This window comes from Macrotis lagotis, chromosome X (assembly GCF_037893015.1).
Source record: "Macrotis lagotis isolate mMagLag1 chromosome X, bilby.v1.9.chrom.fasta, whole genome shotgun sequence".
Classification (NCBI taxonomy): Eukaryota; Metazoa; Chordata; class Mammalia; order Peramelemorphia; family Peramelidae; genus Macrotis; species Macrotis lagotis.
Window position 1 is genome coordinate 300,833,597 of NC_133666.1, and position 144,179 is coordinate 300,977,775.

Sequence of the window (144,179 nt, forward strand, 5' to 3'; positions counted from 1 at the left end):
CTCAAAACTCCCTCACCAAATATTCATATTCTCCCTTAGGAAAATGAAAGTGCTGTGAGAGGCAGAGGCTGTGCTGCTCTTTATATTAGACTCTTCAGTCCTTAGGGTTGAATTGGCTCAGGGTGAGCAGTCAGTAAATGCCCTTTACTTCATTCATTAAATCTATCCTATTGGGCGGCAGCTCTAGAACCTTGCAGTGGGGATTGAGAATCAGGGATCAGGGTTCCAATCCTTACCCTATCATTCATCACATATCCCCCTAAAAAAGGCATTTCCTTTTGCCTCGGTTTTTCTGTCTGTAAAGTAGCAGGTTTTGACCCCACACTCTTTTTTTTTTTACAAGGCCATGGGGTTAAGGCCTTGGCCAAGGCCACGCAGCTAGGTCATGGTTAAGTGTCTGAGGCCGGATTGGAACTCAGGCCCTCCCCTTGACCCCACACAGCGCTTCCCGGACTCCAAAGTGCTTTGAGATCTTCGGGTGAAGGAGCGGCTCGGGGCGAGGCCGGCCCCCCTGGCTCGCCCAGTGCTTTCCCTCCCCGCCACAGCCGGCCGCGCCGCCGAGCGGAAGGGCCGCCCTCCGGCGGGGCCGCGGGACTCGCCCCACCGCGGCGCCCGCCCCTCCCCCAGCCCGGCCGCGGGCACGCGCCCGGTGGCGGGGCGGGGCCGGGGGCGGGGCCGGAGGGGGCGGGGCCGACGCGGCCGCCCCGGGCGCTCGGCGGCGCTGACAGGCGGCGGCGGCGGCGGCGGCGGCGGCCACGCCCCGGGCGGGAGGGCCGCCCCGCGCGCGCCCGCTCTGTGATGCTCGCGCGCGTCCCCCGCGCGCCGCGCCGCGGGCGGGGCGGGTCTCCGGGATTCCAAAGGCTCGGTTACGGAAGAAGCGCAGCGCCGGCTGGGGAGGGGGCTGGATGCGCGCGCACCCGGGGGGAGGCCGCTGCTGCCCGGAGCAGGAGGAGGGGGAGAGCGCGGCGGGCGGCAGCGGCGCTGGCGGCGGCTCCGCCATAGAGCAGGGGGGTCCGGGCAGCGCGCTCGCCCCGTCCCCGGTGAGCGGCGTGCGGAGGGAAGTCGCTCGGGGCGGCGGCGGCGCCGGCCGCGGCCGGGGGCGGTGGAAGCAGGCGGGCCGGGGCGCCGGCGGCGGCGGCGGCGTCTGTGGCGGTGGCCGGGGCCGGGGCCGTGGCCGGGGACGGGGTCGGGGCCGGGGCCGGGGCCGCGGCCGTCCCCCGAGCGGCGGCGGCGGCGGCGGCGGCGGCGCCCCCCGGCGGGAGCCGGTCCCTTCCCCGTCTGGGAGCGCGGGGCCGGGGCCCAGGGGACCCCGGGCCCCGGAGAGCGGGAAGAGGATGGACTGCCCGGCCCTCCCCCCCGGATGGAAGAAGGAGGAAGTGATCCGAAAATCTGGGCTCAGTGCCGGCAAGAGCGATGTCTACTACTTCAGGTACCGCCCCGGGGGCGGGGGGCGGGGGCGGGGGCGGAGGAAGTGGGGTTCGGGATGGTGGCGGGCGGGCGCCGGGCTGCGGCCCAGGGCCCGGGCCGGGGGCGCCCGGGTCAAGGGTCAGGGCCGGGAGGGGCAGGCCCCGCTGGCTGGCGCCGAGCGGCGGAGGTCAAGGTCAGGGAGCCCGGGGCGGCCCCGGAGGTCGTGCCAGTGATGTGAGGGAGCCTGACTGAAGAGAAACGGGTTGGGATGCTGTGCGGCTAGGGCCGCCTCGGACACTGAAGGGTTAAGAGAAGGTGCTCCGAGCTGGAACTGTAAAACCAAGTCACTGTTGGCTTCCATCCCAGTCAACCACAGATTAATCACCCGAGTGTTTAATCATACACATGTGGAAATGCTAGGTGTGCACGCAGACACGCACACACACACACACACATCTGTATCTATATACATCCATATCCATATCCACGTCTATATATAAAATAACAAGGTTTCAGTTACTTGTAACATTGAGGGAAGTTTCACAGAGTAACCAGTATAGACACTTAGTATACTGTCTTTCTCATTCTTTACTGTGTCTCATTATTGTAGAACAGGACCATATTCTCCTTTGATCCTTAAGTATTAACAACAAAGTTTCAATGGTTCAGAGGAGCAACATGATCTCAGAATGAGTGCAGAAAAACCTTTCTAGAGACCTTTGAGCTATTGAATGTCTCTAAAAACAGCCTACTGGCAATAGTTTTGAAGGCAGTTTCTTCCTTAAAAAAAAATTAAACAAATTCATTTAACACACTAACAGTGAATTAGCTGTTCCAAACTTTGTAAACTCATGGCCAATTAACTATCCGTATCTCCAGAAAAGATTGCTCAATTTTTCTTGGCAATTTTTATCAGTAAGTCAGTATTTTTTTTTAAGGGATTCATGATCAAGAAGTTTTCCCCACTTCTGTTCTTCTGTAGAAATGGAGAACAACTAATTAGTATCTTTTTCTTTATTACTCTTCATGGCACTTGATGATTATTTAATCCCCCTTAACAACTTTTTTCAAGCTAAAGAATTTCAGTTCTTTTCACCTTGCAAAAATACATTTCTCAGCACCACCTTAGTTATACTGTGTCTACATACATTTTAGGTTTGATGACTTAATAAGCCTAGGCAACAAAGCAGCTATGTCTTATGATGTCAGTGGAACTACTTCACAATAGATAATTCTATTTTCCCACAGTGTCTTCAGTAAATGGAACAATAAAAATGAATTTATTACATTTAATGACTTTTTAGTGTTCTATTTTAGTAGACTAATTACATTCCCCCCCCCCCCAGAATGGATTTATGTAAGGTTAGGATGTTCAAGCTTGCCCATTTCATGAAGTAGGATTGGATTTTTATGATTTTTTTTCTGTCTTTGACAAGCATTTGATTAGTGTCTTTTGAAGATGAATATCTTTCAGTCAGTATTTGACAAAATTGATAGAGGTTTTTAAAAAAACTGCATAAGGGTGTGGTTGCTGATTCAAATTTGCTGACCAGTGGTTTAGTATATACTATTTCAGCATAACTGTTAATTATTAGTTTCTCCTTACAGTATAATGCACTCAGTTGGTCATTTATATATGGATTTAAAGATCAGAATTTCAGCAGATCTTCACATTGTGTAGTTTTGATGAGGAAGAAATAAAGCAATAGATAAGGTTCTCTCATTTGACCTAAATCTATTTGTCTTGAAACACCAAATTGCAACAATTAAAAACTGTTTAAAACAAGCATGTAATGCTGTTCAGTTGTATTTTTTATTTTCCTATCCACATACATATTCTGTGTGTGTATATATACACATATACACATATCTGTATATGCACACATATCTGTATGTACATGTATATACATGCATACATATACACAAATACACACAAAAATATTTTGGCAGAGGATACATTTTTAATAAAATGTACATGAATTTCCTTAATGTCATTAAGTACTAGTTTACTCTAGTAAAATATTACATTCAGGGATAATTTATAATTACTGCTCTATAATAGAAGTATTCAGATGCTAGTCTTCTCCCAGATTTTTCTTTCATATTTTTCTGGATATCTTTCTCTTTACATGGTATACACAATATACTATGAATTAAATGTTGTTGTTTTTGTTAAACAAGTTATTAAATTTGACAAGAATGTTTATGCCCAAGATTGAGTTCCTAGAGCACTAGGCAATTAGCAAGTATCCTTAGTAGAAAACTTTTGGCTTTGAACTTTATTGCCTGTACAGTTCTTCAAATTTTATTTGCTTTTAGAATGAGGTATTTTATTCAAACTGCCTTTTGTTTATGAAGTCTTTATTGTTTCAGGGTAAAGCAACTTAGAGTTATTTAAATGACCAAGAATGTGCTCTTTTAGTCATCTTACACTGTTTTGAACAAAATTGGAATAATAATGATGAGAAGAGCATATATGAAATAATTTTACTGGCTTCCAAAATTCTTATGTGAAGACTAAAAGTAAAGATGGATACCATTTTAAAGATAGATAGATAGATACCATTTTAAAGATAAAATTACTTCTCATGATACTTCTGAACACTCTTTATATTCCTCCCCCTAATATGTTTTACAAATTATTTAGTTCAGGCAGCAGTGAAGTATTACTGAATCTCTACAAAGTATTAAATATGGTACAAGAATATGGTGACTTGATCTTATCAAATGCCAAGCCAATAGTATAGTATATGTATATATGTGTATATGTTTATATCTATCTGTGTATGTATATCTGTGTATGTATATATATATATATATATGTCATGTGCTATATGTTTAGCAAATATATTATACCACAGGTAGGTACATATATCAGTCAATTTGAATGTGAATTTTTTGTTCTGAAATTGAAGGAGGAATTCCTTTTTAAGAGTTCATTTTAGTTTGATTTGTTAGTACAGATGCCCATTACATTTTTCCCAAATCAAGACTGATTATCCCTTCCTGTACTCTTGTTTCCTCTGTGATTGTGTGTGTGTGTGTGTGTGTGTGTAATTCTGAGTGGTAATCTCAACTCCTGCATTTATTGTTCATGCAGGTGTTAAACTCCTATGTAGCCAGTCCTGAGGGAGGTTGATTTTTTTCACAAATCAGTGTCTGTTAAAAGGGTGTGACTGACACTTATTAATTAAACTAAAATAGGCTATTATGATAGCATTCAATTGTGCAACAATTTCAGATGTTCTCTGAAGACTGCCAGGTTTCAGTAAAAACAGTGCCTTTGGTTGTCATTTAATAGGACATTTCAAGATTATTGATAGCACATTTATCATTGTGATATCATTCATGTTCTATTTTTTAAATGGACATCATTTGGGGACAGGACATTTTTTTGTTCTCCATTCCTACTGTAAATCAACAGCATTTATTTAGTGTCTACTATGTACCAAGTACTGTATTAAGTGCACTATCCTAATCCTAGCCTAAGACTTTATCACTCCATTGCTCAATTAGTTGTAATAGCCTCCTAACTGCTCTTCCTGACTCTACTTTTTAAATTCTGAATATCATTGCAAGACTAATCTTTCTAAGACATCTTTTCATGTCATCTGTCTACATAAAAAATGAACAGTAGTTGTTTCCTACTCAGGCAACAGCAAGACTAAACATGTTGGTACAGATCTATTAATTTATAATCCCTTGAAAACGACCTTGGAATAATAGGATACTATTCCCTGAATAACCGATGTGATGATTGTTGACAAAATGTTGGATAGAATTTTTAATTCAACAAACATCTTGTTTATCATGCCCTTAAGGCAAAAATATAAAGTAAGACATAGGGTCTTTCCATTGATTTCAAAGCCATTTATGAATTGTTCCAACATAAGGCTGAATGTGTTAAAATACAAAAAGAGTCAGGCATTGTAGAATAATAAACTTGAAATATTTTGTCTTTTATATGGGGGGAGGGACTTCATGGAGGAAGTCTTGTCTGATTTAAGCCTTGAAGGAGGGAAAGTTTATATTGGTAGAGCTTATAGGGGAGGAAAAGAATACATTCTAAATATGGTGTGTATGTAGAGGGTAGAGGGGGAAATTGTGAGAAAAGTCTCTGAGATAGGAGAGGTTAGAATAAGAGTGGTGTTAATGAGTCATCTAGTTTGGCTAAAATATAAAGTATATGAAAGGGAGGGCTGTGAGAAAAGGTTGGCTGAGTACAGTCAAGTTGTGGAAAGCCATGACTGTTGGGCTAAAGAGTTTATTATACCTTGGTAGACAAATGTGAATTGCTAAAAAGTTTTAAAGAGAGGAATAGTGATCTGAGTATTTTTCTTAGTGTCTAGATTCAGATTCTAGCTAAGACACTTATTAGCTATAACATTAGGATCATTTAATTTGACTTCTCAGAGTTTTAGTTTTCTCATCTGTAAAATGATAATACTAGAATTATTTGCTTCACAGCTGTGTTGTGAAGAAACACCTTATAAACCTTAAATTGCTGGATGTGTATGTGAATTGTTAGTATTATTAGAAATATGATTTGATTGTATCAAAGCATGAGGAAAATAATTCTGCAGAGTGAAGGTTGGATTGGAGAAAGGAAAAGCAGTTAGAAGACTATTATTATTGGAGTTCGGAAAATAGGGGACATACACCTAAATTAGAACAGTGAAGGTGGAAGTAGAAGCTAGGTCAGTCTGTAAGTATCTATTCAGCACTTAATGTATGCCTGGCATTGTGTTAAGCACTGGGTACACAAAGATTGTGGAGGAAAATTAATACTTGCCAACTGATTGAATTACAAACTAAATTGGATTTTTCAAGTCTGAATAGTTTGGAAAATTCTGATGCCATCCACAGGTAAAGAAGAGTTTAGAGGGAAGGACAAATTGTTGGGAGAATAATAATGAGTTTGAGGTGCTTGAACTATATCTAAATATAGATGTCATAATTGAAGATATAAAGTGATGGCAATCAAAGCAAAATATAGAGAAGGGAAAGAAGGTTAAAGACAAAGATTTAGGTAATATTTATATTTAAAGGATGGGAGGAATATGAAGAACCCACGAAGGAAATGGAATGATTTTTGAAGTAGGAGAACTCATAGAGTATGATACGATGTTTTAGAAGCTGGGGGAGACAAGTAACAAGAAGGAGAAGGTGAGTTAGCAGTGTCAAAATGCTGCAGAACAGTCAATGGAATGAGGTTTGAAAAAAGTTCATTCAATTTAACCCTCAACAACCTTGGGAAAGAGTAGTATCAGGGGAATAGTGGAGAAAGAAACCAGATTGCTAGGGACTGAAGCAGTAATACAGAAATTGAAGCAAAAAGCATTAACTATAAATTTGGGAATAACTTGGCATAGAAAAGAAGAAAATAGCTTTAGAGATGATCGAAAGTCAAAAGATGATATCAAGACCAGTTTTTGTTTTTTAAAGTTTATGGACAACTGTATCCACTAAAGTAGCACAATACAAACCCTAAAAGGTTCTACCCAGCTATTAAAAAACTTTGAGTATCTATCTGATGATGAACAGCATATCTGCTGTTCAAAGATCAAAACAGCCAAGTTAATATAGAATTATCACCAGATTGAATACAGAGTAGTAATTTTAAGATTTAAATTATTTTTGTTGCATTTAAAGTTCTAAACTCTTTCCTCCCCCTGCCCTACAGTAGAAAAGGTTACAATTTGACACATTTATAAATACATGTAAACCAAACTATACATATTGTATTGTATTTTTTCTCTGAAGGTAGATGGTATCTTCCTTCTTCATAGGTCCTTTATATTTGATTTGACTATAATTATTAGGAATAACTTTGTTGTTCACAATTATTCTTTGAACAACATTGTTGTTAGTGTATACAATGTTCTCTTAGTTCTTCTCATTTCACTTTTCATTATTTCATGCAAGTCCTCATGTATACTTCTCTTCTGGATCATCTCCAATTTCATTGCTGTAACTTGAGAATGATAAGCATATTTTCTCTCCTGCTTCCAAAGAACATTCTTAACTGTGATCTTGGAAGCAAAATGGACAATCTCTGCTCCAAGAAACAAGCACTACTGGGAGGAAAAAATCACACTGATTTAGGCCAACTCAAATTTATGCTATCTTTCATCAACTGAACCTGAATTGTTGTGGAGCAATTTATGTAAATATTGTTTATTCACATATTTCCTACAGGAGCTGTTTCACATTCTTTTCTCCTTCTCCCCCTACTCCATCTTAACTCCTATTCTCTTTCACCAGATAATCTTACCTCTTAGATGACCTAGGCCAGTGTTGTCAAATGCAATCAGAAAAAGTGGCATATTAACTTAGAAAATCACATATTGGCATTAGATTTTTATTTATTTTGTTAATATTTTCCAGTTGCATTTTAATCTGGTTCAGGAACAGGGAGTTTGACAGCCTAGATCTAGGCCATCTATCCTTAAGGATGTCACATTTTAGTGAGAGAGCAAACATCTAAATATATAAATATATACAAAATAGATAAAAGATAATTTTGATGGAAAGACAAGGTGGCCCTTGATTTGAGCTTTGAAGAAAACCAGAGCATTCAAAGAAGTTGGAGGTAAGGAGGCATTCCAGGCCTAGAAGACAACAATGAAAAAGCAGAGAGGTGTGAAGCATTGTGTGTAAAGAACAACAAGGAAGACAGTTTGCCTGGATTAGATTGTGGGAAGGCTGACAAGGTATATTGTCTGGGAAGTAGGATGTGAAAAGCTTTAAAATTTTAAACAGAGGAGTTGATCTTAGAGACATGACAGAATTTATTGTGTAGCATGGTCAAACTCATGCTTTAGAAAAATTACTCTGGCAGGTGGAGTTGGAAGAGACTAGAGGCAAGGAAAGGTGATGGTAACTGGATGAATATAAGAGATGTTGAGATAGAATTGTTTAGATACTGATTGGATATATGGGGTTAAAAGGAAGGGGAAAATGTCACTTATGTTGTGTATCTGGGTGATCAAGACAATATTCACAACTTGGTGAGTTGTAGGTATTATTACTATTCTTATTTTTATAGATGAGGACACTAAGCCTGAGAAGGTCAATTACTTGCCCAGGGACACAGAGCTGCTAAAAATGTGTAGTCCATTAACAGTAGTAGGGGAGTTTAGAGAGGTGGATTTGGAAGGAAAAAATTATTGTTTAGTTTTGGACTTGTTAAGTTTGAGATGTATATGGGATATTCAGTTTGAAATGCTGACTAGGCAGTTGATAAAGCCATATTTTCTCATCTACAGCAGATCTATCTGATATGCTATTGGTATTCCTTTAAGTTTTTTGACATTCTAAGAGTAGAGCATATGAAAAATCCTTTGGTTATACCTTACTTTTGTTGTTTGACTGTCCCCCCCCCTTCCTCCCTCCCCCCCCTCTCTTATTCTCTCTGTGTATAAAGTATGTATGTGTAAATATATATATATATATATATATATATATATATATATATATCTGTCTGCATGTATGAATGTCTTTTAAATTATTTGTCTATATGTGACTGAGGGAAGTTGAGTAAAATTTTAAATAATTTCAACCCCCCCACATATAGAACTGCTTCCATTGAAAAAATGGAAAAATTAACCTCTTCCTAATTCACAGTGTATTGTGAAAAGATTTTCAATTTCGTTTTAGCTACCCTTAGTCTGTTTAATAAACAGAATATACAATTGTTTAATAAACAGAATTGTACAGTTGGCTTAAAGTTTATATTTTTTTATTTGTGGTGAAATGTTATATAATTTTGAATGATGGAATTACCTTTTTTCATCTCAGACTTATGGAAAAAGGGCTATGTTTTATTCACTTAAAAACAACATCAACAAAAAATTCCTACCAGAATCGGCAATATAGTTTTCTGTAGAAATGGAATGAACTCACCTTGTATGTTTAAAAATCATTTTTGAAGAAAATTTCAAAAACATTTTAAATTTTAATTGTAGTCATAAAGTTTTAATTTAAACAGCATCACTTTAGTTGTCATTGTTATATTTTACAGAATTTTAGATATTTGTATTACCAATTAGATATAATATTTTTCTGTAGTTGATGTAATTTTTGTATATATTTAATGTGCTATACAATTTTACCTGTAGGAGTACATTGTAGGACCTTTTCATCCTAGAACTTTTATTTTAGGAGTCTTCAATTTGAAGGTCAACTATTACTTGTGAAATGGCAGTATAAGATTTCTTCAAAAAAATGAGAAATATTATTCTTCTTTGATACCCACTTTGGTTTATAGTTGAAATAAAGCCTAATAAATAATGTGTTATTGCACATATGTATTTCTTTTTTTGTAATAAGATTGAGAAAATGGTATTATAATTGCTATAATTCTGTTTCTTCAAAGTTGCCTCACAATAGTGAGGATCTAGAAAATTAAGGCTGTAGTACAAATGCACCATTAAAATTAATCACTTAACATATTTAATTTCTTTTTCATCAGTAGATAAATTCTAGTGCTAAATAAATTCTTTATGATGGGCTAGATTGAGTTTTCAGTTAGGATTTCATTTTGCATTGCCAGCAGTTACAAAAAGACTTAGAGTCATTAGAGACAAAACAAAATGAACCAAAAAAAAAACCCCTCCTATGCAAGTTTCACCTGCCAAAACACATAAGAAGTAATTAGAGCTTGTAAACTGAAGAACTACACATGTCTTTCCAAAAATAGGAGTTAACCAAAAGTATTAAGTTACATTTTTGAATTTTTTTAAATTGGTCATGTGATATGTAGTTTATAATAGTACTTCAAATTGATGAATATAAGAGATGCTGATTCAAAAAGAAAGGGAAATATATAAATTTTATTAAAGGACTATCCAGATATGTAGACAAAATAGTGACTATTTCAAATAAAAGTTTTTAAATACTGGCATGATGAATTAAAGTTTAAAGCTTTATTTAATTCAGTAATATTTTCCAATTTATGACTTTCACTTGTTTGCTTTTTAGGTTCTCAAAAATTAATTTTTTTAATCTCATCTTTGTTTTTTAAATGTTTCTTTCCCCATTTCCTTACCCAAAAAGGTATATCTTCCAGCATAGAATTTACAAAAAGGGAAAAAATACAGGAATCTAACATGACTTGCAGTATCCCATACTCAGTACACTATGTAGAAGTAAGGGAAGCACATTTTCTAATCTTTTTCTTTCTCTGGGTCTGGTCAATAAACATTTCAATGGTGAGGATTTTTTGTGTTCTTTTTCAGTATCTCTTTTTTTGTCCACTTCACCCTAGTTATATATGTTATTTCCCTTGTTCTGCTTACTTTTTTTTGCATTAGTTCATGTAAATCTTACCAATTTTTCCTCAATTCTTTAGTTTTATTATTTCTTACTGTGCAGTAGTATTCTATTGCATTCATGTACATTTAGCCACATTGCATCTTTGGTTTCTCTTGAAGACTGTTATTGAAGAAATGAAGTTGCAATTAAAGCTGCAGTAGTACCTTTTAACATAAGAGTTTTTTGAAAATGATTGCTAATGAAAGTTTTTTTTTTCTTGTGGAAGAAGTTGAAATTATTGGTTAAAATAGTTTGAAGGATCTATGAATTTCATTATTTTATCCTTTCAATCTTTCATGATCATTCCCAGTTGACTCATTTGCTGGGTATTCAAAATAAATGATACTAAATAGCACTTAAAATTAGCTAATCAATTTGTCTTTTCTATTTGTGTCCCTGATGCTTAGCACAGTGCTTTCCATAGAGCAAACATCTGTAAATATTTTTTTCTTATTCATTAATTCCACATTCATGGGTGGGTTGAACTAACTGATCTTTAATGTAAAGTCTCTTCCTTTCTTAAGTATGATTTTTAGCTGATAGCAGTTGGCACTCCTTTAAATTTCCCCAAGTGCTTTCCCTAACAATAAATTTGTAAGAGATAGGAGAGCTAATCTAATTCTGATTGTAAAGATAAAGGAAACCATTCAGAGATGTATAGTGACTTAACCATGGTCTTAGGGCTAGTGAGTTGATTTTGGATTTGAAGATAGATCTCCTGAAGTCTACAAGTCCATGTAAAATAAAGCTATTTATTTCTCTGTCTTGGCAGAAGATCCCTAGTAGCAGGACTTTGTTTATCTATTTACATATCTTCATCATTGACACATTTTAAAATTAAAGACTTCAGAATGGTATTTCTCACAAGTCTTCTGCAACATCAAATTATCCTTTTTTTTTTTTTTTTAAAGCTTCTTTTGCTGGTTTCTCTTTTTCTTTCCTCCACTAAAGATTTAGTCTTCTTACTATTCTTGGTTTTACCAGTTTGGTGAATGAATGAATGAAAAAAGCATTTATTAAGCTCCTACTATATGTCAAGCACTGTATTATTGAACACTGAGCATATAAATATAAAAAGCAAGACTTGTTTCTTCTCTAAGGAACTCCTACTCTAAATAGGCGAGGGAACACATTAAAAAAAAGTTCTGCTACAGGGATGGAAAGTTTTGGAAGTTCTTAGGGCTCACTGACTGTGAGGTTTAGTGTTCCATAGGTTCTATCAGTAGATCATATGACAGAATCACCAGATATCTGCAGGACCTAGAGGCAGGGTAATGACTGGTTGGTTGTCCTACATCTCACTGGAAGCAATAGTTTGTGATTTTCATCTCATTCAAACTATGTGAACAGTTAAGAAGGGTTCTGGGCAACTAGGGTAAATGGGGAAAAGAGAAGGGGAGGGCATTCTTGATTAAGTGGGGAGGTTCTTGACTTGCCCTTGGGAAAGATTTAGGGTTGGACCGGGTCAGGGTAGGAGGGAAAAAGAGAAGAGGACCCCCAGCAGTCTTATTTTCACTTCAATAATTTCAACTATCACCTCTCTGTGGCTGTGATTAAAACTTCTGTCCCTGATTAAAGTAGCAGTGTACATAATTTCTAGGGTGACCATGTTTTATTTCAAACAATTTTCTGAATAACTTCATCTTGCCAACATCTGAAACTCAACTTCTTCAAAACACAAACCTCCTTTTTAGAACTTTGGAAATCTCATTGAAGGAGAGAACTTGAGATGATGTGGTAATTAGATGGGATAAAAGGGACAAGGGAAAGTTTTTTTTAAAATTCAGAAGAAATGAATCGGTTTATAGGTATCTACAAACTAGGGATGAGGAAACAATTGAGTACATGAGAGAGAACAGGTGGTTGCTGTAGTAAGGTCACAGAGGCAACCAAAGGAGTGGTAGGTTTATGGATCTAATCCTAGGAGAATTAGCCTTTGCAAGGAGTAATGCCTTTCTCTGATGACTTGATGAAAGGGATGATAATGAGAAGTTCTATAGGGGAAGGAGAGATAAGGAACTTAAATTGCTAGTTGAAAAATATTGTAAGAATGGGAATTGGGGTCTAGTTAGTGACTTAAAAGGTTTGGAACAGTATCATAGGGACATGAGACATGGTATTGATTAAAAGTAGCATAAAGGTATTGTCAAGTTATCAATGAGAGCTCTGCTAAGATCATGCACAATAAGTGTGTAGTTATATAAAAAATTGTTTTCAGAACTCTTCTCCTGTGATGAAAATCAGATGGTGGTGTTTATTCATTTAGAATTTGCAGTTGAGAATGCCTAGTTAGAAGATGAGAGTAAAAGGATTTGGGATATTAGATCATTAAAGTGCCAGATTAATACCAGCTATGGAGACTTATGGAACTAGGTAGAACTAGGTAGAACCAGGTAGACTGGTAGAATAAAGATGGGTGAAGAAACTGTATTTAGTAAAGGCAAAGAAGTGGATTTTGTGTCAGTGAGTAGAAGGAAGGGAGGAAATATTTATTACATGCTCTTGTATGTTAGTCAGTGTGCTAGGTGCTCACAAAAATCCTGAGTGGCAAGTGCTCTTATCCCTTTTGCAGAAGAGGAAAAAGAGATAATTGTTGAGTGACAGGGTCATACAAAGTAAATGTCTGAGGCAGGATTTGAACTCAGGTCTTTCTTTCTCTAGTTCTAGCACTTTTTATTCACTGTACCATCTAACTTCCAATAAATAATGAATCTAGATTGAGTTTGCAGTTGAAGAGCATGACTTTTAAGGGATGATAATTTTCAGGGTATAAAAATGAAGTGGGATAAAGGTTAAGAGATTGAGTGATTCATGGCAATTGCATGGTTATCAAGTGGATATTGACAGAAGGATTAAAAGTACTTTTTATGGGGGCGGCTAGGTGGCGGTAGTGGATAAAGTACCGCCCCTGGAGTCAGGAGTATACCTGGGTTCAAATCCGGTCTCAGACACTTAATAATTACCTAGCTGTGTGGCCTTGGGCAAGCCACTTAACCCCATTGCCTTGCAAAAAAAAAATCTAAAAAAAAAGTACTTTTTATGGACAGAAAAATACAAATAATTTCTACCAGTTAATAAAGCATAGAAGAATTTAAATATGATAGGATATTGTAGAGAGCCAGAACAAAAATAGCTAAGGAGATAATAGTGTAATTTCACTAAATTTGGCAACCTCAGTGTCTTTCACAGAGGAAACTCTCCATATATTTATTGAATTGAAACTATAAATGAAGATGATTAATTTAAAGATGTTTATAAAAGCAATTACATTTTCCAGAATCAGGAAAATAGATGCTGATTATAGTTAAATTAAAGCCAGTGAATACTAGCTGATATATTAACTATTTCATCTAACCATTACTGATTTTATCCATGGAATTCCCTTAAAATTTGTTTTTTAAAAGTTGAAAATATAGTATTTTTCTTTGCTAGAAAAAGACCTTAACTTTCTTACTTAAAATTAAAGGCAGTTATTTATTAAACTAATATTGACACCCTTGGGTTTTTTTGCACAAGAACAAATTTAATGTAATCAAAATTATCCATTTTATATCTTGAAATACTCTCATCTTTGGTTATAAATTTTATTTATCCATAAATTTGGTCTTGTTTGGTAAGAAATTTTTCCCTAGGGGGTGGCTAGGTGACGGGGTGGCTAGGTGACGCAGTGGCTTCTTAGAGCACCGGCCCTGGAGTCAGGAGTACCTGAATTCAAATGTGGCCTCCGACACTTAACAATTCCCTAGCTTGGGTAAGCCACTTAACCCCCATTGCCTTGCAAAAAAAAAAAAAAACAACTAAAACAATAAAGAAATTCTTTCCTTATCCATAGGTTTGACAAGTAGAATTTTCCATGCTCAGTTTTCTTATGATTTCACCCTTTATATCTAAATCCTGTACACATATACATCTTTGCTGAGAAATAGATTTAGGTAGTTATGGAAGAAGACCAGGACTTTGTGCTCAAAACACAAAATTTGAGCCTGAGATCATTGGTCTAGAATTTAAAAAACACTTATAGAATACTTTTTTTTCCTACAAAATTAACTAAAATTTTGAAAAGTAAATTGTTGCTTTTTTTAACATCACTTTTTTTCTTTTCTTTTTTAAAAAAGATTTTATTTATTTTGAGTTTTACAATTTTTCCCCTAATCTTACTTCCCTCTCTCCACCCCCCACAGAAAGTAATTTGCCAGTCTTTACATTGTTTCCATGGTATACATTGATCCAAATTGAATGTGATGAGAGAGAAATCATATCCTTAAGGAAGAAACATAAAGTCTATGAGATAGCAAAATCAGATAAGAAGATAACAATATTTTTTTTCTAAATTAAAGGTAATAGGCCTTGGTCTTTGTTCAAACTTCACAGTTCTTTCTCTGGATACAGATGGTATTCTCCATTGCAGACGGCCCCAAATTATCCCTGATTGTTGCATTGTTGGAATGAGTGAGTCCATCAAGGTTGATCATCACCCCCCATGTTACTGTTAGGGTGTACAGTGTTTTTCTGGTTCTGTTCATCTTGCTCAGCATCAGTTCATGCAAATCCATCCAGGTTTCCCTCAATTCCTGTCCCTCCTGGTTTCTAATAGAACAATAGTGTTCCATGACATCCATATACCACAATTTGCTAAGCCATTCCCTAATGGAAGGACATTTGCTTGACTTAAAATTGTTTGCCACCACAAACAGGGCTTCTAATGAATATTTTTGTACAAGTGTACATCACTTTTTTCTTATATCCCTGCCCACTCTCCAAACCCAGTAAAGGCATCCTTTGTAACAGATTAAAGGTTAAAGCAAAAAGTAATTCAGGAATAAAGTTAGAAAGTTTATTCAATATTCATATCCATAGTCTTCTACTTCTGCAAAGAAAAGGTACTTTTCTTTTTTTAGTACCATGGGACCAAGGTTGTGTTCATTGTGATTATATAGCATTCAGTTTGGGAGGTTGTGTTTGTGTGTGTCTGTTTTTATTTAGGTTATAGTCATTGTCTGTATTGTTTATCTGGTTTTGTTTTCTTTATTATCAATTAAATGAAATATTTGTAAAATACATAGCACAATGCCTGATGCATAGTAGTTACTGCAAAATAGCAATTATTTTTATTTCATGGAAGTGCTTCTCTGAATTCTTTTTATTAATCATTTCTTATGACATGGTATTATTTCTTGCTTTTGTATATATTTGTTTAGCTATTCCTCAATAAATAAATAAATAGCTATTCCCCTATCCCTTTCCCTAAGTTCTTTGCTATCGTTAAAAATAATATAGAGTGTCCCCAAAAGTACCATACTTGCTTTAAGATTTTTGGCAACTTTTTAGTTTATATGGGACTTTTCTATCTTTTGACTTCCTTGAGGTATATACCTAGTAAGAGAATATCTGTATCAGAGAAAACTAAATAGCACATGTGATTTAAAATTTTGGATTGAGCTTGTTTTATTCCAGTTATTCCTCACTTTCTTACTTCAAATTCATTCTATAGAATTTACTAAAATTTGTTGCTGTTGGAATTTTCCAGCTTGGATCATAACTTATTTGTTATTCGTTCATATTTCATTTAATATTTGTTTACTTCTATTTTTAACATAAAAAATGCTATTAAACCCAACTCCTAAACACTTACTTTTCTAATTTTGATGGTAATAATATAAGTAGTCTCCAAATTTTCTAAAATGACTGGATGTGGTTCCCCCTCCTGGAACCCTTGAGATTGAGCTCCAGGAAGTGTACTAAGAGCAGAGCAGTTTAGCCCTATGAATGAATGGCAGGCTGACATTGTCCTAGTGTTAATACTATTAGCAATTGTATTATACCGATGATTGGCTCACAAGTCAAAGGTGGAAGGTCTGAGAGGAAAGGCCATACTGATGATTGTTCCATCAAATGACAGGTTAAGATGTATTAGTTTGTCATATTCAGTTGCCAGATGTCACATACTAGTGCTTTCCAGCACTGATAAAGTGCCATGCTGCCTTGCTGATACGAGAGAAAGAGAAACCAGTTTAAGGCCAAGAGAATCCTGCAAAAGCCAGACCATCATCTCTGGTAGTCCTGTCCTGTTTTATATCAATCAGGCCATGAGTTGAAATGATTTTGTTAAAGGAAAGAATGCCTTGTGCAGCAATACCCCTCATTATAATAAACATAATTGTATAACTCATACCACCAATGATTTGATTGGTTGGTATGGTGGTCTTTAATCCTGTAGGATCAGTAGTATTAGCAGTTGTAGTAGTAGTAAAGCGAAGAGTGTGGCAATTGTACTCTTGCCAGTAGATCTCTAAATGTGTGGTGACTACTTTCAAAAGAGTTGTAAGTCCTATTCAATGTCTTTTTCTTTAAATATTATTATGAGCTGTGACAATAATCAAATATACAAATTAAAAGGCAAGATCTTGGACTTCAACAAGAGAAAACCTTTTAAAATATGAAAAAAATACACAAGTGTGTGTGAAATAGTCGCCTTTTAAAAAAATCTATTTTCCTTTCTTTTAAAAAATATAGTTGTAGTTAAGAGTGTATACATTTGTGTTTCTCTGGCTAATATGCTTCCTTAGCTCATGAATATCTTTCCTTCTTTTCATCATCAAATAATTAATATTTCCCCTATTTATGTCAATACATATTTATGGAATAAAACAGGCATTTTTATAATGTAGAACAATTAAAAAAAGATGATTGTACCTGTAACTATTAATCTCTACTTACAACTTGTTATATTCCTTTCAAATATACAAAATTATCATGTAAATTTCTTTTTTTCTTTTTTCCCCCTACCCTTCTCTTACCCTGCCCTAGAGATGGCTACCATTATATACAAATAGCGGTGTGTGTGTGTGTGTGTGTGTGTGCATACACATATATGTCTGTGTGCTTATTCACTCAGTGTTCATTTTTAAAACAATATTGCTGTTACCGTATACATTGTTCTCTTGGTTCTGCTAATTTGCTCTTCATTATTTTATTCAAGTCTTTCCACATTTTTCTAAGATCATTGAGCTCATCGTTTCTTATAGCATAGTAATATTCCATCACAATCATATACCACAACTTGTTCAGTCATTCCCCAATTGTTGGACATCCCTGCAATTTCTAGTTTTTGGCCACTACAAAGAGAATAAATATTTTAGAACATAGAGGTTTTTCTTCCTTTTTCCCTAATCATTTTTGGAGATAGACTTGGAAGTAGTATTACTAGGTCAAAGGGTATGTGTAGTTTAATAACTCCTTGGACATAATTCCTGCTCTCCAAAATGGTTGGATAAGTTCACAATTGTACAAACAATGAATTAGTGTCCCAATTTTCCCACATTCCTTCTAATCTCTTTCCCCTTCAATCATTTTAGCCTCTTTGGTATGTGCAAGGTTCTTTCAGTTTTTATTGTTCTAATCAATAATGATTTAGGGGGCGGCTGGGTGGCGCAGTGGATAGAGCACCTGCCCTGGAGTCAGGAGTACCTGAGTTCAAATCCGGCCTCAGACACTTAATAATTACCTAGCTGTGTGGCCTTGGGCAAGCCACTTAACCCCATCTGCCTTGCAAAAAAAAAATAATGATTTAGAACATTTTTTCATATGACTATAAGTTGTTTTGATTTCTTCATTGGAAAACGGCCTATTCATATTTTTTGACCATTTACCAACTGTGGAGTGACTTTTATTCTTCTGGATTTGATAAAGTTTTTAATAGTAGTAATAGTTTTTAAAATAGAAATTTTTTATTAATTAGAATATTATTGTATATGTTCATTTTTGTTGACATAATTGTGTTAATATGCCATTTAGTCATTCTTTAGTTATTGGACACGATTCCATATGTTTTGTTCTCACAAAGCAAATATGACTATTTTGTACAAATAGGTTCTTTTTTATATGAATTTATTGGGATAGAGACCTTGAGATGGAATCATTGCATCAAAAAATATGCTTAGTTTTGTGATTCTTATTGCATGTTGTCACATTACTTCCAAAATGTTTATTCCAGACTGTTGTCCAGTATATAATGTATTATCATTTCTGTTAAATCTTTTTTTAAAAAAAACAAAAACCTTATTACTGGTAAATTCCCTTGGGATGGAACAGCTCTGATAATGAAGATATCTTTAAAAATGATTATAAATCACTTAGCAAGACAGTTAAGTTGGAAAGCACACTTATAATGTACACTTAACTTGTATTGGCACTATTTTTGATAGAATTGTTGATGCTCCATAGGTAGGTAGTCATCTTTTCTAGTGGGGAAAAAAAAAAGTGAGGTGTCTTCATTTCTCTTTAGTACCCCCTGTACAATGCTTTGTATATAGTGGCATAGTTAAGTTTTATTTTATTTTATTTTTTAGGTTTTTGCAAGGCAAATGGGGTTAAGTGGCTTGCCCAAGGCCACACAGCTAGGTAATTATTAAGTGTCTGAGACCGGATTTGAACCCAGGTACTCCTGACTCCAGGGCCAGTGCTTTATCTACTGCGCCACCTAGCCACCCCCTGTAGTTAAGTTTTATACAAAAATGTTTTATATATGTAAAATATATAACCATTTTAAAAAGAATTTTTTTTCTTTTTGCACAGGAAATATAAAGATAATAGCAAGAACATTATTATTGTTGTTATCATTCAGAGCTAGATAGAAAAAGCAGCAGAATGATGGTTCTATAATTCAGAAATCTGAGAATAAAAATTACAGTGTCTTATAAAATAAAATATAATGAACTTTTTTTTTTTAATTTTCTAGTCCGAGTGGTAAGAAGTTCAGAAGCAAGCCTCAGTTGGCAAGGTACCTGGGAAATACTGTTGATCTTAGCAGTTTTGACTTCAGAACTGGAAAGATGATGCCAAGTAAATTACAGAAAAATAAACAGAGACTGCGGAATGATCCTCTCAATCAAAATAAGGTTTGTTTATTCTTTTATTTATTTAAATTTTATAGGATTTTGAAGTATATTTTACAGTATAATTATCCATCATATTTTTTTCTTGTTAAATTTTTAGATTGTCATTAACTTTTCCCCTAGTTTATTTATTTATTTTTAGTCTTTTTTTTACAAAGCAGTGGAGTTAAGTGACTTACCTAAGGTCTCACAGCTAGGTAATTATTATGTGTCTGATGCCAAATTTGAACTCAGGTCCTCCTGACTCCAGGGCTGGTGCTGTATGCACAGCACCACCTAGCTGCCCTGTCATTAGCTTTTAATTGTCATTCCCACTAATCAGTGTTTTTCTACTGCTACAAAGAAGATAAATCTATAAATCCATCTTGTCAAATATAAATAACTTATTTTTTTACATTTGGCTTTGTATACCTATATAGTATGAATCATCTGAAAATAATTTAGAACAAACATTTCAATTTCCTTCTGGGAAAGCAAAATATACCATGACTTTTTTGATGGAAATTGGAAGAGGGATGGAATGTAGAACCTGCTTGGGCTGTTATAAGAATTTTCTCTGTTCGTGTCCGCTATTACAATATTTATCTTTGTTTTCTGAATTAGATAATCAGGTAATAAATTTAGAGTTGGAAATTACTTCAGAAGTTATTTATTCCAACTCCCTCATTTTACAGGTGAGGAATTGAATTCTGAGAGATTGTGACTTTTCAGGTCTTTCCGGAATCCTCTTCTACATCTTCAGTAAAGGGTATTTTAGATAATATTTTGTGTAAATTTAAATGTCAGGCAAACCATGACTTATGTACACATCCAGTGTTCAAATATTACAAATGTTTATAAAGACTCTACTATATACAGAGTGCTGTTTTAGTTACTGGTGGGGGGGGGGGATAAAAAATTTCAATTAGATCTAGTCTCTTACCCTTATTTAATTTGTAGTCTTGTAGCAGAATATAGACATGCATAAATGAGGATAATAAATGAAAAATGTGTGAGAGGTTTGAAGTGCAATGAGGTCAGAGTGGGGGGTTATTTCCAATTTAAGGGAAATAGAGAGTGTTTTTTTTTATTTGAGTTGAGCTTTTAATGCTTGGTTAGAATTATTTAGATTGAAAATAAGAGAAAGAGAGCAGTGGCTATTCTAGTTAGATGGTACAATATGAGCAAAAGCATAGAGATGGAAAATTATAGGGAAACAAGAGAAATCATCCAGTTTGTAGTTAGTCCTGAATACACAGAGTGAGGATTAATATGATACAAAGCTGGAAAAGTAGGGTGATGCCATATTGTGAAAGTCTTGAATATTAAAGGTCATAGGAATTGAATTATGTTTTGTATTATTCCAGGAGAACTTTGATTAGAGAAATAATATAACCTTATCTGAGAATAAGGAATATTCTGCCAGGAGAATGAAAGTTGAGGGTGAGCAATGTAGGAGGCTATTTCAGTAGTCCAATTGGGTGGTAATGAGCTATTATACTCAAGCTTTGAGAATGGACAGGAGAGTGAGTTTGATAGGAGATAATGAGGTTGGGGAGTTTGAGGCTGTAGTTTGCTCGAGCTCAGGAGTTCTAACTTGCAGTAGGGCTAAAGATAATTGGGTGTCCACCATTATGGTAAGCCCCCTGCAACAAGGGGTTACTAGGCTATCTAAAGATGTATTAATTGACCTAGATTAGAAACAGCAGGTCAAAGCTTTTATGTTGATCAGTAGTGGGATCAGGCCCATGAGTGGTCACTTTAGGCCTGGGCTAGATAGGGAGACCCAGTCTCACAAAAACTATTGAGATTTGAGAAGATTTCATAGAGAATGACACTAAATTTAAAAAATGTGCTTTTTATTTTTATCATTTGGAATGTCTTTTTTCCTTTGTTCATTTTTCTTCTGTTCACTTTTCTTTCTTAACTGATAACTGCAGCATTATCAAGTGAGGCAGTATTTCTAAAACACTTTGGACAGTGCCTGGCCATAGGTGCTTAATAAATTTTTGTTCCATTCCCTCTACTCCCTAGTACCTAATACTAGTCACACTTACCTTGTCTAACTTTTTGATAGCATGCCTTGATGAAAATGATCGTGTTAAGGGAGAAGAGGATAAACCCCAATCATTTCTTACTCTCCTAGCTATCACTAAAGATGGTTCCTGTATCCCATAACTGGTTTTAGAAATGTTTAACAGCATTCATCTTTTCAGCCTGTATCCAGGTGATTATCCCAGAGCCCCTACTTCTACTATAGTCCTGTGATAAAATGCTCAGATAATTTGGGTCTAGTTTTCCTTCATAGATAAGTTTTCATGCATTTGTGTATAAAGACTCATCCTTCTTGTCTCTGCCACTTTGGTTCTACAGGATCGAAATAAAAAAAAAAGAAAAAGGGAGGTGGGTGGGACTGGTTTTATTCCCTTTTTCTTCCCTCTTTATGAGTAATCATAAAAATTGTGTTTGAGATTATTTTCTTTCACTTTGGTGCAGGAAGAGAGGAAAAAATATTAGTAGTAAGTTATAGCTAGGTAGTATAGTAGTCCTAGATAGAGACTAACAAGTAAATCATTAGGAGAAAAGAATGGTAATAACTGAGCACTTATAAAGAAGATTTTAAGGATTCATTCAGGTAGTAGGATACCCTAATGATCCAGCTCCTTCTTCTTTCCCTATATGTGTGGGTCATATGTTCTGTGACTTAATTTTTCTCCTTCCTACCATAGATGGAATTCCCTCCCTTAAATAGTAGCACCATGGAATTGGAGTAGCTGAAGGGGATACAGATTCCTCTTGTCCAGTAGTTTAAGAACTAAAAGAAGATAAAGATTGAGTTGAGTAATCCTATAAAAATCATGTTGCACATAGTATTTAAATTCTTTTAGTATAGTACAATGCTTCAAGTAGAGCATGGGTTAAATGAGTTTGCATGGTGACTTAGGAATCTCCTACCATTTGTAACATTGTTTAATCACATTTAATCAGAAGGAAAGGATGAAAGAGGAGCAAAGAAAACTGAATTATGAGACAAATAGGAACAGAGAGGCAAGACAGTTAGGTCACAAAAGCCATGCTATGAGAAAATATCAGGAAAAGGGAGTTAATTCCCAAGTGTCAAAAGTTGCAGAGATCAAGAGATATAAAGACTGAGAAAGGATCATTCTGATTTCCAAACAAACAGTTTATGAAGAACTTTTGAAGCACAACCTGTAAGTTGGAGATTGTCTAACACACACACACACACACACACACACACACACACACACACACACACATATATGTTCAGCTTGTGATAGTCTAAAAATGCATCTAAGTAATTTATTTTTGTGATTAGATTTTTGGAGAGCTAGGATTTATTTTTTGAGGGTAGGAAACAACGAACTTTGAATAATTTTGGTGACTGATTTTTTTTTAAAAAGTCATTTTTATTGCTGCCTTTATATTTACATAATCTTCATCTCTGAACATAACTCCTACCCAGTGAACAATTTTTGTATCAAAGGAAAAAAAAAGCAAATAGTTCATCAAAACCAAATGACATATAAACAAATTCTGATGGCATATACAGTATTCCAAATCATTCATCTTCATCTCTGCAAATGAAAGAGTAGTATTTTCCTAACTTCCTTTTTCACTATATTTATACAATATTCAGATTCTCTGTTTTCTATTTATATTTTCATGATTGTTACATTTATTTCCCTGATTCTGTTTGCATCAGTTTATATATCATTTCATACTTTTCTGAATTCTTCAGTCATCATTTCTTAGAGCATGGTAATATATTCCATTATATTCATGCATTGCAATTCTCTATTTTCCAAATACTGAACATCTCCTTTATTTCCATTTCTTTGCTACCACAAAAAGTGCGGTTATCATTATTATGATGTTTTCAGACCTGTCTATCTTTGACTTCTTTGGGGGGGGGGTGTATGTATGTTTATATATATGTTTTCTAGAATGTTTGGACAAATCATAGCCCTATCAACAATATATTGATGTGTTGAAAGCAATAATATTTAAAAATAATAATTTCTCTCCAAATATTATGAACCAAGATTTTTCCATTAGCTTTAATTTTTGTTAAAGTTATTTCTAAGATAATATATAGTTGATTGCTGTGGAATCCAGACAGTTGTTTTAATCATGAGATACCATTTTTACCTGAGGCAAACTTAATTTATTTGAAAAACTATAAGAAAACATAAATGTATTTTACAGGAGAGTGTTGATATTATAGAACTAACTTTTCCTAACTGAATTTGTATTTTTTACTTGATTAACACTTTATCATATCTTTCAAGTAGTTATTTTAAATATTCTCTCTCCTTAGACCTCTTTTCCCCCTCTCTCTGAGATCTCTTCCTCTACTAAAAATAATCATATGAAGATAAACACCTCACTTGTGCTTTTTTGTTTGTTTTTTTTTTCTTTAGGTTTTTGCTAGGCAATGGGGTTAAGTGGCTTGCCCAAGGCCACACAGCTAGGTAATTATTAAGTGTCTGAGACACAGGTGCTCCTGACTCCAGAGCTGGTGCTTTATCTACTGCAACACCTAGCCGCCCCTCACTTGTGCCTTTGATGACATTTCTTTTCATCTTCTTCAGTAGATTGCCATCTTGGTCATTCTTTTTCTTTTTTACTCCAGTTTTTCCAGATCTACGGTCTAATAACATGTCCAAAAATTACCTGTCTTCACCTTAACTCTTTGTTCTCTCAAGCTATCATATTAATCCTTTTTTTTTTCAACTAACCTCTTAGAAATGGTTGTTGACACTTGTTAACTCTCTTTTTCTCACCCTGACACTTGATCAAAACTGTTTCTCTAAGATTAGCCATGAACTCTTAAGCACTAATATAATGATCCTTTCTCAGTCCTTATACCTCTTGATCTCTGTGTTTTTGACTCTTTGGAACACTCCCTCTTCCTGATAATTTCTCTTAGCTTGGCTTTTGTGACCTTGACCTATTGTGACTGTTCCTATTTGTCTTATACCTCATTGTCAGTCTCCTTTACTCCTCTGTCCCCCCTTTCCTTTTAAGTATGGTTATTCCTTAAGGCTCTGTTCTGGACTCAATAATTTTTTAAAAAAATTTCTTCCTATTGGTGATCTTACCAACATCTATAGATTCAGTTATCTATAGGCAGATGACTTTTTTTTTTTAGGTTTTTGCAAGGCAGTGGGGTTAAGTGGCTTGCCCAAGGCCACACAGCTAGGTAATTATTAAGCGTCTGAGACTGGATTTGAACCCAGGTACTCCTGACTCCAGGGCCGGTGCTTTATCAACTATGCCACCTAGCTGCCCTAGCAGATGACTTCTAAATCTAATTATGTACCTTTTATTTTATTCCTGAGCTCCAGTGAACTTCCTGCAATTGATTTCTGCTATGAGAGCCATGGTCCATAGGCATCTTAAAACTCAACATGTTCCAATTTGAATTTATTTTATTCCTCTCCCCCCAAACTTTGCAGTTCATTGTCATTTCTTTCCAGTCACTCAGGTTCATAATCTTAAATCTTTTTATGACTCATCATTCTTCTTCCACTCCCATTTGCCATTAGTTGTCAATCAAGTCTTGTTAATTCTACCTCTTCTAAATCTTTCATATCTGTTTCCTTCTTTCCACTCAGTTAGCTTCATATACACACACACACACACACATATATATATATATATATACGTATATAAGTGTATATATGTTATATATACATATATAAATATATTTCATATATTTATGCACATTTTTTTTTGCAAGGCAATGGGATTAAGTGATTTGCTCAAGGTCACACAGGTAGGTAATTATTAAGTGTCTGAGTTTGGATTTGAATTCAGGTCCTCCTGACTCCAGCTTCAGTGCTCTTATCTCCTGTGCTACCTTGCTGCCCTGTTTATTTGTTCTTAAACACCAAGTCAAATTGACATTTTAATGCATATAGTATAACAAAAAGATTGTATATGAAACTTTTGTACATACTATGTACAGTTTATTATTTTGAAAAATTCTAATGAAACATATAAATATATTAGATAGAAAAGATTTTTTTCTAAATAAACATGTTTGATATTACTGCCAGTTTTCTAAAAGCAATACATTTTTTCCAAGAACAAAGTGGGTGGAGTAGAGGCATTCTTAGCCCAGGAAGAAAGATAGCAAACTGATTTTGGGGGGAAAAAAGTGTCTATTTCCCCCCAGCTATGTTGCTCCCATTCTATCTCTATAGGACAAAATGTGATCCTTATAGGGAAGGAAAAAAAAATCTTTCATATGCACTACAAATATAAATTCCAGCCAAGCTTTCCTTTGTGGATTTATGTAACTTCCAGTCAAGGAATTCAGTGCTGAAAGAATAGTTTACCTTTTTGTTTTCCTTTTGATAAGATGTATAAATGATTTGAAATACTGAAACTAGAGAAAAGGGTTTATTCTTAATATTTCTGTACAGTTATCTCAAATTATTTGATTTAAAGTATTTTAAAAATATTTTTGGATTATTAGGCTAAAGCCTTAGAATTTTTAAAGGACCTTTAGAGACCATCTAATCCCTACCCTTTCCCTCTCATTTGACAGATGAGGAAACATGTTCAAATCAAAGTGACTTGCCTAGGTGGGATTTGAACCCAAATTTTCTTTTTCAAAGTTCAGTTGCCATGTTGCCACTCTTACATGAAAATATAAAAAACCTTTTTATCATGTTCAGTTTGCTGCACTAAAACTTTAGGTCACTTTGTATAAATAAATTTGTTCATTGTATTTAAAGAGAAGATTGATTTATAAGTTTGAATTGATCTTCATTAGTGTGTGTGTGTGTGTGTGTGTATATATATACATATATATATATACACATATATATACGTATGTATGTATATATTTCATAAAAATTAGAATATTTAGACTTGGAAGGGATGTCAGAGTTCAGTCCCCTCAAGTTAATGGGAGAAAAAAGTTCCCAAGAAGTTAAATTCTTTATTAAGGTCATACAACTAGTTAAAGATAGATTTTAGTATCTGGTTCTTTTGATTTCATTATTAGTATTCTTTTCAGTATGCCATTTCACAAGTCAATAAAAATGAATTAATTTGATTGTCTTTCATGTATTTTTTTTACTTTTGTCATTAAAGATTTATATTTGCATTTACAGGGTAAACCAGACTTGAATACAACATTGCCAATTAGACAGACAGCATCTATTTTCAAACAACCTGTAACTAAAGTAACGAACCATCCTAGTAATAAAGTAAAATCAGACCCTCAACGAATGAATGAACAACCACGTCAGGTAAGAGTGTCATCAGTTTTCCAGTCTTACAGTTCAGAATTCAGTATTATGACTGAAAGAAATTCAAGTAAATTTAATATTAATTTTCATTATCTTTGGAAAGTCTTATATGCTAGAGAAAAACAAGAAAATAAAGATATAATTATTAAGTAAATTTTAAAGATGTTTTGTGAAATTTGTTTTTATATGATTAATATATAATTTCTTGATATTACTATTGGAATGCTTTTATAATACCCACTTAGATATAAATTATAATAGTTTGGCAGAAATGAATATCAACTCTAGCAAACCCTTTCATCTTTCCCCATTAGAATTTGAATTTTTAAAAGTTTCTAAGGATAGTGTTTCTTAAGAGGGTGAAATGTAAAATTTATTTATTTTTAATAAAAGACTATTAAATCAAAACTGACTTGCTTTTGGTTACTTATTTCATTAAATCTCCTTTAATTATATTAAACAAGTTTTTTATCAGGACAGTATATTTATATCCCTATACACCCTCCATTTTTGTAAAATTTTATTTAAAATTCTTTTCATCTTTATATCTAGCTATTCACTAACAAAATCTATTCTCAGAAATTAAAACCTGTAGTTAATATCAGAAAGGCCTGCCTGTTGTTGCGTAATAATGTTACATAGTAAGAGGACAGAGACTTTTCAGATTTTTCAGAGGTGTAGAAAATCTTTTATTCCTGTTGGTATTTTGAAAACTTTAGCTACTTTATTAGTTTTTAGAGGTATTTGGGGGTAAAGACAACAATAAATTTGTTCTCTTTTTTCCTGCTTCTTCCTAGCTGAGGAACAGAAAGTACTGATTTACTTACAACTTTGACTTTTGCTCTTTCATTCCCTTTCAAATTCAGTTGTCTCACTCTGCCCTTTCATTTTAATTTTGGTTTTCATTAGTACCTTAAATTTTTCATCTTCAGACTTCATAAGGATTTGGCCAAACTTTCAGACCGTTGCTCTAGAAGAGGCTGTACATAAAGAAATTCAGTTCCCACATCCTCTGTAGTGTTTTTTCCTCTTCAGGTGAGCCAGGAAAACAGAAGATATTTGGAGCCACATTGGATCAGCATCTTGCTATAGATGTCTCAAGAATTGAAGGTCTAAACTTGCTTTACTGTTGGTCCCCAAGAGAATCAACAGGGGCCATGTAAGTGTATCACATCCAATCTAAAAGATGCATACCTGCATGTGCCTTTAGGTTCTTGTCACCACTTAGGTTTTTCTTTGAGCCATTCATTTTTTTGTACCAGGCTTGAACTTCTGTTTGACCACTCCAAAAGTGATAGTCATCAAATTGCTGGTGGTTGAATCTAGTACATTCATTATTACAGTGAAGGAATTCTGCCAATCAGAACTTTGTCTCCTTGGGTACAATTCTTCAGATTATTTTCTTTTTTCAGATACTGTCTAAAGTCTTGAACATCTTTTCCTTTGGCTTTTTGGTGATTAAAAATCCTCTCCTATCCTGCAGATTTTCACTTAGTGATGATTTTATAATTGGGTAAGACTTTACTTTTAAGGGAGGGGAAGGAGATCCTAAAGATAAAGAAGGTGGAATGATATCTTAAATAATACTTTTTTGATCATTGATTTTACAGACTCCATCTTCTTTTCCTTGCAAGAGCACATTCAGTAAGCTCTAGTATCTTGATCATAGCCTAAAATGAGTAGTGTTTCAGTCTTTTGAAAGACAAATTTAGTGATAATTTAATATCTAATATTTATATAGTGCTTTAAGGTTTCCAAAGTGCTTTATATGTTTCCTTATGTTTAACCATAAATTTTAAATCTCAATAATAATCATGTTGAAATGGCTTTGAAGATATTAGTATTCTGAAGTGAGAAATTAAAGAATAATTTTGAAGATATGAAGATTACTCTAGCATGACTTTATACCAAAAAAACTAAATTCTGTAATCAATTTATGTTGGAGTTTTTGCTCTTCCTTTCTCCCTAGTATAGATAGGAAATATTAAAACTATGGAGGATTTCTTCTAAGTATGGACTATTTCTTTTATCTTTATTCTTTTTTCTGGGTAGAATTTTTCCTTAATTAATAAAAAATGTAATTATCATAGGATAATTACCTTGTTTCTCCTTCTTTATCTTATATATAAACACCAAGTTGATATTGTTTCATAGTTCCTCATTTAGTATCTTAAATTAAGACATTTTGGGCTAGAATAAGGAAAAGAGAGAAAGAGGAGAATGTATTTTGCTTGTGTTTTTAAAAGTTTTTTTTCCTGTATTTTATTGATTATTCTGGTCAAAATTAATTATAACATAAGCCAAAGTTTGACCAGTAACAATTTATTGTAATAGATCATTGGATCATAGTATTTGAACTGAAAGGAATCTTAAAACTGAATTTTCTAGGTGAGGAAACAGATTTTATGCTTATTTGAAAATAAATGACAGTGAATTCTTGCGATTGAGGTAGTACTAGGACATACTCACTCTCAAAATCTTTAATTTGATTTTGATACATTGTAAATTTATTGAATCAAACAATTAAATGTTTAATTTTTATATTCTCATAATTTAATAATTGAATACTTTTTTTTTACTAAATCAAGGTGCTTCAATCTATGTGATAATGGAAAGCAGGAAGCATAGTTCCTTTTAAGGATTTTGATAACAGGGGGACAGACTGGAATTTAGGTTTCCAGACTTCTGATATAATATTCTTCCCTTGAGTAGTTTTGAAGCTATTAATTTCTAAAATGATCATTCAGATAATAAAGTAATCCTGTCAGACTGTGCATTAAGCAATGATAATAGTAATAATGACAATAGCTAACATTTCTTTGGCACTATGTGCTAAACTCTGAGCTAAGCACTTTATGATTATTATCTCATTAGAGCCTCACAACAATCCTGCATGGTAGAAATTATTAACCTCATTTTACACATGAAAAATTGAGCTAAATAAGTTAAATGTCTTGCCCAGGGTCACATATCTCCAGTAAGTGACTGAGGCAGCATTTGAACTGAAGTTTCCTAACTTGAAACCCAGCATTTTATCCATTTTATGCCATCTAGTTGTTCGTATTATGCAGTAATCCAATTTTCAATCCATTTTGTATTCTGTGAGTATTTTAAAAATTGATAGATCAAGAATCTGTTTAGTTCAGTGACTTTTTTTAATTGTATAATTACAAAGACTAAAAGTTTATTATCATCAAATAAGGTAATATAAAAAGAATGCCTTTAAAAAGATCTAGCCATGTACTTGTTCTTTATATCTAAGGAGATTATTTTCAAGAAATCATATTTAAAAAACATGATAGAATAAGTAATGAGTCAGTGCTAGACATATTTCCTAAGATTATTTGATCGTTGTTATTAAATAACAGTGATAATATTCATACTAGTTAATTCAGAAGAATATTTTGTATATTACTAATAGATTTTGTAACAATGATTTTCATATACTTTCCCCATTGGCATTTTTAATGGGTTGATTGCTATCTATATCAGAAAAATCTATCAGTGGGGCTATTAGAATATTTACCAGTCAAATTTTATAGTACCCTGGAAAACATTTTCCAAATTTGTCATTTTCAGTATAGGAAGAACTTTTCTATTACATGCTCATTGTTTTGATTTTCTTGTATTTTATTATCTGCATAGATCTTCAATTGAGTCACAATTTTTTATATTGTTACCTATATTTTTAGCTCATGGGAGTATATTTTTTGCTATTTAAGTCCTAGAAGCTCTATTGAATGTAATAAAACACTATAAATATTTTTGATCTCCCTAGATTATCAAAATTATTTATTTATAGTTTTATAGTTTATTTGTAGTTTTATTATAATATTTTTAAACAGTGAAAATATTTTCAAAGATGGGGTAAAGCTAAATAAGTCTCCTGTAGTATCTTTGTTTTCTTTTATATTTGTATTTCTCTCATTTAAAAGGATGTCAAATTTTTAATTTATTTTCAAAAACCAAACTTTTAAGATGTCTCTTCTTAATAGATAACTATCTGCACCAACAATCTGGAGCAATGTAGTCTATAAGGAATCTTGGGCCCAAGATTTATGTATTAAAATTTTATCACCAAGAACCATCCTAGTCAGTGCTAGGAATTCCAAGCACATTCCCTTCAAAGACATTCTCTCTGGCAGTTATTTCCAGTAGAGTTTTAGTACATTTTTTTTTATTACTTAAGACATGGATTAACTTATACATCCAGTATTATAGAGGATGTTATATTCCTTATTTTTAAGTAGGAAAAATAAGTCTCCACATTCTTTCCAAAATCATATTTTAAAATTAATTTTAATGACATTTACAAGAGTAGTATAAAACTTCAGTGAATTCAATATAAACTTATATTTTTGCCTGTAGATTAATATTATTTTAAATTTTATAGTTTTCAAATCACTTTCACATATATGTGTATAATATATAACATATATAAAATTAATATTTGTATATTGCTAACAATAGATATTTATTTTCTTCTACTTAAATTTTTATTTTTATATTATGTTTTAATATCACCCTCATTTTCAATTGTACCGCTCTTCTTTTCGATACCCCATATGTCATCACATGTAACAAAGAGCGAAAAGTGGGGGGGATGGTGAAGAACTAATCACATCTGATCAGCACATCAGATAAGTCTTTGCAATATTCTACACTCATCATCTCTCACCTAAGCAGATACATTTTCTCATCTAGAAAAATTTTATTTTACAGAGGAGAAAATACTAAAGATCAGAAAGATTGAGTGACTTGCTTTAAGTTCTTTGAGCAGTGTCAGAATCCAATGCCTGAATTCAGGTTTTCTGTTTCCTAATCCATTAGTCTTTCCACTATTTCATGGTGCACCTGTAAACTTGATATCAAGAACACTGCATTTTATTCAATAGGATATTAGAAACTACTGGAAAAATTTTAGAAGGGCAAAGCACAGTTTTAGGAAAATTAATTTGACTATTGAATTTGAATCAGACGTCTAATATCCCAGCTTACAGACTTTTTGCCATAGTGAGGTTTAGACTAGAATGGTGGCAGTAGGAACAAAAAGACAGAGATAAATAGAAAAGATACTAATGAAGAATTATCTGGTTGTGATGATTGCCTCATATGGTGGAAAGCGAGGAGGAGAAGAGAGACAAAGTATTACCTTTCTTGGTGTCTTGGAGAAAAGTGGAATCACTGACAGAAATAATGGGATTATATTAGGTCTTTCAGTTTTGCTCAGGTGAATTTGATTTCAGACATGTTTGATTTGGAATGATAGGAAGCTAGTCAAATGGAAATTTTTAGTGATTAAGAAGAAATAAAGGACTTGGACTCAGAAGAAAGGTCAGGACTAGAGATAATGCAGATAATACTGAATTTTAGATTTGGAAGGGGTATCAGAGGCTTTCCAATATATTGGCATTGGAATCCATTCTGACACTTTTAACAGTGGTCTTCCATATTTCACTTTCTAGTATTTAGTGAGGTAGAACCTACTGCCAGTAGTCTGTTGAACATTTGGATACCTCTGAATATTTAGAAAATTTTCCTCAACTTAAGTCAAATTCTGCTTTTTTGTAGTTTCTACTTAGTTTTAGTTCTACTCTGTTGTTAAGAAGACAAATTGAATACCTTTTCCACATTGCAGCCCTTCACAAATTTAAAAGCAGCTTCTATGACTACTCTGTCTTCTCTGGGTTCTTTCAGCAGATTCCCATATGGCTTGTTTTTTAGTTTCTTTGCTAAAATAATATCTGACTCTTGTGGGCACTTTAAGGGTTCTATGCCATCCTGCTTTTCCTCCACATGTCATTTCCTTTCTGTATGTGTGGTACTGTTAATTAAATGCAATAAATTAAGTATAATCTGACCAGAAAAGAATGCCATCACTTCTTTCTCTCCCTTTGGACATTGTGCCTCCTTAAATGTCATCTAGGATAGTATTAACTTTTTGGCTGCACTGTCACATCTTGACATTATAAACCTACAAACAGTTTTCATTTGAATCATTATATACCTGTCCCTATTCCTCTTTGAAAGAGAAAACAAGGAAAATGAATAGGGAGGCAGCAGGAGATGGTTGAGAGACAGAATACTAGTGGTGCAGGACCTAGCTCAAATTCTAGTTCTGCTACTTGTTACCTTTGTAACTTTGGCAAGTCTTCAATTATTTTGGTACCTTTGTTTCTACATCTATAAAATGATTACATTTAAGCTCTCTTTCAACTCTAACTCTATGAACCTATCACAGTTGAATAGTTTTGCCTTCTGACTGTCCTGTTATGGTTGCTAAATCCACCATTAGACAGATGTAGTAGTCCTTTTTGGTTCTTCTTGCATTCAGAATAATATAAATAGCTCTTTCTCCCCCCCCCCCACCTCCCCAGAACATTCATTTCCAACCTCACTTTATTTTGAGAATGGAGGAATCATTGACAGAAATAATGTGTTCGTATTGGGACTTCTGATTTTGCTAAGATGAATTTGATTTTAAACATGTTTGAATTGAAATGGTGGCAAGATGAAAAGATGGCAAGAGAAGATGCCAATTTGGGCTTTAGAGCTCCAAGAACATTTTTTGTAAAATGATATTACTCTGTTGAGTTTCATCACCTTAGTCATCATAGGCCAGCTATGTTACTAGGTGGCATAGTAATGAGACACTTGGGTTACTTATAATCAGAAAGACTTGAATTGAGTTCATATCTTGTTTCATCTGACTAGGTAATCTTGGGCAAGTCACTCAACCTCATTCACACTAATTTTCTTCTTTTACAAAGAGGGATAATCAATGCACCTATTTCTTTGGGTGGTTATGATAATAGAATGGGATAATAGCTGTAAACCTTAAAGCACTATGTAAATTTTATCTGTCATAATCATAATCTATCATTATGTGCTCTTGCTTCTAATTTCTTTATGCATCTTTTAAACCTAGTTCTTTGACTAGGTTTTAAGTGCAAGTAACTCTATGTACTTGGTAAATTGAGATTTCATCCTTACTAACATCTTCAGCTGTTGGATCCCATACCACTTTTTGATTCAGGGACACCTTTTAAATTTATATATAATATATAGTTAGTGTGGTTCTGCTAGACTTATTATCTCAATATAACAGAAATATTACAGACTTAATAGCTCAATATTACAGAAATAATTCTTCAAGAAATTGGGTGAGGGAGGAGGAAGCAATATGAAATCAGTAACAAAAAAAGTAATAGCTGACATTGATGTAATGCTGCAAGATATGCAAATATTTACTTTTAATTTCCACAACAATTCTTTTAGGGCATTATTGTTGTCCAGTCATTTTAGTCATATCTAACTCTTTGTGACCTCATTTGGGGTTTTCTTAGCAAAGACTCTAGAGTGGTTTGCTGTTTACTTCTCCAACTTATTTTACAGATGAGGAACCTGAAGCAAATAGGGCTGCTAAGAGACATGACTAGGGTCACACAGCTAGTAAGTGTCTGAGGTGTCAGATTTGAAATCAGGAAGACAAGGCTTCTTGAATTCAGGCCCACCATTCTATTCACTCTATCGTAGCTGCCAAGGAACACTGGAGAAGGGGGTACAAATGTTACGGGATTTCACTTCAGTGTCTATTTCATCATCTGCATTCTAGGTTGTTATAAATCAGATGAGATCTTTATAAAGATCTTTGTAATCCAAAAGTCGCATACGTATATAAATTATAATTCTTGGTTACCTAAGGGCAATAAACTAAATCTAATTTACAGAAGAGGAAATTGAGGCCCAGAGAAGTAAAATTTCCTGCCTATACTCAGACTGTGGAGAATTGAGATTTAACTTCAGTTTTTAAACTCAGATTATAGTGTTTTTGCCAATATAGTATCTTTACTTCTCTATCTTTGTCTCCCCAGACTTTAGCATAGCACTTGCAAAGAACAAAGCAAGTCAAAAAGCATTTTTTCCCCAAGGCCAAGGAGTTGCCCAAAGTCACACAGCTAGGTAATTATTAAGTGTTTAAGGCTACATTTGAATTCAGGTCCGCCTGACTCCATGGCTGGTGTTATAACCACTGTGCCACCTAGCTACCCTCAAAAAAGCATTTATTAAGCACCTATTTTGTACCAGACACCATTCTAACAACTGGAGATACAAAAATGTCACCCCTCCAAACAGCAAAACCTAACATTCCCTTTTCTCTCAAGAAGTTTATAATCTAATGAGGGAAGCAACATGAAAATAACTATGTACAAAGCAAGATATATACAGGATGTTCATAAAAAGGAGGAATTATATAGAATAATTGCTAAATGGGAATGGCACCCTATAAATGTTTGATGAATTGTTTCACAAGTATTAGTTCTTAATGTCATGGTCCTAGTCAATTCATAGTAATTTTTCCTCCCTGAAATCCTGTCATTGTTGCTCATGGGACTTAAAGGGGTTCATAACAAGAATCAGTCTAATCTATAGGGGCCAGCTATGTGGCACAGTGAATAAAGCACCAGCTGTGGAGTCAGGAGGAATTAAGTTTTAAATCTGGCCTCAGACATTTAATGCTTACTTACTGTGTGAACTTGGGCAAGTCACTTAATCCGCCCCCCATTGCCTTGCAAAAAAAAAATCTAATCTATAATAACGACTGGTGAAGTTGTCACACCGCACAATTGTTAAGGTGGTCAATTCAACAAATCTTTTCATGTTAAAGGGGTTCTTTGGGGTTCAGGGAATCATAGGGGAAGTATAGGACAGTCCTAAATTAATGCCCTGAAGACTGCCTGAAAAGTATGGGTACTTCACTTCTATTTTTATTTCCTGTATATGGGTACTTCACTATTTTAAAAAAAATGGATATTAGTGGATGGGGGGGGCGGGAAGAGGGAGGGGGGGGAGAGACAGACATAGACAGAATGAATATTATTCATGCTTGGTAAAACGCCACCACTTCATTTAATTACCTTCTGCAAAAATACCCTGTTCACTGGTATCAATTGATGACATATGTTGCTAAGATTAAAAGGACTCCACAGAAAAATTACATAAAGGCAGTCAATCTTAAAAAGAAATAGACCCCTTATTTGCCATGTTTAAGGGAAAGCCTTTTAACAGGCAAGTATATAGTTCAGTCTGAAAGATTGCCAAGTGGGAACAGTAGAGAAGGATGCTTTAGTAGCCCAATGAGCTCCCCACCCTGAGTGACCAGGAGGTATGGTATCTTCACAGGGCAGGAAAAGAGTAAGGAGCCAGGGAGATTGGCAGGGTTCTTTAGGCATGATGGTCTTTAGATGACCCCAGAAGGAGTCTGGGGCAACTTGAGCTTTTTCAGAATCCAAGACACTCTTAGTTCAGGTGCATATCTAGAGGATAGATACTGTTCAGGTTGGTGTTATTGGATTCCAGTCCTGAAGTCATAAGTGTAGAGGAGAGAGCCATTAATTAACTAGGAAAATGGATGCTTCTCATCTAAAATAATATGTTTTTAGTGTATGTGTTTTCAGATTTAGATGTTTAGAAGAAGAGGTACCAATCAGTAGGGAAGGCTTTCCACAGAAAGACTTATGTTGGACAGAAAAACAGACACAAAAAAAACCCCAAAGTTTTTTCATGACTACTCTTTATTATACTCCACAAAATAGCTATTTCAGTTTCTCCTAAAGTCTTGCTGTCATTTCTTTAGTTTCTTTAATCAAATCTAATCTATCCTTCATTCTCTCTCATCTTCATTCTGTCCCTGTATACTGACTCCTCTGCTACCTACTCATGCTCAGGTCTTACTTATCTTTATGGGAATAAACAACTATTTCAGTTCAGTATGGTTTAACTAGTTTGAACATTCTAAAAAACTTTTGCCAGGAGAGATTTCTATTTTTCAATCCAGCTTGTTCAATGAATTTTCAAGTGAAATGAATGTAAAAGGAATCTTGTTTAAAAACAAAACAAAACAAAACAAAACAAAATAGGAGTTACTTTCAAATTAACTGCTGTAATTGAAGAATGCCAGAGGTAGACCATAATTTTACTCCTCAGTTCACTTTCTTTTTGTCAGCAACTTGGGGTCCGAGACCATGTTGATTTTCCAAAATAAAGTCTCTTAGCTATTTGAGGTATTTTCACTTATAGACTGGAGATCTTTCATACTCAGATGACAGTTTTATTGCCTTTCTTCCCTCATGCATTTCAGCCTCATTCTAAGTTATATTCTGTCAATATCTTAAAATATAACTTCCCTTTTCCAAAATCCTGGGATAAAATATTTTGACCATTAATTCACAAGGAATCCTTATTTTCCATAATTTTGTAGTCTGTGGTAAATGCATCCAGAAATCTTTATGATAGGAAGCAAGATTGATATGCTATTGATAAATATCTTCCCTCATTATAAAACTGGTCATATTAAAATCAAATCAAAATCCACCTTCCAACTCATGCTCATTTGCAATCCAGTGAATCCATATAAATGTACTCTTAACAGAATTCACATTAATGAAATTAAAAATAAAAAATATAAAGCTCTTCAGATAATCTCATCCTTATCTATAAATTGAGTCTTTAAAGATATTGAAATTGTTAAAAGCACAGTGAGAACTAGGAAAAATATATAAAATCATAACAATAAAGAAAAAAAAGTTGAAAGACTGACAAACTTTGGTCAATGTCATGACCATGTTTTTAGATGATTAATAGTCAGTGGACTCAAAATTCAGAATGAAACAAGCATTTTTGGGAATGACCATTGTGGGAATTTGTTTTTCTTAACTGTATACTCATTTTAAGATCCTTCTTTCCTCCATTTTTTCCCTTCCTCCCCCCCCCCCCCGAATTTGGGGAAATAGAAGAGAAAAGAAGCAATGAGAGAAGATATCACATAAAAAGGACCATCTTGAATATTATATAAAGAATTTATTTGCTTGACATGAAAAGCAAATTCTATACAGTATTCTATACAGTGGAGATTCAGTTTCATGTTTAAGACTTTTTCTAGTATATATGAAAATGCTTGTTCTGTTTGATATTTGTCAAATACAAATAAAATAAAGAAAAAATTAGAAACTTTCCAGTGGAGAGAGACCTTCTAACTAAAAGCTTTGATTTGCTTTATACAAATTTGTTTCAAGTCAGCTATGAAATGTATCTACTGTGAATAACAACCAGCAAAATTTTTCAAATTTATTAAATTGAAGTGATTTTGAGTAAATCTGCTGAATGCATTGTTATTAAGATTAGTGATAATGTGGAAATAGTGATAATTAGTAATAATGTGGAAATAAATTAAAAATATTTATATATACACTCAGGGAAAATCCTTTTCTCTTCATTTTGTTTTCTTTTTTATTGCTAATTAAAATGAGCATTTCCATATAAAATGTAGAGCAGATGACTATATATGAAATTATGAATCTATTATTTTCAAAGTTATAATAAATAGCATGTAACTTTCAGTGTTGTCCTACTCGTCTGTGATTTGTTCTGTCCTTTCTTCTGTTATTCACCCCCCCCCAATGTCTACCCTAATTAGTAAAAAGAAGAAAAACAAACTCTATTTAAAAATATACAGGAATAGGGGCGGCTAGGTGACATAGTGGATAAAGCACCGGCCCTGGAGTCAGGAGTACCTGGGTTCAAATCCGGTCTCAGACACTTAATAATTACCTAGCTGTGTAGCCTTGGGCAAGCCACTTAACCCCATTTGCCTTGCAAAAAAAAAAAAACCTAAAAAAATATATACAGGAATAAACTAATCCCTATATAAGTCATTTGGGGAAAAAATATGTGTCACATTTGCTACCTGGAGTTCATCACTTCTCTGGCCAGAGGTGGGTAAAGTGGTTTATCATCAGGCTCCCATAATCCTGATTTTTCCATTATATTAAGGGGACTAATGAAAGCCCTTATGTTATTTAATCTCCTTAATGTAGTTTTAGGGTATCTGTGTGTGTATTTGTGTTTATACTATCACACTATCACTATGGAAAGGAAAGACTCAGCTTTGTTAGACCTTTGACTTATTGAAAACAGTCTTGTGAGGAGCAATGGGGTAATTTGGGGGAAGAATTATAAAGCAGATAACTTTTTTTCTCTCCTAAACCTTTTCAACTCACATTTTATAATATGTGACAGGTCACTGAATAAACAAGCTTCTCTGTTCAATGTTTAGAGCAAATAACATACTACATTTAAATTAAGGTCAATTGAGACAATTCTGTGAATTGAATAGTGATACAGAGAAGATTGGGTCAATTTGAGGTAGACGAATTTAAGAGTAAGTTAAAAAAACTAGGAAAATCAGTAATTTAAAAACTTTTATTTGCACTTTATATTTCATATATTTTATATATTTGCATATTTAATTCTCAAAATTCTGTGAAGCATGGAGTGAAATATTTTCCTCATTTTGCAGAAATACAAACTGAAAACCGAAGAACAGGTGATTTTCAAGGTCATAGTCCTAGTTAGTAGTGGAACTAGAATTAACTTCAAATTGTTTTTTACATTATATCACATTTCCTGTAGTTATAGAAGTTTAAAATGTATTATAAAAATATTGTTTAGAATTCTTGATTGCCCCATTTAGCTTTGAATTCTTACATCCCCCCCAAATTTTCAAAGAATTTAAAGGAGATATGTTTTTAGTAGATAAGGATCATAAAACATGATGATCTTGTTTTTAATAATTAAACCATCAGAGAGACAGATGATTTGAGTTTCATATGTATAAAAAAGCAGAATTTACTTGATAAAGATATAAATTTATATTTCTAATTTGGCTTGAGAAAAGTTGGGTTAATACTAAATAAAAAAATTTGAATTTGAGAGAATATATAGTGCTTGGTTTTGTGGAAGTGAAGAACTATGGGCATGGAATTCTTTATATACTATCAGGCCTTTCCCAGGAAATAGAAGTTGGAGGTAAAAGTAGTATAATAATGAAATTATCAATATTTTCCTTCCCACTCTCTTCCTCTTCCCTTATTGCTGATTCAATCTTGTTTGATAAAGATGAGAGGAAGAGTTCCTTCCATATTGCTCTGGTTAATCTTGTTGATTTTACTTAATTTTATTTATCTATCTATCTATCTATCTATCTAATCTCTTTTTTCTGTTAACCTTTATGATCTCTTTTCCTAAACCTCTCATTCCTTAAACTTGAACATCGTTCTTATTTTTTGACAGCTTCACTTCAATTAAATACTAATTTCAGGTTCTTCAAGGATAAGAGGAATGTAAATTTGGGGAAATGAAGGATCAATAGAGAAAAGAATTTCCTTGTTTAAAGAAGTATTAGTAACAGTAGCAGCAGCAGAAGTAGAAGCAGAAATAGAAGCAAAGAGTAGTAGTAGTAGTAGTAGCAGTAGTAGTAGTAGTAGTAATAGTAATAGTAATAGTAAGTAACTAGGAGTGGTAGACAGGTGGGAGAAAAATATGATAGACTTTCAGGGGAATCCTGTGTGAAAAAAACTTTTGAGTAGGGATGGACTTGGAGAGAGTATGTATTTTGTTTAATCTGCGTCTTGGAATGATAAGTGGTCATCTAGTCTTCTCCTCTGCTTGGAATAGTTCTTCCTATTCTTCATTGATTCATCCTTAGCTCAAAGCCTATCTTCTATGTAAGTCCCTTCCTGACCATACCAATTTCTGTGATCATTCATATCTCTGATGAATAATGACTATGTGGGAGAAGGAGTGGAATTACTGGAATAGTGATATGCATTGTTAACCCAGGCACGGTGCTATGTAGCATTTAGATAAGGAATTCTATGTTTACAGGCTGATTGTTTTATACTATTTATAATAAACTTTAATAAATTTGAATTTGAATCATTGTAGATTTTTCTATCTGTTTTTTATTATTTAAATTTATTTTCCTCTATAGGATGAGTTTAGATAATAACAGTTCATATTCTACATTTCTTCATAGTTAACATTTTTCTTTACTGAAGATTCTAATCTCAAATAAATTCATTTTGAGATAGCCAAAAATGTATTGCTTCTTTAAAAATATTTTAATTATTGCATCATTTTCATCTCAACTTCTTTTAATTTTCTAGAAATAACTCTTGTAACAAAGAATTAAAAAAAAGAACGAGACAGCTATATACAGTGTTACATGCCTATAGTCTGTACCTCTGCAAAATGATCCATTGATATTAAAATTGGTTCTGAATTAGGGTGGTTTTCGTATGAGGAGAGAGAAAGAGATGGATATGAGGGACATTACAGAGGTAGAATTGACAAACTGACTACTAAGAAGATAGAAGGAGTGAAAGAGAAACAAGAGTTAAGGATGACTTGACTCCTAGGTTATATACAGGTCACTTACGAACTATAGTACCTCTCCAAAGGAGAGGTGATTTTAGGAGAAGAGAAATGAGTTCAATTTTTGAGTTTGTTGGGGTTCTGATTACCATGGGACATTCAGTTGGAAATATTTGTTACACAATTCTACATATGGGACTAAGTCTTAGGAGAAGAGACCTCATTATATGGATGTGGGAATTATCCATACAGATTTGCTAACAACTCATGGGAGGTAATGAAATCATCAAGAAAGGACAGAGAAAGAAGAGAAGAGGACTGAGACCAGAAGCCAAATATAGACAAGCATATACCAATTTTAAAAAAAGAAGGCTGGTGAATTTATCAGCTCAATTTCTGGAAAACTATAAGATTAATTATCAAAGGAATTGTTTTTGAAAACTATAAGATTAATTATCAAAGGAATTGTTTTTGAATACTGATATTAACAAGATGAAATTTCCAAATGATAATTTAAAAATCATGTATTTGAGTTAACAAAGAAAAACTAATTGTATAAATTTCCAGGATGGAGATTTAATTAAAAACAATTCATGTGAAAAAGAACTAGGCCCTCACTATTAGTCACTAGTGTTATGTCAACTATGCAATGTGACCTTACATTGCATAAATAGAAGTATAAGATCCTGAGAGTGGTTCTGTTATTGGTTAATTGTTCAGTCATTTCTGACTCTTCATGATTGTCCATGGGGTTTTCTTGGGAACAGTTTGCACTGGAGTTGTATGCCATTTTATTTTTAAGTTTTACACAAGCAGGAGTTAAGTGATTTGCCCCCAATGCCATACAAATCATGTCTGAGGTCACATTTGAACTGTAGTTTTTTTGGGGGGGGAATATTTCCTGCTTTGACAGTTCATTATTATTATTATTATTATTATTATTATTATTATTGAAATATAATGACATTACATTTTAAAGTAAATTTAATATCTGATCAGTATTTCATATTATGTAACCATAATAACATCATTTTTGATATCGTATTCTAACATTTCACTTATAGCTTGGTAGAACAAAGAACAAGACCATGTTAAAAAAATTTTGAGTTCCAAATTGTCTCCCTCCACTGTCTCTGCTCCCCCTTCTCCCATCCCTGAGACCACAGTCAATTTGATATATATATATATATATATATATATATATATATATATATATATATACAATCATGCAAAAAATATTTCCGCATTAGACATGTTGTAAAGGGGAAAAAGACCAAAAAAAAACCCCCAACAAAAAATAGTATGCTTCTTTCATTGTATCCTAATCATGAGGATATTTAACAAGGTTTTTCCCTGAAAGACTGCAACAGTTCTGTCTCTGGAGGTTGATAGCGTGTTTTTTTTTTATCATGCATCCTTTGAAATTGTCTTGGATCATTATATTGCTGACCATAGCTTAGTCATTCACAATTGATCAATGTGCAATATTGCTGTTACTCTATTCAATGTTCTCCTGGTTCTGCTCACTTTGCATCAGTTCCTATACATTTTTTCAGAGTTTTTCTGAAATTGTTCTGCTCATCATTTCTTATAGCACAATCATATTCTATTTCAATTATATTCAATTTGTTCAGCCATTCCCCAATTGATCCCTATTTCCTCATTTTTTCAGTTCTTTGCCATCACAAAAAAAGGACTGTTAATAAAGATTTTTGTACAGATAGATCCTTTTTCCTATAAAAAAAATCTCATGAGATAGAGATCTAGTTAGGGGCGCTGCTGGATCAAAGGGTATTTGTATTGTTTTTTATAACCCTTTGGGAATAGTTCCAAATTGCTCTTGAGGATATTTGGATCACAATCAAAGTTCACAACTTTACAACAGTATAATTTTCCCACATCTCCTCCAACATTTATTTTCCTTTTCTGTCATTATTAACCAATCTGATAGGTATGGGTGGTACTTTAGAATTGTTTTAATTTGCATTTAATCAATAGTGATTTAAAGCATTTTTTCAGGTGACTATGCATAGTTTTGATTTCTTCTGAAAATTTTCTGTTCATATCCTTTAACTTGAGGAATAACACACACACACACACACATATATGAAACTTATAAATTGAGGAACAACTTATATCAACACATACACACATATAAATTTGACTCAATTCTTTATATATTTGAGAATTGAGGCCTCTATCAGATATTTGCTGTAATTTCCTCTCACCCCAGCATTCTACTGTTCTCTAATCTTGGTTACCTTGGTTTTGTCTATGCCAAATCTTTTTAATTTGGATAATTTATTATAATCCTAATTAATCATTTTATATCTCATAAATGCTCTCTGTCTCTTGTTTAGTAATAAATTTTTCCCTTCTCCAAATCTGAGTTATACTATTCCAGCCTCCCTTAATTTGCTTTTGGTATCATCTTTTATGTGTGTATATCATGTACCCATTTTGACCTTACCTTGGTATATAGTATAAGATGTTCTGTACCTAGTTTCTGTCATACTGTTTTCTAGTTTTCCCAGCAGTTTTTCTCAATTAGTTATTTTCCCAAAAGCTTGGTCTTTGGTTTTATAAGAACCCTGGTCTTTCTAATTCCAGTGCTCTATACCATTGTGCCACCTAGCTGTACCTGAAAATGGTTGATGATAATTATATTTTACTTTATCTTGGTCAGAGTATTATGTGTAAATCCTGGTGCCATATTTTAGAAGAGACATTGACACACTGGAGATTATACACAGGAAGGCAGACAGAATGATGAAATGGGAAGCCTTGTTTTTATGAGTACTAGTTGAAGGAATTTAGGATATTTAATCCAGAAAACAGTAGTTATCTTTTTTTTTTGGAGGAGAAGTGGGGTGTAAGAGATATGATAGAAGTCTTCAGATATTTGAAGGATCTTACTTTGGACTGCGCCTGACTCAGGAAAGGCTCTAGGAAGCTTAGGTTTAATACTGGAATAGCATGAGATATTTTTAGGTTTTTTTAACGCTTAATAAAAGATTTATTTAGTTATAAGGATATTTAACAAGGTTAAATGCCCTGACGACCCCATGGTCTGCCAAGCATCTGAGAGAAGACCTGGAGCTCCTCATGGTTGTTTTATACTGAGACAGGCAAGAAGTGTTGTCAACAATCTAGAACTTTAGCCCCTGAGTCAAATCTAATTTCAATGGTAATTTCAGTTCTTTTTCAGAAAACAAAAACAAAAAACTAGCCTAACTTTCATGGTGAGAAGGAGTTGGGATTGATCCTTATATAGAGAAAAAAATAATTTTGTTCCATTTAGTATTGGAGGGCAGAAGGCCTTTGAGTGGAAACTAGGTAGAGTCAAATTTGAAAACTACTCAGAGCTTTCCAAGATTGGAATGTTTTATGTTGATACTGAGTTATCACTCAAATATCACATATCATAGAGACCTAAAAGAAAGGGATTCATGATTTTATATGGCTTGTACTAGGTTGCTTCTCAGGTCCTTTCCAAGACTAAAAATCCTTTGTTTCATTCAGGCAATTCATTAGAATTATATCTATGTATATTATACTTATTAATCATATTTTTATTTATTTTAAAATAATTTCATTGAATTGTTTGGTATGCAAAATTCATCCAGATCCATTCAAGATATATTATTTGAATGAAAATGATGAGATTAGACTCAACTAATGGCTAAGAATGATAAGATTCATAGGATCATGGAATTGGAGCTATAACAGTGACCTTAGAGGTTATCTAATTCAGCCCTTTAATTTTATAGATGAGGAAGCTGAGGTCCTTCTCCAGGATCATATGATAGGTAGTAAAATTGGTGCTCAACCTCAGGTCTTCTAATACTATATCCCTTTTAAATAGACATCTGTTTCGATTCATTGTCATAAGCCATATATAATATAGTTTATAATCTCCTCATCTTTGCTTTCAAGAATCCCTGTCATCCTTCAAGTCTCAATTCAAATGCCTTCTTTTCTGTATGGGGTCACTATCCTCTCATTTGCTTCTGTTCTTTCCTACCTCAATTTACTTCATATAAGGCTGCCAAGAAGCATGTGATCACCCTGATGCAGGTAATTTTTGTTTTTTGTTTTTACCTTTGTTCTAAAGAAACAGCTTTAGCCCATAGATGGACTTAATATATATCTGTGTGTGTAGATATATGTCTTGTAGTTTGTTCATTCTTTGATAAACAACTGATTATATGAATATAGGAATTTTTCTTTTTAAGTAGTCAATTACCTATCTTAAATTCATTGTTTCTATATATTTAATATCCAAAAATTCCCCTCAAGGTGAAAAATTTCTTAAAGTAATTTTGGTATATTTATACCAAATTATATTATCAAATTATTTATACCAAATTATATTATTGTCAATTATTATTATTACCAAATTTATACCAAATATATATATAAAACCAATTTAAAAATTAGTGTTCTAGAAGTGTGTGTACATCATTGTTGGGGCTATAATGTTTTTTCATCCATAAACTTAGCATAAGACCCCTCACAATGTTATAAATGGTGGTAGTGTATTGGCACTCTCAAATAACTTTTGAACATCTCTGATACTTAGAACTTAAATAGAACTTATAACAATTTATTTGATGGGAAAATATTACTTCTCTATACCCTGTGTATAATCCTTGAAAACATAAAACTTAGGTATCTGGTACATCTCTATATTCACTATGTGGTTTGCAACTCACTGAGGAGGAACATCAGTGTGAGGTCTTAAAACTGTTGTTTCCTGTGAACTGTATTATTTTGTTATTTTCTGAAAAAAAAATACAGTGGTAATCCATACCCTACTTTGTCCTTTATTCGTGACCCAGCTTCCAGCTTGTATGTAGTATTTTCTTTTCATTAATTTACAGTTAGCATAGGTTTGGATATTAAGTAAAGTCTTTTTGCTGAATGATCTTAGAACTTCTTTCTCACTTCTTTTACTTGTTCAATCCCCTTGGACCTGGGGGCGGGGGTGGATACTAATTCTTCTGGGGGATGATAGGATCATCTTTCTCCTCTAAGGTAGAGGCAAATTCCACACTTCTATTCTGAGGGATTGAAAAAGTGTAAGTAACCTGAGTTCAAATCACTGTTCTGACACTTGTTATTTATGTGACCTTTAGAAAGTCATTGAAGTTTTCTGTGTCTTAGTTTCCTCATCACAAAATGAGGGAGCTGGATTTGATGAATTTTGAGATCCTCTACAATTCTAAAAACAAGAACCTTTAATTTGTATTTTTCTTTCAAAAAATTGATAACTGTGACATTAAAGTCCAAAATAAGGTACTCCACTATCATTAATGGAGAAAACAATTTGTTATAGAAATTTTGATATATTTTTTTAATTATCATTCTCCCAATTTCATCTTTAAATGTTTTTAGAATGATTTGTTAAAGTGGGTATTGTGCCAATTCTTCTGTAAGCATGTTTTTCTTCTGATTTACATTTTTAATTAGATATTATCCTATACCTGATCTTTCATTTTTCATCCATAAAGTTTTAAAAAATTAACTTACATTCTAAATCAGCTTTGCCCTTGGCTTTCCATTGCCTCCCTACTTGGGAAGGAGATCAAGTATGTGCTATCTGAAGGATATGTGTAGGTTTTTTGTTTTTTGTTTTTATGGCAAATAATTTACATTTGTTCAGTGCCTTTAGGGAATGGAGATAGTTTGTATTGATTTCTGTTCTTTTATCCATTTCCTAAATTTTAATATTCATAACTTGTTCAAATAGAACAGCTTTTTGTCTCAACTGCACACTTTTTAATTTCTTTTTCTTTTAGTTTGGTATTGATATGCGATTATAAATTAGTGGTCTAACTCTGTGTCCAGATGTCTGATTTGGAGATGACTCCCACATTTGCAACTAGTTTTTTCTTCTTTTTTGGAATTGTAATCAGTCTTTCAGCCAGATTGTCATTTAACTGCAACTTTATTTTATCTTCTGATTTCATTCATAGCCAGAATGTGAAAATTGATTTGATTCATTTGCTCCAGTAATATGTCACTAAACAAGGATCTTGTATTTAGAGATCAGCAGTGTACTGTTTATAGATGGCCCCTAAACCCTTGTGATTGCCTGTTTCACTTCTTTATCACTGAAGGGGAAGGGGACTACATAGCACTCTGTACCACTTAAAATAAATCTTTGTTTCATGTGTTGCTTTGGCTAAAGAATTAATTACGAAGTGCCTAGTGGGTTGGTTATAAATCTCACTGTACTTGGCTAAGCTGGCCTTTTGGAAAGAAATCAAAATCATAGGTGTCTACTCAGAACTTTTACAACATGATCAAACCTGCCAGAACTTAGGCTCCACTGGCAGTTTAAGAGTCATTTTATTGACATTCTGAGTCATCAGAATACGATTTTGAACAGGACTTTGAGTTTACAAAGCACATTTCCTATTGCAATCTTGTGAGGTTAGATATGCAGGTATTTTTTTTATCTGCATTTTACAGATGAGGAAACTGAGACACAGGGAGGTGAAATAACTTGCTCAAGAACACATAATCTCCTGCCCATAAATCCAGAAATCTTTCAGTTGTTCCATAGGAAGTGAGGACAGCAGTAGCCATGGAATTCTCAAGATCAGAGTTTTCTGACTACTAATCAAATTCTAGAGATTGTCTTGATCTTTTGTAATTTGATCTGAGTGAAAAACTCAGGGAATTTGGATGAATGACTTTAGCAATTAACTAGTAGACATCTCAGCAGTCATAGTATTTTTCTTTTCATTTTTTAATCTAGCCACAATACTTATCATTTTTGTTTGAATATAGACCTTGACAGGATATAATTTGGAGTTCTTGAATGGAATTCGTTTTAAAGTAAAAAAACAACACATATGTATATGTGTTTACACACACACTTTTATTTATATGCTGGGGGAAAAAAACCCACTTTACTAAATCTGCACATTGGAAAGAACACTCAATGAATGTGAAATCAGAGGACCTGAATTTGTCTCACCTCCACCACTTAAATCTTTGTTGCTTTAGAAAAATAAATCCCTTCACTGGGTTAGTTTTCTTATCTCTGAAATGAGGTGACTGGATTAGATAGCCTCTCAGGGCCCTTACAGCTTTACATCTATATGCTCCTTTGCTCCTGAAGGTTCCACTTTGGTAGTATCCAGATTTAGGTATAGGTACAGTTTATATTTAATTCATATGGTAAATCCAAAAAAAATCACAACTGAAAATATGTTCTTTAAAAGGCAGGTGCAACAATGTTTCTAGGAATTGTGAACGTGGAGACATTTTTTAGAAAAAGAAACTTCCAAAAAATATTTAGTTAACAAAAATACTGTCCATTTTGTGCATTCTAATTGATGTTTTAAATGTTTTGCATTTTATGAGAGCACATCCAGTTTTTGATTTCTTGAGAACGTTAGCAACTTAGCTGATGTAATCATATAAAAAGTAAAGTACATCTAGATTGACTTTCCAAACATGTTGTAACTTGTTATGCCCTCAGGTTGCATCTTCATTATTTCCCTAACTTGTGATTTATGTGTAGATTTCTAAAGTAATAAGCTCCATTGCCAGGTCATGAAAAATTGGAAGCTTTTTAGCAGTGATAATAATAATAAAAAAAATTCTACTTTGTCCTCTACAATGTATCCTTGACCTTGAAGACAAAGTTTATTTTAGGAGAAGATAGTATAAGGTAATTTCTTGTATTTTGTTACGCTGTTTTTCTTTATATCCCAAAACATATTGCTTTGAACGTAATGGATATGATATCTACTGAATGGATGACTTATGAACAAAAGAATATAAATATCTAAGTGTTACATTGAAGCTTTATAAGTTTAGAGAAAGGAAATATCTAGTAAAATTGAGTAGTATCAATGGCAATACTATTATTGCTACAGTACTGGTACATTTAGAATCATATCTCTGATTAGAGACTATGCTAGAACATTGGCTATAGTTCTTACAAAACATCCCTTTGATAGGAAAATAAAATATACATACAATTTTGTATTTGTGTGTGTGTGTATGCTGAAAGGAAAAATACCAAATATGCAGTGTGATGGAAAGAACATTTATTGAATTGTGAAGTCAGAGTACCTGTGTTTAAGTCATATTCCTACTACTTTTAATCTTCGTGACTTTAGGCAAAAAAAATTGTTAGATCGTAGTTTTCTCATCTCTAAAAAGGGAGAAATAAATTAGATGTCTAGGAACCTCACAATGGAGGAAAGAGAGGATTTAGGGAAGAAGAAGAGAGGAAGTAAGGAAAATTAGGGTAGTGGAGTTTATGTAATTTGAATAAGAAGAGAGTTTCAAATAACATTGACCATTCAGAAGTGTTATAACAGGTCAAGGAGGATCACAAAAAACTATTTGGTTCCATTAGATGCAAGTCACTGGAAACCTTGGGATATTTTATAAAAGACAGATGACAAAGGAATTAAATTTTGCTCCACTGGAGATGGTAGGTATAATTTGTTCTTTGGAGAGGGTTTGTTGAGAAGAGGAGAAAATTAGTAACTGTTTGAGCTTGGTCAAGTGTAACCTGTATGTTTGACAACTAGAGGAAGAACTGGAGAGAATAAATATAGAGGAAGGTAAGGTAGTTCATTCAATGAAAAACATTTATTAAGCACCAAACATTTCTTATGCAGATTTTTAAGAGTCTCTAATCTTAAAAATTTTATAAGAAAGATAAGGCATACAAATAACTGATCTGAGGTAGAAAATAAAAAGTTCTATAAAGATATGGAACACAGTGTAATGAATTTTGAGACTGAAGTAATCAGAAAAGATATCTTGGAAGAAGTAACATTTTCAATAGAATTCAAAGGGTCAAAAGAATTTCAAAAGTCATAAATGGAAAGTGGTTGGGATGTGACAAGAATTATATGAGTAAAGGCTTGGGAAGGCATTTTATGTAGATGATAGTATATAGTTTGTCCATAGCATAAGGGAAGTATTTTAAGATAAAGCAGGAAAAATAGGTTGGTCAAATTGTAAAAGTTCTTCAGTGTCAGGATAATTAATGGTAAGCATTGCAGTGACATTAAAGTTTTCTGGCAAGCTCTATTAGGACTGTGCATTAGAATCAAGTACAACATTGTATCCTCATAATTATAGTATAGGATTGTTTAATTAAAAACAGGGAGAGACTGGAGGAAGATGAAAGGTTATTTCTGTTTTCAAGAGAGAAGGGGGAGTTGAAATAAAATGATTGAAGGGAAAATTAAAAGGATATTAGCAAGATAAGAGGTCAAGTAACTGGTTTTCAGTGAGAGGTTCTTGGGGCAACTAGGTGGCAGAGTTGATAGAGCACTGGCCTTGGACTTAAAAGGACCTGAGTTCAAATTTGACGTCAGACACTTGACCCTAGTTGCCCTGAAATGAGACTTCTTGCTTCACAGAATCAGACTTACTGAGTTGAAAGGGCCCTCAGAGGCCTTTCCATACCTCTCAATAAAATTCTTCAATAAAGCATATCCTCCAAGTGGATTTTTGTTTGTTTGAATCCCTTTAGTATTGGGAGAGACCCATAGCTCTCAAGTCAGATCATTTCATTCTTGGATGCATGCATCAAATATTCAGATGGCTGTCTGATCTCCTATTCCCTCTAGTGATGTAGATTGCAACCTACCCATCTTTTCTCTTTCCACTTCCCCTACACCCCCCACCCCCCACTAGTGTGTGAGACTCTTGTCCATGTCCCATAAACTCACTGTTTAGGACCTACCTCTTGACAAGTAAGATATCTTGTGTTTTACCCATTGTATAATTGCCATGTGATACTTTTTAAAAATGATATATTTCTTTAATGATATCCTTTATTCTTCCTATCTTTTGCAGTTCCTTTTGATGTGGTAAAACGTGCTCATTCTCCCAGTGTACCCACTGTGTTGTCCTTTGAGTCACTGTCATTTTTAGTTATTTGGAGTATGTAGTGTTGTTCTATGACTCAGCCTTATAAAATTGGTGGAATATTGGTATTAAAAGGATAGAACTTTGTTTCAGAGAAAAGTTTGGGGCTATTAAAAAAGAAATATGTGAATTCCCCAAAGCATTCCAGCCTATTCTCCTCTTCCTCAGTTCTGTATCCAACTCATTGTCTTTGTGGAATAGCTCTTGCCCATGTTATTATACCTTATAGTCTACATAACTGGCATTCTTCATCCCCATGTTTTCTTTCCTGTGTTTGATTAGGCCAAAACCTTATTTTTTGAGTAATCATTGAGAAGAAGGTTTTAGTGTTCTTGGACTTGATGCAGTCAGTGTGGTATGATTTGTAAAGAGGATTATTTGCAGCCTTCCCTCATCTACAAAGAATCTATCTTTGATTTGACTCTCACCTGGCTCTCTTCCCTGACAGTGGCAAACAATTCTGTTTTTGTTTTATGTCTGTTCTGATATAAAATATCATGTAATTATAAATTTGAGTAATTCTGCTAAGTTTCAAAATTTTTTCATAATTTTAGAGAGATAAGAGCCTTTAAATATTATTTTTCTTTGGCAAATGAAATTTTTTTAGTTAACTTTTTCCTTACATCAAGGCAAATTTTGCCTCTTTAAAGTTTCCATCAGTTGTTCCTAGTGCTGCTATCCTTGGGACCAACTTGATCAAGTTCAATCTTTCTCCTTAATTTTGTTTTTTTGTTTTTTATCCTATACTAAACATTAAACATCTTCAGTTCCTTCAAGTAAGCATGGCATGATTCTGATGTTGATAATCTTCACCATCCTCCTTGCCTTCCTCTGGACACTCCCTGGTTTACCTGAATTCTTCCTATAAAACTGACCAAAATATTCCATATATGGTCAGGGCAAAATTCAGAGAGATTATTGCCTTTTCCATTCTTGACAGTATATTTCCCTTTAAGAGAATGAATTTGTAATCCAGTAAAACATCAAAGTTTTTTTTTTAATAGGTAAACTGCTTTCTGACCCAATTTTGTATTTATGAAGTTGATTTTAGGTTCTAAAAATATTTAAAGACTTAAACATCATATTAGAGTTTAATAGCATTCTAACTGAACAAAATTTTTTCTCATTCCTAATTAAAAACAAAATTAGAAAGGGGAAGAGGTAGACATAATGAAGGCTGACATGAAAAAAAGGAGGCAAGAACTGTCTCAAGAATGAAAAAGCATAGATATCTAGGTTCAGACTAATATATACTTTAATAGGTCTTAAGGACATTACCATTTGTTAACTGATGATTAATAATGATGACCCTTTGTTATCAAGATATAGTTTAACTTTGAACTATTTAGTTTCTCTAAGAAGACAGAGAAAGGGGCAGTTAGGTGGCACAGTAGATAGAGCACTGGCCCTGGAGTCAGGAGGACCTGAGTTCAAATGTGGCCTTAAACACTTAATAATTACCTAGTTGTGTGACTCTGGGCAAGTCACTTAACCCCATTGCTTTGCAGAACCCCCCCCCCCCACAAGAGAATTTTGTAATAAATTTTAGACTTATTCTCTTCAAAAATTGTTTATAACATTTAAAAAATATTTTTAATGTTTAAACTTCAGTTATCTAGAAGATTTATGTATTTGGACAGAAGACAGTGTGGTTTACTAGAAAGACCTGAAGTTGAGAATTAGATTTAGATTCTGATTCTGAAGAGTGTAATTCACTTAAACACTCTGAACCTTCATTTCCTCATCTTCAAAATTGGGGTTGAAGATAATTATGCTGCACAGATCACTTGGTTGTTTTGAGGAAAGCACTTTGTAAATCCTAAAGTGAAAAATAAACATAAATTAATATTGGTACCTAAGAAGTCTTGGATTAGTGAGAAATTACTGCCTATATAATTTATTTCCTGGTTAGATAAAATGCTAAAATTTTAATGTAACTTGAATATGAAGAATTGAAAAATGTCAAAATTATCTTTTGGAGACAACTTTCATAAGAGTTCTCTCTAACTATAGAGCAAGGAGAAAACAATTTTAAATCAGTAAGGATATTTAAAATTATAAATGCATGTTTTGAAATGTTTAGTAATACTTGTACATTTTTAGCATATCATTATTTGAGAATGTACAGGGCAAATAAAACTTGTGTCTCTAGCACTTCTGTGCCCAGGCATCATACTTGGCACTTAATAAATGCTTGCTGAGTTGAATTGGAATTTCTTAGGAAGAAATATCTTGTTCAAATTTCATGATTCAGTTAATACATTCATGAATGTATTAACTTTTTGTTTCAAACCTGTATCTATTAATGGTATGTTTGCCTTTCAGCTTTTCTGGGAGAAGAGACTACAAGGACTTAGTGCATCAGATGTAACAGAACAAATTATAAAATCTATGGAACTTCCAAAAGGTCTTCAAGGTAGAATATTTAGTATTTTATTATCCTTATTGGATTCCTGCCACTTATGGAACTTTTCTTTTTTAAAGCTGAGGAAAATACATTTTAATTTATCATTCATTTATTGTAGTTTGTGATTTTACCACTTATATGAATAACTCAGAAATTTAAGAAAATTCAAAGTTTACACTGAGCCTATCACATCTGGTTCAGTGTCTGTCCTGTCATTGTTTTTAGCAGTTGCTATTAATAAACAGCAGAGTTCAGGTTCTGATTCCTTGATTAGGACTGGAAAACAGGGATAAGAATTATGTTCATTCCAATCAATTGCTGTGTCAGTGAAAGCTTTCATAGAAATATCTTGGTATTTTTGGCATCCCTTAATCTAGTTTTTAGAAATTAATTGTCCTGTTTTATAATCTTAAAGTCTGACTTAGACAATGTAAAAACGTACAGTTTTCAAATGTGGCCTCAGACACTTGATAATTACCTAGCTGTGTGACCTTGCGCAAGTCACTTAGCCCCATTGTCTTGCGAAAGAAATTTATTTAAAACGTACAGGTTTATTCACAAATACATAAAGGTAATTAATGGCTCAGTATTCAATTAACATTCATGGATTGCTTTAAGCATTTGACATTCAACAATTTTGCATTTGTTGCTCAAGTTCAGTGTGAATAAAACTAAATAGAAATTAATTCATAACCATTTCTTCTGTCACTTTGGGTGTTTTTAATAGGTATTTATGAAAGATAGAGTTAGAGTTGCAGGAGTTATAAAAGGTATTACTATAGCATAGTTTTGAAGCTTTGATATAATGATTATTGAGATATTTTTATTAATGATTATAACACAGGTGGCTTAAAATAAAGATGGTCTGGAGGTAGCATGGATGCCTGGATTATGCTAAAATAAATTATAAGATTTTGAGGACCAAAGGACATATTGGATATAATATTACTTTAAAAGGAAACTAGATCATGGAAATATAGCCTATTTATAAAAGTATAATGCCTTGAAGTCTTTTTGGTTATTTTGGATATTTATTAAAATGCTCAGTCATCTTCGTAGTGTAATTTCATGTTAATGTTTAGAAAGTGAGTGTGTGTGTCTGTGTGTGTATGTATGAAAGGTATATAGGTTTTCTAAGATTTTCTGCTAAGGTATATAGGTTTTCCTAAGATTTTTCTGCTACGTTAATATGATGTTGCTTTCTGCAGCACATTAAAAATAATCTATCCTACTGGTCCTGGATTTAAGAGGACCTAAATTCAAATTCTGCCACAGTCATTTGATACTTCTTAACTGTATGACCTTGACCAAATCACTTAAACCCCATTGTCTTGCAAAAAAGAAAACAAAATTAATAAGCAAAAAGGTATCCCCAGGGGTGGCTAGGTATCCAAGTGGATAAAGCACTGGCCCTGGAGTCAGGAGTACCTGGGTTCAAATCCAGTCTCATTTAATAATTACATAGCTGTGTGGCCTTGGGCAAGCTGCTTAACCCCATTTGCCTTGCAAAAACCTAAAAAAAGTAAAAAAAAGGTATCCCCAGATATTTAATATATCTTGTTAATTTCTTGTTAACCTTTTTTTTTAGGGGTTGGTCCAGGTAATAATGATGAAACTCTTTTATCGGCTGTTGCCAGCGCTTTGCACACCAGCTCTGCACCAATAACAGGGCAAATCTCTGCTGCTGTGGAAAAAAACCCTGCTGTTTGGCTTAATACATCTCAACCCCTTTGCAAAGCCTTTATTGTTACAGATGAAGATATTAGGTAAGGTGATTTTTAACATAAAATTGCATTGTCTTTGAATCAACACTATTAGAAATTATCCCATCTTTGCAACTTGATAATTTTTTTTTTAATGTTGGGTAATAAATTTCCCTTGACTTCAATTTCTTTTTTGTAAAATGAGAGTGTTGAATTAAAGGGTCCTTCCTATAAGGTTCCCTCTTATTCCAACATATGACTTGTTTTTATTTCTCATCTGTCAAATAGTTATTAATATTTGCCTTAATTTCCTAAATCATAGACTACTTAATGGGAATAAACATAATAATAAATGATCCTTCCATCATGTTATTGTATTGACACTTAAAACTGTTAAAAGGATAACAAAAATGAATGTCTGTCCAGTAGTGTTTTTCATTTGGTTTGTGTTTTTCCTTTAGTTTGCATGTTTAGTTGTTTTATCAGTACTTTGTGGTTTAGCTTTTTTCCTTTTGTAGGCTTTGTTGTGCCTTGCTTTACATTCATTCCATTTCTAATCACAGTTCACATTAGTCTTTTATTTGGAAGTATCTCACAAGCATGTTGTGTTGATTTAGTTGTACTTAAGGGGAGAAATTGATTATTCCTGTTTCTAGGCATATCATTTTATCTCATACCTCAATAATTGCTTTGGTATAAGTAGGAAACTTATTTTTTTTGTCTTTTTTTTGTTTTTTTACAAGACAGTGGGATTAAGTGACTTGCCCAAGGTCACACAGATAGGCAGTTATTAAGTGTCTGAGGTCAGATTTGAACTCAGGTCCTCCTGACTCCAGGGCTGGTACTCTATCCACTGTGCCACCTAGCTGTCCCCTTAATACCTGTTTTGTCACACACACATACACACACAACATCATTTTCATCTATTTGATTTTTTTCTTCTTCTCAGTCCCCAATATTTATTTTCTCCCTATATACCAAGTTTTTCTCTGCATCCCCAAATTCCTTCATGTTTAAGAAATCCTTAGAAATTAAGAAATTCTTGTCTTCTCTTTCTGATCCAAACTTATTAAGTTGTCTACAATGACTTCTTCCAATCCTTCCTCTTTTATACTCTTCTTAAAATAAATCCTATGCACTATGACTTCCAACCTTATTACTCCTTCCCCTTAACACTGTCTTCTCTTTTGGCTCTCCTTCTGCCTATCTAATCATTCCTTCTCAGTCTCTAATTTTGAATCTTCATTCAAATTATTCTATATGGATGAACCCCAAGACACTGTCCTGGGCTCTTCCCTCTTTCTTGCTATAAAATTCAGTTTGGTGACATCAGTTATCATAGTTTAATTATCATCTTTACATACATATTGTTTTAGGAACTATATGTCCAGTCCATTTTTTTTCTCCCAATTTCCAGTCTAGTATCACCACTAGTTTCCCAGTGGATAATTTGGGCTGGATGAGCCTATAACCTCTCAAACTTAACAGAGCACATTTTTTACTCATAACCCTGTCCCCAAATCACCCCTCTCCCAAATTTCCTTATTTTTTTTTTGAGGACAGAAGCCTGTCCTCCCTCCCTCCCTCTCTCTCTCTCTCTCTCTCTCTCTCTCTCTCTCTCTCTCTCTCTCTCCCATTAATCTTTCTCTACTCTACTCTATCATCTTGACTTTTTCTTGCCACTGTACTCCAGTGACTAGAAGAGAGAGTGATGCTGAAAACTTTATGCAACTCTGCCCCACTTAAATCCATTTCACACACAAATCAAAACATCATCTCATGATATCATTGGTTCTTTTAAAAAGCAGTGAGGATCTGGAGCTGGAGAAGTAGTGTTTGGAAAAGGAGATTTCTGGAGCAGTAGTCCATTTCTTTACCACTATGGCATTGGGGAGTGGAAGATTCAGAATCCAACCTTTTCTCTCTTCCTCCCCCACTAGTGAGATTTTTTTTTTTATCTTCAACTACACTTGTGGCTGTTTGAACCTTGCCATCAGACACCATGGTCAGCAGTGTCACAAACAAGGCTGACTCCATTCCATGAACTCTTGTTTCTTCATTGGTAATCTCAACACACTGGTCAGAAGACATGTTGAAGCCATCTTCTTGAAGTATGGCAAGATTGTGGGCTGCTTTGTTCATAAGGATTTTCCTTTGTTCAGTAAGTTAATGAGCAAAGTGCTCATGCTGCTGTAGCAGGAGCAGATTACAGAATAATTACTGGTCAACTACTAGATATTAATCTGGTCACAGAGCCAAAAATGAACTGAGGAAAAGCATTCTGCAGCAGAGATGTGTGACTCTTCTTTTAACCTGGATTATGATTTTCAAAGAGATAATTATGAAAGGTTGTACAGCTCCCCAGGACATATACCACCTCCTCCTCCCATTGCTCATGTAGCAGTGCCATTAAAATGTCAACAGTGTGTTGGCAGAATCCAGTGACAAGACCAAGTCAAGATGATCAAGTAGGGAGGACTAAGTATGTCAGGAAACACTTCATGCAGAGAGAAATGGTTTCAATTTCAAGAGTAGCTAGTGGAGGGGCACATCACCTTTCAATTCAGATTTCCTTCATTTCTCCTAATAGTTATATCAAGTCTCTTGTTATTTTGTTCTTTTAATTTTGTTACCTCTTTATAATTACAATAAAAAGAATCTATGGTTTAAAATAAAAGAAGCAAATATCTGAAGATATTTAAGACTTTGTTTTGAATTCTTTTTTTCTTTGTTCCCTAAATTCAATCAAAATTTAAAAACTCACCTTTGTTGAAATTTAGGTCAGTTTTCTCTCCCTACATATTCTCTGCTTTCCTCATCTTTTCATTTTTAGGAGATATAAAAAAATATACATAGCATAGTGTATGAAGTGACTCTGGAGTAGTGTCACAATTTATTAGACTTTTCTAAAGACTTGATAACTATAAGAGGAACTTGTGTGATGTCATGAGGAAAGTACAAAAATTACAGTCAGGAGATCTGGGTTTCATCTTTGACTCTATTACCAAGTACCCATATGATCTTATATATGATAATTTCTAAAATTTTAATAATTATATAAACAAAAATAGAGAAGAGAGATTTTTAAGAATGCATGCTTAACATGGAAAACAGTTCCAAATGAGTCATATATATGATTAGGTTTTAACATCTAAGTTCTATATTTAACTCTTATGTCAACCTGTCTTTTATGTTGAAGGTGAATCACATTGGGAATGGTTCCAGCATGCTTTTAAAACAATTTCTAAATTATCTTTAAGGCTTTCCATACCAGCTAACATTATTTCTTTTGGCTCAGAATTTAATTTCAAGAGATGCTCCAAATGATTGTGTGTGTGTGTGTGTGTGTGTGTGTGTGTGTGTGTGTTGGCGCTTATGCTTGAGTGTGTATATGTGCATGTATATGTTCACATGTGCATGGAAATGTCTTAGCTTTTCTGTAAAAGAAATTAATTTAAAAAATGCATCAGGCAAAATAACATCTAAGAATAAATACTTTATTACTTTTTGGTGCTTTTTCTTCAATGTTATAATCTCATTTACAAATGTGGTTTACTTTTATTGAATTATCTTGTCTCAAGTTCAGTGTGTGGATTAAAGTTTTCTTTACTATCTTTTGAGAATGTTTGGAGATTAAAAATAGCCTATGAAATGTGTTTTAGAAGGTAACAGAACTATTTAAAATTAGAACTTTTTATAGTTCTCTGGAATAATGAAGTCTGTTTTGTTGTTGGTTATTTAATGAAATAAAATATGATGTTTCAATTGTTAGCATTGGTTCTTTCCCCTCTCTACCATTTGGAGCTGGTTTTTCTTCCTAAAATATTTTTTCCCTCTTCTAAAACAAGCACCTTTCTATAGGTGAATTTGTTAGCATATTTCCTTTCTTCAATTCTGATATTCTTAAAATTTTCACATCAATCTACAAAGTATTTCCTGACTTAACTGGAAATGTAATTTTGTTTCCCTCATCCCCCTCCTCCATGTCTACATTGTCTGAACATGTAATTACCATGACTCACTCTTTATTCACATTAATATGGAATGAACTATCACCTTTGGTTAGAGGCAGTTTGTTATAGTGAAAAGATTTAGAGTCATAGGATCTGGGTAAAAATTCTACTTATTTTTTATTCCCTGATTGACTTGGGACAAAGCACATTATTTATTTGAATCTCATTTTTCTTGTTTGAAACTATGGAATGCATAGTTTTTAAGGACCCTTCCATCTCTAAATATATGATCTTATTAAGTATTGATATTTATGTTTTTATAATTGTCTTTGTGTTGATACCCAGTATTCCTGTTTCTACAATAGAATTTCAGTCTTAAGTTTCTGTGGGATATAGGCTCTTTATATATACAACATATTCTTAAAAAAGAATACCATGTGTTAAAATTAGCTTATTCAACTCAGCAGACATTAAAGACCCACTATGTCCTTTACACTGTAGTAAGTGCTAAGGCTACAAAAAGAGGATAAAAGTGACATCTCTGACAGTAAAAATGTTATTTGTAACCAGAATGATCATGATCAGGTTAGATAACTCTTTCTACCCTAATCTCATGTGAAACTTATATATTGTTCGTAACCCTGATTCTCAGATTTACAGACAGTATAAAGTTTTTACTCAGAGCAATCCTAAGAGCTTCCCGCTGACTGGTCTATCAATATGGTAGCTTTCAGATAACAGTAAGGATATAGACTGTCTCAGTAGATCTTAATTGAAATGACATGTTCACCTCCTTTTGGGCAACACCACAGTGTCAAAGCTTTATGGGAAAAATAGGTCTATTAGTTTTAACATGGTATAAAGACTCTCTTTCATTTCCAGTAAAGCCAAATGAGTATTCTTTTGCTTTTTTTTTGTTTTGTTTTGTTTTGTTTTGTAAATTTTTATTTAAGGCAATGGGTTTAAGTGGCTTGCCCAAGATCACACAGTTAGGTAATTATTAAGTGTCTGAGGCTGGATTTGGACTCAGTTCTACCTGACTCCAGGACCAGTACTCTATCCCCTGTGCCACCTTAGCTGCCCCCCCATTTGCTTTCTAATGAGTTTTAAAAAATTACTATGAAAATATGTAATGTACTTTTTAAAACCATAAATACAAGAAAATTGTGATAGCTGAAAATCTGTACTTTTAACTCAGAATTCAGTATTGATAATGTTTTAGGCTATTGAATTGTGGAGGTAGAAAGACTAAATTGCAGAAAAGAGAGTCGTCTAATACGCAGAAGGAAATTTTGGTTTTTCATCCAGTCAATAGCTTATGAGACTATTGTTTGCAACTGCTGCTTTTGAACTCACAATATTAGTTAAGTGAAATACTTAATTTTTAGCATCATGAAATCACCAGTCAATCTAAGTAATAAATTCTTTACTACATTATATTTGAATGCTTTCATTGGATTTTGGTGTCAGTTGGTGTCAGATAGCCTTTGAGGTTCCTTTCAACCTAGAACCTGATTTTAGCAGAGTTGATTCTCCTTCCACTAATGTAGTTCACAGCCTCCCCTAAACTTAGGGGCTAGGTCTTCACAAATGAGGACTTGCCAATCTAGTAATGAGACTTTTTGATCTTCAGTAGCAGACCAGGCTGCATATAACAGATCTCTACTCCATTACCAGACCTGTAAGTATTTGCAGCCTGACAGAGGACCAACCTAAGCTTGTATTCTACTGGTGTAGCCTTAAAGAAATTAATTCTATGTTCACACCATGATGGGGCATTGAATGGAAAATATTTGATTATTTTTCTTAAATATTCTTTTGTTAGATTTATCCATTTTACCCTATAATTGTTATAATAATGAACCATTTAAAGGTGGCCATGCAGTGGAAATAACAATAACAACTGCAGCAGCAGCAACTAGCATTTATGTAGTACTTGGAGGTTTGCAAAGTACCTTGACACATTATCTCAGGTGATCCCTGTGAAGTAGCTTGCCATTTGCTATTTTGGAAATGAGGAGACTGAACCTGAGAGAAGTTAGGAAGCTGAACAGGATTTAAACTAGTCTTGTTTCTGTAAGTCTATTGCACCATTAGCTAGGCCAACCTTTTCTTTCCAGAAAGTAGACATCAACATGCATTTTTTTAGTGAATCTTTGTGAAGCAGTTCTTCTCTTCTCCCTTATCAACAAAGTGATTAAGTCTAAATAACCATTAAAAAATAAATAACTATGGAAAATTTATACATGGAATTTACACACAGTGCCTGATTTTATATAATATGCCTATGAAGTTAATTCAACTCTTCCCCTCCACTGACTCTTTCCCTTCTGTCTTATACACATTCTCAAGAGTTGCTAATTAAAAAAACCTTCTCTTAATTCTTCTGGTCCATCCTTTTTGTGTCTTGCCTGAATTCACCTTCAGTGCTAAACTACTGGGGGGAATAAAAGATTGTTTGTACTTCATGTCTCTTTTTTCTCACTTGTCTTCCCATCTTCATTCAGTTTGATTTCCATTGCCATGATGTTCCTTTCTCAAATCTGCTCTTTCAAACACAGTCAGTGACCTAATCTTCAAATTCAGAGACCTGTCTTTTTGTCCTCATAACTTACCTTTATTTTAAACTTCTTTGAACAAAGTTGACTACTATCTCCTACTGATAATTCCAATCCTATTGACTTCAGAGATACCATACTTCCTTGTTCTTAGCCTTACTTCTTTAACTACTTCTTTTTCTCTTAATTGATTCCTCAGCCTCTTTTCCAGCTTCTTAATGTGTGAGTGTTCACTAATTGGTCTTTCTTTACCTGATTTCTTTTCAGCAATCTTATTAAATCCCAAAATTTCACCTACTACTCTACAGTGGTGACTTTCATATAGGACAGGTATAGTATTTGTTTTATTCTGAAGAGACTCTAAAAGGCAGACAAAGGGATATTTTTAATCTAATATAAAAAGAAGTTTCCTATAGTTAGGATTGTTTCAAGATGGAATGGGACACCCTTTGAGGCTAATAATTTCTTGTCGCTTGAGAGGGATATTAATAGAGGATCTTCCTGCTTCAAGATTTGGGCCCCAATGATGACCACTTGAGGTCCCTCCTTGCTCTAAAATTCTATAAGTCTACATTTTTATCATGGCTTATAGATCATCATGACACTTCAACTTTCATATGCCCCAAACCAGACTTAACATCTTTTCCCATAAACTTGTTCTTCCATTTGATTTTACTGTTTCAACTTGTGATGCTAACATTCATTCATTCAATTTCTCATTTTCATAACCTTAGGGGGCATTTTTGATCCTTTCCTCTTTCTTCTATCCAGTTGTTAAATTGTTTATTCTACCTCCACAGCATCTGTACTCTTTTCTATTCCCACTGTTTCTCATTATAGATCCATATTACCATTTGCTTAGACTGTTTTAATTTAGGCTTCTAATAAGTTTTCTTGGTTATATACTCTTTGCTACTCTCTCTAATTCAGCTTTTATAACCCTAGATGAAAGTTTTTTCTCAGGCAAAGATTTGGTCATGCCATTCTCCTGCTCATAGATTTCAGTGATTGCTTTATGAATAAAGTTCAAACTTCAAGGTGCTGCACAATCTGATGCTCCTCTACCTTGCTAGCTTTTCCTCATATTCTTTCCTTTTTTTTACTTGTTGTGATGTGACCAAATTAGTCTTTTCTCTATGCCCCAACAAATTATGTATCCTTCTATCGTCTGTTTCCTGTACCTAGAGGGTAGGGTATATTTCCTCGGCTTTTTCTTCTACCGAATTTCCATCCATTCTTTAAAGTCTATTTTATATGTTGTCTTCTTCATTGAGCCTTTCCTAATCTTACGAGTTGGTGAAAACTTTCCCCCATAGTCCACATATAGTACCTGGTTTTGCAGTACATTTGTTTTATAATGCTTTTTATTGTTATGAAATGACATAGTTGAAAATGAACCATATTGTAGAATATTGTAGAAGGCATTGGCAAGGGGAAGTTCTTCATCAGTAACTCCCTATACCAATTACATCACAGATGCTTTTTGGCTGCAGTATTAAGTATTAGTTTTAACAATTAGATATATGTTTTAACATATTTTTTATCCCCCACTAAATAATATGCAACATGTGAAATAAATCCTCATATCTAAACTATGCATCTTCTAGAAGCTAGCCCATTGTTTGGTACATGGTCTAAACTAAATGTGAATTGAATTATTGAATGAATGAATGACCTGGATTATATTTATATTCATCTTTTTTTTATTTCCAACTTATTCACTAATTTATCCCATGATTCTTGTTCAATACATATTTTAGTAGCCCCACCTTTGAAAGGACACAATATTTTGATCACCAAATATTTATTGAATATCTCCTTTGTATGACCCCCCACACTGTAGGAGTTCTTAATTTGAAGTCTATGAAAGTTTGTTTTTTGATAACAATTTTGTTTTAAAAAAGAATTTTGATAATATTTCAACATCATTGGTTTCCTTTGGAATCTTATGTATTTTATTTTATGCATTTGAAAACATTCTAGGAGGGAGTCTCTATACTCCACCAGATGCCATCAAGGTACCTGGCACAAAAATAAAGTTAAGAACCTTGAGGGGAAGTATGAGATAAGTAAGAATAGTCCTCCTAAGAATTTTCAATTTAGGTGATTATTTTGAATATTTATGAAGAATTGATTCCTGTTTTTCTCTTTTAAAAATAAGTTTAAAAATTGACTTACCGTATAATAATTGTTGATTTTGGAATGAAATGCCAGAGTTCTCCAACATGGGGACCCTGCATCCCTGGTGTGGTATAACCTGAAGTGATCTAAAGGTGGGTGGTCCTATTTTAACTTCACGATAGCCAACTTGTATGCAACATAATTATACCACCTTCTTCTGTTCATCCAGTAGCTCAGTATTCACCCACTTTTATCCTTCCCTATATCTAGTCATGTTTGCTTTGTAATTTTTAAGCTCTTCCCCTCCAAACTTACCCATGTCTTCAAGAAATTCAGCTTACGGCTAGATGAGGGCCCTCTTAGAATGTTGGTGTTTCTCTCTAGAACAGTGAGTTTTAAAATAAGGCTTCCTCTCTCCTTTTATATTTTTGATAAATAGTAAAGAGCAAACATAGATACAGATCTAATATCTTTTTCCTCTCATTTTTTTTGAACTTATATACGTCTATCTAGGGCACTACCATTCTTCTGGTTTCTCAAGTTTTCAATATCCTCCTTATCCTTGATTCAATCAACTGAAGCTGCTCTCTTCAGAGTTTAATAGTTTAATGTTTCTATGTTGAACTGTTGGTAAGATTTAACACTATTGACCAACATGTCCTTCTAAAGTATTTTCTCTGCATTGCTGAAAATGATTTGTGTCACTTATAAAAACTCAATTTGGAACAGTTAAACTTGGAAAATGAATATTCTAAATCTGTTTAAAAATCTTCCAAATAAAGATTTTTAGTGGATTTTTAAACCCATTCATTAAAAATATTAAATTTTACTACTTGATTAGTTTGCAGAAATAAATGCTATTCACATTAAAGAAGACAATATTTGCTAGCTGAATTTTAATAACCACAAAAACTTTGCTTAATTGATGGATGGGATTTAAAATATTATTTTCATGGTTTAATAACAATAGCCAGCTGTGCATATATTCAATATGGATCTCTGTGTCTTTGTGTGAAATCTTTTTGAACTATAGCCATTGAAATAAAATATCAAAATATATTGAACTTCATTCAAACTAGTCCTATGATCATTGTACTGTAAATTATTAAGCTAAGATTTAAAGATAATGAAGCATATTTCTCTCACTAAAATAGGTTGTGGTCTCATTGGTGGAGGCCAGATATAATTTTCACATTTCATCAAATTATCAGTCTCATTTTTATGGGTATATTTTATGAATTTTTTTGTGAATATTTTGAAATGAAATAGAGTTTTCCAACATGAGGCCCTAGGAAAAAAAATAAAGAATAAGAATTGCACTGATTATTTTTCAAGGATTTAATATTTATATAAAATAATATGTAAATGATATTTTTAAGCAAATAAAAATAAAATTTGTTTTAAGACTTATTTCATCTTTATCTCATTCTTTTAAAATTTCTAGATTTTGAGATAACTTAAAATATTTATAATTTTAAGCACAATAGTACATATATATATATATATAGTAGAGGAATATGTTCTAAAATTGTTTCTTAGTGGATTAGGAAATCAGACATTTTGAAAATCCTTATGATAGACAAGGTATCAGATCTTTATCAGTGAGTTGATATAAATACTACCTTTTGGGATTTAAATTTTACCTGGAGATGAGGAAATGAAAAATTGATATTTTGGTAGATAGATCAGAGAATATAAGGAATAATTATGTATATTCCAGCAAAGTCAGAATGATGTCATTATATATAAAAAATGATTCCTTAGAATTTTGAGACTAATCCCAATGGAGTATAATAATATTCTTCATTAGTTTTATATATATATATGTATATATATATACATATATATGTATATATGACTAATAAGTAACTGAGAAACTATTAGTTTCTTAAATGATACTTGAATAATATAAAAATAAATATTATTTCTATGTGATTGTCTTAATTTTTCTATTGACTGATAGAGTGGGAATTAAATAATCTTGTAGTATGAGTTTTACTCAGGATGCTTAACCTTAATACATTGTTTAGCATAGTAATTTTTGGAATGGATTTTCTCTTGGCCATGTTGTACATAAGATCGTAATATTTTTAAGCCAAGAACAGTTCTTGAAAACCATATTCTAAGTCATCAAGGGGTTATTCTTGGGGATACTTTCCACTGTCTGAAATCGCATCTCTTTTAAGTTTGTAAGGATGGACCAGAATTGTATAGGATAAGAAGACAGAAATGAATTGTGGTCTGCTTTGGTAAAGTCCATGTTGAATTCATACATTTCATCACATTATTAATCTGGTTTAAGTAGCAAGAGGTCTTTAAATACAAAACAAAACAATCATACTATTTTTTTGTCAAGAATTTAAAATTTAAAACTTTCTGTAGTTATAATAAAAGTATAAGAAAAGTCATTGGATTTTCTTGTGAGAGTCTTCAATATTTTCTCATTTTTTAAAAACAGAAAACAGGAAGAACGAGTACAACAGGTGCGTAAGAAATTGGAAGAGGCACTGATGGCAGACATCTTGTCACGAGCTGCTGATACAGAAGAGATGGATATTGAAATGGACAGTGGAGATGAAGCATAAGAATATGATCAGGTAAATAAAAAATAGAGCTAGTAAGACTGCAATCTTGTGTTGGTTGCACAGAAATGAATATTTTTGAAAAGTTCTGAATTACTAAATGTCATTAACTTATGTCACCATATGTAAGAAATTTTTCCTTGAATGAAGCAATTGATCAAGTATTTTCCCATTAGTCATGGGCATTTCTAGTCAGGACATTTCTAGGTGCTGGGTATATCAAAGACAAAAATAAAACAGGCTCTGACCTCAGAGAGATTATATTCTATTAGGTAGACACATATACATGGAAGTTTATATAAAATATATGTAGATTATTTGCAGGGGTGTCAGAGGGAAAAGTATCATCAAGTGGAAAGGTCAGGAATGCATCATGGAGGAGATAGCATTTGAGTTTAGCTTTAAAGGAAACTAGGAATTCTAAGAAAGAGGTATCAAAGGAATACATTCCAGGAATAGGGAATATCAGATGAATAAAGCATTTTCTATCAATGATGAATTAATTTAATTAGTTATTAGGAAAAAAATCTTCCTAGTTATTAGGAAAAAAAATCTTAACAGAGCTACTCAAAGTGAATGGTACACCTTGTAAAGTAGTGAGTTCCCCTTTTATTGAAGCTATTTTAGTAGAACAGGATGACCAGTTCTTGAGGATAATAGATATTATTGATTATGTAAAGGGATAGGTGGCATAGTGGGTAGAATCAGCAAGACTCATCTTTCTGGGTTCAAATATGGCCTCAAACACTCACCAGCTGTGTGATCCTGAGCAAGTCATTTAACCCTATTTGGCTTAGATAACCTTATCTGTAAAAGGAGCTGGCGAAGGAAATGGCAAATCTCTCCAGAAGAAAACCCCAAATGGAATCATCTGTTAAAGTTCATTTTTGTATTATAATTATGTAAAAGTAACAAGGTAAAAATAGTCAATAGTTGGAATTTCTAAAAACCTAGAGCATCAAAAGTTTTACTAGAAAGATAGAAAATGAAGTATTTTTGCTTCTAGATCTGGAAATTAGTTTTTTTTATTTAGTAAAAAAAATTAAAATTTGCTTGTCACTTGATTTTTAAAAGCACTTTATAAAAATGTTAGATCCATTATGTCTGATGAGATCCAATTCTTCCGCCTCCTACTGAAAAAAAATTATTTAAAACTACAACTTGCGTAATTTGCATGAGGCTTGATGATACTCTTATATTATTTAAATTTCTTTTCCTTTATAATTAAAGTCTTTTTTTATAACTTGCTTGCAGATTTTTTTGTTTCTCATTAGAATTGTTACATTTTGGGGGCAGCTAGGTGGTGCAGTGGATAGAGCACCAATCCTGGAGTCAAGAGTATCTGAGTTCAAGTCCAGCCTCAGACACTTAATAATTACCTAGCTGTGTGGCCTTGGGAAAGCCACTTCACACCTTGCAAAAACCTAAAAAAAAAAAATTGTTACATTTAACCAGCATATGTCTTAGAATTATACAGTGTAGCATGTATTTTTTTTTTTCTGGAGGCAAACTTTGGATTGGTTCTTTTGATTAGAACTTCCCCCAACGTTCAGATGTTCTGGGCAATTTAATTATATTATTTCTTATGATTTTCAGGTATTGAATCATTTTACTTTCTCTGGATTTGTTTAGCTGATCTGGAGGACAAAGTCTCTGTTACTTATATATCCCTATTTATGTGCTTATTTATGCTTAAGATTTGAGTTTTACTCTTCCTGAGATCTTTTGATAATTTCAGAATTTTTTCCTTATTTTTCCCTTTTGCTCACTTTCTGATGCTTTCTCCATCTGACAGTGATTTCCCATGGAACTGCACTTCAAAGTCATATTTACTTCCTCCCATTCTAGGCAATTCACATTTCTCCAGAGTTGGTCTGCCCCAAGTGACTTCTAGAAATATAGAACTAGTCACAGCCATATACCAGTACTCTTTGCTTTAGGGTTAGTGAAGTGCTTCACAGACCATACCTTAGTGTATTTAAGCAAGTTTATTCAATTTTTGCATTTTAACCTTTAGACTACCTGTAGGACTTGAAAAGTAAAAATTTCCTAACTAGAAAATGAATTAAGAATAGATTCTATTTTGAATAGTTCTTTGTAGACTTAAACCAGAGTATTGGGTAACCAAAAGATTAATCTGAAAGCAGACAATTAGGAAGAATTAAAGTTAATCATGCATCTGCCAGGAACTGCTTTATTTAAAAGATAGCCCTATGTTTATTTCAGAAAAAGGCATTGATGCTTCTATTTATTTAAAAAAATTAATTTGTTTTTTAAGCTTTTATTTTTTTTTCCCCTTCCAATGTCTCTTCTCATTAAATAATTTTTTTACATGTTTAGTTTTGGATAAGTCCACTGTTTGTTGCATGCCTACTCCAGATAGTGATATCTGAAATAGGTTGGAGCAGGATAGGTAGATTTCAGTAACATCAGGATAGAAATGATAATTCATAAGAGTTGATGAGATCTGTCCAGATGACTCATTTCAATCTCTGCATTCTATTTCCCTCTTAAAAGAGTTCAGCTTTGGGGGTGCTTGGAATCCCTCCCTATTTGTTCCTGCCTTACTCCAGTCAAGGTGACTTCTGACAATCACTTGATTTAGTTATCACATGGGAATTGCCCCATGGTTTTCAGTAATGGTGATATGCCATAGCAGTATTGAATAATTAAGAGAATTATGATTAATTCCAGATAATTGATTGGTATTATAGTTTCCCACCTCAGATTTTATTTTAAATACTGTTCAAAAGTTGAATTATTAGGTTTTCTTTGATAGACTCATGATGTGTTAAGCCTGTGACATAAAAGATTTAGTAATATCTTTTAATGATAACTGTTATATCTGTCTAAATTACTTACTACAGCTAGCCATGTACAAAATAATAACACTCATCTCACCTGTTAATTAGGCAAAAACAACAACAAACCCCCAATGTCCAAGTATTAGATTAAAAAAAATTGTATCACGAATGATCAGCCAAATGAATTTACAGTAGAGGGTGATTATAATGATTAAAAGAGATATAGATTGGAGTAGTCTTATGTAGGGTATGCCTGCAGATGTTTAATACACTTCTTTAACACTTTGTAGTTGTCAGAAAGCTGTCACATTTTTTAATTTTATTTTTCCTATCAGTGCAATAGATAAAACAGCTATTAGCCCCTTGAAAAGATCAGAAAACAGAGACCTTGTGTGATCAATTGATTTGCCTACACTTTCATAGCTAATAAATGGTAAAGTGGAGACAAATATGGTTTTCCTGAGTTGCTAGTAATCTTTTTGCTATTACATATTATCTGTTATAAGTGCTTTTTATTGATGAAGTCACATTGCCTCTTTTTAAACACAATTTCCCTTTTGAGACTGCCAAACATCTCTTAAATGACATATTCTATAAGTTTTCTTGGATTCAAAGTGAAAACCACTATTAAAATATATTCTTTTTGAAAAAAAAATTAAGACATTTTCACTTTCCTAGTTTTGGGGACCTACCTGTAATTTCCAATATAAAGATAATTCTTCTTAGCAGAGAAAACAAATAAAACTGAGCAATAATGCATTCTCTTCTTTTTAGCTATTATTGTTTAATTCACATCAAACAATGGTTCTATCCCTTTTTTAAAAATATACATTAGCTAGTAGATTAGAAGAATCCTTTAGCTATAGTTTACCTAACTTTTAGCAAGACTTTAAAGATTTTTTATTCATTTTTTTTTGCTTTTGTATCACTTCTATTTCCTAATGTATTCTTTCCCTTAATCCCTCCCAGAGAACAATCTTTACAATAAAGAATTTTAAAAGGAAATAAAAGTAGTTCAGAAAAATTAACTAATATATCAAGGAGTCTGACATTTCAAATTTTCAATGTTTACCATTAATAAGTATTTATTTTCTCTCCTTTCCACTTTCCTTACTGACTGACAAAAATAAAACTTTTGGGACAAATATACATACTCTTTTTTATGATGTTAATCTGGAAATAATGTTTTGCATGATTTGTATGCATTAAGAGAATTATGATTCTTAACTTCTCAATGGAAGGGAGAGAATTTGGAACCCAAATAAATATAAAAGTGAATTAAAACAAAGAAATAAGCATAATCAAAATAGAAAGTAAGAGGGTGCTTATAAATTGGTGAATGGTTAAACAAATTGCATCCCATGAATATAAATTGGATATTTTTGAACCATAGGAAGTAATGAGCGATTGTTTCAGAAGACTTGAATGAACTGATACAAGGTACAATGAGCAGAACCAGTAGAATAATTTGTACAATAACAAAAAAAGTAAAGATAAATTTGAAAAAGTTGAGAACTTTAATCAATACAATTATCAAATAATGATTTCAGAGTACCAAGCATTGGTACCTACCTCCTGAGAGAGATGATGGACTCAAAATGCAGATTGTCATATATTTTTGGATGTGGCTAATATTGGAATTTGTTTTGATTGACTATGCATCTTTGTTACAAAGGGTTTCATTCTTCAAATTGCAGTGGTGGAACTAGGAGGGGAAGAATATAAATACTTACCAATCTAAAAAAATTTATAAAATCAATCATTAGAAAACAACTTATTAGAATTTGGGGGGATGACTCATGTTCTTATATGAATCAGTTTCTAATATATCTTGGATATGAAACCTTTAACAGAATTTACTGCAAAGTAAATCTGATTTTTATTGGATTAACTTTCACTTCGTTTTGACAAAGCTATTGATAAATTCTCATGCTATTCTTGTGGAGAGGATGGAAAGAATAAGGTGAGATAGATGAAGATAAAATTTATGTGGATTCAGATTTGGCTGGCTAACCAGACTGGTTGTTCATGGTTGTCTCAATGGAATAGCCCAGGCATCTTTACTGTGGCCTTGTGTTATTGAATATTTTTTTATCAGTCATAAGTAGTATACTTATTGGATTTTCAAATTGCACAAAGCTAGAAGGAATGAATTAGTCATGATTCAGAAAAAATCTTGATAGTCTAGTTAGTGCTTAGGCAATAAGCACTTACCTATATTGTCAGGCATTGTGCTAACTACTGAAAGGCGAAAGCAGCTTCTTACTGCTAGGAGCTCATGTTTCTAAAAGAGACAACATGGAAACAACTGCCCAAGACATAGAACGTAAAAGGGTAGGGTGATGGAAGACAGGAAAGGCCCCTTTTACGATTTGGGATTTGAGCTTGGTGTTGAAGGAAACCAGGAAGCCAGAAGACATGATGAGATAAGCGAATATTCTGGGTAAAGAGACAGCTATTGAAAAGATACAGTGAGGCTTCTAGGTGGCGTGGTGGATAGAACACTGACCCTGAGTTCAAATTTGGCCTCAGACACTTATTTAGCTGTTTGTCCCTTAACCCCGATTGCCTCAATTTTTTTTTTTAAAGAAAAGATACAGAGTTGGCAAATTGAGTATCATTTGTAGGAAATAATAAGAAAACCAATGTCACTAGGTTGTGTAGAGTATGTGGAAATTAGTAAAATATAAGAAGATTAGAAACTTAGGAAAGGACTACATTATAAAAGCCAAAGCAAATATTTTCTATTTAAACCTGGAATCATTAGGAACCCACCAGAATTTTTGTTAGAGGGATAATATGATTAGGAACATCACTTTGGCACCTGAGTGCAGGATGGACTAGAAGTGAGACTTGAAACATGGAGATCAACTAGAGGTCTAGGGGTAAGCTGACAGGACCTGAATGAGGCTGATTGTGTTGAGTGGAGAGAAGGGTATATGAATTACCTTGTGAGGATGTAAATAAGACATGCAACAGAAAAGCTGTGTGGGATAAGTGATTATGAGATGTTGAAGAAGACACTGAGGCTGCAAGCAGGACAATTGTGAGGATATTGGTGCCCTTGGTGTGGTTATAAGGAAATTTCAAATGGGGGGGATAGAGAGAAATTTCTGTTTTGAACATATTGAATTTGAGGTATGGACCATTCACTTTGTGATATCCTATAATTTGTTAATATGAAAATGGAAAATAGGAGACACTTCAGGGTTAGTTAAACAGAATTGGGAATATAGAGCAAGGGTTCTTAATGTGGTTTCCAGGGGGTCTATGGATAGATTCAGAGGGTCTGTGCACTTGGTTGGGGGGAAAACACCTTTCATTAATCTTAAAGTAAAATATTTAGTATTTCCTTCATTTATAAATTAATATACAAATTATTAGACTGAAAAGAGTTTTAGTCGCAAAAAAAGTCAAGAACTTTGGTCTAGAATAATCTAATTGATCTAGATTTGAGCAGAATCTAACAAGATGAAATTCAATAGGGATAAGAAAAATCAACTTCATTAGTACAAAATGGAGGAGGCATGGTTAGATGGTAGTTGTAAAAAGGTCAGGGGATTTAAGTGAATTAGAAACTCAGATCAATAAATTTAGCAGCCAAAAAAATTAATGTAATTTTGGGCTACATTAAAAGAAGTGACGTTTCTCAGAATTGGGAGGTATATAAGCCCACGGTAAATCTCATCTTATGGAACCTCATCTGGAGCATTGTGTTCAAATAGGTCTAAAAGTAGAGTGGGATGCTTGGAAAGGTTCAAGTCAGAGGTTGGATGACTAATTGCCATATTATAATAGAAATTCCTTTCTATTCCAGTTTGAGTTATCTATTTCATCTATCAAATTTTGTTATTCTGTAATTATAAAGAAAAGAATTGTGAATAAGTGAAAATATACATATATATGTATGTGCGAGGCAACTTGTGACTCAGATACAGTATTGGGCCTGGAATCAGGAAGGACCTGAATTTAAAATCAGCCTCAGAATTTTCTTAATCTGTGATCCTGAGCAAGTCACTTAACCTCTACCTGACAAAATGAGCCATATTGATCCATTAGAGAAGGAAATAGCAAACCACTCCAGTATCTTTGCCAAGAAAACCCCTTGAACAGCTATGGTCTAGGGGTCATAAAGAGTCTGACATGAACAACAACAAAATATTATATGTATATGTCATCTTTCCAAATAAGATTTCTCATAAAGATAGAATCTTCTGGGAGAAAACACTTATGAAATAGGAGGGAAGGACATTTGGGTACTTTGCAAAATATAGATAAGAATTTCTCAACTGTGTAACTTTTTAACTATGTGACCTTAAAAGAACTGTTTCTAACTTGTCAGAACAGTTTGCAATCAAATGGAGCTCTTACTTGAAAAAACAATTGACTTTTTTTTTTTGTTCCTCTACAGGTACTTTCAACTGACTTTCCCCAAAAGCAAATTCCTAGAAATTGAACATAAATGTTTCTACTGGGTTTTTGCTTATAAGAAGAAATGGACCCATGCACTTATATAGCTTTTTAATAGCGTTAACCAATGCATTTTTAGACATATTTTGATGTATATATCTATTATTCAAAAATTGATCTTTATTTTGAGTCCTAGGACTTAAAAGTAGCCTTTTTAAATATCAAGCAGCACCCTTAAAATGAAGCCAAGCTTTTTTATACCAGGTTGCAATCTGCTGGAAATATTGTATTTGTATGAAAACTTGCTTCCCCTACAGTTTTAGTATGGATGGATCAGGAGAACTGAAAAATTACCCAATTAAAGATTATTGTGACTTCAATGTATATAAATAGATTTTTATACTTCTATTGAAAGAAGACGCCTGTACATTCTTCCATCATCACTGTAAAGAAAAATAAATGATTATATTCACAGACTGTTTGGAATCCTTTCTGTAATAGGGAATCAATGTGAGTGACTCCTTTTAAAATTCCAAAATTAGACTTAGCTTCAACCATTGACATTAGATTTGGAAGGGAGTATTGGAGAATATACATACTCTTATTAAGTTATGAAAAGCTGAGCTACTTTCACTATTGTTTATACTTTGCCCCATTGTTGCTATTTTTCTTTACATGCAGCAAGTACTTTTTCTTTTTAAAGAAACATCATTTCATCATTACTTGGTTATTTACATAGTAATCAGATTTATAAGTACCCTCTATCACTGACATTCTCTAGTTTCATCCAAAAATAGTTTGAAGTGTGTCTCATGTTCCCTATCAGAATTAATCTATATAGGTATATCTATATCTGTTGCAATGAGAGGCAGTTTCTGGGCAAAGTTTCATAATGATTTTGATACTTTCCCAGTCAATGTTTCACCTCCAAGTACAAACATTTATTTGCTGAATTTCATAAGCATTGCACTATCATAATTCATTACTAAAATTGGAACAGTTTTATTGAATCATTTGCAGACTAAAACATACTGACATTCATCTGGCGGTGGAAAAGATATGAGTGGTTTTATGGAAAGGGAAGTACATCTGGGAAGTTGAACATACTATTTGGGGGTTGTGTAGTATGAGGTGGGGTGGGAATGGAGGAGAAGATAGCCTGGACTCTGGGTCTTTACTTCTGAGTTTGATAGCTTAATCTAGGAATATCCTGTAACCTCTTTGTACTTAAATTTAAAAAAAATTTTTTAAATGAAAGTTAATCCTATAGCTCTGTGGGAAAATAATGTTCTCAAAATTCTTTGCAATCACTTGAGTGCTACAAAATGTATTAGTTGTAGCAAGTATTGGCAGAATTATTGCAAGTAAATGTTTGACTAAAGATGATACTGCAAGGAAGTTGAAAATATATCAAATTTTGTCAACCTTAATTCACAAAGTCTATTACTTTCCTGATAGTATTTCAGAATGAATTGAGCCATTCTGAGGGAATTAGGCCTTGAGCAGTTAAACTCTGATTCACACTTTTTAAACTAAATTTTTTTATAAACTAAAATTTTTCTTTTCTTTTTTAGGTTTTTGCAAGCCAATGGGGTTAAGTGACTTGCCCAAGGCCACACAACTAGGCAAGTTACTGAGTGTCTGAGGCTGGATTTGAACTCAGGTCCTCCTGACTCCAGGGCCTGTGCTGTATCCACTATGCCACTTAGTTGCCCCTAAACTAAAAAATTTTAAACTAAATGTGAATAAGTGATTTACTCTATTTCTTAGACTGAATCTATCCTGCCCATATCTCCCTAAATACTTAGAAAGGATTGAATAGGCATCCCAAAGAGTCAACAGCAAGTTTCTGAGCCCCACTGAGTATAGTTCTCAAACTTCAGGTCATTGGCATCTCTTTTCCTTTGCACCTGTTTTTTGGATTTCTTATACAGCCACCATATAAACTTCAACCTTCCTTACCCATCCACCCACTACACCTGAAAGTTGCAAAGGAAATAGAGCAGGGATAGGTAGGAAGCTACTGCATATTAGGCTTAATTATTTTTGGGAAGAGGAGGCACTACATATTTCAAAGGATTTGTGTGAGAGGATTTACGGATGGGAATGAGAGGACATTTAGGAAGATTTTAAAGTGCTATGAGAATTTTCTTAACTACAGTGATTATAAGTTCACTCTAATATCTGTGCACTTGTAACGCTCTCAGTTTTGACAAGATATGGCACGAGAATTGAAGTTTCTGTTTTAATTTCTTACACTACTACTGCCTTATTGACTCCTCTAATAAAAATGAATTAGCTCTCATCATATAATCCTTTTTTCCTAACTACCTAGAGTGGACAACACTACCTATATTTATATGAGGCCATATAAAGGGCAAAGCATTTCTGATGAAACATTGTAAATATTTAAAAACATTGGCATTGAAATATACATACAGGGATGTCTTTGCTAAGATTATCTTATGTAAGTGGTGGTGATAGGTCCAACTTCTTAAGAATAAAATATTAGTTATTTTTAACAATGCATTAGTGATCTATGTTTTTTGTCACTTTGCCATCTCTTTTCCTTCATGAAGCTGGCAACTTAAATGATCTCATAAGAATTATACCTTTCTTAACTTTTCCTGCTTTGTATTTGGCTTTGATTTTGGGAGTCTCTTGACTTGGGTCAGTGACCTCCATATTAAAGCAAACTGATCCTGCTTCAATTATAGAGTAGACGTTGAAGACATCTTAGTGCCAGTTTTCAGTTTGCCTTGACTGGACTTCGTTGCTTGATGAGTTTCTCAAGGTGCCCTTTGTTTCCCTGAAAATTCAAAAATCTCTGAATTGTTTTGTTTTCCTTCTAGGCTAGAATCTGACATCTGAACTTTATCTTGTGTAGAACTTCAAGATGCTGTTCAGACAATATTAACTCGAGCCAGTGATATATGTTCTCCTTTATATTGAACAGTTTGCTGGAACCCGGAATCAATGAAGGATAGTAATAATTCATAATGCTTGAAAGGTAGAGTGAGACTAGGTTGTAAAAGGCTTTAAAATGCCACTTTATGTTTGATCCTAGAGGTAATAAGCAACTAATAGTTTGAGTATCAAGATCAGCACTGTAGTAAAATCACTTTGGCAACTATATGAAAGATGGATTGGCCCTAAAAAACTTAATCCTTTCTCTTTTGGAATTCTTACTTTGGGCCCCAATACAGTCTTCACTTCCCCACCATTCAAATTTGCTGTCCTTGCCTCTGGAAAGAGTATACCATTTTGTTTTTCCTATGGCTGCCCTCATCTTCTCTAACTTTCCAAACCAAAAATGATACTTCCTGGCCACTACTCCCTTTCATGAGTTGTCTGCCCCTTATAATATAAACTCCTTGTATGTAGGAACTGTTTAAAACTTTGTATTTATATTCCTGGTATTTGCACATAGCATGGTGATAAATAATTATTTTTTTTATTCACTCCTTGAATCTGGAGACCAATTAGGAGGCTATTGCAAATAGTCCAAAGGAGAAGTAATGAAAGCCTAAATTAGGATAGTGACTGGGTGGGTAGAAAAAGGGGATATATAGGAAAAATGTGTTAACCACTATGAGTCTGTTTCCTCATCAATTAAGTGTTAGTTGAGCTGCATGGTCCAGGACTTGTCCATCTCTAAAACTATATAATTCTAAGTGGTGTCTTGAGAAATAGCATGGTGTAGTGGGTAGAAGGGTGATTTTTGGAACTCGGAAGACCCGAGTTTTAGTCTCACTTTCTAGAAACACTAACCCTTGGCAAATCTCTTTTGGTGCTTCAGACAACTCCTAAGACTATAAAGTGCAGAGCTGGTACCCATCTTCATCAGTGCAGGGTTCTTCTCAAAAGTTCTTGTTTTTCTCTATGTAAATCAATACTATGGTGAAGGGAACTTCTGGTCCCTTGACTAATGATGTAGGTCAGCAATTATTCATTCCACAACTTGAATTCTAGAGTTGCTTGAGGTCTTGGGAAATGAAATGAGTTTTCAGGGCCTCACAGAGCCAATAATTGTACAGTAGGAGACTTAAACCCAGGTCTTATATAAAAACTAGACTTCTAGCTGTTGGAATGTAGTATTATTGATTGATTAGGATAAATGATTTCCTTAAACATTTTCCACAATTCACTTCCTCCTAAAAAAAAAAACAGGGTTTATGTTCATTTAGGATTATTTCATAAATTAGGGATGTGCATGGCCATCTCAAATTCTATTCTTGGATTTTTTAGAGGGTTTTGGTGTGATAATGGGGTTAAATAACTTACCCAAGATCACACAACTAGTAAGTGTCAAGTGCCTGAGGTCAAGTTTGTACTCATCCCCCTGACTTCAGGACCAGTGGTCTATCCAGTGTACCATCTAGCTGCCCAAATAGTATTATTGTTAAAACCACAGATAGAAGTTGTTCCATTTGAAAGAAATTTCTCCAAGGGGAGGGGGCGGTGAGTTAGTTACTAAATATTGGAAATATTTCATAACTTTTAAGAAAGAAAAGGAAAATTTTGCATTTTGTTTATTACCCATTAAGACTAAAACCACCAGCTTTCTAAGAAGGCTGGTGGTTCAGCCTGGAGGCAATCACCTTCATTCTTTTAAAGGCTCTTCTGTGCTCTTTTCAAATGAAAGCAAGTAGTCTTTATTTTTAGGGGGACCTTAAGTACTTCATACCATTAAAATTCAGTAATGTTCCGAAAGGAAATACTAGAGAGGGACGACACAGCAGATAGCAATCCAAGATAGAATCTGGCTCTAAGTTGCTATTGTATGTCTCAGAAGATATTCAGGAGAGGTAGGAATATTGCAGTGACACAATAGTATTTATATAATGCTTTATTTTTCAACAATATTCCTTAGAGGTAGAAACTTTAATTAGCCCCAATTACAGATGGAGAAACTAAGAAAGAGATTAAGGAACTTAGCCAGGGTCACATAGCTAGTAGTATGAGGTAGTGTTAGAACTCAGGTCTTTCTGAGTCCTTCAGCCACTGTACCATCTAGCTGCCACATAGTAAGCACTGAATAATAGCCACCTAGCGAATAATGGATTGGATTGTTCAGCCATCACCTCAAATGTCCAAACATCTGAACAGCTGATACCTTTTCCTTCTTGAGGTTCTGTTTGTTTAAAGGTTTATGTGTTCTATGAACATTTATCTCTGATACCCTCAAATTTTTTTTAGCACACAGTCTACTAAATATTATTAACTGGACTTGTATTTTCTGTTACATGTATCTTCCAAACTAGGATGTGAAATTAAAAATGTAGATTATGATGGCTATTTCTCTGATGGAAGAATGGATAGAATGCTGGGTCTGAAGTCAGGAAGACTTATCTTCCTGATTTCATATCTGGCTTCAGACCCTTATTAGTTGTGTGACTCTCAGCAAGTCACTTAGCCTTGTTTGCCTTCAGATCCTCATTTGCAAAAAGAGCTGAAGAAGGAAATGAGAAGTCACTTCAGTAACTTATACAAGGGTGTCATGAAGTCAGTCATGACTGAAAAATAACTCTTTTGTATGAAACAATAGATGCTCAAGCACTTTAATATAGCCATATTGATTTATTAAAAAGGATGACCTGGGTGATATATCTTGGAAGAGATTCCTATATGAAAGGGAAAGTTTCTTAATTTGTAAACTGGAGAAGGTTGGAGCATCTATGCCTTACCTATGAGAGTATGTGCAAACTGATAATGGTTCCAGAACAGTCAACCTTTAAAACCATTTTTCTTCATTTATTCCATTTGTACTCTCTTTGTAGCTTTTCTTTCTTCCTAATAGTTTCTTAAAGTTATCACACCACAAAACAGAAGTGTTACTCATTCTTTACAAGTTATGTGATAAATGATGCTTCCTTGTCTTCCCTCTCTTATCCCAACCCCCCAGATAAATGACTTAAGAAAAAAGCTAGGCCACCCACTAGGTAGTTTGATATGCATTTTACCTCCTGGAAAGAGAAAGTAATGATCTCCATCAAACTTCAACAATAGCATTTAATTATTTGTAACAATTACTTAGTTATATGTATTTTCATTTTTAGCTTCTTTCAAGCCCTCCCTTCCATTCTTTAACCCAGCACAATGGAGTCCTCTACAGTAACTTTCTTCTTGTAGTGAATTTTCTGAGGTTCAGTTTATCTCCAAAACCTCTCTGAGGTCAAGGGACATCAAACTATGGTTAGTAATTTCATTTCTGCATAATTATTCTATGAGGCAGTGCCAAACAGTCAAAAGACACTTGATGTGTAGTTAGTTGGTCATGGGTTAAAACCCTGACTTTGCCTCCTACCTGTGACCTTAAGCAAATAACATACTCTCTGAGAATTGGTTTCTTTATCTGTAAAGAGATGCCTGGGCTAAATAATCTCTAAGCTCCCTTTCAGTTCTAATTATTTTAACAAATATTTGCTTACTATTGTCTTCAATGTTTTTCCACTGTCCTAAGTGATGCTGTGCCAGAATTGTTCTAGGTACAATGATGTGGGCATGGGGGCCAAAGAAACTCCTTAGCATAACACATAACTGATCAGACCTGACTCTTCACTTGACCCTTGAACATCCCTGGCACATTCATTGATTTCTCTGTGTTTTGGGTACTATTATGGTCTTTCTTGCTTGGAATACCCTTCATCACCCCCTCAAAACAAAACCCTTGCTCTCATGCCCACCATGTATCCCTCTGTTCTTTTGGTTAAACCAAAGTGTTAATCTCCAGAGTCTGTAACATTTGATGATGTATCCCCATCTAACATTATTTAAGTATTTTGATGTTAGAAAATGAACCTACTCCATAGGTATTTCAGCTCATTCTATTCCTCCTATTTAATTCTGGACCCAGTTCATTGTCTATAGTACTCATCTTCAATGGTTGTACTATGGGACTGATTCAAGAGATTGCCCTGCTCACTAGATACAAGTAGGTTGTTCTATTAACACCACTGAAGAAATTGTGCAGAGGTGGGATGAAAGGTATTATTAAAGAAATCTATGACCAGAAAAGGAGGTGTGCTGATTATGTATTTAAAAACTATATAGCTAGCAGGAATGCATCACTGATGTTCATGTGAAGCCATGAGACCTAAGAGAAAAACCGTTAGTAAACTGTGTGGACCTGCGGGGAAGGGATTATTAAGCTAAGAGTCTCCTAGAATGAAAAGGCATGGATGGATTTTTGTAATCTGAAATGTGGGGTCATTAGTCAAATGGATAAGCTAAAGTTGAAACATTGTATTCAAAGCCTACTGATTTTTGTCCTAGATCAAATTTGAGTCCCAGGAAGACTCTCTTCACAATAACAACCAACTTTGATCTCTGCTTCGTGACAACTCCTAAATTCTTATTGTTTTTATCCCACACTTCAGTTTTGGATTATAAGAAATCTGGTACTTTGTTGTATAGTTTGTTGATTTTTCAATTCTTTCATATCTGCCTAGTTATCTCCCTAACTTAATGGAAGATATCACATTCATATACTATTTCTTTGGTATCTCACTTAATGCTTGGCATGCAGAAGATGCTCAGATACTTGACTTAGACATTTTCCTAAAGAAATGTCATGTCTGAATAGTGCTTTGCAAACCATTAGAAGTAAAATGTGATTCTCTCCCTCTTTGAGCATATAATCTGCACATTATGCAATCCAAGAAAAAAAAGCGAATATAGATGCAAAAAAATAATACGTTTACAGAACTGGGCTAGGTTTCCTTCCTATTTAATGTTTCTCTACTATTCATGTGTTTGGGAATTCATATGTTTGGGAATGCCATTTTTCTGTGTTATAGTGTGTAGATTCTGGATTTTTAATCATGAAGACCTGGATTTGAGACCTCCCTTTATCCTAACACTTTCACTCTTGGCAAATCACTTAAACTCTCTAAGCCTCAGTTGTCCCATATGTGAAATGGGGATAGCTATAATAATTAGTTAACATTTCTTTAGACACTACAATGTGCCAGACCCTGCACTACCTATATACAAAGTGGTTGTGACATTCAAATTAGGTAACATATACATGTGTGTATATATATATATATATATATATATATATAATGCTTTATAAGTTGTATAGTGTTATATATATATTATTTTTTCTCAGATTATGGCATGATGGATATGATGTTGGACTTAGGAATCAGTAAGACTTTGGTTCTGACTTTACCTCTGTCACTTGTAGTTGAATGTGACCATAGAAAAATCATATCATCTATGAACCTGAGGCAACCCATCAAGACTTATGTCCTGATATAAAAAATTCCTATACTGACAAAATTCATATTGGCTGTTTATCTAATTTGCAGTAGATGACCATTTGTAATTACTATAATTTCTTTGGAAATCAAAGTGGGAATATAAATCACATCCTTTCACTAGGCTATGATATGCTTTCCTTCTATAAATACTTCCATGCATTAAATTTACTTCCCATGATACAGAAAACAAGCAATTCATATCTGCTCATTCTATACAACTGTAGTCTCCATCAGTGGTGTCCAGCTCAAAGAGAAATAGGGAACACTAAACCATATATAGGAATTCCTGCTAGTTGCATATTTACTTAGAAAACTATCTAGAATACTATCTATGTTCTATTCCATGTTTATTTATTTTGTTAACAATTTCTCTATTGTATTTTTATCTGTTTTGGGTCTGATGAAGAATTGTGGATTGCATTTGACACTTCTGGTCTACATTTTTCCATGACTTTACTACAGTCTTTCAGAATCTACCCCATGGTCTGGAAACCTCCTTAAAGATCTTTTATTGCATTGAAGCAATTGGAGCATTTGGATGGGTTAATCATTCATGATTGACCCATTATTGGCCTTAGATTTTACTTCCTAGTCTATTACCTGGAGGCTTTGTTTAGTTTGAAACTTTTAGAGAAAATTTTCAACCTGTAATCTAAAGATGATTTCAGATAATTTTAGAAATGCAGAGTTGAAAAGTGTTTTTGCCCAGACCCTTAACAGTAAAGATGAGTCAGAAGGGAGTACAAAGTATCCAACTCCTTAAAATTTTGTTGGGATAGAATAAATTGTAAATGATAAATTTAAATGGTAAAGGTCTTTTGATTGTGTGCAACACAAGATCAGAGAGATGCAGTTAGGCAGCAATTCTACTGAAAAAGTCCTAGTTAACAATCTGATACAGAAACCAAGCTGTATAAAGTAATATTAGGCTATGTAATAGAAGCATAGAGTAAAGGCTGAAGCAAGCCTTTGTTCTCTGTTCTGGTTAAATGACATCTGTAGTACTGTGTTCATTTCTGGATACCACATTGTAGAAAAAGCATTGATAAACTGGGGATTATCCAAAGGATAGCAACGAGGCTGGTGAAAGGTCTTAAACTTCTGCCATATGATGAAATATTGAACTGGGGATAGTTAGCCTAGAAAAAAGGAAAATTATGGGGCACTAGATAATTAATCTCAACATGTGAAGAACATAGAGAAGGGATAAAATATGTGTTCTAAGAGGTTTCATAGAACTAAAAGCAATGTTTCATGGTCAGGAAAAAAATTCCTAACAATTAGCATTATCCCAGTGTAATGGGCTGCCTTGGGAAATAGTGAGCTCCCATCACTTGAAGTCTTTTTTCCCCTTCCATTGAACAGAAAATGAGTGTACTTTTTGTATAATTATTAATATAAGTCAACTAAATTTTATATGAACAGCGATTTGACCCTATTAAGAACAAAATATGGTACAGATTCTAGATATAATTTCATATCTAACTTTTTGATTTTTGCATTCACACATTTTCCACTCTATGCTGTGATTATTGGTTTGCCAAAAATAATTTAAGTCAGGTAAAGACTGGAGAAAAACACTTTTTATTTCTTTTAAAGAGATGAAAATAAGTCAATGATTCTTATAATCCTCTTCAATTCTCTTAAACTCCTCAAAGTGCATGCCAACTTTAAAACAATCTCAGCAGTGCATATATGCATTCAAATAAAAACATGCAACTCTATTGTGTCTTGAAAATATTTTGCATAAAAATTCAAGATTTTCTGTAAAACTGTTTCCCCTTTGTCATTCTGGGACCTCAAACTACAAATCAGTCGTCAGAGCAATTCTATTCTCATTTCCATAGGAAACAGTAGAGGATGCCTCTGACCACAACTGTCGCCTCATGGTTAGAGTGACAACTTCTCTCTGCTTTATTTAAAACACCCCATTTTTAGTTTGTTTCAGTAAAGTACAAAAAGAATCCCATAAAATGTGAGGCTTCAACAAAGAAAAAAAACCTATTTAATTTTTGCCCTGTGCCATATACTTAAAAAAAAGTTAGACAAATAAATTCAGATTTTATCAATTCACTTTTTTAAAATTGCTTTTTATTTCTAAAGCAGTTCTTATGCAAATCAAAAGCAATTACTGAGTAATTGTAATAAACAGTGTCTATTTAAATCATACATTTTTTTCTATCAGCTTATTTTCTGTCTTAATTTACCTCCAGTTTCAAGTAAAACCACAGCTCCCTTAACTCCAGAATGTGTAAGTTTAATAGCATTAGCTCCCAAGACCAGTGGCTGCAGATGTTCCTTCAACATCTGGGCAATGCACAACCTATTCAGGGTGTAGTTTCACAATTGTTGCAGAGTGTATCCCAGAGACCAAAGCCTCTAATGCTTGGGTTTCTTCATGTCTTCTTCAGTAGGCACCTGGATGACATCATCTCTTCTATTGACTTACCAAATTTTCTGAATTTTTTTCTTGGAATGGGCAGAGCTAAGTAGGTTGGAATCATTCTAAATTACTCTTCATCCTCACTATCTTTTCTTGCAGAAATGCTGTGTTATTTTGAAAACAGATTGGATTATAGCAGCTCTTTTGGTAGTGGCAAAGAATTGGAAATTGAGGGGAATGCCCAGCAATTGGGGTATGGCTAAACAAGTTATAGTACTTGAAAACTGTGGATTATTATTGTTCTATAGGAAAGCATAAATGACTGGACTCTAGAAAAGCATGGAATGAGTTATAGGATCTGATGCTGAGTGAAGGGAGCAGAACCAAGAGAACATTGTACACATTAACAACAACATTATGAGATGATCAACCTTGATAGAAGCAGCAGCTCTTAGCAGTTCTAGGACAGCTGTATAAGACTGGCTATGGACAATATTATCCCTATTTAGAAGAAAAAACAAAACAAAAACAACCCTTCAGAATCTGATGAGCATTTTCCATTAATCCTAATTTCTCATACAAAAATGACTAATCTGCAAAGTATGTTTATCAAAAATATGTACAATGCTAACCTATTTGCTGCTGAGGGGAGGGGAGTGGAAAGGTAAGGTGGAAGGAAATTTTGCGACTTAATATTATACACGTGCATATGGAAAAAAATTAAGATGCTGCTCAAAAATCAGAAATATTTCAGTATCTAGCTCCCCTATAACCACAAACAAGTATTTGAGTTTTTACCTAATATCATTTGGCACTATCTGGTTTGTGATTTTGTTGTGGCCCTTCTTGTAAAAGTACTGTTCCAGGGGATAGGGCTGTGGTAGTGCAACTTCTAATGTTTGTCCTTCATTCTTGAAGAAGGCCATGACATCAGGGAGGTGATGCCATGTCAAGCATGTGGATTGAATTTGTGTGAGGGGGTGCTGTGCTAAGTCACCAGTCTCATTTTATTCTGGAGTCATCTGGGTCCAGGGATCAGATATGGATTAGGACAAGTGGAGATGGCCCTGGATGAGAGGCAGTCAGGATCAAGTGACATGTTCAATGTCACACAGCTAGTAAGTATCATATGTCTGAGGCTGGGAGTTGGACTCTGGTCCTCCTGACTCCAAGGCCAGTACTCCATCCACTACACCACCTAGATGCTACTTGTAGTGCCACTTGGAAGAACTCCAGTTAGTTACTAACCCAAGTTAGTAAGTTTTCATCAAATTGAAAAAAAAAGTGATAATAGACTGAGTTATTGTATGTTGGAAGACTGCATTGAATTTGGGCAATTATAATACCTATTGACTTCTTTGAGCTTCATGCAAATGTTTTTATGTTATTAATCCCCCCCCCCATATTCAATGGATTCCTGTAACTTCACCCTTTTGACAGGTGGCTGAAAGAAATCTGAATCCCAAGAGTCGCCATCTGAGTTGCTGTGATCATTTTGCGCTTCATGTTTCCTTCCAATACCATCACCCATGTGGCTAGTTGACACTGCCATTCTCTTTTATGAATTTTGAATAGCTGGAAGCGGATGGCACAGGGGGAACCCCATAGCCCTCATGATTTATCCTCCAGTGCAGTCAAATTTACTAGTGGGCTTTCACTCCTAGTGATATTATTTTTATATCTTTTTCATTCATTTTAGTACATTTTGCAAAAACATTTTTGACCCTGTGTCAAGCCGATCCCTATGAAAAGATGGGATTGAAAAAACATGTCCAAAGTTCTTTACCTGCCGTGCTCTATGGAACGTTTTCAGCTTCTTCCACATTGATTGCTGGGTAGGGCCTGCATTTGGGCTCAGTGCTGGCGGAAGCGGTTGTCTTGGGCCAGCGCCCCCTTCTGCTCAGGGGCGGTCACCAGCCAGCAGCGCCCGCATCCTGCTCGGGATTGGATGCTGCGAGCTAATCCTCGTGTTCAGCCTCGAATGATTGGTCCAGGCCGCACCCGCGCTGGCCACGTGACTCAACCGACCCGGACAGGCCCTTCCTGCAGCTTTCCGACGTCTTCTTCCGGGTCACTGTTGGCTTTCCTCCTAAAGGCGGGCAGCAAATGCTGAAGAAGGTCTTTGCCAGCATCCCGCCCCTTTACAGCAGCGCTTTCATTGGAAAAACGGAAGGCGATTGGGTCTCCCTTCGGGGTTGATTTCCCAGCATTTCATGCCCGCACACATGTGGCTGATTGTAAATCTGCCCTTGCCTTCCGGTGCCCAACTACAATCGCCTGCCATGGGGTACAGGGCCCCAACCTTCTTTGCAGCCAATAAAATTCCTTCTGTTGAGGTTGCCAGGCTGGTTGGAAGGCTGGGAGGACCAATGAGAAGAGTGGCCTTCTGCTCCACTCTAACCTGATTGGGCCTGGGTTCCCGCCGTTACCTCATTCCTCATTGTGGGAGGACAGGCTTCCGGAGCACGTGACCGGAGGCAGCAGGGCGGGGCTGAGAGGCCACGTGACTAGGGAAGGCGCCTTGGCACTGTTTCCCTCCTCCCACCTCCCTCCTGCCGCAGGTGGTAGTGTGATGCCGGGCGGCAGGTGAGGCCCCCAGTCTATCCCACTGTGCAAGGCCTCGGCCAAGCTCCTCCCGGGGCGGGAAAGCAGGGTCCTGAAGCCATTAAGCAAAAGGTGCATCCAACCATCCGGATCTGACTCGATGCCACTGAAGTTCTCTATCGACTCTTAACTGAGCCAACAGACAACTTGAACCTTACTGATTAAATATTAAGGGTGAGACACTGCTTGGTTTGGAGATGAACAAAGACAAAAGTGAAAACTGCCCCTGTTGAAAAGTTTATAATTATGTATTTGTTCATTTATTTATTCATTCATATTTATTAATTAATATAAATATATATATATATATATAATATACATACACGTGTGTGTGTGTGTATTAGGTGTGAGACTTTTATTAGAGATGTTTGAAGTCAAACCTTCATCCGCTTCTCCCCCCAGTCCCTCAATGTTTTCTCTTTATTCTGGCTGAATTGATTTTCCTTAAGCAAATTTATTTCATATAGAAATATATGAATGCATATATCAATATATTATGCATATATAATTTTTATAATTTTAATTGTTTTATCTTTTTATTTTTATAGTTTTAAATTTATTATTTTAATTGTCTCTTTTGTCTTTTTTAGTCTTTTCTAACCTACTGTTTAGCTCTGAATTTGTAATTTCTCCAATTGTAAAGGAGTTAATCTATTCTTTGATTTTTAATGGTGTGGGGGAGTGGGGTGCAGCTAGGTGGCACAGTGGATAGAGCACCGGCCCTGGAAGCAGGAGGACCTGAGCTCAAATTTGACCTCAGATACTTAATAATTGCCTAGCTATATGTGACCTTGGGCAAGTCACTCTTAGCCCCATTGCCTAAAATAAAATTTAAAAATTTTAATAGTGTAATCTCATACTTTCACAATGTATCCAGTTAAAATTTTTTTTGTTATATAATCATAAAAGATGTCTATCTTAACCTATTTTTAATCAAATGGCTTTTTTGGTTTTCCTGATAGTTTTTTGTTAAATAAAAAAATTCTTCCTTCACTAAGTTGTGATTTGAAGTTTATGTAATCCTAAAATGTTCTATTTCTTCTGGAATTAATTTATTTAGTCCAATGTACTGATTTAATATTTTTAGTCACTGCAAGATAGTTTTGATATTTACTAACTTACAACATAACTTGAAATCTGATAATGCTTGAATCTCTTCATTCTGGAGATAATAGGTCCACTAAAGAGAATATGGTATTTTATTGTGCTTATAGTTTGTTTGCTATAGAAAAAGCATGTGGTTCCACTGGGAAAATTGCCTTTTCTTCTAACATAGATAGAACATTGGACTTGGAGTCAGGAAGATCTATTAACAATTCTGTCTCAGATACCAGCTGTGTGATCCTGACAAATCAACTTTCTGTGCCTCAGTTTTTCCAACTGTAAAATGAGGAGGTTACACTCCTAATCAGTAAGATTCTTTCTAGTTTTAATTCTGTGATGTACTTGATCAATAAATATTTGTTATGCATTTGCTATATGATAGGCATACCAAAATTATACAATATTCTTGAAAAATATAATGGAGATAAATGCTTGTTAATACCAAGAATTGCATAAAACAGGGAAATATGCTTGACTAAGGTATACCCTATAATAATGGAAGAGATTCAAATTTAAAAGGGATTTTTTACAGATGATTTTTCATTTTGCAGAAGGCATGCTGATTGCATTAGACCACAGAATTTTGCAGAACTTCCTGGAAAAGCTATGTAGCTAAAATAATTTTATATAAGTACTCTAGAAAAACCAAGTAGATGAAGAATATTTGTCATTCAAACTTGATATACAATGATGTGAACAATCTTATTTAAAACTTTCTAAAAATCAGTGTAAATACATATTAGCCAGATTCTGCAAATGGACAATGAGTTGGGCCCAGAGTTAAATAAGAAGAGAATGGGCTGAGTTATTTTTGAGAACTTTAAAAACTCCATTAGGTGGAGTGGCTAGGTGGTGCAATGGATAGAGCACCAGCCCTGGAGTCAGGAGTACCTGAGTTCAAATCCAATCTCAGACACTTAATAATTACCTAGCTGTGTGGCCTTGGGCAAGCCACTTGACCCATTTGCCTTGCAAAAAAAGCCAAAACAAAACAAAACAAAAAAACAGTTACCTAGCTGTGTGGCTTTTGGGCAAGCCACTCAACCCCATTTGCCTTGCAAAAACCTAAAAAAACCCAAACAAAAAGAAACCTCCATTAGGGTTTCCAAGTTTTTTCCTAAAACAAAGGTCCATTTTCTTAAGATCAGTATTCTGTAGTTATTGTCATATGGCATTGTCATGGAAAGCTACAGCATCTAACAAATTAAAAATGAGTATCATTTGAAGGGCATGACAATAATAAACAGGTTTCAACTCATTGCAAACAATGATGAACAAAAATAAATAATGTAATTAAAGCATATATGATAGAAAAAAGATAGTCTGCTCTATGGCAATAGTGAATGATAAAGTAAAGAATTAAGATACATTTTTGGGTGGAATTTGTGTGATTTCATCCATCAATGACTGTGATACTTTTGTGCTTCAGTAGATTGTCTTGGAAATTGATGTACCCCAATTTTATTATCAATGGCTTGGTTTTGGCTAGGTGGGTCTTCAGGTAAGTCTGTCATAGAGCCAACATTTTTCTATATTGGTAAGATTCCCTGTCATGAGTAATAAAGAAAAATGTGATTCATATGGTTGCATAGTTAGGTTGTTTAGAATTGAACAAACTGAACTTACTGAATCCAGAGATTATTTAGGATACTGTAGGAGGAACTGACTACTTTCCTAAAATCCAAATTTCTTACACCCATGGCATCCCCATGATCTTCAGTCTAGAAGATCCATTAAAAAGAGGAAATAAATTTAGTTTGGTGTGATTTGTTCCTAATAAACCTATGCTGTTACCTAGTGATCATATCTTTCCTTTTCAGTGTTCATTATCTTTCTCATTTAAAATCCATCCTAGAATTGAATCAGAAATCAATGTAATTCTCCTTGTCTGGTAAATAGTAGGTGCTTGATAATTGTTTATTGGGGCATTCTTCACCTTTTTGAAAATTGAGTTTCCATGTCCAGTCCCTACCTTCTTTATTCACAGATGAACAACAGTAATTCAGCAATTTTATCTCAAAAGTTATTTCTGTTTTCTAGGATGTAGTTCTTATTGAGAACATCTAGTTATTCTCATACTTTATCAAATATCCCATTTTCAAATTTCCTGTTAAAGCCCTCCTACCCTAAGTTTGAAGATAATTCTCAGTTGGTAGAGAATGATGAAGCAAGCTATAACTTAGGTAGTTCTGCCTTCTCCAAACATCTTAGCAATGATAATCTTATCAATCATCCTAAGTAAGAGTTCTATTCTTACCTTAGTCTCTATTTTGTGTAATGGACAGAGTGCTGACTTTTTAAGATTATTAAACTTGTGATCTCTTCCTGAGTGAAATACAATCTTGATACGTTACTTGACCTTTTAGAGTTCTAAGCAACCTTCCAAGACTATAAATTACAAAAAAGTTGCTAACTTTCACTGGTGAAGGATTTTCTTCACCTCTGAGTTCTCCCTTGCAGTGAAATCACAAGTTCTATTATTTATTAGATATCAATACCATTTAACAGAGATCCAGTGAAGTGCTCCCTAAAGATAAGAACAGTTCTCCAAGGTATTTGTGAGGAACCAGAATTTAAAATTATCATGAACTTAGCAATCAATAAAATGAACATTACAGTACATGGAGAACAAAAAAATTTTTTTCCTGAAATTGAATTGTTACAGATAGCTTTTTTAAAGTGCAGCAGATATTAATTTAATTAATAGAACAATGCTCCATTTGTGTCCCCTTTTGTATTTTGCTTTCTTCTTTGTACTTTTTAAAATGTTTTATTGATGAGAAACAAATTTAGAAGAAAAGATAGATTCTGAGGGTAAAGTTTTTCTAATAGTACCAGTCTGTTTTTAATATAGAGGAGATGCAATATTATACTGGCCCTTTGGTAAGTATATTTCTGCCAATGCAAGGGAGTCAACAGGAAAAATGCAGTCTAGAAAGTTTTTTTTCTTTTTTACTTTCTATTAGAAACTTTTCTCAACTATGGAAAAGACTTGTTACTTTTTTCTAAGTCAGAAAGTTCTTAATGTACCTCTCCAGGAATGATTCATTCTTTTATGATTGTGTTAGGGGAGAATTGCAATTGTTACAGAGAGGAAAGGATGAGATAGCTGGTAAAATATTTTACAGAGGACTAATGTACCCTTTTTTTGAACAACAAAAAAAGATCATTTCCAATGGATGGCCAAGTAAAGCCCCTCGAAAATGATCATGGTTAAGAAAGCCAAGAGAAAGCTACTAACTATTGATGTGATCTTAGGTAAGTCCATTAACTACTTGGAATCACAAAGATTCTTGATCTGTGTAGCACAGCCTTCTGAGTTAAATGCCCATATTCTAAGAGTATGGCTGCTGTGCTTAGGTTCAAGGATACCTTCTGAGGATTTATTATAGGACACCAGCCTCCACTAGCATGCTTCTCTTGGCATAAATTTTTGCTAAGATAACAAAATAAAAATAGTAGCTACCAAAAAACTATATGCCCTTCCATAAACCAGAGGCACTTTACCAAAACTACACAGAATGAGGTTAGATTTAGAAGGTCCTTAAGGTTCCTTATACATTCTGTGATGCTACAAATCTACAATATGGAAATAAATGCATGGTGAGCAGTGAGGTTGGTTTTGGGAAGAGAAAGAGACACAAGATATATGAATATCTGAAAGTGATTCTAGATTTGAAGAATTAGGAGAAAGAATGAAATGGGAAAAAAACCATATCAAAGTTTGAATAAAAAAATAGAAAAGAGGGAAATCCATACAAAATATAGTCATAACAATGTTCATATTTTAAAAGGAGAAGATTCTATTGTTTCAGCATTTTGCATTTCTGATTAAGTTGTGTCCTTAGAAAAAGCATTTTTGTTTTTCCTAGTCTTTGGTTGAAGAAGCCATCCTATTACTTTCTTTCTCACTGGCTGTAAGATGGCACAGGTTCAGACAGACTAAATTGAGGTAATGAACTAGACAGGGTAAATGGAAAGCTTTCTGTACTCTTGGTAGCAAATCATCAGTTTCATATCTTTTCTTAGTGCTCTATTCTCTTAAAAAGAAATTGTGTACAAGATTGGCTTTTTTATTTGTTTTTTCATTCAAGGAAACTTAAGCTGTATATTGGGGACTCATTCATCAGTGTTTATAAAACACTTGTGCCCCAAATAACTGTTAAGAAATTAATGCTCAATAAACCTACACAAATAATTGCATTTCTAAACATTATCAACAAAACCCAGCAGGGAAAGTTAGAAAGAGAAATTCCACTAAAAATAATTGCAGAGTTTATAAAAATACTTGGGAATCTACCTGCCAAGACAAACTCAGGAGCTATATAAGCACAATTACAAAATACTTCTCATGCAAATAAAGACAGATTTATTGGAGAACTATTCATTGCTCATGGGTAGGCAGAGCCAATATTATCAAAATGATACTTTTATCTAAATTTATTTATGTATTCAGTGCCATACTAATCAAAGTTCCAAAGAATTATTTTATAGAGTTTGAAAAAATAGTAATATTCACTTGAAAGAACATAAGGATAAGAAAATGAAGGGCATCAATTAAAAAATAATAAGGCAAGCTAGCAGTTCAAGATTTCAAACTAGATTATAAAGCAGTAATCATAAAAACAATCTGGTCCTGCCTAAGAAATAGAGTGGTAGATCAGTGAAATAAATATGTTAGGTACAAAATAGTTGTTCTGTCATGTCCAACTCTTCATTACCCCATTTGGGGTTTTCTTGGTGAACATATTGGAATTATTTGTCATTCCCTTCTGTAGCTCATTTTACAGATGAAGAAATTGAGGTAGAGTTAAGTGACTTGCCCAGGGTCACACAACTAGTAAATGTCTGAGATCAGATTTGAACTCATATCTTCCTGAATCCAGGTCTGGTACTCTATCTTCTGTGCCACCTAACTGCTCTAAGTATAAATATGCAGTAGTAAATGACTGTAGGAAAGTTATCTAGTGCCTGATAAACACAAAGATCCAATCTTTGAGGGCAAGAACTTACCATTTGACAAAAACAGCTGGAAAAATTAGAGAACAGATTGGCAGAACAACATCTTACACTATATACACAATAAGATCAAAATGGATTTCTAATTTGGACATAAAGGATAATATCATAATGATATTAGAGAGCATGGGAAATTTTAGCAGTTAGATCTATAGAAAAGGTCAGAGTCAAACATCACAAAAAAGTAAAATGGATAATTTTGATTACATGAAATTTAAAAAAAATGTTTTGCACAAATAAATACAGCCAAAATTAAAAAGAAAGCAGGAAACTGGGAAAATGTTTATATCAAGTTTCTTCAAGAAAGATCTTGTTTCCCAACTAGATATGGATCTGAGCCAAATTGATAAAATTCAAACCATTTTCCAATTGATAAATAAAAACAGGTAGTATTTAGAAGAAGTAATTAAAATAACTTTGAGGTAGCACCTCACATGTATCAAATTTGCTAATATGACAGAAAAGGCAAATGACAAATGATAGCAGGGAGGTGGAAAATAGGGGCACTAATGTCCTGTTGGTAGAGTTGTGAACTGATTCTCAGGAACAGTTTGAAACTATGCCCAAAGGCCTAGAAAACTGTACACACTCTTTAATTCAGCAATACAACTTCTAATCCTGAGATAAAAAAAAAATGGGAAAAGAACCTATACATAGAAAAATATTTATATCAGTTTTTTTTATGGTGGCTAAGAATTGGAGATCAAAGGAAATCCAATCATTTGGGGAATGATTAAGCATGCTGTGGTATATTGTTGTGATATAATAATATTGTACTATAAGAAATGATGAACAGGATGGTTCCAGAAAAACCTGGGAAGACTTATATGAACCTTTAGAAAGTGAAGTGAGCAGAACCTTACTTTGCATGACTTTACATATATAGTTGATATAACATTGCTGGCTTTCTCAATGAATGAGGACTGTCCCATTTGAGAAATAATTTAGAAATCAAAAAAAGTAAAAAGAAAAAAAGAACGTTAAGTAGTGCTCAGTACCAAAAATGCTTATTAGAGAATTTGCTTGAATTTTATCTTAATCACATGAATATTTTTTCTTGATTCATGTTCAAAGTCTAGAGTGATCACTGGTCTAGTAATTCCAATCGTGTGCTCAAGTTGCCTTGATTTGAGAGTGAATGTAAACTAACTTCGCCCACTCTGTTTAGCCTTTAAATGCCATCCCTCCATCTACCTGGACCCATATTGCCATATGCCATTCTAATGGTTACACACCCTTTCTACCCTTTCTATCTCTTGTTCTGGGATCAATACTTCTTTTTCTGTCCTCTGGGTTAGTACATTATCCCTTGAGTCACCAAAACTAGAAACTCCTGGTTGGGCCGCCCATTCAATTGAAAGCTCTTTGAGGGAAGAGACCTTCTTAATTTTATGTGTATTTTTACCATTTAGCATAGAAGCTGATATGCAGTAAGGGTTTGTTTTTTTTTTTCATTTATTCATTCAAGATAGATCACAGAGAACCTTTTATTCCCTCAGCTCTGTAGACTTTATATAATAGTGATTCTGTTTAGCTTGATCATTTTCCTGGTGTTGGTTCAGAATGTCTGTCACATCATCCATTCCTCCATCAAATAAGCATTTACTTTATTCAGCACTGCTGCTGTACTCGACCAAACAAGTGAGAAGCAACTTCATCCACTGCTGCAGGAATGACAGTGACAGGAGCCAGCTGGAGGCCTTGCCCTAGGGCAGAATGCATAGAGGAGGATTTAGGATACTTTTATTACTTGAACTTGTTCTTTACACTCAGGTTCTGAATGATTAAAATAGTAATCATCTCTGTCATCAAAAAAGCATTGATTAATGGTGGATGACTTCATAAACAGTGCTGTCTAGAGAATGTTTTGTGGGCACAATTTGTCCCTTCTCAAACAAGGGTGCCAACCTGACCAAGTTTAAGGTTGATAGGAGAATAATGCGCACTCTGGGATATACAGACAGCTTAGTGGCTTAGCGGATAGAGTGCCAGGCTTGGAGTCAGGAAAACTCCTCTTCCTGAGTTCAAAATCTGGCCTCCAACACTTACCAACTGTGTGGCCTGGGCAAGTTACTAAACTCTGTTGCCTCAGTTTCCTCATCTGTAAAATGAACTGGAGAAGGAATGACAAGCCATTCCAGGATCTTTTCCAAGAAAACCTTAAATAGGGTCATGAAGAGTTGGACATGACTGAAAAACTACTGAACTACAGCACGGACATAAAAAGCACTTTATATGACCTCATTTTATCCTGAAACAACCCTTTAAATTAGGTAGTATGAGCCCTATTATCTTCTTGACAGAAGAAAAAACAAAGGGACTAATGGATTAGATAGCTTACCTGAAGTCAAACAGTTACTGATAGAATCAGTACTTAAACCTAGGCCCTCTAACTCCAAAATCAATTCTTTTTTCTTCTTTCCATCACTTTTCAAAAATCACCAAAAGCATTGATAACAGCTTTATTTTCCTTAAATATAATTATTAATTAATTTACTGTACTTTAATTTATATAAGATTACTTACCATCTCAAAGAAGAGGCAGGAAAAGAAAGGAATAATTGAATTTGGAACTCAAAATTTAAGAAAATGTAAAAATATTTGTTTTTACATGTAATTGGGGGAAAATAAAATATTTTAAAAATTATTATACTTAATAGGATATGAGGTTTTAAAAAAATTTCTCCATTTTATATGAAATCACTCTCTTTTCTCCTTTCTAAATCTCAACATAGATTTCACTGTAGTCTATGAAAAGAGTTATCAGTAATGCTGTTGGTGAGAATATCCTAGTCATTCTCTGCATTATGATTTGAGACTTTTCAAAAGGCTGATTTTTTTCATCACAGCATTCATACTCTTTGTACCTCTGCAATTTAAGGAGTGAATCATTTTTGTCTCATTTCTAGATTATATCTTGGTCACTATAATTAGACAGTTTTCAGTTTCATTTTGTTTCCTATTTACATTGTTGCAGCTATCATTATATTATTTTCCTTTTTCTAACTCCACTGTATCAGTTCATATAAATCATAGTTACATTAAATTCTTCATTTTGTTATATTAATAGACCACCATTTTTATCTATTCTCTGATCACTGAGCATTAATTTTGCTTCCAGTTTTTTTGCAACTATATGGAAAACTGCTATAAATATTTTGTTATATATGAAACCTTTTTATCTAGCTCTGACCTCCTGGGATATATGCTCAGCAGTGGGAGTACAGGGTCAAAAAAATGTGAATTTTAGACACTTTTAAAGAAAATAATTCCAAATTTCTTTCCAGAGTGATTAGACTAATTTCTGGTTCCACCAACAGGAAAAAAATACTTTTTACAAAGAGCAATTGGTAATATGCCACTTTGGAGAAAGAGATTTTGGTGAGAAAGGACAGATTTTGGATCTAGTGATATAGTGGCTTTCATACTACAAGAAGGATTTGGCAGCTAACTGGATGTGGGAAGTGAAGGATTATTTTGATTGCTGCCTGTGAGATGTTGAAGGATGAATATGCTACTCTTGCAATCCTTGCACGCAAGTCTTGTGGATAAAGATGAATAGATCACCACATGACACTTTAATTGAAAGCCCAGCATACACTATGTTGGAGTGTTATACAGATCTGAACTGAGGAGGTGAGATTAGGGGGTAGACAAGCAGATTTTTGCGGTATAAACCTATAATGTTTGTATATTTCCCCTCTCATGCATTTCTTTCTTGATAGTTAAAGAGGTTATATATATTTTTTTACATTTAACAGATATTTCAAGGAGGGGGTATAGGTTTTTCTAGAGGAAAGGATACAAAGAAAAGAAAAAGGAATGAAGAGTTCAAAAAGTTTCTCTTCCAATTTGTGCCTGCCCTTGAGCCTGGCTTGATGTATTTCCAAGAGCAATAAGCAAATGATGAGGAGCATTGAGAGCTCCTTCCAGCTTAACTAGTGAAGCAGCCATGCCAAGATGCTTTTAAGGTAGATCAGAGCATCATATAATGATAGAACCATGAATGAGGAAAAACCACAAGAGCAGAACCTGCATCTTGAATCCTCAAAGGCCAGGACATTGGTCCATCTAGGAGGTTTATTTCTAATTTAAGTATACTTGGCAGAAACAGTTGCTATTGCTTCCTGTGAGAGAAGTTTGATTCTAATCACATGACCTGAGTTCTTTTAATTCCTGGATATTCCTTGTTGCCTACAGACAACAGTGAAGTTTAAATCTAAGCATCAAAACTGCACCTCTAAACTCCTAGATTAACCTTTAGCTGAATAAAAGGCTAGGTGGAATGTTGGTGTCAAGCTCAAAAGGTAGGTATTTTAGTTGAAATAGGGTGTTCAGTTTAACAAAAGTATAAAGTAAAAAGGTGAAACAGTGGATAGAAGCCTGAACTGGGCTCTGAATTCAAATGTGACCTCAGACATTTACTATGTCACCCTGAGCAAGTCATTTAATCCTGTTTGCCTCAGTTTCTTCATCTTATCAAATGAGTTGGAGAAGGAAGTAGGAAATTGTTCCAAAATCCATGTCAAAAAAAAAACCTCATGGGATCACAAAAAGTTGAACATGACTGAAAACAAGGAGTAAAATAGAGACATTCAATGTAAAGATAAAGACATTAAAATACAAAAATAAACATTCTATACCTGAAGAAGTATCTGAGGTATGAAAAACTTAGTTGTTTCTAGGGCTCAGGTTTCATCTTTTCCTCTTCCCCCCCTCAAAAAAAGAGAACCAAACAATATCTGAGACATCTAAGTGACCACAATGAGACTGATCATCAAAAGTCAAGGTAGAGGGGCAGCTAGGTGGCGTAGTGGATAAAGCACCGGCCCTGGAGTCAGGGTTCAAATCCGACCTCAGACACTTAATAATTACCTAGCTATGTGGCCTTGGGCAAGCCACTTAACCCCATTTGCCTTGCAAAAAAAAAAAACCCTAAAAAAAAAGAAAAGAAAAAAGTCAAGGTAGAATAACTTGCTGAGGGAACTGACTTCAAGTGAAGAAAGATTATGAAACAATAAAAGGTAGACTTCTTCTGCCTTCTGCTTGGATGACCCTTAGAGTCAAAATGCTGAGGGTCAAAAAGGAGAGGCCTCTACCAATTTTCAGCTCTTTGAAGTTGCTCTAGCAACAACTTGGTAACAACTGCTTGGATACTTGGTAGTAGCCAAGCTAGATAGAGCACAGTATCACTCTGACAAGCTGTTGGCTGATGGTGACAAAGATACTCCAGTTACCCAACAAACCAATAGAGGCCAGAAGGTTGACTTATCCAGCAAATTCTCATGCCCTGTGAAAGGTTCCACTAGCAGAGTGTCCTCTCTCCTGTCTGTCAGTATGTTAGTGGCTGAACAGGCAAGCCTTAAAGCATCTGAGTTTTGTGAAGAGCCAGCATAACAGTGTAATGATTTAGTTGACCTAGCTCATCAGTAGATTGACCTGTCCAGCTGAGAAACTATACCACATGAGGAATAAGTTGTTCATTTCTGCTACTGTTCAGAGAAATCAGTCTTGATGAACAGTGTAGTGTTATCTTGCTCATCACAGGTATCACAACCTAGCAAACTTCAAGAGGAGCCTCTAGAGAAAGGACGTTGAGGCCCTGTAATTCCGGAGTAGTGATTTATATTGTCCTTGTGTGTTTCCTATAGTTTTCCCTCACTATCATTGTTCTTTAAGTTTGGGTCCACTCTTCCCTCCCAGAGTCTCTGGCTATATTGGAATATACCATTGATTTTGAGGGAAAATTCTTTCTAACTATGGTCATTTCCATGCCATTTGAAAATGTCCATTGACTGTTTTTTTAATCATCAATATTTTTTTCTGGTTTTTAAATTAAAAAATTATTTTATTTTCAATTAAGAGAACAAAACAAACATTTCCCTACCATAGTATGATAAAAATGATGATTGTACATGAAACTGCAAATCTATCACATATAACTTGCTTTTCTCTCCAACTCTACAACAAAGATATCATGTAAATTAATTTTTTTCTTCCTTACCCTCACTCTAGAGATGGCTACATTAGACATAAATAAGTATATATATATATATATATATATATATATATGTGTGTGTGTGTGTGTGTGTGTGTGTGTGCATATGTTCATTTATGTACATATATGTAAACACACATACATCTATCTATACATACACCCAAATAACCCACGTGCCTAGAACTTGTGACCATAAACAGTTGGCTCTAGGGAACAGAAGTAGCCAGTTTTAAGAACTAGAGAACTGAAAATTTCCCAAGAATACCCTTTGATTTTGGGGGAATGCACAATTGCAAAGGGTGAGTAAATTATTACCAAGTCCTTATTTCAGAGGGTCAGGTATCTGGGTAGCAGCACCGCCTGCTGGTTTAATTACACAGTTTCTACTATCATCCCCTTTGAAATAACAATACTAATGTCAGAGATTGCTCTAAATAGGAAATTCTATGTTTTTATCAGGACAGATAAAGGAAAAAATAAAGAGCAATTGATGCTTGTTTCTAGATGAGTTTAAGGTTAGTATTAGACTAGTTAGTGTTCACTTCTCTAACCTACCTTTCTTTCACTTTTATTTCTGCTTCCTAAAATAGAATATTGTCCCTTAGTGGGACTGCCTTTTTTCTATGTAACAATTTAGTGCTAAAATGGACAGGAAAACTTGTCTTGCATAAAAAAGTTATATCATCTGTTAAAAGGAATGACTTGTCTCTGGAATAGAGCAATGTTTTGATATAGCTATATCTATAGGTCCACATAGATATAGATTTAGGCACCCACATATAAATATTTGCTATGATAACTGTGTCTTTTTTTGTATTATTTCCAGAAGATGTAGGTCTTTATAGAACCAAACAGCTTTGTCATCTTTGGCATAGAGCACACAGCCCTAACATTGAATCTGAAATTAGAATTAGTGGGCCAAAAAAAAAAATCCCACTATAATGAGCTATTTTGATGATGACAGGAAAGCCCAATATACAAATGCAGAAGAAGATAGTGAATCCAAAACATCTATAAGCAATGTCTTAGAGAAAAGCACGGTTTGGGCACAAACTCAGCTGGAATTCATGGAACAGGTAAAACAAGAGTTTTTTTTTAAAGTTTAAAAAGTTATCTATAAATGAAATGAAAGAGTTTGAGAGAAAAAATGGAAAAGAAATGAGAGCTATGGCAGCAATAATTGGAAAGGGAATTAATAGCTTATCACAGGAAGAATTCATAAATATTAGGATGAACCAAATAAAAACCAATGTCCTTATAAACAACAAATACTGAAACAAAAAAGACTGAGAAAACACCACATCTAAGGTGTCTCACAGGAAAATACACCAACCCAACCTGGAAAAACAGACTGAGGAGAAGCAAATTGAACTAAATACTATAACCAAAAAAAATTCTAGATAGAATTTTTCAAGAAGTCTTAAAAGAAATCCACTCAGATATTTTAACCCTAGAAGGCACATAATGGTCAAACTCCTGAAAGAAACCCCCAAATAAAAACTCCCAGGAGCATCATAGTCAAAATTTAGCTTGCAAGTCAAAGGAAAAATCTCTGCAACAAGTCAGAAAAAAATGATTTATGAATTGAGGAGTCAGTCAGAGTTACACAAAATTAACAATTATAGAGTGCTTGGAAAATGAAAGTCCAGAGGGCAAAGGATCTGGACTTGAAGTCAAGAATAAATCACTCATCAAAAGTGAGTATAATACTACAGGGGGGAAAATGAATCTTTAATCAAATAGAGGACTTCCAAGCATTACCAATTAAAAGACCAGAGCTTCAGAGAAACTTTGAAATTTACTACAGGAATGATGAGAAATCTAAAAGGGTAAATCTGAATGAAGAATGATAAGGAACTTCTTATGTTCCAATATGGGAAGATGATCTATGGCCTCTATGCACCCTATTATTATCAGAGTTTGTAGGACTTCAATTAAACAAGGTCTGGGAATGGTTCTATAGTTTTTTGATGAAATTGAATGGATGAAAAGAGGAAACACTGTGGAGAGGGGTGAAGGAAAAGAAGTTTAGGGAAGATTATATTACATAATCAGGGTATACAAATAGATATCTTTAAAAAAAGGAGAAGGGGACTGTGGAGAGTAACTGACACTTGAATCTCATCTCATCTGCACTGATCAAAAAAGAAAGAAGACACGCAGAGTTGGGTACAGAAATACATTTCATTCAACAAAGAAAGAGGAGAAAAAGAAGAATTAGAAGGTAGATTAAGGGAAGATTAGCCTTAAGCAAAACACTAAAGTTATACAAATAAAATTGCAATTACTTTTGAAGGGGCAGAGAATAGAAATCTAAAGGGGTTCCCCAAAATTTGAGAAAAATGAACAAATTGTAGCATATAAATATAATAGAATACTATTGTACTGAACTCTCATCAGGTTAATGTCCAACCAAGATTCCAGAGGATGAATAATGAAGCATACCACACACTTCCTGACAGAGAAGTGAAGGACCCAGAATGTAGAATGAGATCAAATTTTTTTAAAGATGTGTACAATGTAGAAATTTTTATTGATGGACTGTACATTTGTGTAATGTGTTTTGTTCTTTTGTTCTCAGTGGGATGGGAGATTGTTGGGAAGAAAGGTAGATATTAGCTTATTAGAACAAAAATTTTTTTAAAGGAAAATATCTAGGAAAATAAGAAAACTATGTAAATTAAATATGGTAGAAGATTGCTAGAAATATGAAAATAGGTAAGATTGCACAGTTTGGTAAGTAATAAATGACAACATAAAATTATGTTGTTCAGTCTTTTCACACATGTTCAACTTTTTGTGAAGCCATTTGCGGTTTTCTTGGCAAAGAAATGGTTTACCATTTCCTTCTCCAGATCATTTTATAGATGAGGAAACTGAGGCAAACAGTGTAAAATGACTTGCCTAGTACCTGAGGCTGGATTTGAGCTCAGGAAGCTAAGTCTTTCTGACTCCAGGTATAGCACTTCATCCACTTAACCACCTAACTGCCCACACATGTGTGTATGTGTGTGTGTGTGTGTATACAGTTATATGTATATTATATACTTTATATACTGATATACTTTATTTTCTTATATATTTTATAAATTAATATATTTTACATTTATGAAGTGCTTTAGCCACAATCTCATTTGAGTCTAACGACAACCCTGAGGCAGATAATGTTAAGTATCTCCATCTTGCAGGTGAGGAAATTGAGACTCAGTGATTAAAGGATTTGTTTATGCTCAAATAGCTATCTCCCTTACATGAAGTTTAGAACTCTATTCATTATTACACTATCTCTCAGTATAAGAGACAAAAGATGGAGTTCAGGTTGACTCCAGAGCTAGGAGGCCTTTATGGATCATAACCTTCAACCCTCTCATTTCATGGATGTGAAATGGGCACAGAACAGGGAAGTAACTTATTAAGAGTCACATAGATATTGCATGATAAGTTATCCTACCATCAGTTGTGAATCTGGTTGAAAATTCTGGATTGAATTTGCCTGGGGAAGCATGTGAAGACTTAGCTTCTGCAAGAAATTGACTGGGGGGGGGGGTGCGGCTAGGTGGTGTAGTGGACAAAGCACCGGCCCTGGAGTCAGGAGTACCTGGGTTCAAATCCGATCTCAGACACTTAATAATTACCTAGCCATGTGGCCTTGGGCAAGCTACTTAACCCCATTTGCCTTGCAAAAACCTAAAAAAAAGGAAAAAAAAGAAAAAATTGGCTAGGGAACTGGTTCCTGCTTCTTGATTGTCCTGTTTGACTTCTTTCCACTTTTGCTTAAATATTTTGGAAAACATCTTAGACTCCATCACCTCCCTTTCCCTCTTCAAGCACATGGTTTAAAGATATTTCTCTCATATATGACTGGATTTATAATCCTTTTTCCTCTGCTCATAAGGATAAAGAGACTTACCTAGGATTATATTTCTCAGCCATAGCATTCTTCAGTAAATTCAAATTCTTCTCATCCTTCTGCCTCTGGAGAGACAGGCTTTGCTCAAGATGTTAGTGTTTACCATTGCTGAGAAAAGAAACTTAAAGATAGCTAGCTGTCTTAGAGGTGAGATCACCACTACTAGAGGAAACTATTAGGATTTCTTGTCAGAACTCTTAATCTGAGTCTCAAAAAGAAAATCAGCTTGGAGTTAGACTCACCTTAAGTTCAAACTCAGGCTCAGATACTTACTAGCTGTGTAACCCTGGGAGGGTCACTATTTGCCTCAGTTTCCTCATTTGTAAAATGAGCTCAAGAAGAAAATGTCAAACTACTTCATTATCTTGCTTTTTCTCCCCACTCTGGGAAAGTGCAACTTAAAACCATCCTTCCTCCCTGTCCCACTGACCTATCATGAAGACAGATGTCTTTGACAATGGTCAGTGAGTTCTGTGAAGGTAAGGCCTCACTGACCATATGGGTAGGGTAGGAGTTATAAGTGACTTAAACAGAGGAAGCTAAGTGTTAGAACAACTGCTCATCTAGCCTTCTCCCTGGTGCTGAAGTGTCTGACTTTTGTAAGCTTGGAAATTTTGAGTCCTAGAATCCAGGTTCTGATTTTTGTTACCACCTTCGACTTATCCGGATTTATGAGGACATGTCTGTGAATTTTATTAGTCCAAATCAGTTTATCTCACAAGGCTTTAGTTTTTTTCTTTTTTTCTATAAGTTAGTGTACTATAGTATTGGGAAAAGACAACTGAATTTGGAATCATAGCATCTTGGTTCAAACTCCACCTATGTCACTTTCTATCTGTGAGGCTTTGGGCAAGTCACAATCTTTTTAGATCTGTTTCTTCAACTATAAAATGAGATGATTGGATTACAATACTGATGGTGGCAACAGTCCCTCCCAGCTCTATATCTATGATTTTATGATCTTTTAGATCCTTTACAAACCTAAAGTTTTGTGATTCCATTAATGAAGATGGATGGAGACTGCTTCCAAGTGTTTCTCAGGAGATTACTGATATCTTCAAAATGGAGGGCTATTCTCTAAAAACCCATGTGACAATAGAAACCAATAAAATTTGAATGAAGAACATAGTAGACAGAATGTTTAACTGGGGGGGGGGTTAGAATTCACATTTTTCCTTTAATTATTGTCAGTCAAGTATTTAATGATTACTTTGTGCCAGCCATTGGCTTAAGTGCTAGAGATACAAGAAAAAAAAAGGGTAAAAAAAACCAGACCTTGCAAATAATATGCAAATAAGAATGCACAGAAGAGATATACAATGTATATATAGAAGATTATCTCAGAGACTAAGCACCAGCATTGAGGGAGGAGAAAATCTAATACAGGCTTCTTGAAGTGTGGGACACTGGATAAGTTACTAACTCTCAATAGGAATACCTATTGCAATTGATACCCAAAGGGTTGTTATGAGGCTCAAGTTAAATAATATTTCCAATAAAAATCTCAAAATGCTTTATAATTGTGAGCTATTTTATTGATTATTTTTGCTATGAAGCTTATTGAACTGGACTGTGTGATCTTGTGGGTATTCAGTCCAGGGGCCTGAAAAGTTCATTTCAGAACCCCCATTCCCTGTTAAATCTTAAATCTCCCTCTGCATGGTGCAGAATAGCTTATATATCCCTGTCTTTACTTCAGAGTTTAAGTTCTTCAACTTTTCCTCTTCCAGTTGGAGTACCTGGAGTACCAATCCTACCTCTGATGCATATTATGTATGACCCTAGAAAATTCCCTTGATCTCCCACTACCCTCATTGTCTTTATTTTTGCAATGGGGAAAGTTGGTTTAGTTGACCTCTGATGTGCTCTCCAGCTCTGGCTCTAAGATTCTCTTACTCTCTTGTGTGGATACTTCAAGTGCTATCCTTTCTCTGATTCTTGGAAGCAGAGGCAGCCTGGCAGGAGACTCAGTCACCACCATGAAGAAATGTAGCACAGGAAGTCAAGTTTGTTTTTAAAATTCAAAATACTGTTTCTAATCTCTTTGACTGTTATTGTTGCGAGCTTTAACTGCAGGAACCCAGGGCATGAGAAATTTGCTGACAAGATTTGTTCCTATTACCCTGGTTTTAAGTGATAGCACTTGGCAAGGACAGCCTCATTTCCTCCTCCTCTTGCCTTCTGCCTTCATCTCTGCTGAGCCGAGAAACAACACAATACAGTGTTCACTTCATCGCAGCTTCCTCCCTCCCCTTGGGCCTGGTCTGGCATATTATGAAGAAAAAGGGAGAACCTCTAGAGGTCAGTGTAGCTCAAACAATGGCCAATGCTCAAACTTTACCAGGGAAACTTGCTTACATTTCTGTCATAACTTGTGTCTATTTCATTCTAATGAGAGTGTCCCATTACCCCATACTGTGCCCAGTCGAGGAATAATTCCCTTGATGGCTGTTCCCCCTTAATATACACTTGAACATTCACAATCAAAGGCAATGCTAATTTGGAATTTTGGCCCATTAAGATCAATTTAAGAGATTTTTTCTTTTCACCTTTGCAACCGGGGTGGTACAGGTTACCCATTCCTTTTGTGCTTTCTCAGATGCTCACTCAACTCCTAACCAGACATCAATGGTTAGAGATCTGTTTTCTATTCACTTTGCATTAACTCTGCCTGATAAGTTTCCCTAGCTTTAGGAATCCAGCTAGGACTTATTCTTTTCTCATACCTGCATCTCACTCAGCAAAGGATGCAATTTTGCCCATATTTAGGAAAGAAATTTGGTAATGAGAAACATGTGGGAGGGAGAATGTTGGCAGTAATTTGAATTCTATGGGAGGGAAAGCAAGTACCCTAAAAGCAAAAATACAGATCTCTCATTACCACCCAGCTCTTATGACATTGCCTTTCACATAGTATGTGCTGATTATATGTTGAAATGAAAAAGAGAGGTTGATGATAATGGATTTGGATCCTAAAGACTAGGATTTGAATCTTGGTTCCATTTATTAGCTGTGTAGCCTTGGGCAAGATAGTACCCCATTCCATTAAAAAAAAATCCAGGCTGTGAGCCAGAACTGTTTGCTGATAAGGAAACAACTGTTGTTGTTCTTCATTCTCCAAGAGAACACTATCAACTTAGAGGTGAAACCATAACAGGAAAGTGAATTGGTTTTAAGTGAGGGAGGACTATGCAAAGTCACTAGCCTCACCTCCACCAGAATTCAGTCCAGTGGCTAGATATGGATCAGAATGACTGGAGATTGTCCTGGAGGCAGTGGGAGATCTTGGCCTTTTTAAGATTACTGATGGAGGAAAAGCTCATTCAGTAATAAAGACAGATAAGAAAAGAAGCAAAAAATTGCCTCTATTGCAGTAGTTTTAAAAAAAATCATTCTGGGAGGGAAAGGGTTTCTGGTCAAAACAGAAACAATTATTATTTACATTCACTCTGAGTCAGTCTGAATCCATACAATTGCCAAGTGAGATTGGCTTGGTACCTATTTTAGAGTCAGTACAGAGAGTCAGTAAAGCAAAGCATCCTTAAATGCTCACCTCCAACAAAATATCACCCATGCAAACATATTTTAGAATTATCTAATTCTCAGCAATAAAGGTAGCCTCTAGCAAGGCTTCCCCAGTCCTCTCAGCTTCCAGGACCATCTCCTCTAAGGTTATCTTTCACCTGTTTTGTATTTATTTCGCATATTCTGATTTATGTATAGAGTCTCTTCCTTTAGACTATAAGCTCTTTGGAGAGCAAGGTGTTGGTTTTTGTTGTTGTTGTTGTTGTTGTTGTTTGCTTGTTTTGTTTTGTTTTGTTTGGGCATGAGAAATATGCTGACAAGATTTGTTCCAATTACTCTGGTTTTAAGCAATAGCACTTGTCAAGGACAGCCTCATTTCCTCCTTCTCTTCCCTTCTGCCTTCATCTCTGCTGAGTCAAGAAACAATACAAAAAAGTATTCACTTCATCCCTATCACCTAGCATTGTCTAGCTTAATTAGTACCTGTTGGTTGATTGGAGAGGTTCAGGGTGATTGTGAGCAGGCTATGCTACATTACAAATTAATTAATTCTAAACAAGAGAAGGATTAAAGGATGTTAAAGAAGCATATGACAAAAGTATATGTATAATAGTGAGAATGAAGGGATAGGCAATGGACATCCAGGAATCTCCACTGGTATCTTCAAGGTGTCAAAAAAATGCCCATTCAATGATGAGTCAGGGGAAGGATTAAAAAACCATTGTATAGAATGGGTAGTTGGAGAAAACATTCATCCTGACAAGATTACCGAGTCATTAGAGTAACAGTTATGGCAAATTCAGAACTATAATACATGCACTCATAGTTTTCTTAAATCTTCTAAACTATATCTGAACACATATAGTACTGAAAATCATATCACTAAGAAAACTTGTGTTGAGATAAAAATTCAAATTATGTCCTAATAACATTGTCTTCTAGCATCACACCAAGAATCAAATTAGCAATTTTGGAAATTTTGAAAATTTCTTTCCACTAGAGGGCAGATAAATCTGTTGAATACATTTGAATGATAATTTTGTTATAAAGACTGTAAAAAGTAAAGAATGTGAAAATCTGTCTTCAAGTTTTAGTGTATCCAGTGTCTAGTGTCATGACATGATATAGGATACTAAAAAATGATAAATATATTATGATTTATCAATGATCCTTAGAACAAGGATCTTCTACCTATATAACTCTTTTCTCAGAAAGGACAAATATAGGGAGAAATGTTTGCTACAAGTTCATCATATCATGGCCTCATTTTTCATCCTGTGTTATCTGTACAAACTATTTTTAAAAGACTGATTTTTCACTACAAGTTTTTAAACAGTTTGGGGATGTGCTTTCAAATGTTCAATGTTTTGAGGCTGAGCATCTTAAGGGGGAAAAAAAGCCTCCATAGATCTACTATCAGTTAAAGAAGCAAAATGAATACCAATACTGTTTTTCTACTGGATTATATAGTTCTGCAAGCCAGCAGGGGGAAAATGGAAGTCTTACAAATATCTCTGTGAGGTAGAAATCATTATGAATTTCCCATTGGCCAATTGTGTAGCTGAAGGCTATTATAGAGATTTTTTCCCCCACCAAAAGTGGTTGGGCTATTACTTTTAAAATTTATCAGTATAATGTCAATTACCATATTCTTGATCTCATTAATCTGAATGTTTCCCCTTGAGGTTCAGCATGCAGTCCATTTGTACTTTCACTTCCAAGTTCTCCCATAAATACTTAAATGGAATTCACTCAATGTCCTGAAAACCTTCTTCTGGGTCTCTTTGGTATCACAGGATTTAATTACAGCTTCAGACACTTAGCTCTATGACTCTTAACCTCTAATTGCTTCAGTTTCCTCAACTGTGAAATAGTGATGATGATGATGATATGATGATGATGATAATGATACTTCACAGGATTGTAATGAGAATCATATGAGATAATTATAAAGTACATGGCACAATGACTGGAATGTTATAAGAACTCCATGTAAATGGTAGCTATTATTACTATTACTAATAGTAATTATTACTATATAGGTATTACTTCCACTCTTGTTTCATGAGCACCTCCTCCCTTTCTAGCTGATGCTCTTTTATATTGCTTCTTGTACACAATTAATCCATGGTATTAATTGTATTAATTAACTATAGCCTTTTAACATAATATATATATATATATATATATATATATATATATATATCACTATTGGAAAGAATTGAAACTGATTTTTCAGCTATTTTTACATTCCATGATTTACAACTATTTAGCTTCAATTCTTAAATGTTTCTAAAAGTTTGTCATTTCAATAATCTTTAAAAAAAAGATATTGTGCTCAGAAATCAGAAGATATTTTGTCTTACCAACTTCCTTTGAACTGAGACCAACTCAGCACTGGACTTTTATTTGGGAGAAAATCCAAGTCAGGGTGAGAACAAGAAGAAAACAATGGTTCCTTATTATACAAGGTTGGAATGTAGAATAATAATAATAATAATAATAATAATAATAATGTTTGTCCTTCATTCTCAGAGAAGACCATGACATCAAGGAGGTGATGCTGTGATAAGCACATGAGATGGAACTGAGGGAGGGGATGCTATGCTAAGTAACCAGCCATACTTTCTCCTCCAGAGTCATCTGGGTTCAGTGACCAGATATGAATCAGAATGATTGGAAATGGCCCTAGATGTGAGGCAGTCGGGGTTAAGTGACTTGTCCAAAGTCACACAGCTAGTTAAGTGTCTGAGGCCCACTTCAAACTCTGGTCCCCCTGACTAAGAGCAGTGTTCTATCCACCATGCCACCTAGCTGCCTCCTTGGAGTGGAGCATAGCCAGTAGTGTGATTGGATTATGATCAAAGTGAAAGTATTTAGACCACTCAAATACAACCAACATTTTGAGGTGTCTAGCTTGTATTATTGTTATTAAAGTAGAAAAAATAACTAACATTTTTATAGCATCTTGTAAAAGAGTTTTCCTCAAACACTGTTCATATATTCTTATTTTATTTTCACAACAACTTGATTAGGTAAGTCATAATGAGAAAGCTGTTATGCCCATTTATGGAGGAGGCAACAGAGTGTTAGTGAGGTTGTGACTTTCCTATTGTCCTATAAATAAAATGTGTTTGAATTAAGATTTTGAATTAAGAATTTGAATTAAGATGCTCTGGATTCCAATTACAGTATTTAATTTAGTATATCATGCTTTAAATGTGTTTATGTATGTGTGTATATACACATACATGTACAATTTATATAACCTAAAGCAAGAATGTTGCATTATTCATAATATAATCTATATACTATTTCTTATTTTTTCAACCCCCCATGCAACTTGGTTTCCAATTTTATTCAAGTGAACTCCAGGTTTACCAAAGATAATACTGACTGAGGAATTGCTTTTACATCATAATATATTATGACATAAAATATATTCCAAATATTTTTCTCCTTTCTCCTCTACTCAGAAAACTTTCTTTTATAGCAAACCAGAGAAAGAAAAAAGACAAGAAAGCAGTCATTTCAGTGAAATAAATCCACATATATTGATTGTCTTGCAGAGAGAATGTGATGTGCCATACTCATAGTTCTTCTTACTCCCCTCACATTTTTTTTAGGTTTTTGCAAGGCAAACAGGGTTAAGTGGCTTGCCCAAGGCCACATAGCTAGGTAATTATTAAGTGTCTGAGACCGGATTTGAACCCAGGTACTCCTGACTCCAGGGCCGGTGCTTTATCGATTACGCCACCTAGCCACCCCTACTCCCCTCACATTTAAAAAAAAATTTAAACAATTTTTATTTAAGGCAATGGGGTTAAGTGACTTACCCAAGCTCACACAGTTAGGCAATGATTAAGTGTCAGGTTGGATTTGAACTCAGGTTCTCCCAACTCCAGGGTCCATGCTCTATCCACTATACCAAATAGCTGTCCCATTCCCCTCACAAAGAGCAAAGAGCAAAGAGCAGAGGGAGAATTTTTCACCTCTTTTTCAGATTTGTAAGTTTATTATGATTATATGGCAATTAGGTTTTTTTTATTTACAATGTTGTGTAAATTGTTTTCTTGGTTCTACTTTCTTTATTCTTCATCAGTTCTGAATGCTTTAAATTTGTTGTTTTTTAATGACACAATAACATTTTTTTTTCATTTATCTTTGTTTCCAGTTGTGGTTCTCCCTTTGCCATATGATATCTGTATGATCATAGATAAGTCACACTTATTTCTAGCCCTAGGTAATTAAGTCAAATGTGAATTACTGATCTGTATTAATAGAAGGGGTTCTTAGTGTATATGTGTGTGTGCACATGTGTACATGCACATATGTGCATACATGTGTGAGCCTTTGGCAATCTGGTGAAACATAGGGAAACTTCTTCTGAGAATAATGTTTTTAAATGAATTAAGTAAGATATTTAGGATTAACAAGAGAACCAATTATATTGAAATGCAGTTATCAAAATATTAGAAACAAAAAAACAAATTTATGGCTTCTAGGTTAAGAATCCCTATTAGAAGCATTTCCTTACATAGACTAGATGTAAGCTTTGATTCTTACAGAAAGGACCAAAACTCAATGAAAACCAAAATTAAACAAAGGGGATAATTTTTGAAGATCAAGGAACAGACTTCAGAGATATTCTTAAGGGTCCTGGGCATTCCTATTCAGGGACATTGCCTGAAGAAGCTTCCTCATGAGGGCTTATCAGACTGGCACCTTTTGAAACATTTTTGTTACTTTAAGAGGCTAACCAGTCCTTTCCTCAGTTCTTGCTCAAGGTGAGGATTTTTAAGATGTTGTAGCTATTTTTGGATCCAGGGATTGAAAACAAAATGAAATGTGTGATTGACAGAGTCTTTGTCCTGGCTATCACTGCTCTGCTTGGGCATGAGAGAAAGAGCACATACTAGCAGAGATATGAAGACTTGGACAATGCCTCTCAGTCCACTGCATCTTTTTTCCCTCAACATCTTTTGTTGCTGTACAAGCTCCTTCTGAAATTTCAATAATGTGGCAAGTTCAGCATCCTTCTGATGCTCTTAGAGAGATGACCAAAGTGGTTATTAAATGCTTCCCAACTACCTGACAAGCAATAAAACTGGCGATATCTAATCCTTTATGAACTGTTTTAGTGTCTCTAAACCCTCTCTGAAGAAATAAAGCAGGACTATTGATCCTTGCTTCAGTTGGGGTAGGTTGGATCTAAGAACCATTGTATCGACAGTTACTTGTCTCCAAGGAATTTTTGTAGGGCAAGAATAAATACTTTCCTTCTTCCTTTTAGACAGATTCTTTCTCGGGAGAACTCTAAATGAGAGTTAGTATAGAAAGATTTCTTTAATGCATGTTTAACCTCACACAGGATCACCAGATACATGGCTCAGTTGGACAATATTCCTTTTGCATAAAAGCATTTGAACTTAAGAGATTTTCCCTTGAAACCTGGGGTCATCATACCTAATTATCTCCAGGTCAAAATCTCCTTCCACAATCTGAAGTCTTAAAAGGAAACTGTCTAATGATGTATTTTGGCTCCTTAACATCTGCCAGTCAATCTAAAATTATTACATTTGTCCATAATTGTTGATTTGTGTGTTCAAATGGTTTGCAACTAGGATGAAACTTGGAGTTTCATCCTCTGGAAACCTTTATGAAAGAAAAATGAAATTGCATCAGATCAGCTGAAGCTTAAAATTAGGGCCAGTTCTTTCAAAATTGTGAACAAGGTCAAGTATGTCTTTGGGGACCCCTACCACTTTCAGTTCTTCTCTCTTGCCTTATCTAAATTCAGTACCCTCATGATATTTCCTAGCACCTCAGAGAATCACTCTGGGTTGTAGATACCATTTTTGTCCCTTCAAAATGGGCTAGTCCCATTCTCATAGGGTCCTGTGTTTCATTAGACATCAGTGAAAGGGAATGTAATATTTGTTAGGTCTCTCAGATAGAAATGTTTAATAGACTGTATCTAGAATTTTAGTTTCCATAGCAGATGGAAGTAGTTCCTCAGACCATTCTAAATTACAATGCAATCTATCCACATCTCTTATTTATCTCACCTATTTTATGGGGGAAATTGACTGGCATTAGAATGTCTTTATCTCAGAGCAGGGAAACTTTCACCTTGGAATTTTCTGTTTTGTAATGAGCCCAGCTCAGGTCAGTTCATTCCATTTTTTTAAAGATAGCTAATTGTCAGGAAGTTTGTTCTGCCAACCTATAACTGCTACTCACTGCTACTGGTTTTGTTTGTTCTCAGAAGGTAAAAAAACTCTTCATTAAAGTTCTATCTAAACAAATGTTCACTGTTATTCCTCATGACAGTTCTGCCAGAGTGTGAGAGTTGCTGGCATAGCCTTGTAAAACCCAAGGTGCCCTTCATGTCACAATGAGGAATAAGAACAGTTCATTTTTGAATATTCTATTTCTTTGAATGTGACCTGCATCCATTAAAATCCAACTCATAAGCATTTCTGGCAAAGAGTAATAATCTCTCTGAGCTTGTTCTCTTTGGGCATAACTGTTTTGGTGTTCTAGTGAGTAGAACATGAGACTTGGGATCAGCATGACTTGAGTTTAAAGCTTACTTTAGAAACTCACTTTGTGACCCTGAGAAATTTACTGAGCTCCTTTGTACCTCAAGTTCTTCATCTGTAAGGGGATAAGAATAGCACAAAGTAGTTGGAAGAATCAAATGAGATAACATCAAAAGCACTTTGCAAACCTTAAAGTATTTTGTAAATGCTAACTTATTATTAATAATAACATCAAAGGTAATATTAAATATTCTAGAACCCAGGATTGACTACAAATCCAGTGTACAAGGACCAATCTAGGTAAATTTGAAGAGACTTATAAAGTTATTCATAAAGTTATTCACTGATGATTAATACTATAGCCTCAGCAACAATCAAAATCCCTCTACTAAGTTATAAAGTGATTACAATCTGTGACATGAGAAAAAGTACCCACAGCAACAAAAATAAATCCTTAAAGTATTGAATATTGTTTCAGGACTTTTTAAAAACTTTAAAAAATGTAAGCATTTTTTGGACTACCACATCATATATATTTCAGCTTTGGGTTACCAGATAACATGAAAAGCATGCCATTTAAAAAAAATGTTGACACAACCAGAACCAGGGACAGATCCTTGGGTAGGAGAGTGGGATACCCAGCATTGGACTTCCCTATGCCAGGTGGAATCAATTCATTAATTATAAATATTTGGATCTCCAATAAACTCTGAATCACCCTAACTGATCTTTATTCCCCCCCTTAAGGATGTCAAGAACTTGTAAAATGCCTATTGAGATTAAGAATATTATATGAATGGATTTTACTGCTCAAGTAACCCTGTGGAAAAAGAGTAAAAGTAATCAGTCTACCATACATGTCTCCAACCTACAACTTTCACACTTCACTTCAAAATTTTTCCAGGGATTGAAGTCAAGATCACCAGCCCTTAGTTTTCAGATACTACCTTCTTTTCCTAATTTTGAAAATGGAGGCATCCAGTCTTTTGGCACCTTTCATCTACCATGATTTCTAAGATATTACTGACATTGGAATTGTGAACTTCTCTGCAAGTGATTTCAGAGCCCTGGAATGTAGCTTATGTAGACCTGTTGACTTCACCTCATAGAAGTATTCTCTTTCTGTCTCCTCATTTACTTTTGGCTTCAAGTCTATTTTGATCAATGTTGTCCTTGCTTTCCTTTGCAATACCGTGTTTTCATTGGTAGAAGAAGAAAAAAAGGAAAAATTGGAAATTAAATTTAGTGTTTTCTGTCATCATTTTCCTATTCAGTGGTACCAGTTTAGTTATTCTAAATCACCCAACCCTTTATCCCCTCCACAACTCCCATACATTCCTTTTATGTAAATATCATTATTTTTATAAGACTCTACCACTGACTTGAATTTATCCTCAGTTCCTTGCCCTTGTTTGCTCCTTCTGTATAGGTCTTTTAAAAAATCTGAGGTAATCTTATACCTATTGGATTGGCTAATAGGACAGAGAAGGAGAAAATGACAAATGTTGGAAAGGATGTAGGGAAATTGAGACATTGATACACTGTTGGAGGAGTTGTGAAATGATTTAACAAGAGAACTTGAACAATTTAGAACCGTGCCCAAGGACTATAAATAATGCCTACCCTTTGCCCTAGTAGTGCCACTGTTAGGTCTATATTCCAGAAGAGATGAAATATGGGAATACACATATATATGATTATTTATAGCAGATCTTTTCTAGTGGTGGGGGACTGGAGGTTGAGAGGATTCCCAGTGGTTGAAGAATGGGTGAATAAATTGTGATTGAGATGGAATGCTGTTTGGTTATGGGCAATGATGGACAGGATGCTCTCAGTAAAAGATGTACACAAGCAGATGCAATAGGAAATGTACCTTATACAAAGTAACAGCAATATTGCAAGATTATCAACTGTGAATGACCTACCTTTTCTCAGCAATGCTGTGACCCAAGAGAACTCTGAAGGACTTATGATAAAAAATACTATTCATCCCAAAGACAGAGCTGATGGTATCTGAATACAGACTGAAGCATGCTTTTTTCCCCCCCCGACATTACTTTTCTTGAAGTTTCTCTTTGTGTGGGGGGGGTGGGTGGGGGGTGTATGTTTACTTTTACAACATGACTATTGTAGTAATTTTTTTTAGGTGTAGTAATGTTTTCATGGCTACCCATTTTTAACCTATACCAAGTAACTTGCTTCTTCAATGATGAGGAATAGGGTAGAAGGAAGGGAGAGAATTTGGAATTCAAGGTTTTGGAAGTGAATGTTGAAACTTGTTTTTGTATGTAGTTGGGGGGGATTAAAAAATAAATGAAAAATTAAAAATCTGAGTTAGGGAACTTTATGTCAAATCTTTTTTCTTCAATCTTGAGTCAACTTACCCTATAGAATTTAGGTCATGGGATTGTTTATACTTTCTCTGAATTCTTTGAAATCTGCTTTTCCCAAATCCAAGATGTATGTCAGATTATATCTTACTTCCCCCTTCATGAATTCATCAACCTCCCAAGTTGCTATTATTTATTTCTAGTTTTGGCAGCTTCAGTATTTCTTCCTTTCTAGTGAGACCCCATCAGGATTTGTGTTGAAGCTCTGGGGTAGGGCAGGGACAGGATGATCCTCTGGGCACGGGACCTATGTCAGCTTGCTCTGGTCTTTGTTCTTGTGACACATTTCATTAGTATCCATTACAAATAATTCATCTACTTTCCTATATACCCACATTTGGAAATATATCTGTCTTATTTCTCATGCAAAAGATGTTGAACATCTTAGAAAAGATCATAATTAAGAAAATAACAACAGTTCACAAATCTCCCAGGGGAGGCTGGGAGGAGGGAGGAAAAAACAAAGATTAAATGAAATTCCTTTTTGAAACACTTCCTAGGAAATATTCGTCTGCATGTCTGTCATTGTTTTTAAACAACTTCTGTTCAGATTCTAGGGAATATTTTCTTTTTAGGATTCAGAGCTTTATATCAGTAACTTGAAGCTTCTTGTAAAATGATATTTTCACTGTCTTCGATATAGGCATGCCTGAGAGATAGGTGGCAGCTGGGTGTCATAGAATACTAGCTTGGTGTCAAGAATTATTCTTGAGTTCAAATCTGACATCAGACACTTTGAGCAAGTTACTTAACCCTGTTTGCTTCAGTTTCCTCATCTATAAAATGAGCTAGAAAAGGAAATGATAAATCTTTGCCAAGAGAACTCCAAATGGGAACATGAAGAGTCAGATACAACTGAAATGACTCACAGAAAATGTAATGGATGCAGTAATTATTGATTTTAAACCACAGATTTGTCAGGGTGTACCATTTTTTTTGTCCTCCATGTTCAAGACCACATGAAGCTTTCAGCATGTCTTTGTTCACAAAATTTTCCCTAAGAAAACACAATAGAGGGAACATAGAGACATATAGGGAAAGCCTCCAAGGATCAGCTGTCTCCCAAATCACCTACTCTGTCAGCATACAGGCTTACATGATTTATTAGTTATTCTTCCTTCTAAGAGGATAAGCTCTACAACAGTGGCAGAATGAGTCATCCTTATAAACAGCAGCCCAGAAAGTTTCTTTCCTGTTTTTATTTGCTGGTTGAAAGGGTTCCTAATTCAGGAGAGAGCCTGGCATAGTCTTTAGGGTTACAGATACCATCTGACCTCATTGCCTTCACATCTTAGTTACTCTGACTTCATTTTTTTAAATAGTTAAATGAAAGTCCCTTTACTATCTCTCCAAAATCCATCCACCAAACATAAATCCAAATTAATGTCTGTTTTCTCTTCTTACTTTTACTGATCTTGGTAGACTTGAGGCTTAATTAATAATAATACCAACATTTACTTTAAGATTTGCAGAAAACTTTAGACATATCATTTATTTGAACCTTACAATAATTCGATCCTGGGAGACAGGCACTATTATTGTCCTCAGTGTACAGCTGGGGAAACTGAGGTACAGAGAGGTCAAGAGACTTGCTTGGATTACACACTAGTAAATACTTGAGACAGGATTTGAATTCAATTCTTTCTAATTTCAAGTCTAATAGTCTAGACACTGTTCTATCTAGTTGCTTAAATTAAATTAAATTAAAAAATATTAGAGTTTCACTTCCTTCCCCTACCCCCATTAAAATAATTTAAAAGGATTCTGGACACTTTAAAGCCAATTATAAACCTGTAATAGTACACTATTATTTATGATAAGTTCCCATTGACTGATGGAAAAGTTATTTTGTAATTGAAAGAATTTTTCACCTGCTGAGGGAAAAAATTCTTAGCACCATTGGCAAGAAAATCAGAGGAGAAAAATCTGAGAATGAGATTTTATAGTTTATTCTGTAACCTTCCCATATTTAAAAGATAAATTCTGAAGTAGGAGGTTTATAAAGATTCTAGTTACCTTCTCTTCCTTCATCTCTAGTCATGAAATTACAAGCCAGAGAATTATGTATCTTTAATTTTTTTTCCTCTGACCCTATGCCTATTTGGTATAGAACTAGTAATAGTATTATTTTGTTTTGAGTTTCTTTACAGAAATGAAGAAAAATTACTGAAAATGCATCTTTAAACAAATTTAAACAGAAATGACTCTATGAATTTTATATATTTAAAAGTAAGAAAAGGTACATTTAAAATTTTTTAAATTTATTATGTTTTTATGGAATTTAAAAAAGCATTTTCAAAACATAATATAATAAAAAGATGATTGCACATAAAACTTCAAATCTATTATTTGCTATATCTTTTAAATACGTAATAAAATTATTATGTAAAATTATTTTTTTCCATTTCTTCCCCCTCTATCCCTGCCCTAGAAATGGGTACCCTTCTTGAAAAAAAATATATACATATATATATTTGAGTTAAATTATTATATACATACATCTATTTATCAGTTTTTCTCTAAATACAGATAGTATCTTTCTTCATATGTCCTTTGTAGTATTTATAATAGACAAAATGACTTAATCACTCAAAGTTGTTCTTAAAACAATATTGCTATTACTGTATGCAATGTTCTCTTGAAGAGCTCATTTTGCTCTTCCTTATTCTAAGTCTATCCATGTTTTTCTAAGATCATCAAGTTTTTTGGACTGAAGTCTCAACCATGCAAGGCTATGAATTGAATATATATTGTCATGTCCTGGTCAGTGTGCTTTCTTTTGACTTATATTAATCTTGATTTACATTATTCATGGTTTTCATTGATAGGGACTCCAATTTGTTATTATTATGACTTTCATTGATAGAAACTTTTGCTAGGGAACCCACATTATTCATGACTTTTACTGCTAGAGACTTTTGCTAGGAAATTCACATTATTTATGGCTTTTACTGCTTAAGGGGTCCACATCATGCTTTCACCATTCAGGATCCCACAGGGCAGCCTTGTAATTTCCAATTCATTGCCATCACAGTTGCTATAAACATTTTGCAGAATATAGGGTTTTTTTCTCCTTTTCCCTTTTTATCTAATCATTTTGAGAAATAAATGTAGTAGTAGTATTTCTGGGTCAAAAGGCTTAGTACTCTGTGGGCATAATTCCAGATGGCACTCCAAAATGGTTTGATGGTTGTTCCATCAACAATGAATTAGCATCTCAAATTTTTCCAGATCCCTTCCAGGTACATTTTTAAATAAATAGAAAGGATACTAAAGCAGTAATCAAGAAATAAGCTTTAGTCTCAACTTCATCACTAATCAGGAAATTGTTCTGTGACTTTAGATGTGTATCTCCCTCACTCTAGACCTTAATTTCTTTATTTAGCATAAATTGATTGGATTAAGTGACATCTAAGGTAACTTCTTTTTCTCTAGTCTAAGAAATCTATAGAAGATTATTGTCACCAACATATCCTCAAGAGAAGTTTTTCTCATTTCTATGATTGGCTTTAAGAGAAGGGTGTCCTCTGGATTTTCAGGGCATAGCCCACTCCCACTCTGAAAACCCTAGCATTTGAGAAGTGCTCCCTTTGAGCTGTTTTCATCCCAAGACCTTTCTAAGATGTTTTGATCTTAGTGAACAAGTTATGGAGGTCTTGTTAGATATTTTACACCCTTCTAGATAGAAGATATTCAAAAAGAGCAATAAATATATTCTTAATACTGAAAAATCTGAAATAACTGTTCTCACTCATAAATGATGAATTAAGGACTGAATAATATTGTCTTCCCTTTACAATTCTTACTTTAAATAACTGATTGAGCTATTTGGATACTACTAAGGGTGCAGGGTTCCCTTCAACTTGCCCCAAATGGAAGATTTCTGTATTAGAGGAAGAAGAAGTTTAAAAAATTCCTCTGCATAAATGATCCTTTCCAGCAAAACTTTTCATTTAGATAGTCTTCTAATGTATTTAATGGAGGAATTTCAAATTGAGGTCACAGTTGACCTCAGCCCTTATATCAGTTATGGAGTGGATCAGTCTACATGACAGATGAAAACCTGGGTGAATTTATGCATAGTGAAAAAAGTTAATTTTAAAAATAATTTTCACAGGAAGACTGACAAATTTCCTTAGAAGACAGGTGATAAACTGAACAATTCAGATAAACTTTTATAAGAACAAATGCTACTCAATTAACAAATACATATTTAGTATCTCTTGGGCCATGTGCTAGGAGGCAAAAATAAAAATAAAAGCCTCAGCCCCTGCCTTATTGAGCTTCCAACCTTAAGGGGAGCCCAATCCTTCTCACAAATAAGAATTATGTAAGGTAGAAATAATCACAGCACATGAGAGGTGCAGACAAAACCCTGGAAGAAAACTTGATAAGAGGCAAATATCTTTTGGGGAAGGGAAGAGAGGAAAGAAATGGAGAAGGATGTCTTCTTGGAGGAGCCTTGTTGTTAGGTCTTGAAGGAAGAAAAGAGTATATATAGGTTAGATCTGGAAAGGATATTTTCCAGGAGCTGGTCTAATCTGACCAAATGCATGGAAGAAAGAAATCAGAGAACAAATTTTTGAAAGGATTGAGCAGCCCAGTAAACTCCTGGCCTTAAAGAAACAATTCAAATTCTGTCTTAAAAAAACAAAAGCTTCTCTAGATGCTAGTATCTTCCCCTCTGAGATTACCTTTCATACTTTCTATATATTGTATATACCTAGCTATTTGCATGTTGTCTTTTATAACTTATATGTATTTTGTTATTTTATTTTTTTGCAAGGTACTGCAGCTAAATGGTTTGCCCAAGGTCACACAGCTATATAATTATTAAGTGGCTGAGGTTGAATTTGAACTCAGGTCCTCCTGACTCCAGAATTGGTGACCTATCCATTATGCCACCTAGCTTTTCACTTGTAACTAGTTATTTAGATGTTGTCTCTTTCTTTAGAGTAAACTCCTTGAGAAAATGAACTATTTTTACTTTTTTTTGTATTCTTATCACTTAGTATATACTTCCTGTCACTCAGAAGCCCTTAAATAAATACTTTTTCATCCATTAATTCAAAGATTGAATGTAAACAGAATAGAGAAGGTGGCTAAGATGAGAGAGGAAGAGAAGTCATTGAAGGATATAGAGAATAATCAGTAGAACCATGGAACAAGGAATGTGTAAGTGTTATGGAAGTTAAATGCAGTAAGATATAACTCTTTATATCTGTGTTGATATCCATGTATGTATTTATCCAGGGTTTTTTACTTTAACTTTCTATAACACATGATATAGATTTGGATATACAGATCTATATATTGATATCAATATCGATATAGATAGAGAGAGAGATATAGATATGTATATACCATAATTCCCCATGTATAAGATGCACCTTAATTTGTGGCTTGAAATTTGAAAAAAACGTATTGCATAAAGTTATCGAACTCATTTTATTCATCATAAAATTCATACACTTCCTCATAACTGTCAAAACTTCCATCCATTAGCTCATCCTCATCTGTGTCTGATGATGAATCACTGTCTTAGGAGAGGCTCTGACTGCTCTCCTGCCCATGCTCTGGTTTGCGGTTGACCACAATGACTCCCTGGGCAAGTCTGGAACCTGAAGCACCAATGGTGTTCTCCTTTGAAAACACTCACTTCTTTTTCATCAGCAATTCTTCTGGCCTCCTGCTGAACATCTTTGTGGACACGGGAATTCCAATGGCCCTTTGCTCTTCAATCCATCTCTGCAATTTTCTCTCTAGATCAGGCCATTTGGCTGACTTGCCTCTCATGGCCTTCTTGTGCCAAGGCATTTTCAGTCGGGTTTCTTCTTCCAGTAGCCACTCTCAGATTGTTTTCTCAGTTGGAGGAGGACCAAACTTATGTACAGCTGCATTATTTCCCTTCACTTTTGCAAACTGGATCACTTTGACCTTGAATTCAGCACACTGTATGAAAATCTTTTCTGAACCATTTCTGGGCAGAACGTGGCAAAATGTAACCTAATATACTGGTAACAAATGTGAAACAATGAGTGCAAAGAGAACAAGGACAAAAAAGTGGGAAATACAAGGAAAAAAATCTACAACCTTTGTATAAGACACACCTAGTTTTTAGACCCCAAATACAAAAAAGAGTGCACTTTATACATGGGGAATTACGGCATTCATATATATGTATGTGTATACAAATATGTACATATATAGAGATTTATAACACATGATGAATAGATAGAGTTCCTTTCATCCCTAGACCAGATCTATAAAGTATATAGAGTTACATAGATGTGAATATATATATATATACATATATATACATGTATGTATGTGTATGTGTGGATATGATATATCTGTCTATATGTCTATATAAATATAGACATATGTAGAGATCTCTAAAACTTACATGATATATATGTGTATGAGTGTGTTGTGTGTATGTGTGTACACATATATACCTTTATGTGTGTATGAATATATATGTATGCATGTATATAAATATATACATATGTGGAAATCTATTACCCACCTATATAGAGACATATCTCTATAGAGACATATAGATATAAACATATCATCTATATGCATAAATGCACACATGCATGTATACACATATAGACAACATCTATATACACATATGTGGAAATATACAAATATCTATGCCCACATACATATTTTACTTTTGTGTGTTTATATATTGTGAGAGCATGTCTCTCTATAGCTATCTGTCTTTCTGTCTGTATCTTTCTACTCAGAGGACAGCATAAACAGAGGGCTAGAAGGACATCAACAATAAATAGTACTGTGCTACTGACCATCATCTTTTCTCCTTCCTTTCTCTCATCATTTTTCTTTTCCTCATATAATAATGCTTTTTTCCCACTAATGTGGATATACACATACACATCTCTTTTTATTCAGCTACAGTCAATGATGCCTAATGCTCTAGAAAAGTCATGGAGATGAAGGTTGAAGAAAGCATATTTGGTATCAAGGACACTTTGAGGAACTTTGAGAAAAATGATTCAGTTGAGTAGTGGGGATGGACGATTATGATAGTGGTAAGGAAGAGGAAGCAGTGAATGTGAACCATTCTCACTCTCAGTTCAGTTGTGGCAGAATGGAGGGAAGATGTCAGAAGCGGCATGGCACAGTGGACATAGCAATGGTTTTGGATCTGAGCACTTTGGGCGAGTCATTTAGCTGTTCTGAGCCTCAGGAACTTCATCTGTCAAATAAGGGTATTAGAGTAGAGGGTACTAGAGTAGAGGAGCCTGAGAAACAACATCACATCCAAGGAAGGCAACAGGTGTGCTCATTATCAACTTCCAAAAAAGTAATAATACAGGACTCTTTTGAGACTCTGTAATTGGAATGAGTACACTTTAAATGCTTTAGGGAGAATCCATTGGAGGGCAATCTGTTGTCTGCAGCCTGGGTAATTCCAACTCCATTAGCATATTTATAAGTTGGATCTTAGTTGGATCTTGAGATCGAACTGGTGGTCCCAGCGGGCCCTGCCTCTAGGGACCCCTTTGAATCTCTTAGCTGAATGGCTCCTCTGGGGACTCAAAATGTTTACTTTGAAAAAAATTAGTGTGCTCAAAATAGGCCCGAAGTAGGTCCAGCTATGAATAATGGAGTAGTATACTAGTTCTATTTTGTTGGTTTGGGGACTGGGGCCATGATTAAGAGAAATGACTGAGGGATATTCATATTGTACCACTGGAGGTGAAATTAAAATCAAGCCAGATCAAAGCAAAAGCATTTGACAAGACTTTTTATTAATCGAGAACAAAAATTGGAGGTTCAAAGATGATCAGATGCCATTGTAGTTCTGACCATAAATGATACTAATTATTGATCCAGCAGTGTTATTTCTATGAACCACCAGACAATTTTCAGGAAACTTTTCCTGGTTGGGGGGGGGGGGTCTATAGTTGAAGGTTTGAGAGAAAAGCTTGTACTGACAGTAGCTTGGTTAGAGACTGGCTTGGATGTACCCTGTTGTCACAGTTACTGAAAATTGTGGTGACTTGCTGAAACATGAGGAAAGATTGTGCTGACAATTAGACCATCAAGAAACATGGCATCACCAATCTATTACCAGATACTACATACTGGTGCTTTGCCTCTAGCTGTAAAAACCTCACCTTTATGAGAGAGGAAACCATAAAAAGACTAAGGGATCTTGTAGCATTCAGACAATCACCAGAAGTCCTGTTTCCTATCAAATCAGACCATAGGGTGAAATGGTTCCAGAAAAAGTAGTGAGAAGGGTGTCTTTGTACAACATACTCCTCACTATAATAAACAGAGTGTGCAAGTCACTATTAATTTAGTTGGCAGCGTTATCTTTGAAAAATCAAAAGACAGCTATTAGATGAATGCTGATGTTCCTTCCTCTTCTAAATTCATTATAATCCAATGTAGCTAACATATGTCAAGGTTAAGTTTAGAGTAAATTGCATGGTTTGGGGTATAGAGGAAGGAGTCAGTAAGAGGAGATGAATGATGGAAGAGAGGAAGTAAAAAGATGATAATATTCAGAATATAGCTCTATTTGTTGATGGTGAACCTCCAGCCCTTAGTTTGTCAATTCATTTATATTATCCTACAGTTTCCTCTCCATTGGCTTATGTAGTAGCTCTATGTTCTGGACCTATTCAAATTGTCTCTCCAAAAATGTATGACACACTTTTAAATTTAATCTACATTATTAACATTTTCCTGCAACTTTAAGTCTAGACAATAAACAGAGCAATAAATCAAACTCTGATTTGTAGAATTTATCTGTTTCTGAGGTGTCAATGCTCACACTGAAAATGTAACAATTGACTCTTGTTCTCCCATATTTTGTTTATCCCCTTGAGGTCCTGATCTGTTTTACTATGAGAAACAACAATCAGATAATCAAATCTTTGCTAAAGTATTAGCTAGCTTTTCTATTATTTCTCTTAGATAATCTAATCTAAGGCTTTTAAACCAGGAAAAATTCTCATGGGATAGTAGTTCCCAATTGCCTTTAGAAAGTCACATATAGGCAGCAAGATTTGGGGGTTATCATGACATGTCAGTGAACTTTACTTTTGGCCATTTGCTTTCTTCAGTGCCTGAAATCATATCACACAGCCAGTCAATTCTACTCATGCATAAATTCTGGTGGAAATGTAGGCAGTTCAAGTACCATTTTCTTTATTGTCTTTCTTGATTCCTCTTTTCCATCTAAGTACCTTGAAAATGTATTTATTTTGTATTTATTCTTTTCAATTTATTCTGTATATGTGTACTTGTTTTGGTGATAGAATGTAAATGCCTTGAGAGTACAAATTGTTTTATTCTTTTGTATCTTCAATGTTTGGTATACAGGTAGCATTTAATAACTTCTTATTGACTAATGTAAACTTATTGCTATTAAAAGCAGAAATTCAAGGCTTCATGTGGGAGATGACACTTGAATTTCTGCTTTTAATAGCACAATGGGTAGAGTGAAGAGACTGTAGTCAAGAGGACCTGAGTTCAAATCTAGCCTCAGAGATTTGTGTGTGACCTTGGGCAAGTCTCTTAACCATGATTACCAGGGCTATCTCCAATTATCCTGATTCATATCTGGCCATGGGACCCAGATGACTCTAGAGGAAAAGGCACCCCCTCACTCAAATTCAATTTACAAAAATGTTGTAGTATCACCTCCATGATGTTATAATCTTCTTCAAGAATGAAAGACAAACCATCATCTCTTAATATCTCTCCTTTGAACTTATGCATTATTTTGTATAATTATCATTTATATAGGTATTGGATTCCTCTACTGAATTGTATATTAGACATGTTCAGAGTCCTTATTTCCTCTAAACTTTAGGTCTTCTACAGAACTGAAAACATAGTTTTGCATTTAAGTGATATTTAATAAATATTGATTGAAATGAATCATTAATTTGAGGGTAGCTAATCCAATTGATCTGCATCACTTTTTGTTTATAATAGTGAAGTCTATCTTTCCTTAATGGAGATTACTCTTTTCCTGGCTCTTTTTACCAGAGGAAGGCTCTGAGGGAGCTAGCTGACAGGAATACATCAAACTCTATTAGTCACCCTGTAAATGTTCAGTATATTTATTATGAGTTATTCATAAACATTGACTAGATGCCATAATTTAATGCGACCTGCAACGATTCCTGAAAGTGGCAATATTTTAATGTTCCCCCTGAATAACTGACCTGCTAGTCAGAACTCAGAATCAAACATAACCACATTTTGACAGAAGGGCATTTATCTTCATCTCAAAGCCAGCAATCTCATACATTTGGTAGAACAAAAAAGATCTGCTTTGAAAGGAATCAATTAAAATTATCTGAAATCTTAAGACCTTTCAACTAATGGTTGACACAGATACTTAGGTGGCTAGAGATGTCCAGTTTATGTCTCCATTTATAGTATGAATGTGATTCCCATCAATCGCAGCATCTTCTATACAAGGGGGTCTTTATTTTTCTTGATCACTTTGTAATTTTTGATCCAATTGGCTATTCTCTCCTCCTAGGCTTTCTTTCATCCTAAGGCTTTTAGGATTCTACTCCCTCCTCATTCTCTTCCTGTCTGATTGTTCCTTGTTAGTCTCTTTGCTGGGTCATCTTTCATCTCTCCCTCCTCCCCCTTCAAGTTACCAAACAGCAATGATGAGAAAAGGGCACTTCCAATCTTGGCAACTAACTTGAGTTCAAGTATTCTTAGATTCCTAAGATGTTGCAGTACTCAATAGCAGGTACTTTCTGAAACTATAACCCTTCCCAGAGGAGAAGAGGACAGATGGCAGGATTATTCTGAAGCTAAAGGAATTAAAAAAGCATAGCTAATAGCTAGAAGATTTTTTAAATTGTTCAGAAAGCTTCCTTCACTGTCATGGAAGCTGCCTTTGCCACCAAATGCCAGCAGCCTTCTTATCTAGAATCCCTGCAGCTCCTTCCTCCAACTGTCAGTCAATCAGTTATAAACATTTACAAACATGATGAAGTAGGCACAAGACTGTGATGGCTGTGTTTCCTTGGAACCTTCATTTTAAGGAAAATTCCCAAGTCAACCATGTTCACTCCTTCATTTCTCCTAGGGCTCATCTCTTGACTCTCTGCTCATCTTTCTCTATCACACCCTCACCTGGATACTCCTGAATCTTTTTGGCTTCCTTTTATGTACTGTCTTCCCTCTTATGTCTTATATATTGTCTATTCCTTGAGGGAAGGGACTGTTTTCCTCTTTGCTTCTATTTGTATCCATAGTACTTGCCATATAGTGAGCACTTAGTAAATGCTTGTTGATCTGGCCCTGTGATAAACACACACACATGTGAGAAATTTACTTATAATTGAGGAAGTGATAAAGAATGTCAGTTTTTAAAAAAGTGTTATTAGAAAGAATGTGGAAAATTGGAGCATTAATGCAATGTTGGTGGAGTTGTGAACTGATTCAACCAGTCTGGAGAACAATCTGTAATTATGTCCAAAGAGCAATAAAACTGTTCATACCCTTTGACCAGTAAAACCAATACTAGGTCTGTTTCCAAAAGAAATCATAAAAACTGTACAAAGTCTCACATGTTCAAAAATATTTATAGTAGCTTTTTTGTAGCGGCAAAGAATTAGAAATCGAGGAGATATCCACTAATTGGGGAGTGAGTGAACAAGTTATGGTTTATAAATGCTATGGAATACTATTGTTCTACAAGAAATTATTAGTGATTGAACTTTAGAGAAGTATGTAAAGAATTACATGAACTTGATGCTGAAGGAAACAGAACCAAGAGAAGATTGTACACATTAACAACATTGTGAGATGATTTATTAAGATGGATGCAATTCATCCCAGCAGTTCAGAGATCAAGGACAACCCTGATAGACCTATTTGGATATTGCCATCCATATCCAGAGTAAAAAAAAAAAAAAACAACTACCGAATCTTAATGTATTATTTTTTTTAAAAAATGTCTCATGTTTTTCATTCCTATCTCATGGTTTTCTTTCTTTCCCCTTTTTTCTACTTCTTCTTACACAAAATGATTAATATATAAATAAGTTGAACAGAAATGTACATGTACGAATCTTACAGGGGAGGGAGGGAAGGAAGGGTGGCAGAAAAATGTATAACTCATAAATTTGCAAATGGATGAATGTTGAAAAACTACCATAGCATGCAATTGGAAAAATAAAATAAAATTGCAATTAATAAAAAAATTAATTAATTAAAAATTCTTGATTTTGATTACATATGTGACTGTTGTATGTAGGAATACTGTAAATTATCATCACTTGGTGCCTTTGAACATCAGAACCTTGTTTTACTAAATGCCACAGGAGCAGGAATGGATTAGGGTCTGGGAAGGATATTTAAGCACTTGTATTCTAGTGAATAAATGGAGCACTTGGAGATCTTGATGGAGTATTTGTCTCCCTTGTCATCCTTTTCTCCCACCCCTCCAACACTTGCCTGGGGAAGATTGAGGGAGTCCAAAAGGGGACTCAATGCATATATAGTTAGAAGTTTGGTCAAAATAATGATTTTTGCTCTTAATGATAAGTCTAATGCTTTTTGGTACATTGACAATCCTTGATTTATACCTTACCAGAGTGCACTATTTCATAAGATGTGGCCAAAACCTTCTTCAGATGATGAGCATCTCAAAATTTTTCTAAGCAAGCCAAATTAGAATTAGTTAGAATTTTTTTTGCCTCTCCTCAAAGGATGCTTAAATCTCTGATTCATGGTCTTCCTACCCTGATTCTAAGGATAACATCAGTCAGAACTCCCACTATATTGGCATCTCAGGGACATTCAACTTGCCACCATGCCAAGATGAAGCATTAGATAAGGTCTTTATTAGACTCAAAGGAATAGGTTCCCTATATGCACAGGGTATAAAAAGAGAATTGATTTGGAAGTCAGGAGACTAATATTCAAATCTCAACTCTGTTACTTGCTATCTGTGTGACCTTGATGAAGATGGGAAGGTGGCTTCACTTCCTTAGGTCTCAACATCCTTGTTATTAAACTATTAAAACTAATTAAAATTCAATTTTGTATTTAATGGATTAAATATTTAATATTCTAAATGTTATTATAGTATTTAAAAATTAATTGAACTAGATGCTTTTTATTGACTCTCCCATCTCAGAATCTATGCATGACTATGTTTAGGTTGAATGGATAGCTCTTACATTATATGATTTGAAGGGCATCATAAACTAACAAGTCCTAGGACATAAATAGATCTTTCTAGTTGGGCCTTGTCTCTGAGCCTTTCTGAAAGTTCAAATTTGACACACTTCCAGGATTAAAGCATTTAAGGTTGTTGTTAAAATGCAAATGTTACCCTAGGAGGTTGTAATCATTAAACCACCTATTAATACCTTAGCTTAAATTAAATGATCAGATTGAAGAGGCATTGTGCTTGGAGCCAAAGCATCTCCTCCAAGCAAAGTAGTTCAGAAAAGTGTTGTAGCATATATGCTTCTTGGAGACCAGATCTTGGTGGTGAACTATCAATTTACCTCCAATGTTGTTTTTCCTGGACCTACTTCAGTTCACCCTAAACCTTTAAGATTGCTTCATTGACTTCTGGAAAGTCAAATACTATCATGAGTACCTTCCCTTCAAGATAAAAAACAGCAACTGAAAACAACAACAAAAAACACTTCATATCAAATCTTTTGATGGTATGAAATAATTAAATAATAAAGCATGGTACTATGGAAATAGCATTCAAATTGGAATTAAAAGACTTCTGTTCAAGTACAAGTTATGTAACCTCCACCTACAATTTATATAACCTCAAATAAGTCCTTTAATCCCTCTGACAAGGGAAACTTATTTTCTTCATTTGTAAAATGAGGAGGTTTAAGATTGATCTATATCAGAAGGTTTTTTTTAGTTATTTTTTTTTGGCAAGGCAATGGGGTTGAGTGACTTGCCCAAGGTCATACAGTTAGGCAATTATTAAGTGTCTGAAGTCACATTTGAACTCAGGTCCTTCTGACTCTATCACTGTACCACCTAGCTGCCCCAGAAGTTTTTAACTTTTGGTCCATTGATTTCTAGATTTAAGGGGATTGATAAACTTGGGTGGGGAAAAAAATTCCATCTTCATTAATCTCTAACTGAAATGTATTATTTCCTTCAATTATGAATTTTAAAAAATCAATACTTTACTGAGAATAGTCATTTAAAAAAGATATATATGATAAATTGGATATCATCTCAAAGGAAAGGCACTAGCTTTAGGGGAGACCTGGAAAGGCTTCTTACAGAAGATGAGCCTTGAAGAAACCAGGGAAGCCAGGACACAGAGATATAGAGGGAAAGAATTAGGAATGTAGTACTTCCAGTGAAAATTCCCTAGGTCAAGAGGATCAATGACATCAGAAAGGTGACTTGCAAGTAAAATGGATTTAAGTGAGGTAAGGCTGTGCAGGGTCATCAGATTCACTCTCTCCTCCAGAGTCATCTGGGTCCAATGGCCAGATATAAATCTGGATGACTGGAGATGATTCTGGATGCTATGTAAGATCTTGGTCTTTTTAAGCTAAAGTTTTTCCCAGGTCTCAGTTTGTCTGCATTGGCATCCATTGAGTGATTAAGGCTGGGAAGAAATGAGGCAAAAAAAAAATGACCTCTTTTTACCTTCTCAAAAAAACAATTACAAAAACCACAAAACAATCTGGGGAGGGGTCAAGAGATAAAGAGTTTTATTCTAGGAACAGAAAAGGAGAGCAGTATCACTGGATCATTAAATAGAGAATGGACAGGAGCCATTGAGGCAAGGAGATGATAGTGCCCCTATTGATGAGGACTTATACTTCAAAGGGTGCTAGCAGTGTCAAAGGAGAGAAGGGAACATATACAAGGGATATTATTATAAAGATAGTCTTAGGCTGAATTTGAAAGTGAGGGTAATAGAGAAAAGGGAATAAGACTACATAGCACAATGAGGTGCCAGATGCTGTGCTAAGCACTTTACAAATATTATTTCATTTGATCCTCACTTAATCCTTCAAGATAGGTGCTGTTATATCTCCACTTTACAACTGAGAAAGCTAAGTTAGAAAGAGGTTGAATAACTTGCCCAGGATTCTATAGCTAGTAAGTGTTTGAATCCAAATTTGAACTCAAAGTCTTTCTGATTCCAGGTTCAGTGCTCTTTTCATTGTGCCAGTAAGATGAAAACTTGTAGCTTCTAATAGTAAGGAGATGATGGTTTCCCAGTAGAATTACAGAATATTTTGTCCAGTTTTAGGCTTCACATTTTAGGAAGCTGTAGTTTCTTCTTTGTCTTTTTTTTCCCATTTCCTAATCTATTTCCAATCCTTCTAAGTAGTTCCCAACCTCTGCCTTTATGGTACTACATACTTTGAAGTATCTAAGAAATTAAAGTCACTTCTGATATAAAGCTTATCCCTACTCTAAGTATTCTGAAGATTTCTCTTAAGAACTTTACAATTGATTGTAAGGTGTGGGAGACACTGGCACAGAACTGTCCAGCACAGGATACCCTCATCAGATAAAATGCTGAGCTCTATGAGCAAGAATTAAAGTAAATTAAAACTAATGATACACATAAGTTTAGAGTAAATACCCCAACTTTTCACCTGGCTTATTTGTGGCAGAGCATTTTGAGTTTGTATTGGTCTGATCAGCTGCAGTTGGATGCCCTGTAATTTGTCTCCAACATAGTGTTGTCATTTTGGTCTTCTTCCATAGAAGGACTAGAACTAACCATTCCCATATCCTCTAAGTTCAGTCTCTTCAACTATATTCAACCCTTTATCTATCCTAAGAGAAATACAATCTTCAGAAGTTACAAGTGTTATCTTTCCTTGTAGGATTTTCTAAAATTTAATGTTCTTGACTAAAATTTGTTTTGCTCCCCCCCCCTTTTTAATTAAAGCTATAATTTCTTAGAGGAGGACATATTCAATGGCAAAGGTCTTTTCTTAAGGTCAAATGAAGATTGGTTGATTAAAATATAAGGGCAAAGAGTTCTGAACTTGAAGAGTTTAAACATGTGTTCAATGGACCTGAGTTTGAATCCCTGCTTTGTCACTTACTATTTCTGGGACCTTGGGAAAGTCACTTACCTTCAGTTTCCTTTTCTTTAAGAACCCTTCCAGTTTAAGATTTTTGTGATCATTCTATAAACCACGAATGCTCAACCTAGAGTAGAGAAACCTTTGAGGGAAGCGGACAATATAACTATCTGAAGGATTATCATGTGGAAGAGGAATTAAGTCATCTCTGCTTGGGCTTACAATAATGATTGAAAATTTCAAAGAGGTAGATTTAGATTTGATGCATAGGAAAAATAAAACTTCCTAATGATTAGGGCTGTCAAAAAGTGGAAAGCCTCAGGAGATAATGGATTTCCCCTTTACTGGAGGTCTCCAAGCAATAATTGGATGACTAGTTGGGAGTGAAATAAAGGGATTTATTTTCAGATATGGGTTGAATAAGATGTTTATTGAGTACCCTATATATTCTAATTCCTCTGAATCTGTGAATATTATTCTTTTAGCAACAACAATCATCATCCATGCTTAATTCATAGAGAGGTTTTCAGGTTAAGTTAAGGAATAAGGTTTATCTATTAGCCTGTTCTAATGACTCTTGGGGCAGGAGTGATTAAATCAATTGACCCTAAGGACTCTATTATCTTAAAATAAGTATTTACAAAACAAGGACCTTCCATTCATGTGCAATACATCCTGTTAGAAAGCCAGCTTTCTTCCCATGCTGCTACCTAAAACAGAACATACATTTCCCATTTTGATTTCCAAGAAATTTGGCCAGCAAATAGCTTTTGGTAGAACTTTGAGAAGCCTTTATGCTACATGAATGTGTACATTTCAAGCCTTAGTGATTTGAAATGGAGCTACATTTACCACTTAATACCCTTTCTCAAATCATTCTTAATGGAAAATGTGATTGGTTGAATTACCTTAATTTTCTTCTAGTCTATTTGGGTAATAGAGACTGCAGTATACCTGAAGTTGCCTCTCTGGGAGACTTGATCCTTGAAAACAACCTTATCAATTCAGATCAAATGTATAAAGTAACAATGGATCCTGAAATGACCCTGGGTATGATTACTGGCATTACTAAGTTTCAAGTTCTGTTAGAGATATTAATAAAATGTATAGTTACTATAAAATGGTTCATCAATTGAATAAAAGTGATAAAACATGAGAACAGTATCTAAGTGTAGTGTGTTCTATGTATGCGAGCATAATAATTTGAACAATACTACTACTACTACTACTATTACTATTACTACTCCTACTTCTGCTGCTCCTGCTGTCACTACTACTACCACCATCACTACTACCACCACTACTATTATAATTACTATTACCTACTACTACTACCACTACCACTACCTCCCTGGGTACTATTATCACAATCACTATCATTACTATCACTACTACTATTACTATTTATTGACTTGAAGCTGAAATCTCTATGACAGAAGGGATTGCTTTGTTTTTCTATTTATATCTCTGGTGGTTGATACGGTGCATAATAAACCTTCAATAAATGTTTTTTCTTTGTATACAATCATTTATAGTTATATCTTATATTATAATAACATTTTATACTTTGGTCCAAAGTATTATCTCATTTATTATTTCACACACTATTCTGTCATAGCTTTTACAGAAGTCCTATTTTGATACCTCATCACTGAATGGAGGTGATATTGAGTCACCATTTTTCAAAGTCTGTGATGCTAGAGAATAAGACAAGTTATATAAAGCAGGAAAAATTGTTAGTATGGTGACAGCAATAGATTACATCTGTTGTCACACAGCCAACATAAATATTAAGCGGTCTACCACCAGAAAGGTACACATTTAGTGATGAATAGTTTGGCCATGTCAATCCCTCAAAGAAAAATTAAAAGTGTATAGCTCCCTTCTGCTTCTATAATAAGAGTAGTGGAGTGACAGAAAAAAGGGGCAGGAAGATCGTTTGAAGAAAAACATAGATTTTCAACTATTTGTATATAAGTTTAGTTTTTAATACTCTCAATGAGAGATCTTTGTTCAATAATCAAACAATTGACATACTGTTGAGTGCCAAGTTTTTGGAAGGACATTTATAAGCTTGAAAACATCCAAAGGAGATTGAACAGGTAGTTGAAGGATCTTGAGTTCATGCCATAATAGGATTGATTGAAAGTACTGGTGATATGACCTGCAGTCAGGAAGACCTGAGTTCAAGTCTGAATTAATACATTTACTAGCTGTGAGATCTTGAGCAAATTACTTAATGTCTGTTTGCTTGTTTCCACAAATGTAAAATGGAGATAACAATGGCACCTACCTCCCAGCGTTGCTAGAAGATCAAAAAGAAGATTTCTAAAGCTCTTAGGACAGTGCCTAGGATGTAGAAAATGCTATATGTGAGCGTGTGTGTGTGTGTGTGTGTGTGTGTGTGTGTGTATACACATATATATGTTAGTTATTATTATTATTATTATTATTATTATTATTATTATTATTTGGGTTAGAACAAATTTGAAACCTTTCTTTAAGTATTTGAAGAGCTACCATATGGAACATGGATTAGAATTGTAATATTTGACCCCAGAGAGCAGAACAATGGGTGGAAGTTGAAAAGAGATAGGTTTGATGTATGTAGAAATGTCCTAAAAATTAAAGTTATCTATAAGTGGAATAGAATATTTCTGGACTAGATGGCCACTGAGATAACTTGCAGATCTATTGTGATTCTGTGATACATGACTAATTGAATGAAATTAATATGAACATTTTTCCCTAGAAAAGAAACCAGACAGAACAAGTAAATTTCAGCTACATAAACTATCAATTATATAAAATTAAGATTTGAAAACCATTTATAATTAATATCTCATTTGGTTCTGACAATAATCCTGGGAAATAGCTGCTATGATTATCTTCATTTTAAAGTTAGGAAACTGAGACTGACAGAAGTTAAATGACTTGCTCAGCGTCATATATCTAGTTAGTGTCTTTGACTGTGGATTCAGATCTTCCTGTCCCCAGATCCTGCACTTCATCTGCTATAACACCTGAATGTCTAAATGAAAGAACTGTTCACATTTCTTGGATAGGAAAAAAGAAAGAATTGATAAATTTTATTTAATCTTTTACCTAAAGGGTAAAAAGGGACCACTTGGTCACCTTGCTTTGCAATATTCTTGATGATCCAAAAGCAATGAGAATGAAAATATTATTATTTTGAAGACAACCACAGCTGATATATCAATGGCAATTGTTAACTATAAAGAAGTAGACATTCTACAAAAACAAAAAAACAGAAAAAATACCAAAGAAAACATAAATGTTAAATCAGCATGTTCCTTAATGTTTATTGACTTTAATGCAAAAGAGTACAGGGAGGACAATGAAAATATGGCTTGCTCTTGAGAAACTAAAGTTTCCAAAAGCTTATCTTAGATTACTCAGAAGTTACATATCTATATGATATGGATCCTTTGTGCTAACAGACAGTTAGAGGATCCGGGGCATCATTGTAAAACACATGGTAAACAACATCACAAAAATGAGATTGGCTATAACTTGACAAAATAACAAGCAGCTGTTATCAGAGTGGGAACCATTTAGGAATCACTTGCCTTTTTTGCAGATCAATCATTGACAAGTTAGAAAAAAAGGAACATATAAGAGATATCTATTCCAGAGGAACCTAATTTTGAAAGCATAAAAAGATCACTATCCAAGATATCCAAAATTAATGAATTCTTGGGGAAAATCCTAGACCACATTATTAGCAAAAAATAAGACCATCAAGAGGACAATCATAGCTTCTGACTCATATGCTTCCATTCTCATTTCTTTAACATATTTATGGTAATGATTTTCATGTATATCATTTAAGTGTGTCCTTGATAAAAATATGAGAAAGGAAAAGATAGGCTTTTGTGAATGATTTTCTACAGTAAATCATAGTTTTATAACCAGGCAATTGACTGAAATAAACAGAGAATACAAAATCCTATTGTGCTTGTTGATAAGCATTTTTATTCAGTAGAGAAAAATGCTGCCTGAAAGGTTTTCCTCCAAGAACAATTCTCTCGTGTTTATGTTAGTTCCTTTTTAAATGTAACTACAGAAATTCTTCAGTGATTCTTTCTGATTATTACTATCAGGTGAGACACAGAGCAAGGAGACAGACATATGTCTGCCTAGTGAGGTTTTTGCCACTACACTGTAAAGGTCCAGGGGAACTCAAATGGAAGGTTTCCACATAAATAATGACATCTTCCAGATGCTCTTGTTTGTCAATAGCATTGTACCAATTGCATCAGGGTCCCAGAGACTATGGAGCCTCCTCAGGTAATCCATGAGCACTCAGAAAAGTTCAGCCTAAAATAACAATAAATAAATGCAATTAATTAATTCATTAAATAATTAAATAAAATTTAATATTTGCAAAGAGATTTATTTACAAATAAATTTTATTTACAAAAACTTTATTTTACAGATAAGGAAATTGAGGTTCTCAGGGTCAGATTTCTTGTCATTATCTCATAGCCGGTGTCCTATCCCTTCTAGACTCCCTCACTAGCTCCTATCAGCTTTGGTGTGTTGGGTCCCCCAGAGGACAGCTGTCTACTTTCCCTCTAGGGGTTGAGAGAATTTCTAGTACTATCACTCAAAAGTCCTCATCCAATGTATTTACCATATCAATCAAGAAGAAGAAATCTAGTAACTTTCAGAAAAGGGTCTTTGCAGAGAAAATATATTAAGAACAGTAGTTGCAAACCATTTCTCCCAACCTAGGGGTATTTTCTGTTCACACAAGTTCCCTGGGGCTCAAATATAAAAGACAATATCCTAAAGTACATGTGTGGAGAACATATGTGACAAAGCATTATCTCTTGACTCCTGGTCCTAGAAGATTCTTTTTTTTTCCTCCTCCTTTTGTAGAATTCTCAGGAGGCTCCCCTTAAGTGCAGTTCTCTATTGGTCTCCAAAACTGAGACTTGTTAAAAATCTTAGAGTAAAAAAGCCTAAGTCTCCCACTGAATCCAGGGGATGCATCTTGAGTTATCCTGATTCATGTTTGGCTGCTGGACCTAGATAGCTCCAGAGGAGAAAGTGATACTGCTGACTTTGAACAGCCTTCCCCCACTTAAACCCAATTCACTTGAATGTCATGGCATCACTTCCCTGATGTAACATCCTCCTCCAGAACCAAGTACAAACAACATCAATCAGTCTCCAAGGATTAGTACTTTTCTAGACACCTAAAGTTGCTATTGTCTTTACATATCAGTCCCTTACTGTTATTGGCTAATACTGCTCAGCTACTAATGAGGACTGTCAGTGAAACTCTGGTGATTCTGATAAATCTACCATTATTAATGGGACCTCTGATGGATCTCAGGACTTCCCGAACTTCCTGGTTACTCAGATACTTCCATCTTAGGATACCAAGTCATCTAACAACAGGGAAGAATAAATATAACAGAAACAAAGACTTCATGTTTTTAGGATCACATGGTGGTTGGATGTGGGGGAAAGCAGTCATTTTTTTCTTCTCCAGACATCTCTCCCCCTCATTTGAAAGCTGACAAGGGAGAGTCTGAGAGATTGCAACTTGTAACTTGCAACTTTATTTGGATCAGCCTCTTAGGAGTTAGCAGTGGTTTTTACCTCTGGGGCAAATTAGAAGGCTCTTCATCATCATATAATACCAGCCCCTTAATCACTCATGGTCCAAAATAGGTTCTACAATGTCCTATATGTAGGATTTGTAACGAAAGGAATATTTGTGTATGCTTTGTGTGACCCATGAGAAAGGATAAATAAGAGCATTCTCTAGGAATAGGGCTCTCATTGACTAAGACCCCCCCCCCCATTACAGTAGTAAATATGTACTCATGTCTACTAATTCCATGTCCAGTGGTCTATTCACCATTCCAAACTGCTTGATGTGCTACACAATGAATTACTATCTATATGTATGTATATATATATATATATACATATAATTATTATTATATCATAAAATTATCTTCACTTGTGGACTCTGAACTCTGCAAAGTAGCAGGAGGAGAGGAGAGGTGTCTTTTCATATCTCATCTTGGGGCATCAAAGTGTTGCCACTTGCTTATGCCTGTGAAGAATCACACTTGAAAACCAGGAATGCAGAAAAGAAAATAGAGATTCATTAAAAGGAGTTACAACACAAAAGAAAGTGATAGGAAAGTTAAGTAGAGATTAAGGAAAGGGCCTAGTGGATTGCTAATTGAATTTGACTGCCAAGGCTCAACAGGAGTCCAGAGAGATCAAGAGAACTATCCCCTCCTCCTCAGATCTCCTTAAATTTTCCCTCAGGGTCCATGGGAGGGGTGGTGACCTGGGAGTGACCTAAATCCCCCATTGGAGATTTTTCCTTTTGGGTGCTGTGCCCAGACTGCCCCAATCAAAAAAAAAATGCAATCCAGATCAGATAGAAGGTCCGGACCTCAGGAGTGGCCTAAATTAGCCAATAAAGGAAGAAGGAAAATTCCCTTAACAATACAAACAAAAGATTTACAAAATTGTCTCCAGCTGTTCTCAATACTCCCTTCTGCCTCTATGGCGCCCTGCATCAAAATAATTTTTAGCATTTAATTCAATTTTTAATGACTTATTTCTTAGTTACATTGCTGTAGTCATGTTTAGATCTTTTACCTGGTTGTGCTCATTTCCTTGACCTCAATTCATACAATTCTTTCCATGTTTTTCTATATTCTTTATTTGTCATCATAGCACAGAAAGTAGCATTCCATTGCATTCATGTACCACAATTTGTTTAGAAATTTCACATTTGAAGGGCATTTGTTTTGTTTCTAACTCTTTGCTATCACAAAAAGTATGGCTATATTTTAGGGTCTTTCTTTTTGTCAGGGATCTCCATATGGGTGTATAAACTAGCATTGGAATCTCTCAATGGAAGAGTATAGATATTTTAACCACTTCATTTGCATAATTCTAATTGATTTCCAGAGTCCTTATATCACTGCACAATCTATCTAAAATGCATTAACAGACCTACCATCATACACTTCCCATCTTTAGTCATATTTGTCCTTTGCTCCATATGATAGCTTTGTGGCTATCTAATTATTAATGGAATCATTTTTTCAGAAGCTTAAATTCTAATGGGTGAAAACGTACACACACACATATATACATGCATAAATTTATATACAGACTATGTACAAAATGACTATGAGGGGAGGTCCTAGCAGGCAAGGATGGGGAAGAGGGGAGACCCAATCATTTTGACTCATTCAGAATTATATAACTTTTTTTACGCTTTTTTTTTTTTTGCAAGGAAAATGGGGTTAAGTGGCTTGCCCAGGGCCACACAGCTAGGTAATTATTAAGTGTCTGAGATCAGATTTGAACCCAGGTACTCCTGACTCCAGGGCCAGTGTTTTATCCACTGCACCACCTAGTCACCTGGAATTATGTTACTTTTAAACTAAAAGTCATCCTAGCCTGCTTAAGAATTTTATCAACTCTGAAGATTTATTGTTATCAGATACAAGCAGATACCACAGAGTTGACAGTGATAGTTTGAACATAGATCTTTGACTTCTAGTCCATGTTCTGAACACACTAGTAGCTTATCAATGTGTAACTTAGATTCTCAGATAACAAAAAAATCAGGATTTGGGGTGTGGGTGCAAGCCTCCTCTTCAAAATCTCATTCCTTATTCTTATTGATATCTTTGAAGATTTTGACTGTTGGCTACTTTCTCTCCTCGGGAGTTTTCATTACTTTCTCAATTTTTGTGTCTCTGCTCTACTCTTGGTTTTCCTCCATCACCTTTCCTTTTCAATCTCCTTTTCAGGATCATTAGCCATGTCTACCCTCTAACTGTGAGCATCCCACAAGATTCTGTCTTTAGTCTTCTGCTCTTTTCCCCTCTATATTCTCTCACTTGAGTATCTCATCAGCTCATTTGTTTAATGGTGATCTCTACTCAATGATATCCAGTCCCACCAGTTGCTCTAATAAGGAATCTCCAATTGCCTATTGGCTATTTTAAAATGGGTACCCCCCTAGACAACTAAGCTTAGCATGTCCAAAGCAGAATTCACACCCACCCCACTTCTCCCAAACATCCTTTTTCTATTAAGTGTACCACCCTCCTTCCAATTAACCAGTTGACTTAGTGTCATCCTTAACTTCGTGCTTTCCTTCACTCAACCTCAGCTGCCAGATTTTCTTGTTTCTATTTGAGCAACATCATTTAATTACATCTTCATTTAAATAATTCAGGCCCTTAGCACATTTCACTTAGCCTCCCTAGATGTTCTTCTTACCTTTCCTGACCTCAAATATTTCCCTACTTCAACCCATTGTCCACATAATTACCAAAGTGATTTCCTTAAAGCATAGTTTGACTATGTAGCCTCTCCTACCTTCCCACCTCCAATTCTTCTTAGTAAACTCTAGGAACTCTTAAGTATAGGATTAAAGTGCTATTTAGAAAGACCAAAGTCACCTACTGTATTCTGATACATTGCCAGTTGTCCTGATTGGACTTTGATGACTGGAGAGAGTGAGACTGATGATCATGTACTGCTCTGCCTCACTTAAATCCAATTAATGGGCAAATCAAGACATTACCTTTGTGAGGTCATTGGTCCTCTTCAGGAATGAAGGACCACCACTATCAACAACAATAACAACAACAGAATCAAAAACAAATTCTTCAGTCTGACATTGAAAGCTATTCATATTTAAACTCCAATTTAGTCCTTTCCTTTGTTATTATTTATATTATCTCTCTCCACACACTCTTAAATCCAACCAAACTGTCCTATTTACTACTTTATTCTATCACTTGGGAAGTTCCATTCCTTGCCTACAAGGAACTTGCTTTTCACTTTGCACCTCTTGTAATCCCTAGCTTCTTTCAAGGCCTCACCTCAAGGTGCTTCCTGCAAATGACTTTTCCTGGCCTTTCAAGCTTCTAGTTACTCCCCTCAGTTTACCTTGCATTTTATTTTTTGGAGTTTATTTTTTTATACAGCTATGTATAGGTACATGTATATATGTGTGCTTTCATCTTTTTATTCCCAGTGCCTACTATACTCTACTTGTCATATAGTAAGTGTTTATAAATGCTTGTTAATTGAAATTATACCTTATTTCACTAAAAAACGTTTAAAATTTCCAGGGACACTATAGAAATATCTAAATATAGAGCATATTTAGAAAATAACATTAAACATATGATTGACCTATGTATTTTTTTTTTTTTTAAGGTTTTGGCAAGGCAAATGGGGTTAAGTGGCTTGCCCAAGGTCACATAGCTAGGTAATTATTAAGTGTCTGAGACAGGATTTGAACCCAGGTACTCTTGACTCCAAGGCCAGTGCTTTATCCACTATGCCACCTAGCTGCCCCGATCTATGTATTCTTTAATTTTCATTTTCATTTAAGTAGTGAATAAATGATCTTCTATATAATTTTTCACTTCATATAATTAATTTTTCAGAATTAATTTATTCAGAAATTGAATGTCATTTTCTGATTCAAGCCCTGACCATTGTTTGGCAGAATACAGCAGGTATTCATTGTTAACTGCACTCACTAATACTAAAATGCATCCTTCACTCAGTTAATAACCTATTAGTTAAATTAATTCAAAAGTGTACTTTTTTTTAAATAACATTAACAGCATTTCAGCTATTCAGCAGTTTTTTTACACTGCCTTGCTGTCTTCACATGCCCCTATCCATGGATGCCTGATTCAAGTTTAGAGTATATTATTTTACTTCTTGCATAACTTCCCTTTTTAGCAAAAAATGCAATTTTTTTTTTACATTTTTGAATTATAAGTACTAGGTTTGAAGTGGGAAAACAAGTATATTTTGTGATCTTTAACTGTGGAGGGAATAATACCCTCTTTGATGCACTTAAGGATCCGCAGAAATACAAAAACATTTTTATCCAATTCTTCACGAAAGCAGTATAAAGAACATATTCTAACCCTCTTGAAATTACCTGTTTTTAATTTAACTACAAGGCTGTCTCATTTTGCTTAGCATGGTGCTCTTCACAATGTAGAAGCTGAATCAATGCTTATAGGATTGACTATATTGAGAACCATTCTTACTTTTCTTAATTGTATGGATGGCAAGACACAAACAAGAGCACAATTATTACCCCCTAGTCTTTCTGTCTATTGGAACCTCCTGCATTAAACTATAATAAGTAGCAAACTTCTTGGTTTCTCATTTGTACTCAGTAGTAGACAATAATTCTCTCTAACTCCTCTCTTGAACCTGATCCTGGAAATCTGAAACAAAAGGGACAAAACAAAGGGTTTCTATTGTGTTTGTGTACACAAAGAAATAGCTTTCTCTGAGTGTCTCAGGTTCTCATAAGGGGGCAGACACCTAAATCTTGATAAAACAGCAGAGGAATTTAGAATGATTAAGAGGCAATATTCCACATGAATTGAGGAAATCCTATCTGTTTGCATACAGTGAAAACAGGCCCCAGGCTTCTCTCTTGCTTCTTCTAGTTCACATCTCTACTTTTAAAAACTTTGTGAAGGAAATAAGCTTTGTATTAAAAGATACCACCAATGGGACTCAGGAGCTTAAGGACCAAATGCATAAAACTCAGGTGTCTGAACTTCAGGTTAGCCTCTGTATTTCTTTTATAGACCCTTCAGAGATTATTATCATTGTTCCTAGGCACTTGATAAGGGGCCAAATGAACATATATATTGCCCTATGTATAATGCCAAGGCAATAACGATTTAAGGATGACATTCATTTCCTTTCATTTTAAGCTAATCCAGGATACTGTCATTTGAAAATGGGAAAGTATTATGAAACATTACAAACCAGATGGGGATTTTTTAAAAATGTAGTACCATTACAGAGTTATCTCAGAGTTACTGCAGTTAGCTGACATTAATTCTTCCTGCAGAGCTCCCACAGCATTATATCCTAAATCTCAGAACCTTCCTTGAGGGGATTCTTTCCTTCTAATTCTCCCTTTGCCTTCTCATTCCTCCCCAGCATTTTCCTCCAAACCCTCTTCCTATGGTACAGTACCAGCTGTACAGTGACCACTTTCTGGTTGATTATTCTCCTGAGTTCTGCAATGCACAGAATGCTTTATGGGGCCTGGGGGCTTAGAGAGGGCCCCCCCTTCTCCTCTACCTCTCCACCCACTCCCTCCCTGAGTAGGGACTGGGATTGGCCTAGGAGTAAATTGATTTATCTCCTGGCAGCTGGGAGTAGGGCTGTTTAACTCCCTGGGGCTCTGAATCCAAAAGAATTAGCTCAAAGTCTAAATTCACAATTTTTGTTTCTACCTAATTTGGATGTTTTTGACTTTACCCAAACAAGGTGGAATATTTTTAGGTAGGAATAGTGGTCTTATGTAAGTATTTTTTAAAGGAGGAAATAATCTAGAGCTAGTTAGGGAGAGAGCTGGTGCTGGATTTAAATTGACACTTTGAAAATGCATTTATCCCTACTACTCCATTTAAAAAATGAGACTATATATATATATATATATGTATATGTGAACTCAGTGGGTTTGGCCTTAAAAATAATAATTAAGTTGAATATATGTTCATTTTTAGGGTTTGTCCTAATAAGAGACAAATATTAACTTCCCGAGTTTGACCTTAAGGAAAAGCAAAACAGAATTAGGTCAATATACACATTTGTTAATATTTTTCTATTATGCTGATGATTTTGCAGGTGTGCATGGGAGGGCTAGAGAAATCAAACCTCCCAAATGGAGTCTTGAACTGGTGTTTTATACCATTTAACTATCAGAAAGAGGGATCTGAAAAGCTACTAGAATGTGTATGTCTGTGTGTATGTTTGTGTGTGTGTGTGTGTGTGTGTGTGTGAGAGAGAGAGAGAGAATAATGAAAACTTGAAAATTTAAAAAGAGGAGTGCCTTATTAGTTTTGCTAAAGACCTTGTATGTCAAATACCAATAATGTTCATGAAGTCAAATGTAAAGCAAAGCAAATCCATTCAAATCAATTCTACTAGTAAAACCTAAAACCTAAAACCTAAAACATCTCAGGATGGGGCAGGGGAACTGAATATCAGAAATTCCATTAACAGGAGTGCCTTCAGACAAAGACCAGAGAAAGATGACTATTCCATAACAGATATTCTTTTGGGTCTTTTACAGTACTGTCCCATAATTGTATTTGTATTTTTGCTTTTTCTCAACAGACACGTCATTGGGTTGTGATATTGTTGCCACTGGGATTTTGGGGGGTCACGAATTAAAGATAGAATTTGGGGGTAACCAAGAAATGAGGTTCACTGAAAGACAAATGAATTCTCCTGCTCTCTGAGACTTTAAAACTGCTCAGGATTTTATTATAAAATATAGCTAAGTAAACTAGTTAAAAAAAACTTTCCGCAGAAGAGTCCACAAGCACTTTAGGACAAAGTGAATAACAAAAAACTAGACAGTTGCTTGCTAGACAGAGAATGAGACAGAGAAAGGGAGATAAGGAGAGGTAGGGATAAAGACAGTCAGAGAGAACTGACTGGGCCAGAGAGAAAGGACAGTCCCTGAGCAGAGGTCCAGCTTAGTTTTTTTTATAGCTTTGCCCCTTATGTGGGCACTGAGGGAAAAAGGCGAAATTCCTTCCCCTTACTTGACCAAAACCAGGTAGAGGTTTGAAGACTGGGGCTTGGAAATAAGGAGACAGAATATGATTTTTACATTAAACAATGAAACAATAGGAGTCAATTTACATCTCAAGAGCAAAGATCCTTCCATACCCTTAACAAGATTCCCAGATATAACAGATATAAAGTATAGAATTTGTT

At 34.6% G+C, this 144,179-nt stretch overlaps 1 protein-coding gene across 1 annotated transcript; it reads left to right on the forward strand.

Moving 5' to 3' along the window:
- Window positions 1–869: 869 nt before the first annotated feature.
- Window positions 870–74,020, forward strand: MBD2 (methyl-CpG binding domain protein 2). The gene is made up of 7 exons (XM_074203717.1): window positions 870–1,429; window positions 19,460–19,619; window positions 26,744–26,881; window positions 53,336–53,426; window positions 55,006–55,183; window positions 66,211–66,349; window positions 73,550–74,020. Exons 1-6 carry the CDS (start codon window positions 906–908, stop codon window positions 66,335–66,337), a joined length of 1,218 nt encoding a protein of 405 aa, XP_074059818.1. The 5' UTR covers window positions 870–905; the 3' UTR covers window positions 66,338–66,349; window positions 73,550–74,020.
- Window positions 74,021–144,179: the final 70,159 nt, after the last annotated feature.

Coding starts and splice junctions, on each gene's coding strand:
- MBD2 (XM_074203717.1), top strand. CDS start 906: ATGCGCGCGCACCCGGGGGGAGGCCGCTGCTGCCCGGAGCAGGAGGAG. Junction 19,620..26,743: donor ATCCTCTCAATCAAAATAAG/GTTTGTTTATTC, acceptor TTGCATTTACAG/GGTAAACCAGACTTGAATAC. Junction 26,882..53,335: donor TGAATGAACAACCACGTCAG/GTAAGAGTGTCA, acceptor TTTGCCTTTCAG/CTTTTCTGGGAGAAGAGACT.